The sequence below is a fragment of the Solea solea genome, chromosome 1 (genome assembly GCF_958295425.1).
Source record: "Solea solea chromosome 1, fSolSol10.1, whole genome shotgun sequence".
Taxonomy (NCBI): Eukaryota; Metazoa; Chordata; class Actinopteri; order Pleuronectiformes; family Soleidae; genus Solea; species Solea solea.
The window spans coordinates 34,610,449-34,754,627 of record NC_081134.1 but is presented as its reverse complement, the minus strand read 5'-3'; the positions used below and the strand labels follow the sequence as shown (position 1 = coordinate 34,754,627).

The window sequence follows — 144,179 nt, the reverse complement described above, 5'->3', positions numbered from 1 at the left end:
CCCGAAACCGAAGAGCGAACCACCCATCCTGTTCCGGCTTGCGCCTCTCTGGCGACTGCGACCCCCTCCGAAGAAATCGTCAAATGGGTCATCAGCTGTGAAAAGAAATCACAGAGCATTTGATTTTATAACATTTAAAACCGTAGCCTGTACTCATGAAGCAGATACGGAGCAACATTTGCTTCATTTGGAGTCTTGTTTCTCACCACATGATGAAGTTGATTTCAACAGTGATTACATTTAAAAGCTAATTTCTTGCGTTATTTTTAGTCTCTGCCAACTCCCAAGGGAAAAATTCCTCTTTTCAGCTGCTAAAAGTGTCACTCTGATCTCCATTTGTCGTACAGTCTGTAGCTTTCAAAGCTTTTTGGCTAAAAACAAGACTCTCGCTGTGACCATAACAAGATCTATGAGACGCAGTGAAGTTGCGGGTCAGAAAACCACAACAATACAGACGGTGTAAGCCTGAGAGGGAAACTACAGTGCTGGCTGATCATTTTGTCAAATGTCATAAGAAAAGAATAAGTATGTATTGTATGATGATAATGGGGGCGGGACTAGATAAGCTTTTGCTTCTCCCGCTTTCCCTTTCGGTTATGTGTATTGTGTGAACTACACTGATGTGTGATGAGTGATCTAAATGTCATGACCGAAATAAATAAATCAATCAATCATTCTCCCACACCAGGTGAACACATAAATATCGTACAGAGTTTAAAAAACATACGGTTAAATGGACGGCCCTATGTCCCGTGACCCTCATGTGGAGGATGCAGCGATCAAGAAGGAATGATTATGGTTTTAACATAGATTCCAGATATAAAATAGATGTTCCTTCCTGATAAAAACAGCTGTGCTTGATGTCAGCGTATGTTTAGGATTCCTTGCACAATCTCAACCCTAATCTGTCAAAAGTGCCCGCTGTTAACTCTCACCCTAAAGCCCTGTGGACATGCTGCTAATTGCATGCTGCCAATCTGGGTCAGTCCAGCAGGATTAATCAGCCATCAACCCTCAAATGTACAAAAGACGGAAACAAGAACAAGACACACGGCTTAAAGAGGGAAGCGATCTCCAAATGATACTGTTCATTCTCCTCGACGAGGACATTAGAGCAGAGGAATGAAACCTGCTGTTCAAACATTTCAATTCTGTAAAACGCTGTACACAAAAAGAATTGTTTGAAGGAAAAAGAAAAAAACATAGCCATTCTCCAACAGAGAGGAACACACTCTTTTGCTTGTGAAATCTGACAGAGCGTTTTAAAGACTTGTCAGGCACAACAGGGGAGATTAAATCAGCCAGGAATGTGCCACGCCTGCAAAACAGGGTAAAATTAAAATGACTGTGTCATTTGGTTTCTAGCCATTCCACTTCTTCACCGTATAGTACAAAAGGTGAGAATACAGGAACAGAAAAGGAGCAGAGAACACATAGATATTTCAAAATGTTTGACTTCAAGTGCATGCTTTAAGTAAAAGGTCTGTAATTATATAGCACTTTTCTAGTCTTGATGACCACTCTAACCATTCAGCCGTCAGGAGCAAGAAGGTTTAAGTGTCTTGCACAAGGACACATCGGCATGTAGACTAGCAGAGACAAGAATGGAACCCACAACCTTCGAGTTGAAAGACAACATTCTCTACAGAGCCGTATGTAGCAGAAAGCGTGTCTCCATCAATCAGACGGTTTATAATTCACATTTTTGATTTGCCATTAAAAAACAAAAACAGTGGCAATCACCAGAGACACCACAATATGATATTTAAGTCACAAAATGATATTATCACGATATTGCGATATATACTGATATATCCCTCCCACCTTAAAGGAGACATTTTTAAATTTGAAATATCGCATTAAAACTATTTACACTTGACAAAAGGTGGGGAAAAAAAATAGTAGAGTGCATTGGAAACAGTTTTATCAAATAAAACAAGATGTTTTGAAAGTACTCCACTTAGTAATGAAGCAAATATTATTTCAATAATAAACTGAAGCAGCAAGTTAACACCACAACATATTAACAGCTGTTGATTTACCACATAAATTAGCGCCTTGTTATCCTTCTGTGGTGACACAAACTATAAATGTGCGATTCTCTTTCACTAAATCGCGAAAATTCTGTTAAAATCTCTTTCCTCTACATTTCCTGCCTTACTTAAACAACAACAACAACAACAACAACAACAACAACAACAACAACAAAAAAATCTATAGTCAATCTACAAAAAGTGTGTCCCGTCATTTAAGAAGCAGTGGGTGCTGTTTCTGGCAAACGACGAGGCCCTTGTCACCGTGTGAATCTGTATTTGTCACGACAGGAAAAAAAAACACCACCACCACCTCACTGCTCCCACTGCGCTGGATGCTCTGGGTGGGTGAGTGACAGATCCACAGGACCAACTGCCGCTTACTGTGACAAGCTGCTGGACAGTTAGAGCTGGAGGCTGGCAGAAATTCTGACAACATATCTCTCTCTCTCCCTCTCTCTCTCTCTCTGTGTGTCTGCCATCTTAAGCAACGTCAAAATAACCAAAATGGTTCTTCACTTCATACAGAATTGAAATAAACTTAGTAAGATGGATACTTTGATGGATACTTTGACATATCCTGTTCCCTCCCAATCAAGGTCTCCCCCCCACCCCCCCACCGAGTGAAAATAGAACTTGAACTTCACTAATCTGAGTGTCGGTGTGGACAGCTCTATGCTTTGGCTTTTTATAAACAGCCCCTGTTTACTGAAAAGAGTAAACAGCAACAGCTGTGCTCCACCACTTTCACCTTGGCATATCCATGTCTTCAATACACATCCTTAACTTAGTGGCAGTTTAAGACCGTCTCGTATAAAACTGCTGTCACTTACTTCTCAACTTCTTATTTATAAGCAGCTCTAATCACTTGTAATAGTTGTTTTTCCAGCCAGTCTGCTTTGCATGGGAACTGTTTGAGAGCTTGAATCGTATCATGTTTTACATGTACTCCCCCCACCTCTCGCGCACAGTTCACACGCGCGCCCACACTTGGCATTATTACGTCTGCTTTTGTTTGAATACGGAAGCTATTTTTGAAAGCATTCCAGTTGAGTGATGTAGACGCTTATATTCATCCTCCGCCTGTGTCTGAACTTCCATATTTAGAGCGACACGGGGTGAAATACACATGCCTTCCAATCAGCCTTCTGCTGAACCCAGACAACCTGCTACAGGCGCTAAAACTCCCATTTATATAATCTACTTAATAACATAAAGTGACTACTACTAATCATAATAATTTATAGAGCACTGCTCAGAGACACAAAACAGAAAATGAAGTTAAAACAAATACACACACAATATACTTATATATTATTATTTTAAATAAAATCGACTTTTCTGAGAATAGGAACCATGAGAGTGAAGTCACTGGTCGATATAGAAGGAATATTAAGCAGCAGGACAAGTTTTATGGCACCTAAAACCACAGACGCACACAAATGACAAGATAACTCAAACCTTTGGAGAATAAAAATACAGTTATATATCATAGATATATTGATGAAAGGCAAATTCAAACTGTGTGAGTTTTGAATTGTTCTTTTTTTAAATTTTTAGCGACTAATAATCATTTGGAGAGCCTTTAAGGTTGATTTGGAGTAAAGGGCACGTTTAAAAAGTGCAAATAAATCAGCAGAAGAATAAATAATGGAGGCGAGGTCGACATCCAGCAGTGTGACATTTAAAAAGCAGTTGACCCCCCTCTGTGGGGAGCAGCGCTCTGTGTATCGGAGACACACAGTGTGGGATTAACACCAGGCTTTACAGACAATCTCCTGCTCCCATACTTCTGCAGAGCGGGAAGCTGCTAGCTTCAGGCTAATGGTACGTCTCCATGGGCACTTTTTGTGTTGTTTTTTTGGACAGCGTGTGATAGATGACTGACAGGCAGGCTCTCCCTCAGGAAACTCATGAAATCCCACCTATAGGCCGACACCCACCTCTTACAACCTCCAAAACACTGGCTGCACCTCGCTACTGCCCCATTCCAAGCCAGATCAACATGGCAGCTCATCAGGAAACTTTCCCTTATTGTGTTTTTTGGCTTTATTAGACAGGACAGTGAAATGTGAAAGGGGGGGAGAGAGACAAGGTTATTCACCAGTTACTGAGCTTTTTTTTTTTGATGAGAAATAAGCCATGCAATTGCTGATGTTGCCTTTCTAAAGAAAGGAAGTATGTAGTTTTGTGAGGCGGTGCATCACGTAGCCTTGTCAGGGTTACCCAACCTTGGTTGACATCAAATTGAAGGACCAATTCCCTCAGATTCAAGGACCGAATGTGGTAACACAGATCTGGCCAAGTGATTGTCCTTGGGATCTTGGTCAAAGGTCAGCCAGAGATCATGGAATCTCACGTCAACAGCGGAGAGAGACAGTGTCCACAACACTGCTAGTTATAACGATTCAACGTTTGCTCTGTGTGGGCCTAGTCCACATACTGTACATCAAGCAATGCAGGGCAAATTAAACAGTAGCTGTCGTTGTAGCTGTCTACCGCTGTCGGTTAGCGGTAGACATTTATGTAAATATCAACTCGACTTCTTTCTTGCACTAAATACAAGCACTCTCAATGACCCATGTCTATTTAGGGTGATTTTTTTTCTTCTCCTGTGGGAATCCGGCTTGTTTCAACTTTATAGAAATGAGCAGCGGCCAACATGATGCCCCATATCTGGAACGCACTGCATGGCTGTTTACACAGACAATGAATGGGAGGCATGGAAATCATAGCTGAGCAGAAATACCAGTGTATCGCATGCATCAAGCTATTCATACAATAGTTAATGATGGCTACTGCATATGTCCCACTCTTGTGACACCACTTCTTGGCCTCCTTCTCTTCCTATAGTGTGAAAACAAGAAATCCAATCAAGGCGTCATCAGGGACGAAAACGGACTTACCAAAAAAGTCTGCAAAGGGATCTCTGCCACCGAAGAATTCCCTGAAAACGTCGTCAGGATTACGGAATGTGAAGCTTCCACCAAAGTGATCGTAACTGCCTCCTGGAAAACATGAAAGCAAGCGACAAAGTTCATAAACTGTGGACGTAATGCACTGCTATCGTTACAGGTGATAAAAATACAAACACCATTAACGTACGGTAATAAACATAGATGATTAAATGTTCGTAGGTTAGTATTGGTGCCTTTATTAATTGCCGGTAAAATACAGCATAATCTGACTTTTACAACTCATTCTCTTTATTAGCATCAAATACTGGAATCGTGTTAATCATTAGCAAATGGTGTTATTTCGAAAGTCATCTCCTTACCTCCTCCTCCTCCTCCTCCACCTCCTCCTGCTGAGAGGCCTTCTTTACCATATCGGTCATATGTATTCCTCTTGTTTTCTGTGATGGGGAGAATCGGACTCCAGTTAAGACAAAAAAGAATCCTCTCAACAGTGAGGACACATCTTTGACTTTTACACTGCTGTGTGATTCATTAATAAAGGATGTATTTATTATTCGATTTGATTCAACATTGCCTTCAAAACTGTATACATTTTAAAAACATCAATTTATATACATGACATTCAAGAACATAATTGTATTCTTGTATTTAATTTAGCAGCTCAGTGGCCAAGTGGGAGTGTTTCAAAATGGACAAAGCAATAAAAACAGTAGCAAATAAAATACTTACACAGACTCAATTGCATCAGGTGACAAAGAGAAAGTAAAACTAAACCAGCTTGGACAATAAACACATTCCAGCATAAGTGATGATAGTACCTGTGAGATAATTAATAGTGAGTGACTATTAAATTAGTTTCCCAGAAACACTGCTATTATATTTACTGTCATCCACTTAAGTAACAGAAATAAAAAGCTGAAATTTGGTATTACCTGGGTTTTAACCTTAACAATAAAGACTATATCACTATATCAAAATAGATACACATTCCAAAAATGAACATTGCTGATACCGATGCCTCTTGTGCTGAATTCCAGGAAATGAACTAGATTTAGGTCATTATGCTCATTCACTTAAAAAGGTAAAGTGAGTTGCCCCTCACACTTCTCTTCCAAGTGTTTTGGTGAATCTATGTAGTCTTTAGTTAGCATCAATGTATTCATTAATTTGTCCAGTGTGGGGCTACTGTGGTCCAGAATAGCAGCGTCTGTAGAGCTGACCTAGATACTATTTTTATGTTCAATTTCCTCCAAATAAAAAAATTATTTACCAGTTTTGGTACCAGTCAAAATCCAACCTCTGAACATAGTAACTGTTAAGTTCTGAGACTTAGCTTCACATGATTAACTTCCATATCTGAGGAGCCAATGAGATTGTGCAATTATTTTATTTATTTATTTTATTTTATTTTTTTAAGGAACACCAGGTGTCATTAATACCTGCTCAACTACTTACTAACCATCTGAGAGCACTTCATACGCCTCTGACAGCTCTTTGAACTTCCTCTCTGCTTCGTCCTTGTTGTCTGGGTTCTTGTCTGGATGCCATTTCAGTGCCAGTTTTCTGTATCTGGAGCATAAAAAAACATGACACAACATTATAGAATTACAAATGACAAACTGTGAAGTCCCAATACAGAGATACAAGGCGTTTGTATACATGCAGATTAGACATCTCCCCCTCTCAGAAACAGATATCCACAAGTCATTATGGAAGCAAACATGACGACGCACGCACATACACATACTGTTCTTCTTCCCACCCAAGCAGGAATAACAAAGACTCTATTGACGTACTATGTAGGCCTGACACAGCAGCTTACGCTGCATCAGCTGTTTGTGTCCAAGCACCAGCAGCAGCGGGCAAACACACATACTGTGGACAAGACTAGGGACAGAATGTCGGATGGCAAAAAAAAAGGCTTCACAATCCAGGGATTGACTCTGTTAGGGTTCTATGGTGAACGGTTTTTGTAGTCAATGCCTTTGTTGGAACCTGTGACCTTATCTCGCAACGTTTGTGTCGTCTGTATTCACAAAAGAAAACATCAGCTGAATACGTTCCGTTAAACTGAAATGTCTCAGTATTAGATCAATACTCGAGCTAAGCCTTGGTGCAAATATATATGAAATTTTGAGCATCTTAATTTAGCAAGGACAATATTTGCAAATTAGCACTAAACACAAAGTAAACTGATGACTAATGAGAATGACATGAACTTTGTGGGTATTTGGTTATAAATGAAAGTGTTAGAAACTTAAATTTTAAGCCTCAATGATGGGGTGTAAGTAAAAGTTGAGGGACAATGAAAGTGCCTTCTATTGGGAACATGAAAGTTTATTTGAGGTTAGCTTAGACCCTACGCTCCACACCTCCCTTTGGCTCAAAACAAAAAACTACTACTTAAGAAGAAAGACTGAAAAAAACAGAACAGCTTGGAGTTGAATTACAAGAAATTAAAGGCAGGTTAATAGTTTGGCATTTTAATTTAGCAATTTAGTTATGGAGATTCAGTATTTCTAGCCAAAGTGTATGTATAGTCTGCCAACAATAATTAAAAGAAGTTATTTACAATAAATCGGGCTAAACTGCTAACATGGCCAATAACTGATTTAGAGATCGAGAGGAGAGAGCTGCAGGATTGGTGCTAGAGTCAGGTCATACTTTTCGCATCTGCAGGTGTCGGTTAACATCCCTGAGAGGTAAAACTTTTATCATTTGCCTATTTACACGTTCGTCCTACATGGACAAACCTGTGGACACAAGTCCGACTCCACGAGGACAACTGTGCATGCTCCCTGCAGCACAGCCCTTTCCAGTTAAGTTGGTGGCGTGCATTTGTTTAGGTCAAAAGAGACAATAAACAAGAGGGTAACCATGGGAACTTTCATAAGTCTTATATGAGGAAGTGCGTCAAACATGTACAAGTCAGTGCTCAAAGAATACAAGAACATGCAGTTGCTGCCATATTACTGTTGAAGTTGAGATCTAGTAAGCATGTGTGGAGCACGACATACACGTTAGGTATGAAATAATTATTAAAATGCTTATGAAATCTTCGCACTTAGGCATCTCTCTCTGTGCTGAAGTCTTTACAAATTGGATTCTCTCATATGTGTTGATTTAAGCAGCAGTAATGATTAAAGTTAACAGATTTCTCCTCCGTCACACGCTATATTCTCCTTAACGAGGACCAAAAAGAACTGCTGGATTGAGCACTGGCTGGTTTTCTTGCCTAACATTGAAGTTCTACTGACACTTTTCATTTATTAAACCAAAAAGGTGGTGTTAAGAAACCTGTGAAGAAATGAAATGGACTGGAACTGCCTGTTCAGTGGTGAGTGAGCGTTAGGGGAAGGTATTTGACAGCCGCAAGGTTACAGGAAGAAGAATGGAAACTTTCTGCGGTGCACTATCTCTCTGCTCTCTCTCTCTCCCCGTGTGTCAGTTTATACAGCTGGAGGTGGATATAATTAACCTATTACACCACACTACAAGAGGTCACATTCAAAAACCCTGGGGGGGGGTAAACGGGGCAGAAAACACTCAAGGGCACTTACGCTTTTTTGATGTCGTCCTGCGTTGCATTTTTATGGACTCCTAATATCTGGTAATACTCCACCATGGCTCTGTCTGTGAGCGTCTGTTGGTGCCGCCTCGTGTGAAAGTTTTTCAAAGTTGACTCTGTGGAAAGAAAAGTAGTTCTGTCAAGACATGTTAGCCTGGAGAGATAAAGTCCAACTAACTTAAAATGAGCGCAGCCATGTGTGACGGGGATATCTCCCTTCCCCAAGAGAGGGCTAAATTTGGGGAGGGAGGGTGGGGTGGCTAACGGCATTAAACAGGGTGGCAATACCTACTAATGCAATCAACTGCACTGAAATAGAGATGCAGGGGGAGGGCAACCGAAATAATACAAGCAAAGCAAAATTACATAATAAGTGGACGTTAATTCCTCGCCCCAAAGGCTAAAAGAGAGTGACTGAGAATCATGTTTTTCTATTTAATTTTGGATATAGCTGTAAAGAAGTACTTTTTATGATCGCTGAAGTTATGAAGCCCAGACTTTAAGAACAAGACAGAACAGGTCTGATGAAAAAATACCTGAAATTCAACCTTTTCCCCTTAAGGCACCACAGTCATGCACTCAAATTATCTCCTGAGCTCTGTAGCTTGTTGGGGTTAAAGAATAGGAAAATAATCACAAAATTTAAACTCAAGAATAAATCACAAGTTTCTTGTGTTTAGCAGAGAATTAGCAGAGAACATAAAGAGGTTAGCCACACCTTAACGGCTTAGACAGAAACTTCTTTGGAATTCTGAATGTTATATCTGCCTGTGTTTTCATTGGAAATTTTATTTTGTGACGTGGAAAGCTTGACAGACATAGCAACGGTAACTATGGAGGATTAGAGCTTAGAAAACAAACAATTGTAGCCATTGCTCTACAATGTCAACATTTCTACACAAATATATAAACACATATGGAACATGTGAATATATAGATTAAAGCTGCACACTTAAACAGCATTTAAACCCTTGTGACCTGAGAAGTGAGTGCCTTTTAAGCCTTAATTTATTGGAAATCTGTATCTCTATTAGATCAAGGAGTGTCAGTCTGTCAGTCACCATCTCTCTGTCTGTCTGTCTGTCCATGTGTTAATCACATAACAGTCTGATGGTTAGTTTGACAGTTTTACCAACAGGGTAACAGTGAGTGCAGTGTGGTAGTAATGCGACAGATATCACTGCATGCACTAGTCTCTAATGAAAGAGTGAGAACACTGTTGATTTCTTTGCTTGGACAAAATCTGATAAATCAGGATTATGCTGGCACAGCAGCTACATTCTTTTCCACTCATTGACCTAAACACATAATCAACCATCAATACCTCTTTCTATTTATTCATCTTAGACAAAACTCATGCATCAGACAGGCCTCAGGCCAAATAGACCCAAGAACCCCGGTTATATACAGTACTGAGCAAAAGTTTTCGGAAGGTGTAGACAAACATTTCACATCCGCCTTACACCATTGCACAGGACATCGTAGCTTATTCTTCAAATAATTTACACAAAAACGATAAACAAACTAGTGCAGGGTACTTACACTGGGAGTCCACTGTGTCCTGTTCATTGCTATTTATAACATGTGGCCTTTGCAGTTAGATTGTGTTTGTGTGTGTTATGTATGAGCGTGTGGGGAGTTGGGGGGTTATCTTCTCTTTCATTTTTTTCTTATTCCAAAAGTGAGGTCATTTTTATATCCTTTTATCTTTTCTTTTTTTTTGATTTGCATGCGGGATATGTGCTTTTACTTTGTCCTCTTAAAAAAAATGTATTGGTGCCAGCTCATAATTTTCTTTTATTCTTCTTGCACCAGGATTTGGCAGTGACATTCTCCACAAACTTCTAAACATAAAAAAGGGAATGGTGTGCTACGACTTTTAAGTTTAAGCATTCTGATAACACATGACATGGAAAAAGGTTTGAGATAAAAAAATATTTGCCACAGGAAATGAATTGAGAGAACAGTTCAAAGGGCAGATGGAATTCTATAGCCCCAGTGAACAAATCAAATGTGCACCATTAAAATGTACTATTTCATATACAAAAGTCCACTTTACTGATTTAAAATGATATAATCCACAACTCTCATATAAAGAGATACGGACTACAAAATTACCGTTTTCCTCAAGGATTTTCTAAAACTCACTCCAATATCTTTTTATCTCATTCACTCACTTCAACCATTACTGATCCATTCATCCCTGCAGCAGTTGGGATTAAACGTACACTTAATCCTGGCTCTCTGCACTCTGTGTATCCATGCATGTGCTTTAAGTACAGACTGATTAGCAGATATGAGTGTGTGAATCCCTCAATGCCTGCCACATGTTTATTGTTTCTGGCGAACTAAAGCCAGACTTTTAAAATACATTTACATCACGTTATTCTGACTGGAATTGTACTCAATCAAATTTCTCAAACTCAGACTAATTGAGAGTCAGGCTACTATAGCTGGCCTTGGCCATCGGATGTAACAGAAGACGCGGATATTCAGAACAATACGACAACCGTCACATAAACAGTGAAATTCAGGCTGGTACATTCTTTGTAAACTGACAAGGGGATACAGAAGATAATAAAATGGAAACCACCTAATACCAACAAGCTGAAAGAGGGTGTTTTGCCAACGAGTGGAGCGAAGACAGACACACTTAAAACAATAAATTGATTCTCCACTATTGCCTGTGGAGATGGACACGAGTATTTGATTAATCGCTTGGTTATAAATAGTCGATCAGTTACTGTGACTATTTGTAACATATTAAAAAGATAAATATGTTTTTTATCAGGCATTACCTACTTTGTGGTGCATCTATTATGACAATGTGGCAGCAGCAGCAAGCATTTAATTAGTGGACTTCATGTGTGTTTGCAAAAAGTGTGCTCAAATCCCACAGAAATCTATCAGGGTCTTTGAATGTGTGCCCTGGTAGCTCAACACGCTATGGACCCTGCATTACGTCCACAGGCTCTCATGCACTGGAGTTTAAACAAGAATATTCAATGAATATTGGAAGAAGATTTTAGCTAGAAATGCCAATCCCTGATTGTTTGTATAGTGGGACGAGAGCAGAGGTCCAACTAAATAGCATAATCAGCTCACAAAAAGAAGCTGTTATTTTACCTCCCATTTTCCTGGTAGAAATCAACTGAGAAGCAGTTATATAATCAATTTAATTGGCTATCTTGAGGACAGCAAAAGAGAAACAGTTTACACTGTCATTCAATCAGTGCATTTGTCTTGAGCAGCAATCCCTGACCAGTCTTTAGCTGAATCACTTCATAAATGTTTTAGCAAACTGACTGTGGGAACATCTGTTTCAATAACCTCAAGGACATTTAGTGGTTTTCCAAAGTCTATTTTAAAAAAGGGTTACAGTGATTACTTATTTATTACTGTCAGGGTTTGACTCGTCAGTTATTCTTTGTCAAACCAAATCTATAATATGAAACATTAACAAAACAATTAGAAACTGTGCTTGCACACCGCTCATAACAGGCTTTCAGAGTCGGACTGTGATGTCGAGGACTCAGCAACTCTCTAAATTTACCGGTCCATCTTGAGTCTGACCCTGACACATGGAACACAAGTATTGAAGAATGACGACAGCACGCATAAACAGGAAGAAGGAAAACATCTCCACCGGGCAGATGGCCTTATTCTCTGTTAAGTGATGAGGTGAAGACCTCAGTGATGAGTTGCTCCTCCTGTGTTTCACTGGAATCAGCTGTGATGGTGTGGACCTTTGGACAGGATCTCAACCACAGAAACTGACCCTCTGACCGGAGTAACCAAGCATTATTGACCACATGGATCCCTCAGGGCAGGACTTGTTTGTAATTGCTTTGGACTACCTCTCCCAGCTGGGTTTGATAAGGAGAATTCCATGCATTTGAGGTTAGATACGACAGCAACATTTCATATAAAAAGGATGCCTTATAATGATTCACAAATAAGATTCCCAAGGGAAAGGCTATAAATAATCATAAAAGATAGTGTTTTCAGCTGCATGTTTGGCTGGTTAACAGAAGACAAGAGCAAAGGTCTGATCCCAGTGCTCACATTTTTCATGGAAAGTTGATCTAAATCTACAAAACATTTTTAGAGATAACACTTTTCAGATAAGTGGAGCTGTGGATATCATCTGTTCTCTTTTTTTAAGCTGTGCTGTACTGAGGAGCCAAATAAGATTTTTCTATAAAACACACTAGTATGTGACAGTGGATTCACCAGTGTCAAAATAAATGTCAAAGGTGAATCACAAGAAACATGGGTAAAGTGAGAGGGACATAGGGCTATTTAAAGTTATATATGGGTGTCTAGGACACCATCTAGACTGGCAGAACAGTTTAGAACAGGTTTTAACTCAAAACATTATCAAAATGTGAAACCTCAGCATAAAGAAATATATAAGTATTGACATAAGAACTTGTTACTTAATGGAAAAGGACACAGGACTCCAGGCAGACAGTGTCAATGGAATTTCCCAAACAATGGTGACTATAGAAACTGCATACTTACCATAAGCAATGAAATGATCCTTTTATTGGCTCATAATGAGACATCTGTCTTGAAAAAGCTATTTCTGCAAACAGCTCCCAAGTTAATTACCTGAAGAGCATCTCTGGGTTTTTATCTGTTGATTTAAATCTCTGATAAGACTTCTCTTTGTGTTTTTGCAAGGAAACACTCCCCCAAAACAAACAGTGACAATCCATACAAGAATGTAATTTGTATGTCAGACCCAGTTTTTTCGCTCACCCTGTTACACACTTGAACTTGATTACACAGTTGCCTCCACTGTGACTGCAGTCAAAAAACAATCACAGTGTGACTGTCACACACTAATAACCTTGGACCTTACCTGAATGGAGTCATAGTCTTTTAATTAAATTAAATACAGAGCAAATTTGACATAAAGAAACATTCTGTATAGCATTATGTTGCCATATTTATGTGTAAAATTATGTCTACAATGACTGCACACAATAATCAACTAGATGATGCCTTACCGGAATTGATCAGATAACACGACGGAGTGGGTTACAGGCCACTCAAAGCAAATAAAACATAAAGCATCAATCGATACTGTGATTGCTCAGATAAGGTATCATAAAGACAGCTAGTAATGTGACTGAAACCATGACAGCCAATATCTATACTACCAAAATATGTAAGGATTTCCACAAGTCAATTCAGACTGTTTCATTGACTGGTTATTCTCAAAGAAAAGAAAGAGTGATGTCCAATGCTTGTTTAACTTTTGACATATATATGGTAAACATAGGTTGGGCAGGAAAAACTACATTATTGGCATTTCCTCAAGTAAATGTAAATATATTTTGATAAATGACTTGGGAGAAAGATCAGCCCCTAATGAACTGTCAACAATGAGGAACTACTGTGCCACAGATCAGTCTTATTTACTGAGTATTGTTTTCAGTCTATCACATCATCAATTAATCTCTTCAACTTTAACTCAGGAGCAAAACCAATATTTTATTATCAGGGATTTTCACAATGATAATCATTATTGACTGACCTGAAAATGTAATATCGTGATAACCTACTTGGCCTTAACACCTTGTACTATCTGTAGAAAGGTGTTGTCAGATATACAGCTACTGACTTCGAGTCCTAAAACTGCACATCAATAAGCTCCTATTATTACCATACACGTTTTATTCACGGAAATAAAAGTTGCTTCACTTTCTGAAACCTGCCATCAACAGGCCACTCGAACATGAAGTATGGCGACGGTAACTTAGGAAACAGCAGATAAGCTGCAGAAACGTCGAGAACGGAAACTGCCAGCAAATCTTTGAGCCGAATGAAAACCTGAAAGATGGATATACACTCAAGCACGACGAAGTTCATAAAAAATAAGTCATAGCATATAAAAAGTGTAAACACATCTATAAATAGCGACTTTGTGCTAGTAGTCTCGCATTGCCCATCATGTACCAACTACTACACCTAGTAAAAAATACATTTTGCTGTAAAGTGCCTTCTCTGTATTAATTGTTTTAGTCGGAAACTGACAAAATATTACCATAAATGCCATTAAGTCAGGGGAAAGGGGATTTGAAGTTAATGCTGTTGCTAGCTGCAGCTACATTATCATTATTTAGACTAGCGTTTGGCTAGCTTGCCTCGAACGACTTGTTCACACACGTCTCGACGCTCTGTCAAAATTCATGCACACACGCATATATGCATAAATATCATCTTATATATTTATAATGTCAACAACAGTTCACATATGATACCGATGATAAGGAGCGTACGAGTGGGATTTCAGGTACAGCGGCCCCACATGTGATACGGAACACAGTGTTAACGGACCTCGAGCCGACATAATTATTCAACACATCAATTCCTCACCTGTGTCTCACAGGTAAATGTCCCACAGAACTGCTCTTCTGTTGCGGCTACAGTCTCTCTACGACTGAGCGTGGACACCGGAGGACACCGCAGGACAAGTGCGGTTGCTTGTTGCTTGTGGTGATGTTGGTGTCACTGATTCAGACTAGCACATTATTGTGCTCCCGCTGCTGCTGCTGCTGCGTTCAGGGACTGTCGGACACTAGAGAATGAACGACAAGAGGACGTGGTTCTCAAACTGTGGTACGTGTACCACCAGGGGTACGTGAGCTCTGGCGGTACCTGGAGGAAAATAGACCACCATCCAAAGCCACAGCCGTCCTAAATTAACAACTAGGTAAATATCAATTTATTTATTTGTGTATGTTTCTGTAATGCCTAATACACCAGCATGTAGAAGCTCTTTAATCAACATTTTATTTTTAATGCTAAAATATAATTGTTATTGTTGTTCAACTGGGATTGGTACAGCACCCCCGCAACCCTCATGAGGAGGATAAAGCAGTTCCACAGGGGGAAATAAATATGCATTTAACCCATCCTCTACTTGATTATTTCTAGAATTAGAACAGCCATCTGGTTACAAGCTAAGTTCCACTTGACCACAGGTAATCCAAATTACAGTTCCCATACCGGGAGTCGAACCCGGGCCACCTGGGTGAAAACCAGGAATCCTAACCGCTAGACCATATGGGACCACGTACAATAGTAGATGACTGTATAGACCACATGTCCACGTAGCCCTCCAATCAATTTTATGCGGCCAGCCCACCACTGTGCAAGGTGATGGAATAGAGACAGAATATAAGACTAGATGTATTTGCCGGCAATATTTTTATAATAGTAATAATATTCGGTTGTAATCATTGCTTTATTAAATGTATTACACTCAACATGAAATTACATATATTTAACCTGTTTCTATCACAATTATCCTCATCACTATTTGCTAAATTTTCAATTTAATTCTCCGTTTTTGTGCATCATGAATATGTTTTTATTGTGAATCATTTTATATCAAAACAAGCACTTTTACTTATATCTAATATCATAATGAATATCTTATATTGCCCACCGGCTATGAAATAGTTGTTTTTTCCACTTTCTTTCCTCTGTCGGCCCCTACTTGACCAGACTATATGCTCATTGGCCCCTAGGTCATTTGAGTTTGACACCCCTAGCATAGACCATATCCAGTCTTTAAATGCTTCCAACTGACTGCAATAAATTTATATTATTGTTCAGTGGTCATATTCTTAAACTGTACTCATTCATAACTTTGCACTAACCTGCACACTTTTCACTAAATATTCTAAATTTAAATCCCCTATTCCTGTTAGCCCTTACATTTTAACATACAATTTGTACACCTTAATATTTTCTTCCTCTTGTATAGCTGTTTGTGTCTTCTTTAACATTTTATTTTATCTTGTTTTATTTTAGCATGCATGGTTCTGTGGTTAGGTGCAGACAAGTGCACTTGCTTGAGTTAAGTTGAAGATGTTTCACCTTTCATCCAAGTTCTGTACTCGATTGTTGTTATGCAGATACAATGCAGAACGTTCACCCAAGATGAAAATTACCTGAATGACTGAGAACCTCCACAGATTCTATTCCTATAATAAAAGGCTGTTAAGTGTCTGAAAACCATGTTGTTGTAAATTTTGTTAGATTATATAATCTGGACCCTGCTTCAGTAAACAGTTGGACCTTTTCGCAAGTGAAATAAAAGACTAACAGATTATCAAACAACCCATGTAATTAGTGTTATTGTTAGCTGTTCCATTAAGGTTAGAAAGTCCAGAATATGTAAAATTCGGATTTAGTGCCCCCTTCTTTTTTAAATAAATGATCCCTGCTTGTTATGTTGATTTAGCTTTATTTGAACATAAATTGCAGCATAGTAAGGATGGGTCTAGTGGTCATTTTAACATTTACTAAAATAAATAAACAAATCATTTACAACACCTTCAAAGCTGGGGTGCTATTTTATATTCAGGGGTGTGTTTGTTTGTACATGAATGCACCGTTTCTTTGAATGTGGACTACGGATGTATCATGAGAACTGGATAGAGCCCCGCCCCCTCTGCCTTGAAGACCGCTGAGTGCGGTCCGCGCCCTCCCCTCTCGATAAATCTAATTGGAATCATTCATTTTCTGTTTGCCAGTCGGACCTTCCATAATGCCTTCCACGCACGCACGCGAAGCCAGCAGGAGGAGCAGGAGGAGACACCCAGGAGGACGAGGAGCAGCGGGCACACACACGTGTGGTGACTGCTGCTTAAAAATGATCCACACACTTCTTAGATGTTCTGTTGACGCTCTGTTCTCACCTGCTGTTAACATCTGACCTGTGTGATCCAATCACAGGTGTTCAGATCAAGCTTGCTGCTAATGTGACGTCACTGCTCCATATGTAAACACACACACATTTCATTTAATTTTCTCTTACACATACAAATTATGTTGTTTTCTGTTTGTTAAAGAAAGAAAAAGAATCCAGGAAATGTTAATTATTATTATTTTCTCTATTAATCGAGTATTTGTTTGGTCCAGAAAATTTTTGAAAAATGTTGATCAGTGTTTCTCAAACCTGGAAATGTTGATTCTCAGATTTCTTTTTATCCACAAACCAAAAATGATTCAGTTTTAATTATTTCTTTGTTATAAGGAACAAAGAAACCGGAAAATGTTCAACATTTGTGATAAAAAAAAACAATTAATTGATTATTACAGTATTTGACAATGAATTTAGTAATCGTTTAATAATGCAGTAATCGTTGTTTGTTTACATTGAATATTGAACTCAGAAAAATTAACATTACCAAAGGGTTTCAACTTACTGTACAAACTCAGACTTATTCAGTCGTATTCTTACAGCATCAGCTATTCTTACTGGTGTTTTATGGGTTCTTTTAAAATGTGAAATTCAGCTCATCGTAAGATTAGAACCATCATCTTCTGCTATAACAATATATTTTTTTTAATAGAAATCCCTGTTACGTCTCATATTGTCTATTCGTCACTATCGGTTCATAAAGTCACGGATAAATGTGATGAACACATGAATTACAGTTGAAGATAAACATGCTGAGTGAATTCACTCAGACGTGAAGTCATGTCCAGCGACTCACATTTATTTTTGTCCAAAAATACGTCACGAAATACGGCAAAATGTACAGGTTTCGTGCTGCGTTCAGGTGCAACAGGACAAATAAAATACCAGATAAGCGGTCCCTTCTGCGCCACCTGTCGTGTAGTGAGGGGAACAGCAGGCCTGACACCACAGAGAGAGCCGATCAGAAGCTACAGTTCAAACTGCATTATTTAAACTTATAGTGAATTAAATAGTGATTTTAAAAGAAATATAGTTTTAATTATAATTGACTTGCTAAAAACAAAAAAGACATAGTCTATACATATAAACAAAACAAATAAATACATAAATATACACATTTTTTGCCAAGAATAGTTAATTGATAAAAATGTATATTTATGCAAGAAACTGGGTTTGACACATAGATAACTAATGCACTCATTTACCTATCTATAAAAAGAGTCTTTCATGATTGTCAGAGGAGTCTGATAAATATTACACATAACACAACCCCAGTCTACAAACAAATGAAGTTTTCCTCCTTTTATTGTGTTATATCATCAATGAAACATCAAGTAAACCATCCTTTTTACATTGTTAACAGGTGAAAACTGTGGACGAGTCAAAGTGTGAGTCTAACCAGCTGAGCTAACTGTCTACGCTCGTCCTCAGGTTTTGTTGAATATTGTGCTTAAAAAGTTGCTTCTTCCAAGAGTTGAACCCCTGACCTCAGGAACTCTAGTCTTTAACTAAACCACATGATTTGTCCTCACATAGAATCACTTAAACGTTGGACGTCTTTCAATAACAGATGACCCAAAAACGCCAAAAAAACGTCACACTGATGAAGTATTTAAGAATGTCTGTGCGGGACACTGGCCTACACGGCTGGTGTAGTGGTTATCGCTCTTGCCTTTGGAACAAGACCCAGTTGGAACCTGGATCTTTCTGCATGGAGTTTTTCATGTTCTCATGTTCCAAGCTCAGCTGTCATAGGGTGATAGGTGGGGTACACCCTGGACTGTTCACCAGTCCATTCAAAACATGCAATAGGGCGATTAGGTAAATTTCCACACTGTTCTACTTAAACATTCACTTCGTGTAAGATTCGAACCGCTGACCATCGGGACTCCAGTCGTTAACTTGAGCTATATGTCCTTGAATCCTTTTCCGTACAATTTGGAAGTCTTTCAATAATAGAACCACAACTTCAAAAAAAGGTCAGACTGATGAAATATTTAAGAACGTCTGTCCCATAACATGGGCAACATGGTTGGTGTAGTGGTTAGTGCTCTTACCTTTGCAGCGAGAGGACCTGGGTTCAAGTCCTGCTCGAAGAATCTTTGTGCATGGAGTTTTAGAGACAAACAACCATTCAACACATTTACTCTTACACCTTTAGAAGTCTTTCAGTAGTAGATTACCCATGACTTCACAGACCTCAGCCTCATTGACCATAAATGGCTGTAGAAAGAGAACGGTACCCTATAACAGTGTATGATAATATATATATATATATATTTTTTTTTTTACTTTATTATGCATGTTAATAAGTTAGCACGCTACTTTTATTTTGAGGTTGTTACATGCCACTTCCGCTTCCGGTCTGTCCGCCGTCATATTAATAAATGAGAAACAAAAATCAAAAAAGGAATTTGCAAAAAAAATAATTTGGGCCGTTTTTTTTATTGTTTTTTTTTTCATTTTTTGATGCTCAGAGCAAACTCCGTTTTTCTGTATTTGGTTTAATACAAAAAAGGAAAAAGGGGTGCTGTTTCCGTATTTTCGTATTTTGGTTTAGTCAGAAATACGGATTATACTTTAGTACCCTGACCCACAAACACAGAGGATCAGCAAATTGAACTCATTATGACCCAAAGACAGAGATAAAACATTGCAGGCTCTTGCATTATTTTGAATGATACTGAGCCTGAAATGACAGACTGGCATTGATTTTCAATGGCTAAATGAAGGACGTTCTTGCAGTTAAAACAGACTGAAGCTCTTGCCAGCGAGATCCAATGAAAATGACAGATAGCTATTAATTAACGCAAACATTATGAGCGGTCAGCAGCTAATTAAACTCAATGAGCAGGAGGAATCGCTGCAATTGATTGCACCGCAGGTCATTATGTATATTATCCAGTCAATAGCTGTCTGTAAATGCATTCACAAATTCTTTCCGTGCCTTTTATTGATTTGTATGACTTTAAACTGTGCTGCAGTGGATCATCATCATCACAAAGTAAAGGCAGCTGATCCAAGGCCAAACAATGTAAACTGCTAACATCCAAGTTTGAGCCCATTCATGTTGAGGCAGGCAGCGAGGGCACTCACGAGGCAGCACTGTCAAACATAATGCCATCATAATGTGCTGCTAATAAACCCGCACTCTGACAAGTCTTTTTGTTTATAGCTACAGGCCCATATTCATGCAGCACAAGCAGCCACACTTCTTTTTTCTTTTTATTCCGCTGCTGCAGCCAAGGAGCCAAGGAAATAATTGAAATAATGTGGGCGATACAACGCTGCATCCTTGAAATGTTTCCAGAAGGTCACTAACAAGATGAGGTGTAGTTCATCCATTCATTAGAAGATGGCACTGGCAGATGAAGGTGCCTGGTTTTACATGAGTTGTCCTGATGTTATTATTACACAAGACACAGGTCTACTGCTCCATGCAGTACCACGAGTCAACCACAAGATGGCAATCCACGATAACAATTAGGTGCAAGATCTGTCCCTGAAGGAATACCTGCAAGTTTGTGTCAGCATTTGTTGGGTTTATGATTGATTTCTCAGATAGAACTCCACATTGATCTCGTACTCCTCAGCTTTAATGTGTGCGTCTCCTTGTCGACAGCACTTCTGGAGTAATATTGTGCAAAGTGGGTCCCAATCTCCAATCACCCCCCAGTGATTTTTTGATGTTTCCTTGCTCCCACAGCAAGATAAACAAGGCTAAAAGCTTCAATTAGCCTCTAAAAGGCCTCAGAGCCAGATAAAGTATATAACACACTGATGATTCATAACAAGCTGCATTAACTTTGTCAGTTATAATCCATCACGCGGTAATAGTCTTAAATAAATCTCATAGTAATTGAGATGAAACCCTCATTTCAATGACAAGTCTGGTTTTTAAGACCCAATTACCACTTTGAGCTTCCTTGGCCCGGCGGATGTGCAGAGAGTTCGGGCTCTGAGTGGAGAAGATGGGGGCAGAAAACAGAGAGCAGGACGGAGAGATGGACTCTGTCCAAAAGAGGGATGGAGATCTCAGCGAGCTGTGTGGCACCAGAGGGCAGGTAGATTTATGACAACCTTAATTTGTGCTCAGCCTGATAATGCAAGCCCAGAATACTTCTGCTCAGTGTTTCTCCACTGGATGTTTCTTTAATTATATGTCAGAGGCCATAAAAACGAGGAGATTTCCCCCACAAAGTAGCACTGTTTTATGTCTCGGTCATTACTGTAAATTACAATCGACAAGAAAATACACTTACGGAAGGAAAATGCAAAAAGAAAAGCGGGTTTATTCAATTTCATACACCCTTTTTTTTCTTCACCCTTTTTGATACACCGATCATTTGTAAGCCGACTCGCTCTGTAGTTTCCCCCCTAAAACAAACTCTCAGGCACTGACCAAGGGAGGATTGTTCACTTTAGCAAGCGTGTGAGAAAACATGAGGCCTCCAATCACTCACTCACACACACACACACTCACACACACACACGCACACAGGAAAGAAAAAAAAAACCTGTACAAATACAGAATAAATGAAAAATACAAGAGTAGTTGTAAACATGTACATATTCACAAATCCTAGACGTATAATACTTACCAGTAAAATAAGCCATTTGCACTCTATTGGCATGTGCACACTGACGGTGTTGCTCGTCAGACATGACAGTTGATGCCTTTAAAAGTGAGATATCACAAAAACGTCTATGTGGGAAAACACAGGTTGGCTACACACAAAAGCTCCTCCGCAGCCCTTTGGTCTCACCCACGCGAGTCCCGCAGCCTGTTTCTCCTTCTGTTGTTCTATTGCCTTTTTTTTTGAAAATATGACACCACTCAAATCTTTGGTGAAAAATAACTGTCCGTTCAATGTTGGAGATTACACATGAAAGAGCTGCTGCTACTGTCAATTTTATTTCAGCGCTGTAATATTTCCGCAGAGTTGAGCCGGATCACTTCACGCGAAGTGTTCTCACACATGATTAAACATTTAAATTACTTAAAAGCAAGAAGGATTTTTTTTTTTATTTAAAAAAAAAGGCTTCCTCATCCTTGCACCCCCTTTCTTTTCAGTCTCTCAGCGATCATTCCCTCTCTCTCACACACACACACACACACACACAGACACAGACACACAGTAAATCAGGCAGGTCAGTGCATCATTTACTTTCCTTCTTTTGTCTTTCAGTCCCACAACTTTTTTTTTTTGAGTCCATTGATGCAGGGGAGGGAAGGAAGACTTCGTCCTCCTCAGCTCAGCTCAAACCCGGCAGAGGACTCGATGGCGTACAGCAGCTTGTTCCTCATGAGCTGCTCGTCGCAGAACTCTGGGAGCTTGAGCAGGTTCATGCAGGTGCTGGCGGTGGGCAGACGCTCCAGGTCGGCGCCGCCGTTGTGGATGCAGAAGGCCGGGTAAAGTTCCTGTGTTCATAAATGTAAGACGCACGGGACAACAACTGGCTGTGAGTGGAGATTCAAACTCAACAAGGTCGCTGCAGGTGCAGGACTTTTCTCCACCTTTTTCACATTGAACAGAAAACAGTTGCCTGTTCTTAGCAGCAGAACAATCGATACACAGTACGATCGTCTAGTCCAGCCTTGATCCAGGCCGTTGTTTGCACTTCAAAAAACATGAGCAAATGAAAACATGAGCAAAAGTTCAAATCTAAAGTGAGCAGACAGACATTGAAGTGCCCTTTCTATATCTGACTCACATCACAAGTTATACACCTGCAATAACAGCTACATTCTCCACAAGATTAGCATTTTTTTAACCTCTCAGTTTGTGTTTTTACACTGATTTAACTCCCATAATTATAGGAAAAAAAATCTAGTTTATTGCGTCTCTGGCATTTTTAGACCTTTATATGCAGGATTTAAGGATGAATTGACATTTTTAAAAGGAAAATAATTCATTTTGACAGTCAGATTTAAGACGGTTGAAGGTCTACTACGGGCGCACAGCTCAAAGGAAAGATTTAACGAGGCGTTTGAAGACAGAAGGAAAAACTACACCGCGAGTCGGCTCGTGTCAGCGATAATCACGGTGTCCAAAAGCAATCTCCAATTAAGTAATAAATGTCAAATTCCACACATGTCCAAAAAGAGACATTAAGCGCTTAGCTATTACAACGGAAGGATACATTTAGGAAATACTGGCTCACAGTTCGACCCTAAGATGAGACATTGAAGGAATGGTCATTTCATGTTGTCTATCTAGCATATTTCTTTTTTTTTTAAAATCATCATCTGTGTGATGAGGCCACCTCATCTGCAGACTGTGACACTGACCGTTTCCATCACGAGTCGGGGGCCGAGGAATGAGCTGCGCTCGGCCTGATTTCATCCAGCTATTTAAAGTTAGCGTTTACGGTTCAGTGGCAATACTCGCCCGATTAAATGGCTCTTTGGGGGCTTAGCCGTAATGACCCCATTTTTCTGACAATTACCGTATTAAACTATCGTTGCTTATTGAGAAATTGTCATTAGCGTGGCTATCATTTTGAGGGGGGAAAAAAAGACTAGAGTTTCCATCATCTTTTTTAAATGCTTCTCCTGACAGAGCTATTTCTCCTCTAATGAATCCTGGACCGTTTCACGACAGCTAATTAAGGCTTAGCTGGCTCAGGCTACTGCCCGGGTCAAGGGCCACTCCCCCTACGAATGACTGCCCCTTTCTGGCCCGGGAGAAGGGATGGGGGGGCATCCACACATGGGCCAAAGTCAAATTGATTAAATGTGGAGAGAAGACAACTCTTAAACCTCTGGAGGAGGGAATGTAAGGGATTTTAGGGAGCTTGTTCCATCACTCAACTGTGGAACACTATTTTAGATTTTCTTAACTAATGACAGTCATAAAAAGTGCTAAAACCAATCATATGATAATTACAGCTCCCGGTGAGACGAAGTAAGACATAAAAACTCTTTAATGGTCTTGAGCAACACTTTCTGCCCCCCTCCTCCCTCCCATCTCGGACTACTTAAGTGTCCCACAAATCATGTCAGGAAGAAAGTGAAATGGTTTCCAATACGTGAGGAAAATCATTTAAAAAATAGAAGGGCATAACGCAGCACTGCTCCAAGACGCGCGCGGGGATAGTTTCCATGTCACACGGGAGGCAAAAGTTCAAGGTTCAAGCTGCTATCTGGTTAGTTTTGAATGGAAATATTTGTCCAGCCAGGAACTCTGACCAAGCCCACACACACACACATACACACACACACACACACAGACAGAGCTGCAGAAGGAGCTCTTCAGCAGAGAAAGGTCATGAACTATAAAACAACAGTGGACGTGGAGATAAGGCTTCGCAGAGCTGGCCCCGTCTTATCGGTGCCTAATTGGAAAATGATTGTTTTGAGGGCTCTTATCGGTCTGAGTATTTTCATTACAAGCACATTAGGAACGCCCTTCTGTTGGGTTTGGAAAGCATTGAGATATTAAAGGATATAAGTAGTAGACAATTCATTCCCTTGTGGAAAAATACATCAATTCTGTTGATACACCCACATCCTCACTGTCCCAGTGTTTTTGAACCACGGAAACTGAGAAGTTTATTTTTTTTGTTTGATAATTCTGGGGCTACATTTTTAGTCTGGACCAGCAAAAAACAAAGGCCTTTGAAATCAGTGATGTAGTTACTGATATTCACTTCCTGATTCTGGTTCTTATCAGCCACGACTCACTATGAATGAAAAGCTCTGCTCTCACTTTCTTTACGTTACCGCTTCTCCTCATCATTGGTCCTGTAAAAGAAACTCCTGCTTTGACTTTTCTTTGTTTCCATTGTTGTAAAAACTAAAACTAGAATAAGCTTCCCAGTTGTATGAAACGCTCATATGGTCACAAATTGTTGTTTTTCTTATCTAAAACCACCATTTTCACTATCGTTAACTAGTTTAGTAAAAGCTCACCTTGAAGCCCAGCAGTGGGGGTCTGGAGCAGCTGGTGACAAACTTCAGCAGCTTGCGCTTTTCGTCGTCTGTGAAGCTATCGACCACCTCCCAGAAGGTCTGGATGACGGGGTGAGTGGCCGAGTACCCGCCTGAAGGAGATGATGATGATGATGATGGAGAAAAGGATGGTATTTAACCCACACTCATAATACATTAACTTTATTATCAGTCTCTAAACCGATGATCTCATGCATCCCACGCACCACATGTGATTGTTTAATATAAGTGGCTCTTACCTGAGTAGTTTGTGAACCTTTTCAGGTCATCGAGGCTAATTGGCACATGAGCTCCGGATATCAGCACCTATTAATAAAAGCACAAACATTTTTGAGATTTTTTATGACACATCTGTGCTCCGTGTTCGTGTGCAGTTCCCGTCGTGAGTAGATTACCTGGATCTCCTGCTGGTCAAACATGCGCAGCCACTCCAGGTTGACCACATTGGCCAGACCCTGTCTGAACGCCAGGCAGTGAGGTCTGATCTGCTTGTTCAGTCTGTAGTCGGCCACCAGGTGGATGTAGGCTATTCGGTTTGCAGTGGTCACAGGAATGTCTTTGCCTCCGAGCTTCAGTTCCACCACCTAAATTTAAAAAAAACAAACAAACATAAAAAAAGTGACTCTCATTAAGATGTATATATATATTTTTTTTTTTAAACACATGATTTATTCCCCAATCTGTTGTTGAGTAATATTACTGTCAGATAGCGATATTGCAATGCATTCTTCATTATGGAAGTCACCGCGGCGGCCTGAGTTGCCAGATGGACAACAAACAATCACAAGTGCTTTAATTGTGGCAGGTGCATTTAATTTAATTGCAAAAGCACTCTGATTAAAGGTAAGTGTGCGTGTGTATGTGTGTGTGTGTGTGTGTGAGTTAAAGTGCATTTCAGTGTTTCTAAATATAGCACGTACCGTGAACAGCTGGTCCAATACAATTTGGCCCCAGGTTCTCTTTTCATTAGCTTTAAAGCAGTTAGCACTTGATAGGATGTGCTCACCTCTGTTCATAAAGTCGGGAGTATGATGACTTCATAGCAGTCAAGGTGGGGCAAAATTTAATGTCCGGCTTCTTTTTCCCGCCAGTGCCGTTTCTTCCAGCGTTTAGCGAATGTGATCGCGTGTTATCAAAGCAAAATTAAGCAGCTTACGGAGGAGGGAGAAAAAGGCAGCAAACATGGCAACATTATATAACGTAGCATTGTGACGTGTCGGGAAACGCACACTGGTTTAAAGCTCTTAGAACATTATATTAGGCTGAATGAAAACAAAGGGGATACAAAACCCACCGTGTAGCTGTAGCTGAATTAAAAAAAAAAAATCACAATTAGATTTGTGTGCCTGTCAACAGTTTTCACACACCAGTAGTGTTTGGCATAAGTTAAGATGCACCGATTTATCACATCAATAACAGCCAAAACTAACCTTGTTAACCGTTTTCAGCCTTTTATCAAACTATCCACAACTACAGACACTGATGTTAATCTGGCGTATGTATAATTTAAAAACGTTTTCAATTGAATAACTAGTGAAATAAGAGGCTAAATGGGCTCCCGTATAGCTTATTTTTGTGAATATGAGTGGTTTTAAATGTTATTTTATAGTGATGTGGGGTTCATTGAAAGGATCATGGTCATTATTCAAACATGGTGTGATAATGTGAAGGTTAAAATTATTCAGTTCTTTTTTATAACAAAGATTGTTCCTCAGCCCAAGACTTCACATGACTCATATTTAACGGGATATTTATTAAGCAACAACACAAACTAGTGACAAAAATGTGACAATAGATGTTAAACAGTGACTGTCTGGCGCAGTCTCAACAAAAACTGATTGATAAGCTTCACAAAGGCAGCAATATTGCATTAGATTATATGATAATATACTGTGTAATCTCCATAAGGGGTCCCTTTTATTCTGTCCATGCTGCATGACCACATGCGCCGATTTGTAATCATTTTCTGCTTTTTTTTTCTCCCCCATAGTGGATTCTGATTATGTGCTAATGTAAGAGAATTACAGTCGTTATCTTGTTTACTTTGGCTATCTCTCGAGGGCAAATGTGGGGCAGACTGCTCACGGGTATGTGCCTAATCTTTCGCAAATTGTTTTCCCCTATCGTGTTTGCGATAGCTCGTTGCGAGCAGGAAGCCTACTACTATTGTAACACGGGCCATTTCAGGTGTTGTTTGAGAAGAGCTAATAAGACGCGTTAAGGCCCTGAGCAAACAGGGGGTCTCTGGGTAGAGTGCCGGTCTAGGCCCCGGTGATTCAGTGTGATGGCAGCAGCTCATCTCCGCAGCCTTGAGCTTTGGAGAGGACGTGCTTAAGAGCAGCTAGTTGCTTCTGTCAGGCGTGTTGTGAGACAATTTCTGGGGAAGGGCAGGTGGAATGGTCAACAGAGCTGCTGTGTTCCTTGCCCTGCAGCGGAGCTTAAGGCAACAGTGGCAACGTGCTTTATCTCTCACAGAGCTCAAGAGTGGTACATCATGGAGAAAATGAATTATTAACGCAACAAAGAGGAACCCAAACAGGAGGAAAGAAAGGTGGCAGGATGAGAGATACAGACTTGGGTGGAAAGATGGAAAAAAAATGTGGATGAATTAACAGATTTCATCTGTTACCTGAGCCTCTCCAAGATCATTGTTGACCACGGTGAAGTTGAGGCCGAGCTCCTCCACGTCACCCTCGTAGCTTTTGAGGAAGAGAAGGTTGCGGTACATCTCTGGGTCCAGGGAGGCCAAGTGGTGTATGTCCACATCTGCACTGGTTCCCAGAAGCTTAGACAGAAAGAAGCTGGCAAAGGGCAACTCCACCAACATGTTCTCATACAGCGCCTGTGTGTGTGGGGGGGGGGGGGGGGGGACATTTGTTACCTGGAGGACACTAACAGGACACCGTCCATTCTTTTAAATTCACCCACAAACATCAGTCAAAATAAATGAGATAAGGCTTTAAACATAGCACATTGTGGTCTGCATCAAATACATACACAAAAATCTGATTACAACAGAAAATCACATTAGCATCCTGCTCTTATACCAAAAGGAATATGATCAAAATATGAAGAGATGAGACTGTAAATCTCGTCAGATCACAGTGACTGAGAGCAAAACACAGGACACAATCTATCTCAAACACACGCGCTTCCCTTTCCCCTACCTCAAACTTTATAAATGCCAATTCTCACCTTGACCTTAAGTGCCATTAAGAACCACAGCCGGGCAGGTGACTCATAAAACCCAAAGCTAATGTACTGGAATAGTCCGAAAAAGAGCCTGTTGGAGGCATTAAAATATACAGGTCTTTATAAATGATAGCACTAAAAACTCTGACCGCATCAGCTAAATGGATTATAAATCTAGCGGATTTCCATAATGCATGCATCTTAAACACACACGCGCACATAAATCACAGCTATTTTCTAAACACAGGTTAATTGCACAACTTCAAACATTGTCTATTTTTTATGCAAAATAATCCACTTAGTATTTCTCTCGCGGCCGGAGCTCGTTACAGACCATATGTGCGGCGTGGCCCCTTGAAACCTATCAATAACACTTGTGCCGGGAAGAGGCAGCAATAAGTATATGGAAAAAAACTGTAGCCTTATTTTTTCAATGCCACTTACTTTATTTATGGGTGTTTATTGCCAGAAATTGTGCCAAAATGACTTGGGCTGGAAAGAATTAATTATTATGGCCCGGGCCTTTTAATATAAGTGAGTGCAGTGGCAACGCAATTAATACAGATCGCGGCACCATCAGGTGGAATAAATGCCAGCAACATTGCAGGTGCATTCTGTTAGCTGCCAAATAAATTCCTTAATTTACAGCATTAAGAATCAATAAAATTATAATGCCTTTCAAACACATCTCTATCAATCAGAGGTGCCAACCTCACACACCTCTAAAGGCGACCATCAGACGCTGGAGAGTAGTGAGGAGAGTCTGAGCAGATGTGGGGGTGTTTAAAAAGGGAGGAAGATGAAACTTTCCTCACCCCTAATAGTTTACTGAGTGGTGAGGCCAATGCTGATGAGGTTGGAGGTTTTCGACCAATGAGAGCGAAATGCCGCACAAAGAGAGCCTCCCACAGGTCACAGAATACATAATGAGTCATTTGGTTTTGACAAAATGACATCAGTAAACACTCCCGTCGCAATTAAATTAACCTTTTTGTCTTCAGGCTGCGAGGTTTGAACCACAGAAGCAAAGCATCCTGTTTTCATGTTCCTCCATTTGTGGCTTAAATCTTTCGGCACGCCAGCGGGGCGGACAAGTGAGGAAGAAGGATGATGACTGGCCCCTATTCTGATGTTCAATCCCATTTCAGTGAGTACCCCAGACAAGCCACTCCTGCCTGTAATACATCACCTCCACAACAATGGCACGCCTCGGACATTAATTAACAGTATTAATCTCCTGTGTCCTTTGAGCTGCAATGTGCACTGTGCACACTGCAGCAGTGATGCAATCCTCAATCTATATAAACGCTTGCCTTTTATCCAGGCAGTAACGGCACTAAACAAATATCAATACACCTCACAAATGGCCACTCAAATGTCCATTTTTATGGAGAAAGAGGAACTTAAGATAGGGTTAATTGAAAGTCAAATTCAAATTAATTTCCCCCCCCATCTAATTGCCTGAACCATTAGCTATTGAGAGCACAACGTTGTGGGAGTGGGGGTAGAGATCTTGTAGCTGCTGATGGATCATTTCTCACTTACACAGAATACAGAGAGGAAAAAGGAGTAGAAAAAGGACCAGGGGAGGAGGAGGAGTTCCAATTTTACATTTTACAAGTAGACTGGATTATTTTAAACCGAGCAAGAGTTAAGAGATCTGGATGTTCTTGACTGTAAAACAGATCAAAACACTATTACCACATGCTTTGGGCGCTTATTTATGTCCTGTCTGCGCAGGTCCACTGATTTAGTGCCAGACAAATGCAATCACTACACAAACAAGGGGTAGGAATCATCGGCTAATGGAAGCCCTAATTGAGAGGCGACCGCTTGTCATGAGGTAATTCTTCTCCAGGTTGAGATGATAGCACTCGCCCCGGCCATGAGGAAGGCATCTTGATAAACAATCACTACCACGTGCATTAAGGATGATTTAGAAACATTAGGCTCAAATAAATAGTGCCAATCCGAGGGAAGGAAGGGACAGGGAAAAACAATGCTGTCAACAGATTATGCACCGAGGTGATTAACAAAGTTAAGGCTTGCAAGAGTTCTCCAACTCCAACTCAAAAATCTTCTTAAAAACAAACAACGGCAATATTTCTTAACGTTGTCAGCTGCTAGAGCAAATCCTGGAACAACCTCTAAATTTGCATTAGCAGCAAGCACAGTCTCAACACCGACTATGACTGATGCAGGGCTTCAGCGAGGATTTGATTAATCGATTATTAGCTGTTTTTCTTCCTAAATGTGAATATTTTGTGGTTTATGTGCTCCATATAACAAAGAAATCAATAAAACTGAATAATTTTGGTTTGTCGACAAAACAAGACACAAGACAACAAATTATTTCCAGGTTTGGTAAACACCAATCAACGCTTTCTGACATACTCGATTAATCAAGAAAACTAAATTATCATTATGTTAGTTAACACTGTCTGCTACAAAACCTTCATCAATACTTATTGTTAAACATACCTCCTCCTTGTTTTAAGGGTTACATTATGTTACGTTGGGGTTTATGTGAGGACAAGAAAATATCAGACATCAGACTTTAATAAAATGCTCACCTTCCCAAGGATCCTGCCTAGGAAGTAGTAGTGTCGTGTGAAGGAGTCTCCGATCAGCGTTTCTGCAGCGGGGTTGGGGTACAGGAGGCCCTCGTTGGTCGTCTTGAAGAATCCCTGATTTGGATTGAAGCCCGACTTGAGGAGCTCATTGAGGAACTCCCGAAAGATGCCTCCGCCGTCGATGCCTGCCTCGTCTAGACCGTGAGCATTGAGCAGATGGACCCTAATCCTTTTCTTCAGGTCTGGTTCTAAGATGAGGATACAGAGAACAAGGAGGAATTTAAGTAAAAAGACAGTAAAAGTAATGTGTGATTATGTTTTTACTTAATAAACAGCCTTTGCAAGACAATTTTATTTTTTCCACGGATACTTTACTGTGGGTGACGCTTCCACTGTTAGAGACGACATAAAATACCAATTAATGTCAGAAATCCTAATTTACTGCTCACTCCAGAGTTACAGTAAGTATTTAATGTCCAAAATGCTATAACGCTGCACATCCTTATGTTTTGAGGGTATTTCTCCAGCACACTAATGGAGATTTGAATGCAGATACTTCAATGCCAGGACTTGTAACTGTGTTACGCTGCAGTGCCCAAAGCAGTAAAGGTTACTCGTCTGATACTTGTCTGATCAATCTCAAGATAATACCGTTTACTAGTTAAATTTTCAACTTGGTCCTAAACATTTTTAAGATTCACTTCTAATGTCTCAGTTGTAGTTGGGCCATTTCAGTATTTGCTTAAGGATTATTATCATTAAGCGTACGAATCTAAAAACGGACCCTATTTTCCTTGAAACAAAGAATAATGTTGCATAAAATGACAAAATACTGTGGGTGCTTGATTCTACTATATCACATTGTTTTCCCCCAAACACGCATGTTGTGCAAGAAAGCAATTTTTTGACCTCAGAATATTCAAATCAAATTCCATGAAAGGTCATCTTTCAGAATAATTAATGTATAGTGATAAATCAAGGCAGCTATAACTTATAGACACATAAATGATATAGATCATGTCTTCAGTCGCAGGTCTCGTACTACTCTTTTTAATCAGATTGCCCCCACTGAAGTGCCCTTTCAAATTCAAACACAAAAGAGGTGACTTAAAATAATTGATTCTGCTTTTATGTGATCCATTATAATAATCAGAACCACAATTACACTTTACCGAAATTCAGCACAAGGAGAGAGCGAGCCTTCCTCTTTAATGCAAACTGGAACCTTGATCCTCAATGTTAAAATTTTATGGACCATAACAAGAGTTTCAGTGACGGTGTCAACATTAACTGCACTGCATTTCCTCTCCCCTTGTGCTCATCGCGTTGAAGATAAATGTGGAAAGTGAAACGGCCACGACAGACAATAATATGCGCCACTTGTACGTGTCTAAAGCGCGTACCATTTTCAGGAGAGAGTTTATCGTAAGCGTCTTCATAGATGTAGTTGCGTCTGATGGTGACATTGATGCCATCGGGGAACGGCCCGTCACCCTGCACGTCCCGCTTGTCAGCATAGATTAACTTCTGGAAGATCTGCAAGACAGACGTAACACATGCAAGGTCAGTGTCAAATTCTAAAAATGTTAAACTTTGACAAGTGTCTTCATGTATGTACTTAAATGTAATCATGTTATATTCTCCTGATTTGTAGTTTCTGATAAATAATGAGGAAGGGAAAAGTGCAATTTATTAACATTTCCTGTTCACTATTACACAGACGCTCCAAGATATTGTGCGCGTGTTCAGTTACAACTCTTTCACACATTACTTTAATCAACTACTACTTTGGTAATCAATTTAAATAGTTTGAGTGTTTTTATCAATAATTAAAACAAGCTTTTTGATTTTTCAGCTCTTGAAATATGAATATTTTCTGGTTCACTTGCTCCATACAACAAAGAAATCATTCAAACTGAATAACTGAATAAAGAAGACATCTGAGAACATCATTTCCAGAATTGTCTGACATTTTTTATGGACCAAACAAGTAGAAAATAATCGGCAGATTAAAATAATCTTCAATTGCATCACATCATTATATTCTACAAAAATATTATAGCAATCATCAGATCTTCTAACGACAATCCTAACACTAGACAAATGTTGTTTTATTTTCTTGTGTTAATGTGGGAGAGCGGTGCAGCACCTTGACTCGCTCCTCAAAGGGGACCACGAACGGGAGTTCTGTGAGGATGGCGAGGTGTCTCTCCTCGGACACGGACAGCTGTGCAGGCTCTAAACCGACTGCAGAAACACAGACACACAACATATAACACAAGAGGAAAAAGCTGAAATACGAAAAGAGTAACAAAACACAAATCTCTGATCAATAGGTCCCAGGGCCAGTTTGAGGAGTGTGAAAATTAACATGTTCAATCATTTTTCTCCTACCTCAACCTAAAACAACACGTGACAGCCAAATTTAACTTGTGTACCTAATTTTACAAAATACTGTATTTTGCTAGATTAACCAATAATATCTCTGAACTATCATTTTACCCCTGCAAAATGATCTTAAAACTCCTGAGTGAAGTTGGGTTCATGACTCTAAAAAAATTCAATTTATAATGATTTGAAAGAATATCCTATGGTATTTGCATGTATTCTTCACCTTTTATTGTCATCTCTTCATGCAGTTGAAATAACTTGCAGAGAGGTAGAAAAAGGCAGAAGACACAATTTGATTTGAGCATCTCAAACTCTCATCATTATACCAGTACTACTAATTAAAATAGAAAAACTGAGAGCAACAATCAGGACAGGATTTGCCAAGTATGTTTTTCTGTTTTGTGTCATCACCGTCATTTATGGACATTTATTTCTTCTGAAATCTTAAATAAATAAGTGGAGAAAGACGACCGAGTCTGGCAGAGAGTTAGACGAGATAAAGGAAAGTTCATCTGGTGATATACAGTAGGTCCTCTAACAGAATCATTAACAGCATTCACACAGCCTAGTTTAGTAGTAAGGACTGCACTATTTAGAGGGCTCCATTAAAGACATTTCCATTATTCACCCTTTTAATTAACCCACCAGTGAGCTGCACATCCACCTGCTGGGCCTTATCCATTAAGCTGATGTTTGTTTTGTATTAAACTCAGGCTTTAAGTCTATTTAGCCCACACAAAATGCCACAATGGCCAAACTGCTCTTCATCTTCCTCACTTTGCGTCGACCGCAGCTCAATTATTCTGCCCAATTAGTCAATCTGATCTGCATTTTCCCATCAGGTTTCCATCTTTGGGGAGAAATATGGCCTCGGAGTGGTCAATACGTTGCTCATTCATCAGCCACAGGCCTGTCCATTTAAGGAAATGAGAAAAGGCCAGACAAACACATGGACCAGATGTGGCCGAGTTCATCAGGTACTTTCACACTAATTGAATTTACCCCCATACAGCCTGCGAGTGGCATTAGGTAGATCATACACACATTGTTATCAGCTGTTTTCACACCATACTTCACAGAAACCTGGGATGGCTGAAAGTGAGCCTGATGAAACCCTGCCTGCATCTTTGTATTTTGCCTGAGTGCCTAATTGAGTGGATGAAGGGAAAATGTGGTAATATGCTGTTCCTGTGAAGCAAAGAATTTCATAAAAAAAAAAATTACGTTTTCTCTCATTTCTTCCCTCATCGACCACAGATAAAAAATAGAGAAGTGACTTCTTCCTTAGTGCACTCTATAGAACATCCAGAGCAAACACGGAGAAGGTGCCTTTGGACAGCAATTAGGATGATTTTCTGGGCAATGTATCAAGCTGACACAAGCATTACACATATCTAAATTTGAATCCATTGCCAGTGGAGTAGCTCTGTGATGATGGGGTTCTTTAAGTACAGCATTGTGAATAACAGGCGTCTCGAGAGTCTAGTTGTTCAGGCGGATGAGAAACAACAACGAGACAGGTTTAGGTTTGTAAGGGTAAGATAACTAAAACACCCTGTCCAGGGTGTACCCTACACGTGTCAGCCGTGACTGGCTCCAGCTCCCCCGCGACCCTCATGTGGAGGATAAAGCGGTAGGTGAATGATGAATGATGAATGAATGAATGAATGAATGAATGACAAAAGAAAAAAAAAACTGCTTTCCTTGGACCATCCATTTTCATAAGTATTGCTTATTATTGGAATGACAAAAAAACATTAATTACCATCGAGTGTTGACTGAAGTGGCCCGATCCGACCCATCCTTCTCGTTCTCCAAACATGTCTTGCAGAGGGAACATACAGTTGTGTGACCTGAAGATGAAAAAAGATCGATCAGTTCAGCTGATCAAAACAACCTGAAAGAGGCTTGTTTAAATACATCTATTGTATAAACTTAAACTAATAATACTGTATGTGCTACTCGGACTCTAAAGCTCTGAAATTCAGACTTTTTGCTTTTTAACTTTGTGTGGCCCTGTTCAGCTGCCATATATTATTTAGTTATTTTTAAAAGGCATTAATACTTAAATAAATGAGAGATACAAATCTCTGCTGTTTAAAATGTCATATCATGGCATACACAAACCGCTGTGACGGAAGTAAAGTACCTTATCAGCACGGATGTTGACCTCAGCAGAGAGCCAGTGGCCTGCCGGACAGAAAGGTCGTCTAATGTCGCGAGCTTTCACCATCTTCACCAAGTTAGTGATGACCTGGGTCGTAGATCAAACGCACAGACAGGCGCACACATACACACATTAACATCGCCCACCATGTTAAGACAGAAAAAAACATACATTTCAAGTACATTTCAGAGTAGAGAGCACGAGATTGACAAAGAGGTAGAGGGGGGGAAAAAATGCAATTTGAGACTTCAGCCATTAGTGCGCCATTTATGGGGAGTATAAAAGAAAAACGACCTGCCCCGTCCCTCAATGTCCAGGCCTGTTAATTACTAGCAAGGTCTGCTGACATCAGCCTTCGGAACAGAGAACTCAAACAACACAGCTGCAGTGGTTTCACAGTACTGCACTGAAAAAAAAGAAGAAGCACGGCTTTCACCTCGCCTGCAGCAGGCTCGTGGTTACGACCGTATTTCACTCTGATGTAATGTCGTCACTTTGCAATGTGCACAGGTGTCCACCGACATACAGGAATCTGTTTTCTAACGGGCTCAGTTTTAATGTACTGAATGAGAAAAAACGGACAGAAATTTTAAGATAAATACACAATTTGTCTTCAATATTTCAGTTGGAGATCCAGGATCAGAACTGAAAACTCAGAAATGTCCTTTGCAGATTTCAATATACAGGTTTACAAAATTAAAATTTGGGTTCAGAATAATAAACCATGATACAATAAAAGGCACGAGTAGATTGTCTTCTTGGATTCTTCTACGTCTAACGCACTCCCTCCAAAAAGCAATGTAAACAAAGCCCAGAAAGAGTTTTATGTAACAGGTTTGCTGTTGCTATGACTCGTCGCCATCAGTCAGCCGCTGAAACCCTCGCGTGAGCCAATGCCTGCCAATTCATTAAGGAGACCTTTATGTTTGCCATAACAGTTACAGCCACTCAATTTCCATATAATACTCCGGCTAGATTATTTCAATCGAAATTCTCTTTTCCAAAGCACGTCATTTTCATAGAGTGACAATCCATCTCGGCCAATCACCGTGAGGCAACCGAGAGTCCGCAATAACGGCAAGTGCAAAATGCTGTAAAAGTCGCGTGTCGATGGGTTTGGAGGAGGCCTACCCCCTGACTCTGGGAATGAATAAGCATTCCTTAATTAGCCCATCGGGTTAAGTGCAAGCCTTAATGGGCCTTTCCCAAACTCCTGCGTGACATCGTTCTCCAAACATGGCCAAGAAGAAAGTTCCATTAGCAATATTAATACAAGCTTAGTTGATCATTTTCATTCAATTAACTTCTTTCAATTAAATAGATAGCTCGACAATGGAGGTGATAAAAGATGGGGAGGGACGGCTGATGACACGAACCAAACATTAGCGTGTTAGGGGTCAGCAGCGTTAAACGGACTGTAAATCCCGCCGTTCAATTTGGAAAATGCATTCCCCCCGCTTCCCACTTCTTTAATGGGTCGTTTTAGCTGACAAGAGGCCTTTGAACAGATCTTTTATGAAAAATACTGACATGCTCTTTGCGTATTTGCCACCTTTCGCAGAACACCAGTGTTCACGTTTAAATCCTTCTGTCAAAGACTAACAGCCAAGAACAAAGTCGCTTAATTACCATTTCCCTGACAGAGACTGGAGGGGAGGAGAAAGGAGGAAGGGAGAAAGGGGACGTGGAATGAGAAATAGAGCCGAGGAGAATGAAGTTAATGCCGTCTTCTGCCTCATTTCCTCTCGGTAAATAACCAGTGGATGACCTGCATGGCAGCGCTCCACCGTGTCTTTGCCCAGTCATGCGTACATGCTTTATTTCCACTAACACAGGCAAGCATTAGGCCACTCTGCTTGAATGCACAGACAGAATACACAACGGTTAAGCCCAATGTTAATGTGTGAGAGATCATGTTTTAAGCTCTTGGCAAAGAAGTCTTTAGGTTAAGTTTCACCTCATTTATGACTTGACTTGCACGTGGTATAATTATTCCAGGTGATTTATTCAAAGATGACACCTTCACTGATAACATATGAGCTGTGGTGCCACAGGTGGATTAGAAGAGTGACATTTTGGGAACAATTTGATTGTTGATACAGTTCTGGACTATATTTACACTACAGTACTTGACTTAAAGTTTAATTGAAGTACTGCATAGTGCACACAGGTGAAACAGGTTTCATGTAATTAAGATGAATTGCCACGCCGACAGGAAACATTTGGTGTTTCATGAAAGCTTGTTGTCAGGTGAGATAGATTAAGATCATTTTACTTTGTGACCAAGGTCAAGCTGTTTATTATAGTTGTGTGTTATGTTGCAGAGTCTGCAAAAAAGTTTAAGTGTTAATTGCACAGTGAACACATGAAAAGGTTAAAAGAGTGCATTCGGCCATAACATTTAGACGACTAAACACATACAACGACTTACCTTGAAGAGCTGCACCCAGCGTTTCTGCTCGGCCTGGATTCGCTGCTGGACCTCAGTGTTCGTCTTGACCCCCACGCTGCGGAAGGCAGCCATGTACTCCTCTCTGTGCTCAGTTTTGGTCTCGGGATAGGCCAGCTTGATGATTCCCAGACAGGCGTCTCTCAGGCAGCGGGACAACGTGACCAGCTCTAACAGCGTGAAGGGCATCATGGAGGACTGTGTCTGACCTGTGGAGGAGAAGGTACTCATCGTCTCTTATAGATATTGATTTGCACATTTGCATGGTGCCACAATAGAATTCAACTCATCAACTGACAACACAGTACTTTGCAGAGATGGAGGAATCAAATATGATAACCATTGGAGATGATGGCTGACATACACAGTAGCCTAGTCCAGTGATACAATATGCCTGTGATTCTGTTGAGCTATATAACATGGAATTTCCCTGTGACTTCAGCTCACAGACCATTTTGAATATAGATAATTTTGGCTAAGCGGAAGAGTCTTAATTAAAAATCCTGATGTGCCTAATCATAACTGACAAAAGTTCATAAGGCATCAGAGAAGTTAACCTAAACGAAACAGAGATATATTCAAAAACAGATAAAGTTGTCACTTAGTTGCCTTAAAATTAGATAATTCAGGATATTCTCTAAACCAGGTCACAATGTTTTTCCATGTATTGTGTGCATGAGATAAAAAAAGAGTTTTTGTTTGTTCTGCCACTGGGGATTTTTTTCCTTGAGAGTGTGTGTATAACAGAGGTGATCTTTATGTACAGGATTCTGTCCTCATTTTTCCAACAAAAAATGCAATGTATCGTCCTTTCATTCATCTCCCTACTCTCTCACTCACACAAATAGGCAGCTGATTTGTCTGCCCCTCCTCTACACGCACAGCATGTACCGCCTCTATCAAACGCTAGCATGAAAAAAAGCGCGGAGAAGACGGTGTCGAAATCTCTCGGTGTGGGAGTTAAGTAGATGGCATTAACTTGCAGGCACCTTTTTCTATTGGTGAACCCAGGCACAGCCCAGTAAGAACATCTCCCTCCCTGTTGCCTGATGATAAACAGCGAAGCACCATCACATTTTGTGTGTCTGCACAGGTGCGTGACATGGGGGTGGGGGGCAGTATACTCACGACACCACTGATATTGACTCTGAAAAATTGCCATGCTCCCTCGCTATCAATGTTGCCCTCATACTTTTAAAAATTACATTACTGCATATTCCTTAATTTCTACACATCACAATGGGTACCATTGCAGTATCACCCTAGTACCAAACACCCACACAATAATGATGATCTATAACAGTGATACAGAACATTAGGGAGTTTTAAATTTTTTCTATTTCAATTACCTTCCAATTCATGTCCAAAAAACTCGCTGTCATGCACGGAGATAAGTGAGTGGCTGAAGAGCGAGCTGAAGAGATAGAAAAGGGGAATGATGCGGTTCGAGTCCTCGAATGACATGGGAGAACCTCGGGAAATCAGCTGCAGCAGCGGCACCATGGAGCTGAGGGGGGCAAAAAGGAGTGAGCAGGGAAACTAATTACAAAGCACATACTGTATGTATATAAGCAGAGGCCAAATATCTTTATACAATTACTCAGTCGGAGATCAAAAACACATTTGCCGATAATAAGGACTGCATTAGCTCACCCAGTGATCATTTTAGTTGTCATGGAAGTGATGAGGTGCCAGAGATGCCTCAGGAAACGTGCATTGAAAGCTAAACTGTACAGAAGTCTGCAGAGAACAAACACAGGGAAGAGACACGTTAAAGTCAAACATTTCACTCGGAGAGGAAAGGAGAGCGCGTATGAGGAATCAGACGACACGATCAGCGTGTGGAACAGTAAAACGAGTTTCCGCCAACCTGTCTGCTAGGTTGGGACAGTTAACTTGGCCCCGTTAACCAGAGGACCCAAGTAAAGAGAGGGGGGGGGGGGAATAAATGACATCGTTACTCAACATTTTGCTCATAGAATTTTCTTGGCCTTTCTCTCCCCTTTTATACCTCGTGAGGGCCGAAAAGAGATTAAATGAGCCATTAAGCTTTATTTAGGCGAGGCACCTTCCATTAGTAAACTAGTTGCTGGCGATGGTGCCCAGTGCGGGTCATAAACAGCCCTCTGGCTTCCTGCTGGAGGCCCATTTAAGTTAATGGCCAGGCAAGCAAGACAATGGAGGACGGAGGAGGAGGGGAAGACTGGTCCTCACTGTGACCCCGCAGCGCCAGCATGCTTCCACACTCACGGGGAATTACATGATAACACCGAGGAGGGCCCACATACCTCGCTATAGTCAATCCGCACTCAACGGGCAATGGCACCAAGGTGTGAAGCTGCTCTTTGTTCAAGAGTGTGTGTGTGTGTGTGTGTTTGTGTATGCTCCTAAATTGCATGGCTTTTCACACAGAGGGTAAGTACAGGTGACAATAATGTGGTAAGTAAGCTAAAAGGTAAAATAAAGTAGCCCCCGCATATAATAGGCCCTTGTCTCAAGAGTGACAGTGCCGACACCTATACGGATGCTTGCCTTTAATAGGGCAGTGTCTCTTGTGTTCATGGTAGATGAGAAGGAGTAAAGGTCAACAGAAGAAACGGAGTTAAGAGACAAAAAAAAGAGAAAGGATGACAGGAATCTTGCATTTGCTGGACTTTGTCATCTCAATGTCAATGCTCAAATTCCCATCCCAGCATTCAATCTACCAAAACCCTTTCAAAATTTCCCAAATGGAAATGAGCTCCAGGAGCAGCATGTCACAGGACCCTCAGTGCCGCTTGAGAAATGGTTGGAGCCGAGCGCACGCCATCTGTCAGTACAACAAGGCTCAGGAGAGAAGCGAGGAGTGGAGCTGTGGGCTCATAACAAGTGATGTGGGTGTTTGATTGAAATGGGAAACAAAGCACTAAATGCCAGCTGACATGCTGATTTACAGCCTGAAAGAACCCAAACCCCCATTTCAATCATGGAATGAACCACTAATAAACAAAGTCAAGACATCAAAAGGGGTTGCATGTGCATGTGTGTGTGTGTAAAGCAGCCTGATGCATCACGGCTGGATCATTTCATTTTGCAGTAATGAAAGAATCTCCATTCAGCAGTGGAAAAAAAAAAACATCCATGCTCTTGGGTCATATTTGATACAATGACTGAAGTGAGTTTCCACCTAAATACAAATGTGCTTTTCTTGTATTAACACGGCAAACGGCATGATCTCATAGCAGACACAAAAATCACAGCAAGTCTTCAAAAGTAAATGAAGGACCAAAGGTCATCTGTGCTCACTTCTGTCACAGCACGCCCCGTTAGCAACAGGGTGCGACACCAGTGAGACCGAACAATCAAAGCGAAATTACACCAAATATCCAACAATAAACAATTAAAGTCTAATTACAGCACACACACTAGAACAAATCTGGGTTGAGAAGAATTTTAAAAAAATCTATCAAAGGTCAATTTTTGTTCTCAATCACTGTAAATCTTTTAATGTATCCTCTGAAAAAAAAAAAGGCAGAGTGCATTTTCATGAGAGGGATTTAACATATTTATTAAGGAGGCAGTGTGCAGGGCTGCTGGACAACTGGCCGGACTTACTTTTTTTTTTTGCTGTAAGAGCAGTAAATCAAGGCCGGGATGCAATTTGCTCCCCTTAGCCTCTTGTAAAGCTATCCCGTCCACTTCTGCAGTGATTAATCTTTCTCAGTGAGCTAATTATTTTGTACAGATATCCAATAATGATGGAAGACGAAGGGCAGGATTTATGGTAAAAGCGAAAGGAAAGAGGAAGCAGTAAAAAATTAAAGGGAACGATGGGCTGGCGGGTTTGTGTGGGGGAATAAAATTTGCTGAAATTTGTCTACACTCTGATGACTACCTAACCATAAGACTTGAGCTGTGTGTCCCGTTTTAAATCACAATCAATATGCACGTTGTCATTGTTTGGGGGGCTTCAAAAGTGGGGGGAAAACAAACCAGTAATGTTTTGTCGTAAGACACAGTTGCTAACATGACATGATCCTTTATACAGAAACATCCCCACCCACACGTACAAATCAACTGGCTCCACTAATAATTAACTGGAGCAGGTTGACCATGCATGAAGCTCAGTCTGGATCACCTCCTGTCAGTCAATGCGGCATCCACCTCATCCCACCAACCCACACCACCTCTGACATCCTGGCCCTAATGTAATCAACCCGAGAAGGGGTAATTGCCCTCATCCAGAACTGACAGCTTCCCTGACATCCCGGCTTCCTCTACCGGTTGTAAATGCCAGTGGGTGCGGACCACAGATAACTGCCTGCCTGCCTGCCTGCCGCATTTCACCGTTATTTACATTACTGCTTACAGCGCGGAAACACATAAAGACACAGTTTTCCTCTCAATCAGCTAGGTGTGTAAACAAGCTCTCTGTGGATGCAAGGCTGATCTCGACAAGATGTATAAAAAATGTTATGATATTGAATAAAAATGATAAAAACGGGTTTAATTTGACATGCCCGTTATATTTTAATTCACTGGGGGAGGGGGGCGTCACATTCGTACCTGACTTTCGGCACCATGAGGCGATGCTGCACCATGAGTGTGTGACAGATGGATGCCATCATTGTGAAAACCTCCTCGCTGGCTGAATCTCGCCACACCAGGTTCAGCAGGGCGTTCGTCTGGTGCTTGGTGTCCAGCTTGTGGACACACTCCTCCGTGATCAGCTGCACAGATATCCGGGTGTCATCCTGAAGGAGAAGGAAACACGTGTGTTAAAAAGACAGTAAGTAATGACAGGAGACAAAGAAAAATCTAAAGTTTTTATATGTGTATGTTGAGTTAAAGCTGAGGTAGGAAAACATATTTTTAGCATTATTTGTAATTGGGGCCATGACACAAAAAATGATTTGTAATTCAGTTTCTTCAGTAAAGAGTCTTCTATGAGGTGTGTTTTTAGCTCAGGACAGAGTCTCCACACCATAATTTAACAACCTGGGATGAAATTCAACTGTTTTTCTAGTGATCCTGCCTATCCTAGCTTTAATACTTACTCAATATTTTTGTAAATTGATTCAAAACCATCTTTTTTACTGAGATTCAATAAAATTATCTGAAAAATTGTATCTTTTTTATCCATTTTATTTTAGAGGGATATTATATGACATGCATACTTAAGTTTAAATGTAAATATGCACAAGATTTAACCAAGAAGAAAAAGAACATATCTGCTGATAACAACATTTATTAACCATTGTTAATGGTTAAACATTAAACAAACATAATAATGAATTTCCAATTAATACAGTGGGGTCAAAAACAAACCGTTTTCTCATCCTGGAACAGCTTTATGTGTGCTGTACTTATGTGTCCACGTCAATGGATCGTACCTGCATGGATGTTGGATGGATGCCAGCATCATCCTCGTCCTCCGAGTCGCTGTTCACCTCGGGCCGGCTGCCGCTCTCTGACACTGGCAGGAGCGGCAGCAGTGTCTGCAGTGCCCGGAGGTACAGCAGGAGACCCTCCTCTGATAGTGAGCCTACCAACAGACACTCATCTTCATTATTGTGCCAACAGCCACATCACTATAAGTAAGTGAGCCTCAGATGAGTCACATTTATGTTGTTTAACACAGTTTTACACCATATAGCGTCTATACAGAGAAGGTAGGGCACAGACTCTGACATGAGTAAGACCCTCTTTATTGTGCCACCCACCTAAGCAGTTCTCTCCTGCAGAGAGGACAAAGTAAAACAGCCATGGTGCCTGGCTCTGTGCTGCTGAGGAGGAGCCAATGGTGCCCTGAAGGGAGCTGAGGAAGGCCTCGAACGGGAATGAGAGATGGAGGTCGGACAGTGCCGGAATAAAGAAGTGAAAGATCTGCTCGGTAAATGGTGCCGCAATGAACCCCTCAGTAAAGGCTGCAAATACAAACTGCCTACAAAGACAAAAGACAAGACATGCATTGAACAACACACTAAATGCAGATATGAAAATAAAATTGCTGAATGGTCATAAATACGCTGACAGAATAGTTCGCTCCAACGTGACCCAGCATTTCTGTCTTCAGTGTGTGCCCCAACAATATAATCTCTGCAAACAGAGCTGTTTTGTGTGACTCAGTCACACACATCTGGTGAGTCGAGTCAGATAATTAGCTGTTGGAGTCACTTGTGTACACAAGTTCCTCTCACTCCCGCCTTGCTTTTCTTCAAAGAAGAAAAGGAGTCTTCATGTTGTTTGTTATTAAGAATGTCTCACACTGAGGGCAAACAGCCTGATATTCTGCACTTTGGCGAGCGAGCAAGTCTAGGGGCATTTTATGGCTCGTTGTAAATTGGCCTCTGAAGCAATTACTGCTTCACCACTGACTGGAGGGGACAAAAAACTGCTGTGGTTTGTCTGATCAGTTTAATGGACAATTTAAGGAGAAATCCCTGGGCACAACCACTTTTCCTTCCTGCAAATGTTAAGTTTGCTTTTTACCAAACATGCAACTTTTTGGGAGCGCTGCAGCCAATGTGTATAAACAAATCGAGCAAATAAGTCATCACAAAAATAGCAATGCCGTACAGCACTGCACAAGGAACAAAGTAACTTAGTACCAAATCTGTTTTTTTTATTTCTCTCAGATTATCATAAACACCTTGCAGTCGAGGAATAACGGTGAGCAAATTCACCTCCAAATGCTTATTTTCTTACGCTGTCTTTAGAGTAATGAGATATTTAAAACAATAAGCTATGCGGCTAAATCATTTTGGAATAAACTAAATTCATGCTTAGTTACATTTGAGAAGAAAACACAATCTACTTTTGGGCTTGAACTTTTTTTTTTTTTTCACAAAAATCAAAATCACAATAAGTCAAATTTATAATGGCCCATAATTAGTTTGAAACAATTTCCAATACCTTATTAACAGTGCTGACACCATTTAGTTTAAACATTATCTAATTTTATACAACTGCTGTACCTTGCGCCTGTTGTGCAGGAGGAGTAGGTAAAGTGCAGTGGTTTGAGGATGTGCTCCAACAATGTGCTTGCCAGAGGGACAGAGGGAGAGTCGCTGTACTCTAGACTGGCCGGAAGTCTGTGATTCACCAGAATGTACAGCGACCTGTAGTATCCTGAATAGAAGAAAAAAGGAAAAGAAGCAGTTAATAAATAAGTAATCTAACAGAAAGTTTGTCTGATTTCCTGGTTAATAAGCTAAATGACAAGCTTCCTGCACTAACAGTGGTGCCAATAATCAAACAAGGAGATGATGAACTGATGAATATGCATAAATATTAACTGTGCTGTTGAAAATTAGTAATACTTTTGGAAAACTGTAAATCCTTGACCTGTGAAAGACACTGTATATACTTAGGCCAATCAGAATTAATCCTTTCCAAAGTGCTCACACACTTCAGAACAAATGACACTGACACCCATTCAACAACTCTAAACACCCATTAATGTTTCACATTTTCAGTAGTAAGAAAAATCAATTTATGCCTGTGTGATAGGAAACAGTGGGATAAGATTACATTCGTAAACATACCTTTCTGGACCATATAGTGCAAAATCTGCTCGAGTAATGAAGCTACATAATTAGGATCTGGAATAACAGGAAGATAGGTTCTCTCTGAAGAAAAGATTTCTAGCATCCGCATGGGAACCGACACATTTAAACTTTCATCCTTGCAGTTCTGAAGCAGTCTGGGAGACAAAAACAAGAATGAGTAACAGTAAGTAGTGAAAGTTGCTTTACACTGATGAATCTACCATCTAAAAATAGTAAGATTTTGAGGACAATACCTGCAGCAGAAGCCTAAGATCCTCTTGATCTGAAACATACATGTCTGCTTCTGTGGGCCCACCAACAACTTCACAAATTGATTGTTGTGTTTCACCAGATTCTGACACAACCATATCTTTCAAGACAAAAAACAGAAACAGGTATACATTTAGGTCTCTGGCTATATAACTGCATATGTAAAGCAAATCAATTACATTGCGAATCCTTACCAATCTATGTGCATCCACACTCTGTCTGTAAAAAAATATGAGTTGTCTTGATAGGAGGCAGAGAACGGGACCATCCAAGACAAGCTGAGCTCCACCTGTATGTGTCTGACTCACACATTCATCAAACCTGGCCCTCTGGGCAGCATACTGGAAGACAAGGGTGACATGTTGAACTAATGGGTAAACAGGCCAAAACATATGACAACCATGGGTTGAGAGATTTTGGTGCCAAAATGTTTTGTGAATCAGACATTGTATCTCTATTTTTATCTGAACCAAGACAATAATCAGTTCTTTAGATTCAAATATGAAAGATGTGCAGTCAATGCCAAATTGTTAAGGCTACACACACACATTTCCATTAGCTACATGTGTGCTGAGCATAACCATTGTCACTGTTAATTTGTAATTTAAAAACAATCAGTAAAGCAATGTAGGCAGTATTATTCGTAAGCTACCAGCATGTTACCGGATTCATGTGAGACTCCTGACACCAAAATATCATCAGTGACTCATAACAAACTCCCTCCAGATCAACTTAGCGTGTTGAACCTGTGTCTATAAACAGGTGTTTTCCTTACACTTACTTGAGCATTAATTCAAGATATTTTGTTTGACTCAAGACCATCTTAATACAGTGTTTATTGTCACCTGAAGGTGATGTATGGCGTCTTAAAAAGAAGACTTTATAATGATTCTGCAAACGCACCTGTCGCTTCAAGTCCTGGTAGCCGCGTATGTAGGACTGAATGATGATGGCATTCTTCAGACGTCTTCTTTCATCCTGGGTGAAAAAGAACACAACTTAAACGGCGGCATTTAAATATTTAAAACTTAATCTTATAGGCTGCATGTGTTTTCTCTTAGTTTGGGTGTACAACTAGTCTTATTTTCCACAAAGACAAAAATCTGAATCTCTCAATTAAGAACAAAAATAAAAGCATGCAGTGAAATTAAAAGCCTGTTGTGGGCATTGTTAAGTACAACTGTTCACACTAAGCATTAATAAACGTCCTGGATGAGTTTCCCGTGACCACAAGTGATCTAATCTCAAGTCACTGTACAAAATGCAAACACTCTGTTTGAGGAGACAAGTCTGTCAGCACAGTTGTGTCCACTGCCTATGTGTTTGTGTGTGCATCGATATGTGAGCATGTGCATTGGCAAAGGTGACGGATAGTAAACAAGTCAAGTGCAGTTGAGATAAGCAACTTACTACTCACTCTGCTGTAATATGAATTCATATATCCAATATGAGAAAAGTCACTGTTAACATTGCTGTGCTGACTAAAAATAAATCAATGATGTGTGGGCACATGGAATTGTAAAAATACTGCAGAAGTGAAACTACAGCATGTTAGAGTTTGCCAAAAGTGGAATTACTAATGCTTTCTGAGAACAGATTGCATGTTCAGGAATGTGGTCACATGCTTCCCCAAAACCACCTCTAAATGCAGCTTTTGATATTGGATCACTTTCACTGCAGATTGGGTGCGTTCAGACTTGAACTTAGAGCTGTCCACTTGTGATTGAATCACTCAGGACAGATAATAGCACCAAGTCTGAATGGGATCTAAGACTTGTTCAGGAAGAGAAACACTGCACAAACTTAGTTACCTCTCTTTTTCTTCTTTCTTCTTGAGTGCGGTGAAGCAGAGATGCTTTCTCCTCCTGAAAAACAGCATTTAGAGAAAGAAACATGCTATACAATCAGTACTTACTGACTGAGAGTTTGTTTCTCGCTCCATCTACCCAGTGAGAAATCTCAAGATACTGACTGACCTTTTTACTCGCTCCTCCAAGAGACACCTTGGGTCTTGTCTTGAACTCTCCCTCAAAGCTAAACATTGTTAGATTTTTCCCATTGACTGATTCAGATTTCTAGAAAAAGAGAAAGTGAAACAAGTTAAACAACATCATAAAAAGAAGAGACTCGCGACTTGGCTACTACCTGTACGAGGTGAACATCGGCTAATATGTTATACAACGATTACATCACGTTGGTGTGCTTTTCCGATCATTTCTGAAGGGGCCAAACACAACAGACTTAAACCGCAGCATGTGCTACTGTTTAACGATACGCCACATAGTTCGATTGAGCTACTTTCACAGCTGACAGCTTCACTTTGGATACAATAGTTAGCTAACCGGTCAACTTAGCTAGCTAATGACTCAGCAGCTGTCTACATCTAAAAACAACGCGGTTTTATATAATCCGACTCCAAACAACAATCGAGACACATTATTATAAATCATTTATTAGTGACAAGTCACAGTTGTGACTCACATATTTATAAATAGCGTGGTTTTGTCGGCGTTTAGCACGGGGGCTAGTTAGCACAGCAGCGGAGCACACACACACATGCTGACTTTACGGGGTTGTCTTTCTACCCTATGTCCTTTTTGATATCGCTCACACTACAGGACACTCATCTGAGAATCGTGAAGCAACAACCCGCGAATCCTTTACCTTTAACTCGTGAATTGGGGGGCGAAACGGAAACAATAACACAGAGGCAGTTTAGCTTAATCCAAACGTCAAGTCTTCTTTTCCTCCTCTATCCAAACATCAACACTTTGCAAAGGAAGAGCCGGGTGAGAAGTTTCCGGTTCCGGCAAAACAGGTAGCTGATTGGACAGAATAGGTGCCAATGACAATTTAAACCCGCCTCTCGACTAGACTCATATCTGTCTGTATTTATTACTTATTTTGTGGCATGAACACTGACTGACCTTGTCAGGTCCAGAAGTCCTCATGGAGACCAAAACCTGGTCCTAATGAGGCAGAACCTCATTTCTGAGGAACTGGTTAAGTTCCTTAAGACTATTTTAATTGTATTTGGGTTAAGGTTAGGGATCATGCCAGTAGACCAGTAGTCCTCTCTGGACCTAATGAGGCAGATCCCTTTTTCTGAGGCTCTGGATGAAGTTAGGAGAATGTTATTTGTTGTTAGGTTGAGTTTATACATTAACTGGTTACAATAAGGGACAAGACTTTGATGTAATATTATTTAGATTTTAAGATTTTAGTGTTGATATTGACATCATCATCTCTGACCTCTTGAGACCATTATTCACCAACACGATCACTAAGATCTTCAGATCAAAGACTCTTGGTGGCCCCTCACACTAATTTCATAACCCAAGGTGATTTTTCCTTCCAGGCCACAGCATGGCATTAGATGTATGGCTCTTACTCTGTCACTGTTCTTATTCAATGTCTATTTACACAAATATAGATTTAGTTTTGAGTACACCTTTTTCTTATAATCCTGTTTTATGTTTTTATGTGTGCACTTTATTTGCTGTGAAGCACTTTGTGATGTTTATCTGTGATAAGTGCTACAGAAATAAACTTTGCTTGCTTGTATATTGAAAATATTCTCGACTGCTTGACTTTCATCAAACAGTGGTTAAGTGACAACTACTTGCAACTAAACCCAGACTAAGACACTAATTATTGCACCTGATGATAAAATCCCTCAGATTAAACAATACATATCGAAGCATAAGCCTTGTTTGTCCAGCAGAACCTCAGAAACTTTGTATTTTGTTTTGTTTTATTTTTATTTTTGACCCAGCAATCAAGCCTTTCAAGCAGTGGCTCCCAAACTATGGAACGTGCTTTACATTGCTTAAATTCTGTTGATTCTTCTAATAACCAGCTAGACTATTTTATTCAAGCAGGCTTTTAGTTAGACAACTTTTATGGCTTTGAAGCTTTGTGTTTTTGTGTCCATGTAGCCTATTTATTTTATTGTAAAGGACTTTGTAATTTTTTTCGATTTAGGTGCTACTTAAAACAGTAGTTACTCATAAGGTTTAATTTGGTGGTGTTTCGTCATCTGTGATGTCTCATTTTACATCAAAGGAATTTAAAAAACTATCCTTTTTTTTAGAGAGGACAGGTGGAAGGACAGACAGACATTTTTTAATTAATAGAGAGAAGGGATGCTATGACTCTGCCTTTCCTTCTTCTTTCTTGTTTTTCACACAGATCACAGTTTTATGGTAGTGTCAAGACAATTTTGAGTGCTCTTTTGATGATCTTGCCATGCTTGAAAACCCATTAAACTTGGTGTGCACATCAGGACTGGTGGAAATTGAGCAGATTTCAGGGCGATCTGATGAATTTTGGAGAAACAATATTTAAAAAAAACTAATTTTCACAATTTGGGTTCCCACTAGCCATGCAGCAGATGCTGCCCTTAACTTCCTTTGATTTGTAGTACAGGTTACCGTGGTAACCATATGGTCAAAAGTATGTTTGTAGGAATAGTGCGGGTACAATTATTAGAGTTGTATATTGTGTTTAGGAACGAAACTGCAGATTAAGAACTTATTTTTTGAGGGTGATCTGATACATTTTGCAAGAATTATAGTTAAATACACACTTTCTCATTTTGGAACTTATTGGAAGGAATAGCTTGCAGCCGGCTTTTACCCATCTACATCTTTTGCATCATCTTTCTAGGGTTGTATTTATGTGTGTTTTAAGGCTGCAACGATTTGATTATTAATCTATTACTAAATTAATCGTCAACTAATTTGGTAATCTAGAGTGTTTTTTCAATAATTAAAACAAGCTTTCTGATTTTATGGTGTCATTGCTCCATATAACAAAGAAATCATTAAAACTGAATCATTTTGATTTGTGGACAAAAGAAGACATTTTTGAAATGCCAGGAACATTTCTCAGCATTTTCTGACAATTTATGGACCAAACAAGTACTCAATTAATCGAGAAAATCAACAGATTAACGATTATGAAAATAATCATTAGTTGCCTGAAAATGATGATGCTCTCAAATGTCTTGTTTTGTCTACAAAACAAAAATCAGAAAACATTCCCATTCAAGAAGCTAAAAAATCTGAGAACTTGTTTTAATTATTGAAAAAACGCTATAACCAAATCATAACAACTGTCATTTCCTGTGAAGGAGTGAATCTATCTGGGGGAAAAAAAACATGTGGATGTCCTAACAAATCCATCAGTGATGTTAGCCTAATTATTATTATTCCATTACATAAAGATCAAGGGCAAAATCACATTAAGACCAACAGTACCTGCTTCCAACTCTGATTATTATTATTGTTAATAAAAATAACAACAACAAAAATAATAATAATTATTATTATAAACAATTGCCCAGATATTAATATTCATATAAATGCATTACTCAATATAATTTAAATTCAATGTAACCTAACACTGTGTTATATATTATATAATATTAATTTTGCACCACAAGGCATATATATACTAATTTATGGGTTTCTTTAGACTGGTGAATAGAAAAGGTATTTGACCTTTTCATACTGCATACGTTTAGAACTGCACTTGAAACCATTTTTATTATTATGAACTGTGTTGCTCTGGATTTAACTTGTATTGTACATAATAGTGTGTGGATGTTGGCCCTAAATTACATGTGGTGTACTTCATGGCTCAGTCATTGGACACATTCTTTTCTACATCATAGCTCAAGTGTCAGACCTGGACAGTTAGAATTTCTGATAAAATATATAGATTTGTCCTATGTAACTGCAGGAGCAGTGGGCAGCATTTATATGTGCCCGGGGAGCAATGGGAGTATCGGGTGCCTTGCTCAAGGGCACCACAGCCTTTGGTCTGTCCCAGGATTAAACCAGCGACCTTGCAGTTACAAGCCCAATTCCTTTCCTCTTGGCCGGTTCACTGTTACTACCTGTATTACCAATACTTACATGCCCGTATCATTCTTTATATTTTTTGCCATGTAGAAAAGTTATTGTGTGATTATAAATGTACAATTGTACGATTCCACTGCATTTGTCAGCATCTGTCCTGTTTATTAACCTGGACATGAAACGGTGTGCTTATGCTCTCACATATAGACATTTTCACTCGTTGAGATAAATGATAAGTACATGGTCATCGTAAGTGATAATCAAGAGAAGTATTCCTGCTCCTTGGTATCCTCAAAGACCAACGTCCAGCTGGCAGAAGACCACACTTCATCATCTTCATTATAGTTTTTAAGCAATTAGCTTCACATGTATCATAGAAATGGCTCCACAACAATATCCCTCCAAAAGAGAGGCTTATATTTATATTAAAAAGTAATCTTTTACATGTACAGCTGTAACCACTACAGAACACACAATGTCTGTGACTGTCACGGTCAGCCAGAGGAAAGAAACCAGAAATGTAAGTCAATTACTATGAGGCTTCCATACCTTGTATTTAAATGTGAGAAAATAATAACACATTTAACCTCGTATCTGCATCATTTGTTTGATTTTCCAACATTTGATTGTTGTGTTTTTTGTGGGAAAAAGCAGGTCAAATAATAATATAGCTATCAGCACATGTTTTGACATTATTATGATTATTTTAGTTGTTGTTTTGTCCTTTATTTTGTCAACAAATTGATGACCTATTCCACTGAGATTTTCACAGACTGAACGAATGAATGCTCTAAAAGCATGAACATAAGGGCCCATGCATGCACGCAAATTGTTTGATCAATAAGTTCTGATTGGGCCTATATTTCAGCCTACTGTGAGCTTCTAGCACATGTATCCTACATCAGGCTCGTCTTTATTCAGAGTCTATTAATGAGAAGCTTGAGACAAATGAAGTGTATTGAATTTCATGAAGAGTTTGAGATGAAGGCGTGTCTTTCACTCTCAGATAATAGTCTGACATTGACAATGATATTGATATTTCTACAGTAATGAGGCAGCACGTGGGACAAATCATCAGACAAGGGGAAAAAAACGTTTTTAAAAGCAGTTTCATTGAAGAGACCATTTGTGTAACTGCACCCATTTGTTGCGCCAAAGGAGACAGCGCAGGTCCCTTTAAATTGCCTTTTCATAATGAACACATTTGCCGAACGTAATTAATATATAAGCTGTCCCGATTTGTCACTTTGATTTGTATTTTAGTTAATTGTGAAAGTAATTATGGAGCAAATTAACAGCTTTCAGGAAAGACCAGGGTTTTAGGGTCTGGTTCCATCTTGGGCGCCCTTATTAATTTCTCTCTCCGCGAGATGTGATGAAAAGGAGCGATAAATCTGCTGATCGGTGAAGGCCAATACTAAATGGCTCCATATTTCACCGCCGCTTTAATAGAAATATTCATGGGAGGAGGCCCTTTAATGAAATTAAAGCTGAGGTGGGGACACGGCGCAGCTCGCGCGGGCGCGTGGCAATCGAGAGTCCGGCTGTTATAATAACAATAACAAAAGAATCATAAGACGCAGAATAATGTGGAGAAACTGCAGAATAAGAATTTATGTGTTGCATTCACGTGTCATGTTATAATATTTTCTTTTTGCATTTAATCAGAGCATATTAACAATAATCCATTTGTTGCATCATGGATCCATTTTGTCCAAAGGCTGATATGGTGGCAGAAGTGGACCCCCATTAGTGGATTGACCACCCCCCCCCCCCCCATTTCTATTTTGTCCACATCTCCACGCACGCCCCCACGCGTCCCTCCTACATCAATCTGCCCGTTATCATCCAGTAATTGGTCATGATCATCAAGGTCCACAATTAAATGGCGATCCTTTACGTGGAAACTACGCGGTGACTTGTTGATTTCCCCCGAGCAAATAAACGTCCCGCAGCGCGCGCTCAGCTGATGAATTGACAAAAACTAATCAGCTTTATTGGTAGACAGGTTAAGGGCAGCGGGGTGTCAATAATTCTCATCTTGACCTCCTCTTCCATTAACTTTAAGTGGCTTATTAGACCGAAGTCACCGGGAGCCACAGGCCTATTACATCCTTCGCCTAATCACACTTCAAGGCTTTCGATCACAAATATTTTTTTGTGCTGATCGTTACGCAAAGATTGCGCCGAAATGTGAAATTTTTTCCCCCACAACTGCTCATTTCACTAAAGGCAAAAAGAAATAATCAAAAATATGAAAATATATATGAAAAAAACATAGTTATTGCATGTTAGAATTTTGCACAACATGCATATTTAGAAGCAGTGAGGGTGTAACCGGATTGATTTGGTTAAACGGTTCTATTATTACGCGTCAGATTGTGCGTCTGTCACCTCCAGGTTTGGGGAGCGACAGAAGGCTTTCACTTCAATTTCCCTGTTGGCCTCTCAGTGGCCCAACATGCTCTGAATGAATTTTCATTTTATTTTTTATTTTATTTAATTTTTTTTAAATAGACCAAGCACATACATTTTTACATTGAAACTATTCTGTTCTAACAGATCATTTACTTAAATGATCTGTTAGAACATTTGAATTTGTTTTCTATATTTTCTGTGTTTGAAGCTTAACGTTTGATTAAATATTTGCCTTAAATAAATCTGACCATGCAGAACAATAAGAAAATGTCACAAAACTTCAGGGTCGACATTTGATTTTCAGGGGAAAAAATAATTTGTCATTATTTGGATTTAAAAAAAAAACCCATCCAAATGCAATATTATATTCTTTTATGATTAATAACATGGAATATTTGTGTTATTGGCTGTTACTGCTTTCATCAGATGAATGTATATTCACAGTATTTCAAATAGAGCAGCACGATATGGTAAAAAGGTAATTTGCACAAAAATGTGTCCAAAGCATGCATGGTCATTTTATTTTGATGGTCACTGTTGGACATTGACAATTTCATCTCCTTTAACATTGTGTCTTTTTATTTTGCACTTAATTTTACTCTTATTGTTACATTGTACATGTTATGTTATTGCCTGCCGAAGGACTGACGATGGAAATTACTTTTGGGCTATAATCTTGCATATGTGCATTTATATAATATCCACTGGGACAGTGCAAAGGGACTTTGCAAATAAAAAATAAATACATGCCAAAATGCAATTTTTGTTTGTTTTTCTTTTGTTAAATAAAACTTACATTCTGACTTGAAAAGCAAAATGTGGACTAGTGAAATTTCTGAAGCATGCATCATTTTCTCCATAATTCTGTTTTGTATACAAAATAAATAAATAAATCAGAATAATTCCAGTGCCAGTCGATTTTGGATGACTTGGATTAATTAATCATATATATGAGGTTTTAGATTATATAAGAACAAATAATTTGACCTTTAATAATTAGCGATTGTATTGTGTTTTCCTCGACAAAATCATTTGTTATTATGCTGTGTTATTCTTTAACATGGAATGATAGTTAGCAGATGAAAACCTGAAGCTTTTATTGTCATGTTTTGGTTATTTTCCTATAACTGCACAATGATTTGACAGCAGTGATGCAGCCAACAGTTGTGCTGTACAGTGATTACAGCAGAGTGGCGTTGTTGGGTCCCGCACAGTTTGGGACAGCCCACTGCAAACCGCTGCACCAATCACCTCCATGTGACGGGGATTAAGTGTGACACGGAGCTGCTGCCTCACACTCCGGACCACATCATAACTTCAGAGAGGTGGGAAAACGCCGCCGACTTCTCCGCCGTTTAACCAGCAGCAGCGACAAGGACGCGCACCGCGGTGGCACCAATGGAGAAGTCTAAAAACTTCCGCATTGACGCGCTTTTAGCAGTCGATACACCCAAAGTGCAGACGTCTCCACTGGCGCTGGTGACTTCTCTGTCCTCCTCCTCTTCCTCCATCCCGACGTCTGGGAGCGTGGCGGTTCCGGACCTGACCAGCGGCGCAGAGTCTTTACGCGCAGAGACGCCGTCCCCGCCTAGGATTTCCACCTGCGGCCTGATTCCTAAACCGGGTTTCCTCAACAGTCCGCACGGCATGGTTGGATTACACCCGCAGAGCACCGCAGGGATCCCCGCACAGGCTCTCTACGGCCATCCCATGTACACCTACTCTGCTGCGCTCGCAGGCCAACACCCTGCTCTGTCCTACTCATACCCGCACGGTTCCCATCACCACCACGCCAACGATCCCATCAAACTGACCGCCAGCACCTTCCAGCTGGACCACTGGCTGCGCGTGTCCACGGCCGGGATGATGCTGCCCAAAATGTCTGACTTTAACTGTGAGTATTGCCCCCATTTTATATGAATACAGACATTTTTATTCATAGTTTTATGTGGATCCAAGAGTATCTGAATGTTTGATGGAAGTGTGCGTAAAACACACTTGGCATCTCGACTCTATTTCGTTATAAAATCAGTTCTGGAGACTTTAATTTCTCCCAGATATTATGGTGTGCATGAACAGGCTGTCACTGTGTGATGGCTTTTCTGAGAGGAACTAAAATGGACAGATAATGGACAGAGGGGAAAGTAGCAGAGGAGTGTGAAACCCACAGTCGACATGCTGTTTGCACACTAGATACTGCCTTTTTGTTTCAGATGGTTTTTACAGATTTGGTCAAAACGGAGTGGCAAATAACTTCTCTATGTGGACATATTCATATGTGGACCACTTCATTATTGTACAATATCTACACTCTTGCAGCTGCCTTTCGCTGGATCTACAGAAAAAGACTCCAGTGCTGCATTTATGTGTCATATATTTTTTTAATTTGTTGCATTTAATTTTTTGCATTTAATCTGAGCAAATTAACAGATAAATAATCAGAATGAAGTGTTAATTTAAGAAAAGATGCGGAAAAAAACCTGGTAATGAGTCAAGTTGTTGCCATGAGTGGATCTTCAAAATATTAACATAATTGTTGTTTTTGTTTTGTTTTGGTCTTGCAGCTCAGGCGCAGTCCAACTTGCTTGGCAAGTGCAGGAGACCCAGGACTGCGTTCACGAGTCAGCAGCTGCTGGAGCTGGAGCATCAGTTCAAACTGAACAAGTATCTGTCGAGACCAAAGCGCTTTGAAGTGGCCACGTCCCTCATGTTGACAGAGACGCAGGTAAATGATGGCTGCACATACATCAACGCCTCTATATTTAACCCATTTTTACCCCACGATGGTTAATTTTTATAGAATAATAAGAAAAAAAAGAAGAAAAAATATTTAATGTTTTAAATAATACATGTTTATTTTTTTAAAGAGTTGCCAATTCACCACCATTTTCTTGTTTCTTTTAAACTTTACTTGTTCTATACAATGTTCACCTCATTTGAATTATGATTTAACCCTTATTTTACCGGGATAATCCCATTAATATTGCAAATATTACCAGGTGCATTCATTTTATGAATATTTATTGTGGATTATTTGTTCTTAACAAAGAACAAAGAACTTCACTTTTTTGTCACACGAAAAGGGGAGAATTAGTAGAAGATTCAAAATATCAAACATACAAACAAAACAAAAACGGCACCATGACAAGAGAAACAGAGTAATCATATAGGTGAAGTCGTGTTACAAGAGATTATTTAAAAATAATACTACTTTCATTTACTTCTACTATACTTTCATTTATAAAAAAATAATATTTTATACATCTTTTCAGGTGGATTGGTGACGCACATAATTATATTTTCTTCTTTTTGTGATATTTTATAATTTAGGATTACGGATTTTATGCTATGTAAAAAAATAAATGTATAAAATATAAAGAAATGAGAGACAAGAGTGTTAAAATGATTTGTTTTCGGGGATGCTGTTGTCAAACTGGACATTAGGTCAAAATGCGCACTCGCTTCTGTTTAAATGAAATAAACTAAATAAAGATGTGTTTTCCTTACTTTAGGTAAAAATCTGGTTCCAGAACAGACGGATGAAGTGGAAACGAAGTAAGAAGGCCAAGGAGCAGGCCGCCCAGGAGGCCGAGAAGCAAAAGGGCACCAAGGGCGGCCAGGAGAAATCGGACGGACACGATCAGTCGGATTATCACAGCAAGACAGACTCAAAAAATGGCAGAATAAGAGACTTCAGAGACAGTGACGACGACGAGGGCGAGGCTTTCCTGTACAACTCATCGGACTGCTCCTCAGACGACGAGAGGAATCACACCAGTGACATCAGTCCACAGCCCTGAAGCTGGAGAAGATTCACCATCATCATCATCATCATCATAGTAATAATGACTGTGGGGGGGATTCTCACTGTAAAACACAGGTGCATGTAATCCAACCTCTAATCCACTGGAATAAATGAGCATTTTTGTTTGTCATGGAATCATAAAAATATAGGTCAAAAAAATAAATAAATCACGTGTAAAAAAAAAAAAAAAAACATGCAATAGAAACACACACGTTCAGCACTGCAGCTCAACTGTGATGTTGCATGGTTTATATGCAAAACGCTGTAAACTGGACCAGGACGTTGCAAAAATTGTGATTAATTCCCATAAAAAAAAGCAAACACACACACACAGCCAAATACTCTGCTGCCATTTGTCTTGATTATTTGTTGTTTTTTTGTGGTGTTAAATGGTGTCCATATAGTGTGCCATGTCACACTGAAAAAAAAATAATGTTATGTTTATTTTTCTATAACTGTATTTATAAAAACGGTCATACCAGTGCATGCTAAATTATTGTTTAGCGTCTATCTTGGTGGGAAAATGTGAAATAAAACGGTTTTTAATATAAAAGGATCTGTAAAATGTTTTTTTTTGATTTACGACGCACTTGCAGAGTTTGCGGCTGCCGCTGCTGCTGCGGACACAGGCGTGTGTTATTCTCCTTGCTCTGACAGGTGGGGTCATGGGAATTACTGTTAATAGCGCTGTCGGATCTGTGCAAACGTGCAGTGAGAGCAAACAGCGAGGCAGGCAGCAGACGGAGGAAACATTTCACACCACACTAGCAATGGGCTCGTATTAATAAAGCCTTTAAGCGGCTGCTTGAGCGACAACTTGGGCTGCGCGGGCAACATTTTCAGGGATGAAATCATTGTGGATTCATTCACAGCTCCGAAAATATTCAAAACGCTCTTTTTTAAGTGTGATTTAAATGTTGAGTTTTACTGTTGCTTTGGTCAGATTATGAGAACAGTGTCATATTTTTACTTTGAATCGACTTTTTTGTAGGTTAGATCACAAAATCTCTCTTCCTTTATGACAGAAAATCCCACATTATAAGAAATAATGACCATAATTATCAAAATAATTTCCCAAATACAACAAATGCAAACCAAAAAATCCCATTAGGATCACTTCTCAACTACACAGATGTACCTGGGGCATGTTTTCAAGGCTGCAACTTTGAATAAACTATTAATCTGTTCATTATTTTCTTCATTAATCTTCCATTAATGTCAACAACTGTACAAAAACATTTGATTTGTGTCTCCCAAATGTCAAAATGATTCAGATTTAATGATATCTTCGTCATAGGCAGCAAAGAAACCTGGAAAAAAAAAATCACATTTCACAACTGTAAAATAAAGAAAGCTTGTTTAAATTGTAAACCGATGAATCATTGCAGCCTGACTTTAAACCTTTTCCTTAATTTTAAAACTGTAAGATAACATTGTGCGATGTCTCCCAGTGTGACTGAGCTACAATTTAATAAGTCTCCTGCACATGTACTTAGACTATGCACCAGAAAACACAGAGCACAAAAACACTTCTCACTTGTTATCGCAGTTCCCGCCGTCATCAGCGTTAAACTATAGCAGGGAGTTGACTGATTATATGCCATTTGTAACAGGATTACTGCAGGATCTGCCGGTTTATCTCCAGCTGTTTGCTTTAGCAGACTAAATCAAAGTTCAGCCCAGGGTCAAAGCCCAACCAGAGAGCAGCAGGTAAAGCTGGAGGCAAGTGTGTGGCTCACGGCTGCAGACAATGGCCAGTGTATGGGCTGCACAGTGAGCCCATTGATGCCACTATCTCCACTTTTTCACAGGTTTCCTCCATTTTCTCACCGAGAACACCTCCAGTCCACGTGTCCCTGTGCTGAGGCAGGGATGCTCTCTTTGTCATCGAGACGCTGAAGCATATCTGTGTTCACAACGCGACACGAGCTCGGTGAGGACATTTCCTCTGGCTGACCTTGGTGGCCCATTCCTGACCTCAGACACAGCTCCAGACTTAGACTGACACAGGCCACACCAATGGAGCTAATTAATGGGAGCAAGTATCAAATGTAACAGAACGCCTCTGCTATGCTAACCACGCGGGGCTGATACTGATGTCAGTGAGCAAACAGAAAAGGCCCCCGGGTCATTTCATTAGGATGTGTAAACAGTGAATGAACAACGCCGGCATCCCTCTATTGTCAGCAGGTGGAAAAGTGGCAACATCAACATTTGGATGATAAATACATACAAATGTGAACCAGAAGGGTGGAAAAAAAGGATGTAAATAGTCCAGAGAGGCGGTTCAAGGTGTCTGAACAGTGTGATATTAACTCTTGTGTTAATATGCCTCCATGAGGACAGACGCCGCAAACAAACTTGATATATTAAGCTGTTTTAGTGATATCTTCCCCCAAAGCTTGTGTGAATAATGTGAAACAAACTTCAAACATTAAAATTAGAACGTTTTACGAAAACATAATGCACCACCGTGAACAACTTCTCTGTGAGATATGTAAAATTTGATATGAAGCTATCAAACTTACACAAACTACATCTACAGGAATTTATTCCAAAATAGTACCCAAATTAAAGCAGATTAAAAGAATAAAAATATGTACAAAGACACTGATTCAATATCAAGAGATATTTTTTTCTTTTTTTAAATAAACATTAAGATGCTGCATTTCACTCCCAACAAGTCCTCTTACGTTCCACAGTTCTGGTTTTAAAGTACGTCTGCTGCCGTGTGTTTTACAGTTTGAGCTTGGCCTCTTTGGCCTCCATGGCCGTGGTGGCGACCTGGGCGCGCTCCGACAGCAGCGCTGCTTGCTCAGCTGGTCCCTGTGACTGGGCATTCTTCAGCAGGAAATGGCTGATGAAAAGCTTCAAGCCCTCTCGCAGCATTCCTAGCTTGGGAATTCCTGAGATCCTGGCAGACGACGAGAACAATGAGGGACATTGATTTTTCAGACGTTCACATGGCTCGCAGCAGTAAAGAGTGAAGGTGTGGTTTACAAGATGTGGGCTAACATTGCTGAACAGTTTACCTTAAAGCCATGTTAGCAGCATTGCTCTTTTTATGTTTCGTCATTGAAATACACTAAGGTGTAACCGAGAAGATCATTGTCAAAGGTCCAGTGTGTACGCATTAGTGACATCTAATGGTGAGACTGTAACAGGTCCATTATGCAGTTTTAGCACTACCCGGCTCTAATCGACTCGACTCGGTTTGGGCATCAGGCACGTCATTTCAATTTCTTCATAGGACCTCCTAAATGTGGACGGGGTCGTCATAGCACAACTGCACGAAAGTGCCCTGATTTTGTCATTTTATACACGACCTCCGGCTCTCTCTGGATCCTCGTCAGTCGCCAAACAAAGGAACATCTGCACCTCGTCAATGGACCACGGTGTATGCTCACTAAAACACTCTTTTTTTTAAAAGTGGGGGGTACTATCCCGAGTAGTGCTAGAACTGTATAATGGAAAAGCACCAAAACAGGAGGACTACTCAACTCACCATTACCTAACACGAGCGTATCAGGAAGCTACCGTGGCCTTCATATACCAGGTATAATTTTGTTGATCTTGGTTTGCTGAATAAACCTCTGCTGCAAAATGCACCCCATAGAAACATGAAGCAAGGCTCTTGATTAAAGTACATTTAAAAACACTTATTCTAAGACTACAAAGACCTAATGCTTTTTTTTTAAAGCAATTATACACATCTACAATCTTGGGGTAGTATTTTCAGTTGCAACCAATAAACCCTCCTGAATGTCACACACTGGCTCTTTAATGATTTTCTCTGATGATTTCTTCTCTGGTGGCACAGTCACATGAAAACTCTCCTCATATTCTGAGTTCATGCTCCCATGACTGTGAATATTATGTGAAAAAGAGAATATAAAACTGATGCGAGATTAAAAATGAAACTCACCTTGCAAAAATGCCCACCAGGTCCTCTGGTTGAGTGTCTTTTAGTAGTTTGATCAGCACCTGACGCAGGAAGCGCACTGTGGGCTTATCGAGTTCCCCAAACTCTATTACCTGCACAGAAAAATCGAAGAGGTAAACTGTAATAAAGGTGATTCAATTCAGTTTAAGTCATCAAAACCATGAAATTGATATAGAATTCATAAGAATCGTCCTTCCACATGCAATGAGAACTGATACTGCAGTGCAAATATCGATATTTTAATTAACAAATGAAGGTGCTTTAAAGTAAATAGTCCCTGCCAGTTTCACTCCTTGGGTGTAGCTACTGTATGTCTCCTTGTGTTTACAGTGGGATAATCACGGAGAAAGCTACATTAATAAATAAGCTTGATACACTCTGTTCTCTATGTTGTGAATAAATAGAGAAAACCCACCCTTTTAACTTTTCACAGATGTTTTATTTTCTTCATTTAGACAGATATCGTGATCTATCGCTATATGATTGTTTTTCACTATCTCGATTATCGCTGAATTGCTGTTCTGTGATATGTTTAGCACCGTGGACCTCGTGATTCCCACCCCTCGTAGTGAAAGCTTCATGTTGCGCATTTCTTACTTTGAGTATGGAGAGCGAGAGGCTCTTTCCCTGCAGGAAGTGTGTGACCAGCTGGACCAGGTTGTTGAAGGTGCCGCTGGGAAGGCTGGACAGTTCCCTGAACTTGTCCCACAGGCTGAACTGAAAAGTCATCTAGGACAACACACAAGGAGTCAATTTGAAAGATTCTGTGACTGTATGTAAACATCAGGAAACTTCTTCCCAGCACAGGTAATCCCCTAATTCCACTCCAGTTTACATGTGAAAGGCAAACATTCCCACCAGCCAGCGTCGGAGCTCTTTGATGAGGACAATGGTCATCAGTCTGTGATGCAGACCTGTGGCCTGACGTGGCAGCTAAGTAGGAAGTGTGGTCTCGCCCCCATTGTTTGGAGTCACAGTTTGGGTCAAATAATATCAGAGGTGAGAGGTGTGAGAGACTCCCACACTGCTGTGGTGACCTGCAGGCCACGGGCAGGTCACACACACAGATTAAGACACTGGGTGGTCACAGTCACACACTAAGTGGGTGTCTTTCACTTTACTTCCACATAAACTGTACAGTAAGATATCCAGCTTTATAAACACATACCCACAAGTTATTAATAAAAAAAGCCTGTGATTGAATTAAAAATATATATATATTTATTTATGAACAATTATAGATATCTCAACTGTTTAAAACGTAAGATGTTAATTAAAAAAGAGAAATGGTTCAAATAGCAGATAAGACTTAGACTTATTGCCAGGTAAATCTTCCACAATACAAGGAATTCGTTCTGGTTCTTGTTAGTGCACACATGAGGTGTTAAACAAGAACAAAAGCAAATTACATTAGATAAAAATTTAATTAATATAAGAAGATAAAGACTATAGCACAATTATTTTGTGGTGTTTTTCTGTGGATCTGGGGTGACTTTATTTGGTGATATTAACTTCAAGACACTCAAATTAGATTCTATTTGTATTAACTTAACTGAGGGAACTTATTTGGGCTTTTGGTGACGAGTACCTGGAAGCGACGGTCGTGGGAGCAGAACTTTTCACCGAGAACGGCGTAGTAGGCGTTAAAGGTTTTTTCCTGCAGACAACAGTCCATTAGAACATGGACGATCTCTCTCTCCTGCTTATCCTTCAGCCCCATCCTTCAGACAGAGAAAAGACATTGTAACGCCAAACTGAAAATCAAAACAAATGCTGCAACAGATTTGTTACCAACCTCAGCAGTTTCTCAAAAGCATCCAGGTAATCTTCACTAGTCATAAGAACACAGAAGATGTTTCTTCTGACTTCCGTGTTCATCCGCTGTTTCCTCGCTAGCTCTAAAACTTTGCCACTAAACTGAGACAAAAACAGTTACAACATGTCAATGACCGAAAACTAAAAATATAAATAATTATTTTCGATAAATCCTTAAATTCCTCAAAAGGATTATCAGTGCTTCTACAGGGTGTGAACTTTGAAACATTTCGATGTAAATGAGGAACTATTACAAAAGTGAAAAGTAAAATTCAATAACAGTATTATTAAATTCTAAAACTAATAAAAGTAGTAATAAAACAGTCTGACCCTGGGAAAATGACAAGGCTACTAAGGAACTATCTAAGAAAATTACATTATTAAAAATGAATAATGAGGCTGAGATTTTAATCTGAGATCTCCAACACTGAGCTGACACCATAGTGACCTCCTGGAGTTGAAAAAAGTGTGTACATTCAGCACATCATTAACTTTGTGTTTGCTTTCTTCTCTCTGTATCTCTCTAATTGCTGTCCCTGGTCTCTCTTCCCCCCTCACCCCTCCTGATTTCTCAGATCGCTACTTTCCCTGAATCTGCTTCTGCTTGAAGGGAGTTTTTCCTCACCTTCACCTAGTCTGTACTAATTGTGGAGAATTTCTAGGGTTTCTCACTCTGTAAAGTATGTACAGATTCTTATAAGTTGGGTCTTTACAATAAAAGCAAAGTAGGAATGAATACTTTGAAATCATAAGATTCTTTAGATACTGCATACTGGAGGCATTCCTCTTTCTCTTACCTGTCCCTCAGCAGTGTTCTGTTTTGTGGTTGTGTTCCCTGGTTCGCCGATCATGGGCGCTCCGCTCCACGAGGAGCCGACGATCCACCAGCGGCCGACTTGCTCCGCGACCAGGAGGTTGTCCAGAGAAACCCGCAGTTTCACGTCGCTGCCTCCAGCGCTGCGGCTGATCTGAGTGTCACAAATAAACCATAAGTGTTAGATGAATAGAGAGAGCGCCTTCAATTCAGTGATGGTCAGGTTGAAAGCTTGAACGACTCTGACTCGATATAGTGCTTTGGAGCCACCTGGTGGTAGATGTGAAAAGTTACCAAAATACAACATTAGATTATTTAAGACTAAATATAGTAATATTGTAACAGTCACCCACCAAAGTCCTCTGCAACTTCCTCAGTTTCTCCATTGGCTCGGGGTCATAGCCTGGGATTTTCCGCATATCATTGTTCTTTAAAGCCAACATGGTTTCCAACATGAACCGCACCTGAAGACAAGTTTACACAGGATTTTATAAAGATAAGCTTCCAATAAGGACAAAGCATTATTTTTCATTCCATGCATTAAAAAATGTCTGATGAACTTGTCTTTGCCCCTTACCCTGGTTTGGTCCTGAAACTTTGTCCCCAAATCGCTGGCCTTGCGCTGGGCTTCAGAGATGAGTTCCTTCAGTGCCAGAGCGTCGTCTTTCCTCAAGGCGAAGCCGACATTTTTCAGCACAAACAGAACTAACTCAATGTCTTTCTCTGTAAACGTTGCCACTAAGAGTTTGAGGATGTCGAAGATGAGGAGAGAATGCACCACCTGGAAATTGTAGAGGTGAGCGATGATGGCCACCAGGTTGTCACACTCTTTGCTTTCACTTGGGCTCTTGTACAACTCGTCAAACTTTCGCACGACTGTCTCTAGGAAATTGGCTCCCACCTGGAAAATGATGAAAATCAAACGTTTTAGATTTGAAAGTTATACTCATGGATGTTACTTGATAATGACATTTGATAAATATTAGCAAAAACAGACCACCACAGTGCAATTATATAAGCTCACCTAAAACAAGCACTCACTGCGCTGAATAAAGGTGTCTACACACTGAGCTCAGTCAAAGCTTCAGTCCTTTAAGATTTCAACAAAAATGCCTGAAACTTAACAGGAAACTCAAAATACCACTGGTGCTAAGTACATAGACTTTTCCAACATGCTTAAAAAACCCTTCTTTCTTAAAAAAATGTATTTCCTTTATTTAAATCAACTCAAAAATAATCCAAACTACTGTGTGAAGTAACTTAAACAGTAATGAAACGAAAAATTCCAAACACAATATAAAAAAGAAAAATGGTACTCGGGCACTAGGGTGTCCAGTCACTGCTGACTTTGACTGTTGGCAGCTGCATTACTAAGCGCACCAGTGTGTGCAGTGTTGACTTTGGTGTCATTTGGATAAGAAATCAGTAAATCAGTAAAACAAAACAAAGAAAAACAGGCACATGTTGAACAGGTGACTAGAATTAATAATAATAATCAAATTAAATAAATAATCAACATAATTACCATTTTAATGGCTGCAACAATTTAACTTTCTTTACCTCCAGTCCGACGGTGTGATGGAGGATGCTGACCAGCAGGACGTGCTCCATCAGAAGTCTGTCAGGCATCAGGGTCGGCATGACGCAGGCAGCAAGCAGCACCTCTGTCAGTGTGTCGTTCATATCCTTCCTGCTGCAGCTCATGTACAGCTCCTCTAACTGACCACTGATAGACGCCAAGTTGGCCTCGCTCAGCCTGAAGAAATTGAAAACTATGAGTGAATAATTTTTCTGGTAATTTAAAGTGAACATAAGTGAGATCTGAATGAGAGGGCAGGGATTATGCTGACTACAACACTGACCAAATAAGAAAGGCAATATCCATCGATAACTATTTAAAGTATAAGGCCAAGAATTTTAGTGTCTCGTCACACGACTGATGTTTGCAATCATGTGAAAATCCATTTAAGCCTAAACTTTGTTGCATGACAGTCTTTCTTCTTCTTCTATGGGGTTTAACTGCAGCTCTCATCAAAGATGTTGCATCACTGCCATCTTCTGGAATTAGAAAACTCCTACACTCCCCAGTTTGTCATTCTGTCTCATCTCTTCAGTCATCTCATCCTCTGTGCTCCATCATCCTCTCCTCAGTATCACATTCCTTTTAATTAAACTACATTATTTATTTTTAGAAGATTAATTACCGAAAAGGTTTGATAATCAAATAACTGTAGCCAAACACTACTACTATGGTTCTGTTATAACACAGCAAAGTGAATATCTACAAGATGTGGATTATTTATCCTTGGGTTTATGGCAAATTTTAACAAGCACTTTCCATTATTTGGGATAAACAGTTAATAATGTTGCAGCCCCAAAGTTGTTTTCTCTTACCACATGTCACGTTTACATGAAGAATGAATGCTGGGATATTCACATTAAAATGATTTAAAATGTACTGTGTTTGGCATCAAATAGAGCATTTAAAAATCACACTGTAGATGAACTTACCTGTTCACCAGGCCTTTGACATTTCTCTGTAATTTTTCAAGCTCGGCTTTACGTTTGTCATCTCCACTGTTACGCAAGTGAGGCATAATATACTTTCCAGTTGCCGAGGAGACCTAGAGATCAGAGGAAGAGAGTAAACTCTGATTAGTTATGTTCTGCAGCACCTACGATATCAATGCTTAAGTCAACTTACAGTCTCTGGCTTGGATTCTGGTGTCTTTGTGTTAGGAGTATCTGTTTCTTCCTCAGCTTCTTCTTCATTTTCATCCATCTCTTCTTGGTCATCCTCCATTTCCTCCTCTGCTGCTTCCTCCTCGTCAACCATGTCATCCTCCTCCGCCTCCTCATCATCATCATCATTATCGGATGAGTCCATGTCTTCATCACTGACTTCACTCGCCATACCATCACCAAGATCTTCATCTGACAGCTCAGAGTCATTCTCATCAAGCTTTTCAAAGTTGGCTTTGGCCATATCCATGTCATCATCATCGTCATACACAGCTCCAGCTGAGGACCCAGAGTCAAGTATACCAAGGATGTAATCAAGTCCGTCAGCCACAAAGGACTGTGGGAGACTTTTTTTGTTTTTCCTTTTGTTCAATCCAAGACATCGTTCAAGTTTCTTTATTTCTCTGTCCTCTTGTTCGTTTGCTTCCTGAAGAGCCATTTTTCTTGACTCTTGTAGCTTGTTCACTTTCTTAGCTTTCTTGGAAGATTTCGGTGTTTTAGATTTAACTGGCTCCTCTACAGGAGCACTAACACACTGCTCTGCATCTTCGCTTGCTTTCTTCACTTTCTTCTTCTTCTTCTTTTTCGGCACCTGTGGCTGTTTCTCACCTGAGTTCTCACCGCCAACAGAGGGCAAACTGAGAGTTTTGTTGCCCTCGTAATAACTCTTCATTTTGGCTTTTTTCAGCTTTCTCTTCTCCTTGCGTAACTCCTTTCTGCTCTTCTTCTTCACAAACCTCAGCCCATGGTCGTGCTCTGCTTCTTCTGGGCCACTTTTGCTTTTGACAAAGTCACCTACAGCAGTCAAGTATTTCTGCAAAACGGCGTTTTTCTTCTTCTTGCTGTCCTGCTTCCATTTCCCCTTCATCTCTACTTATTAAAATATCGACTGGCGTGAATATAAACCGTCACCTGAGCACGTTAACACACGGTTAGTCAGTGGAACGATTAAAAGTGATTGAAAGTATGCACATGCATCTCCATGAGGATTTTCGATACGCAGGGTCAAATGACTATTCACTTCCGGGTGAATGTGAGAGAGGAGGTGGCGCCTGATGATGATGTCATTTATTTTGGGGCGGTTATTTTTTTCTTTTCCTTTTTTCTTTTTTTTATTTTACAGACCGTAGCGGGATTTCCTCCCATGTAAACTGCCTTTTAACCAGCCAGGGTTACTTTGCTGTGCAGAGAAGACTCCTCTTGACAGCGGCTGTTTGTGTGAGCTAGCATGTAGCGAGTACTGTAGCTTTACTCGTATTTGCAATATGAAGAATGGAAGAAGACGATGTCACTATCAGAGAGCAGAATTTCCACAGCCAAGTTCGGGAGTACATTGTAAGTAGTGTGAATGCTCGTCGAGGGGCTAGCTGGCTAACGACGTCCTCCACTGACATGCACAGCAACGGTAGCTAACGTTAGCATCACTTGACATTTTTTGACTCGGCAGAAATCTACTAAGCTCGGCGCTTCGTTTTGAAGAGCGCATTTAATTGTAGTGTCACAGATGAGTCGATCGCACAAATTTGAGAACAAAGGCTGAAGGTGCTAATTCAAATTAGCCTACGTTGCCATTATCTACCACTGGTTATTAAACTGGAGTTGTTCATCTTGTCAAACGACTCGTTTGATTTTACTTTTAACAAGAACCCTTGGGTTTACAAGGGTAATGTTTCAATTCCACATTAATACTGTGTTCTGAAACTAAATAACTTGTTTTATGTGCAAGGTCGTCAATGCATATGCTGCAATACATATATCCTGTTTCCAGACTATTGTTTTCAGTCTTGATGCAAACACCGTTAACATTAAAACATGAAAAGAACATTCTCTGTTTGCTTTGGGAGTGTAATGCTTAATGTCTGGCTGTTGCGCTTATTAATGTGTTATGATCAGGCTGGGGTTAAGACACACTGTTTTCACACTGTTTTCATGTTAATATTTGACAAGTGGTTTGCCTTTAATGTGCAGAAGGCAAACCATCATTAGATAAGTTGTATTAGCAGTTCTATAATGACCTCACAGTGTAATTGACTTTATTGGAACACATCCAGAAAATGTGGGTGGGTGGCTCAGTGGTTAAGACCAGTACCCAGTACCCTGTGTGTGAAAGACATCTTGGTCGCAAGTTCGACTCCACCCCTGGCTGGTTGTACTCATATATATATATGTATATATCAGTCCTGGATATAAGCAAAACGTCCAATATCGGGCAGCCCATTACATTACATAAACATGTTGTAGGGGTTAAATTCATTGAATGTTTGCTAATACATGAGACCGTCTTTCACTCACATCATTCCAATTCAAATGCCATTGATCACAGACTTTAACAGACAAACGCATGAAGGCTGCACAGACTTTTGCAAAGCTTTACTTTTAGTGTAATATTGATATAATATACACACATCACCCCTTTTCTTTAAAGGTGCAAACCCAGATTTTTGGTTTCTAACCTTTGCACAAACAATTTACAGAGGACAAGATTTTGATGTGACTCTACCTCCTTTGTGCAAAAACAATGTTTTTTGGACAAAAAGGACAAAAGTGACAATATTTTGCTTTAAAATAATGAAAAACCATGACAAACCATAAGTAAGCAGCATAAACGACAACAAATGAATGTTTGTACTTTGAAAGTTGCTGTTCATCTTCCATTGCCCCAAACCATGTTATTACTGTATAATTCTAGTCATTATTTCTTAATAAAAACTGGAAGGTTCAATTGGGGACACTTTGACTGAATTATGTCTTGCTGATTAAAACTGTAATGAAATATAGAAACTATCGAATGTCTCACAAGCAGAGGAGCTCAACATCGTAGCTTGCACATCTTGTCCCAAGTGCCTGTCTTCACCTGACTCTCAGTGTCCCATATCAACATTCTTAAGCTGAGATCCATTTTCATGATGTTCTAATGTTGCCGTGTCATTTAAACTAGTGTTTATGGTGAGACAACTTATGCATATAATCAGTGGATGTTTATGTTAATTGTTTAACTTGCTTATTTTTGCAGACTAGGTTTAGGGTACTCTGGGTTAAGTCTAAAGTTAGTAACCATGACTTAGTGCTGAATGGTAAGCTTACATTGCATCTTTAGTGTGGGAAAGTATGTCTACCTCAGTGGGCCACACTGTAAAAGATTCAAGACTATCATGCCTGGGTTTACACAGAAAACAGAAAATCACGTTACTGTGAGTAATCGGGTTAAGGCAGTGCAAATGCATGTAGTTTGGTCAGTAATTACATTTAATCTTTCCACCTCCAAAATGCCCCAAAGCCATTATCAGCCCTTTCCATGTTGTATTGAGCAAACTGGTGTTGATGTTGCATCTAGAGCTTTGTCTTTTTCGTGCACATGCTTATATAAAATTATTCAGAACTCACATTTATTGTTTACACGACTGATATCAAATTACTGCTGGTAGTAGCTGATGAAATTACAGTGCACGATTTGCCCTGTACAGTCAGTGTATGTGTGAAGGAACATTTGATTGACTAGACCTAACAAAAACCCTTTTCAAAAAGATGTAATTAACTGTCCTCACCACCAGCAAGATGTGAAATGCTGTTGCAAGTTTGTTGTTGATGCCTGCAAGCTGCCAATAAGAAGAACTTGGGATTACCTGTTCCTTTTCCATTGTTAAGTGTATGATTCCTTTTTTTTGAGGGAAAACAGACTAATACTGTCTGTGGTGTCTGCTGGTATTCTGATAGCTTACTCTTATCTCTCGTCAGACTGTTGTGTCTTTGTGTCAGTACCAATTTATCAGTTCTGTGCACCTGTGGCTTATAATGGGTGTGTCCCTGTAAGGAACCCTTACTCAATATTATCTCGCTTTGTCGCTCCTTCATTTGGAATTATTTTCTACAGGTTTTTGTAACATAAGCGTCTGAAAAGCGCATGGTCGTTCTGGTATTGGGCTTAGTCATTTTGTGATCCCACCTCAGCTATGATGAGTTTTGCAATGTTGACGGGGTGCAAAGTGCTGAAGTATAAGGTTCTAACATTAGTTACGTCCAAGTCACTGTCACAGTAGATGGAGAGAATGTGGAATGTGATCTTTCTGGAAGACCATCCGGCTTGTCTTGCAGTCAGAGTTACCTAATAAATTCTTTGCATTAGTAATATCTGTGCTACTTTGCTTGTAACGTTGGCTTAATTAGTGTCACTGGATGTGTGGAAACAGTGATGCAATGCTATGTTTCCCTGGCTTTATACTCAGATTAATGGATAAATGGTAAATAGTACTGTACTGCAGCTGACTATATACTGTGTGTATAGCTAGAGGAAAATATATTTGCACATTATAACACACCCATGTATCCATGTATTTTTAGTAGATTGCTGGATGATCTACTTTCCACTAGATCTGGGTGATAAATCTATTTTATGGATTCACATTTGTAGTTTAGGAGGATTTGTTTTTAATAAAAATCGTTTAACTCTTTAACTTCAGCTACCGACGCTCCCTATGTGATCACGTTGTTAAGATAAGATCCCTGGGTGTTTGAACATAGTTTGAAGCCATAAGGCAGCTTGCTGAAAAGTTCTATATTTCTGTTGTTTACAACAGCAGGGTCTGCAATCTTGTTTATATGCTTGTTTTTAGGCTTGTATTTTGTTGCACTTTCATCCTATGGGGAATTTCTTGTCAAATCTCACAAGGGAAAATAAAAACAAAAAAGCAACACTTGTTTTGAATGATTTCCTTGTTATTTGTTTTTAGGAAGGAATTGAAATTCTCAAATTAGGTGTGAGAACATGTGAGAGTTTATTTTTAAACCATATCGCCTTCTTTCCACAGTTGTAGTGTGTTGTAGAAAATGCATTATTGAAGCATTTTTCCCCTCTCCACTGAAAATGAATTTACCTGCTTATTATGACCATTCCCACTGTTCATGTCACGGGAAAACATTGAAGCAACAATGTTGTGACTCAGAGGCAGGATTTTCATTCTCAGTATATCTTTGTCAAACAGGATGTGAGCTTGACGATACTTTCCATAACAGCTTTCAGGCATAAACTCATGTCTGAAAACAGCTAGGTTGCTATGATTAAAAAGTTAAAAATTAATCTTAGTCTATGGTGTGAGACAAACTGCTGATATCTGCTGGCAGACTCACCTTCAGTCAGTCATAATAAACTCCTCACTAACATTCCTATGTTGTCATTTCAGATTTGTTTCCTCCTGTTTGCAGTCCTCTACATTGTGTCCTACTGCATCATAACCAGATACAAGAGGAAAAGTGGTGAGTGTCCTTGTAGAATATTGTGTGACCTCTCTTATTCTGTGGGAACAGGAATCCACAAGAGACCGTCTTAAAGCGTCACGTTTAATACTCTTAATGGCAGAATAGTGTGATAGAAGTATTTTTACAACATTGTGGATTTGTTATCTCTGTTTATCCTGTGTTGGTACACAGACAGAGCCCTTCATTGTGTTTACACTGAAAGGAAGCTAACGCCAAGAATGCCTTAGGTGCATGTATGAAATACCTCACTTCCAAGTAAGCTCTCTTTCAGTGTAAACAGTAACCGCCCAATATTGCTTTTAGGGCTGTGGCAGCATGAATACAATGTCTTACTTAATGACACTTGGACAAATACTGACATAACCTGTCCTCTGTAATGATAATCACAAATACAAGACTCAAGGGAGGTGAGAAAAGGATTTTTAACCAATTACAAGGGCGGAAACAAGAAGCACTGAACCAGCACCATGAACTCTATCCCAATTTCCCAGGACAAAGATAGTATGTCTAGGTCACCTGGGCTTCCCTTGTCTCATTTTGAAAGTAGTCCACTTACTTTGCATCAGAAAGTCCTTCTGGAGTTTTGCACAAGACAAATCGAGTTGTTTTCACACCCACTTTCTTAGTGATTATCACTTAATCTAACTGACATTTAGCATTGCATTGTTATCGAAACAATAACTGATGCACAAGGAAAAGATTTGCTTGAGATAAACATGTCAAACTTAACCCATGTTTCCCACCTTTAATTATCATTCCTACAAGAGTATCAGTCAATATGGGGGGAAAATTAAAGATATTTTCTACAGACACACAATAATAACTAATAAAACAATGATTTTTCAAATTTCTCTCTCAAGTTTGCCTTGTCTTTTCAGTTTCTCAGCATGACTAAAGTGGTTTGGTTTACTTTACAGATGACCATGAGGATGAAGATGCTGTTGTCAACAGAATATCGTGAGAAAAACTGTTTTTTGTAGCTCTCTTTTTCATTGCGTAATGTTATAAATATCATTATGTAACTTTTTTGTTTGAGGTATAAAGAAAAGTAACCCAGGTTTGTTGTTATAGACTTTGAAGATCAAACAAAAGTGATGAAATTCAAATAATTTGAAAGCTGTAAAGAAAGAAAACAGATGCATAGCTGATGATTTAAAATATGCTCAGGTTCCAGTTTATCAATGTTTTTTGACTTTAGATTATTGTGAAAGACCAATTTGAAATACTTTGTAGATGAACCAATTAACCAAAGGTAATTACAGTAATTAGATTTATTGCTAACCAATATAATTATTAGTTACCTATTACTAAAATTGCTTGAATTTGAAAAGTGTTAACTAACTACCACTAAAGGTCTTACTTAAGTCAGACGAGTGGTGGCAAATATTGTATTTCTCCAAGTTTAGAGTTACAAATCACACTTGAGGATGCTTCGTGTAGCCACATGCGTCCTGCCTTTTCCAAGCCCAGCAAAATAATCGAAAGCATTTCAGGGTAATGAGACCCTTCAGTGATATGGTGTTGTGGTGACTTTGTGCCATCCCACTTAGGACCACTCAGCAGATGGTCACTCCCCTGGGTCCAATCTGGAAACCCACTGCCCGGGACTCTTGACAAATGACCTGCTGCAGAAATACAGCCAGTCCACGCCTTTTGTTCCTTGGCTGGAGCAGAGGTCGATAAAGTGAGGAGTAGGAGGATGATTAAAAGAATAGATTGACAGTGAGACTGCTGGCAGTTCAATGCAGGGCTATTTAAGTAGTCACTAAATTTTCATTTTAATTCCCCATCATAACCAACTGACATCTACAAGATATTGGACATTACTTTGTTGTGATTCTGCATGCATGAGATCTACTACTAAAACTTTGTGTGTGTTTATTTTGTGTGTTTGATTCTACATGCAGATTGTACTTGTGCACCTTCACCCTGGCAGTGTCGGGTGGCGCTGTCTTCCTACTGCCCTTCTCAATCATCAGTAATGAGATCCTCCTCTCCTTCCCCAAAAACTATTACATTCAGTGGCTCAATGGTTCCCTCATTCATGGTCAGTAGATCTCACAGTTCACGTGCCTTCTTCGTTGAATTAACTCATTTTCTTTGACTTGTTGTTTGTAATAATTTTTGCTCTTTAGACAAATAACCTCAAACATATGAAGTTTCACATTCAATAGAATTAATTGTTTTAACACTTTTTTTTTTTAACTTATTTCAACCTGCTATTGATTAACATGGTGAACAAAGGTGTGACTAGTGCTCACTCATTTCATGTTTTAAATAGATGTTTTGTATAAAAACACAAGTTAACATTTGGAAATCCATCACTGACCCCTCATACATATATTTATGTTTTTTGTTTTTATATTGTTGATATAATAATTCTGTTAAGGAGTGATACACTATCGCAGTATCACACTTTTGGTTTCTTAATTTAATCTACAAAAACTGGATTAAAAGAGTAGATGAGGTGTGTAAACTTGTTGAACCTGCTTGACTTTAATGTTGGTTAATACATTTTTTGTCTCTTAGTTTTACAAACAGACGCCCAATAAACGTTTCAATAGAACCCATGTGTTATTGTCACTGTTGTTAGTAATCAGGATTGAAAAAGACAATTTCTTTTTAAATTTTGAATTTCAAAAATGTAATTTAAGCATTTTGTAAATACACAGAACATGTATTAAATAACCAGGTGGAAAAGTCTTTGTATGTCTAATCCAGTAACAAAGGATGTTGTGTGTTGTATCGTCCACCAGGGGGCATCAGAGACTTTTCAGAGAGGCCCTTGGCAGATAGAACCAGTGTGTAAAACCCTGTGTTACGCCTCACTTACAACTATTGTACGATAGTAATGAAGGGAAAAATCTGGGAAAATGTTTTTGTGGCCCCTGAATCTAAAAAAAAAATCACATTGTGATATCAAAAATGTAATTATTGATTTATAATACTGTATGTAATGTGCACATACTCATGGTTGTTTTTATGCAGGTCTGTGGAACCTGGTGTCACTGTTCTCCAACCTTTGCCTCTTCATCCTGATGCCATTTGCATATTTCTTCTTGGAGTCTGAGGGATTTGCAGGATCAAAAAAGGTACATTATTAGTGAAAATATGTTTAATTGTCACTCTTAATTTAGCTCATTTTCTTGTGCGTTAAGTGCAGTCACCAATTATCATCGCTTGAAAATTAGAAAAACTAAAACCAAAAGAGTTTGGGTTCACCTTTTGAGGGAAAAATTGTGGAACCCTGTTTGTTTTCTGCCTATGCCCCTGTCGACATATTTCTATTTGTTGCTAATAATGCATGCGGCTCCCTGTCAGCAGCAGCAGGTGCCTACTCCATGCCCTCTCCCTGACTCACGCCACTGACCGTAAATGCCACCGCAGAAAGCTCATTAACCATGAAAGTCTGAATCTGGTCTTCGCCCAGCGCCACATCCTAACAAACCCTTCCAATAAGGCCATAGGCTGCAAACGCTTCAACACTGCTGCATCGACCCCACTGATTTAAAGCCTGATTCCTTGTCACCCCCTCCCCAGCCCCCTAAAATAAAACTTCAAAAGGACAGGCTAATAATCGAGTTGTAAGGCTCAGCAAACTTCCTCGTTTAATTGATTACTCCCCAAAAAAAAGAGGCTGGGAGCTCGTGTTCCAAAAGTCCATAAAGTTGCAGCAACATGACAGCACAATAGAGCCTCGCAAAATGGAGGAGGAAAGATTTACTTTTAATACACCTCTATCCTGTGTCACAGTTTGAAACCTCTCTGGTTTATGTCCCTCCTGGCAAAAGCACATAAAAATTAGTCTGTACTGTAGTGTATAGCAGGTTCTTTTCTTCTTCAGCTCCACTAATTTGTTTCGGTTGGATTTCTTTAACAGAGGGCAGGTCCTGATGTGTAAGCGGCAGGATGAGGGCCTCTTTCACATTTCTCGTTTTTGTTCTTTTTTTATTTTACTGGGACTGTTTCTTGCTACTGATCTTCCATAAATTTGCTTAGAGGAAGCACTGTTCAATGTTGAGCTGCACGTCCACATATGTATTGTGTGTGTGTGTGTGTGTGTGCTCGGGAAGGGGTGGAGGCGACACTCCTGCTGTATCTGAAAAACGGAGCTGCCTGGAGAGTAAATCATGCAGCCAACAGCTTGGGAATTGTTAAACTCGTATCTCAGTTTTTATAATGTGATATTATCCCTTTCCCCAATAACAGCATTAGACCACAATGTCATAAGTTTTAATGTGGTATTTTAACCTCCTGGGCTAATGTTATGGCAGCGCGAGCTCCTTTTGACTGCGGAAATGAAGTGAATGATGAATTTCACTGCTGACGCTGTAAGTCAGGCTTTTCATGTGGCTGTGTTTACTTTTGACGATGTACTAAAAGACGCCACCAGAATAAAGATGGAAATGTGGATTTTTTTTTTTTGAAAGCTCTTCAGAGGCTCTGTCACCTGAATGATTAATAGTTTACCAAATTGTCCAAATGGTGGATGAATCGGAGTAACTTAGGGCTTTGATGTCAGATGTCATGATTTAGCTTTACTTGTTGCTGTAAAATGTCTCCAACTTTACTACAGAGTTCTGAAATCTTTGCAGAAGAGCCGAGTCTCCAAAGCCACAAAAGGTCCTTAAGGTGTAGTTCTGCATTTTAGGCCATGATCATGATTTTGTATTTGTGCTTTTCCATCTTGCATAAAAGGCAGTACACACAAGGATGTACGTTTGTTGTTTTGGTGTATTTTGAGTGCATCGTTACTGAAAATAATGTGTCTAGGTTTGAGGCCTTATCGTATTCCTGTCACTTATGTCATGTTGTCTCTGCACCACCAGTAGATGGCATTACACTGATGAGAGCCATCTGTTATTGAGACGATCAGCATGCTCAAAGAAGTACAAGGCTTTTTTTTCATCATTAATCCAAGTAAATGATCTTATCAGTCATACATGACAACAGTATCTCAAGGCTATTTTTTAATCTGAATCAATTTTATCAAGATAAAAAAAAAAAAAAAAGTACTTCCTGGTCTATTCAATACTGTTGTCTTAATTTAGCTCTAATCCTCAGATGTTTATCGGGAATTGTTTCAACATTAAAATCTTTTCCTTAGATGTAGATTTTTGGGTGACGAAACCACATAAATTGTGATTTGCAGTGAATAAACTTTTGGTCTTACCCACAGTATTGAAATGTGTTTGATCCTGAAACGAGTTGGAACGAGTCTGACCCCCTGAGTGACCCAGCGAAGGGCCAACAGGTTTCATCTGGTAGTTAAAGAAACTCCTCATCAATCTCATCCTAAGCCCTAACCCGCCGATGATGAGAAGTGTGTTTATTGTGGAGGGAGAGGAGGGGAGAGTGGGGGAGAGAGAAAACGTCTCGCCAAGCAAACCCGCGTGGTGTTACTAAGATACTCGTCTTTGTTGGAGCTCCACAATGGGGGCCTGGATATTTATTTCAAATCTCCTGCACATGCAGACATTTTTCCCAGGCCTTCTTTCGGTCAGGGCAAGCCAGAGAATATAAAGTGGTGTTTACATACCTTCCTTTAAGGTCACAATGTCTCCCTAAAGCTGCCTGTTACAATGTTCGTTACCATGGCAACATATTAGTTTGAGCTGGGAATTTTAAAAAGAACAAGCGAGTTGCTCAGGATTTTTTTTCCCCTTCCTCTCATGACTCAGTTTTTTGAAAAGTGAGCAACAACTTCTGAAACTGAACTGATGCTGCACTGGGATTTTAGACGTTTTAACTGATTTTTAAGAGCAACTAGCGCTCCGTGCTGTTCTTCCATCATATGTGTGTAATTACTTAAAGGTGCAGTTTGTAAGAATTAGTGAAATCTAATGGTGAGATACAGATGGTGCCCCTCCCTTTCCCACGCGCTACTGAACTATGGTGGCCTTCGCATACTGGGAAGGATGTCATTCCACTTTGTTTGCTTAGTAAACTTTTTGGGCTGCTGTAGAAACATGGCAATTAAAAATGGCAGCCTCTATAACGCAAAGACCTTGCCTGTACTTTGCATAAAAGGCTTATTCTCAGGCTACGAAAATTAAGGAAACGAAAAAAGCGATTTTCTGCCAGTAAACCTCCTCAAATGTTACACACTGGATCTTTTACAGAAGAGCAGAGACTTTTGTAACTCGGCTACCAGGTGCAACCTCTTTAATCAGAGCGTGCCGTCACTGTAAGGTGATGTTTGGAACGTAAATGGCACAGAATGACCATTTCAAAGAGTTTCACGACAACAAAAGTTACCTCCCACCCACACCCCTGCAGTTTGAACAATACGATGTGATGCCGATCATTTTCCATGCTCTCGTGTCATTGGGGCTGATTAAGTCTGATTAAGAGTCTTTAGAAGTTCATTCTGCAGCTTTACAGGGGAGTGTCCCTCTCCTCTGCTTTCTGTCTTCAACACGGTCACTGTGCTGCAGCCGACTGGTTGAAGGATACACTAATAAGGTCCTGGGCATCTGGCAGTCCCTGTTTGCTGGGGAGCCGAAAAGTACCCTGCCCCCTCCCTCCCTTATTACACTCTTGGTCCTTGCTCCACACGTCCATGACAGTGAGCAGAAGGATGGGCCGTGGGATGATCTCTGTCACTGCCTGCTGACCTGCTAAGGATTGATAGTGGCATCTAGGAAGCTCCTGCACCACCTACCTCTTCCTTTTGTCTGATTGTTTTTTTTTTTCTATCAACCCTTTACCCTGCAAAGCTTCCTATTGCCATGCACCTACCCAATTATCATCTCTCACTCTCTTTTGCACTTCACTATTGCTTCCGGAGGTGACCTAAAGTGGAGCAATAACAATGCTCTTGAGATTCAACACACACACAAAAATTGAAGTTTTTGGGTCACCACCAGATACTCCAACATCCCCAGTACTGTTCATAATGAATAATCAAGCAGGTATCATCTTTAGAAATAATTGGGAGTGATGGGTTGATCACCTGCTGTCTTTTAAAAAGGATGATACAGATAATCAATTTCATCTGGGATCATTTGGGGCAAGCACACAAATCCACCCCCGGCTTTTTAAGTTATGATCATTCTCTAGTATTGTAATATCAGGTCTATGTCTAGTATTGTGTGATTAATTGTATTTATGTCTTTGTTATCTCGTGCTTTTTGTCCCATTGCAAATGGTGGTGCTGTGGCAAAAAGATTGAAGACAATTTTTTAGAAATGTGTCGAAAGTTTTCCTGCAGCACAGTCGAGGGGGAAAGCTTGTGAACTGTTTCCAGGGCCTCTGTGGCTTTGTGTAATTGGGTGGATTTGTAGGTTGTTTTACTTGGCCTTTTATCTGTCTCTCTGTGTGTGTCTCTGGGAATTCTTGCATGCATGTTTGTTTGTTTGGCTGTGCATATGAAGCGGTTAGTCTTCCTCTCTGGCCACTGGATGCATTTCTTGGAAGTCTCTGCACTCTTGTACTACATAGCTGCAGTTAACCAGCCCCTCACTCGATGTCAGTGTGAGGATCAGGGGATGCTGAATATTTCAGAGCTGCTATATTTAGAAGTAGTTACACATTTAGAATCGCAAGAATAGAAAGTTTCAGCAGGCGCTCTCTCTATGCCAAGGCACATGTCTTTTTTTTTTTTTGACACTTTTATCTTTGATCAGTGATGATGGCTTAGTTTGATTTTCTATCTTTCTACCACACTTTTTTTTTAAAGCTTTGTGAGGAAGAACAAATGGCTTGCAAGAATAGATCAGGGTAGATATAAATTGCATTGTGCAGTGTCATACATTTGTGGCTGGAAGAGTGAAAGCAGTGGGGCCTCTCAGTTCAGTGTCCTCTCCCCCTCGCATAGTCAAATCATGTCTGACACTGTGGATCGTTCCTTCAGTGAGGCAGAAACTATAGGGATGATAGTAAGGGAGGTGACAATCATTGCCTTTGCCCTAAATGATCTGAATGGGTAATGATTTGAGTCCTATAAATGATTGAGAGACCTATCTAAAGGGAATACACCTTCAGCATGGCATGGGCAGCTTTGTTAAGGTGGACTGGAGCACATGAGCAGAGGCAGGTCCTGCCTGTGACTTCCGCCTGTCCTGATGCATCCTTAAGAGAGTGCGTGTGGGACGTGGCTGAAGTCCCTGAAAGCATTCCTCTCTCACCTCTCTTACCTCTAGGGAATGAAATGTGCTCAGACCCTGACTCCTCTCCTACACCAGTCTCTCTCTTCTGCTCTCTTAGTTGCACTCCATCCCTCTTTTTTTTTATTATAAATATGGTGTTGTTGTTTTCCCCACTGCCCATTTGAGTTGGGAGGTGGGACAGTTGATAGCTGCATCCATCTGGAGCATGGAAGTGTATGCTGGTGGGTAAACAGCATGAGGCAGTCAACAACATTCTTTGTTGAGGAATCACTGTGATGTATTAAAGATAGCTGTATCTTAATTCTAATATATTGCATATGTTAGGTTTATTTTGAGTTGTTGAATGATTCCATTGGACTTGTTTACCCCCCACTCTTACATCACCTGTCCAGTGACTGCAGTGTCCACACTGGCCACACTGGGGCACTCCAGACCCTGCCCACTCTCCTCTCTGTTGTGCTAGAAAATTCTCCAGTCACTCATAGAAGCTTTTCCAGCATGTCACCATGAGAAGTGGCAAGAGAGATGTAATGCGCATACTGTAATAAGTGATTGCTGATAGTGTAATGATGCTGCAGGGGATTTTCAACCTCTGAAAATGAATGGACTGATGTGAAATCCATATAGCAATATCCAAAGTATGGTCTAAATGGGAGGAGATGCTTGTAATTGTGATGGTACATTAATAACATTGACCCAAGTGTAATGGAAACATATTGGGGCAGGTATAAACTGACTCTGCTTTTAGTGACAGCTGATATTTACCTTGTTTATGTGATGTTTTCTGATCTAGGCTATATATAAGGGAAACAGTTTTTCTTTGTATAAATAAATAGATTAATAGAAATGAAGTCAATTTTTTTGTGAAGGTAGTAATTAAGTTCAATTTCATTAATTTGAAAGATTGAAGTTGTACTTAAAGATCGTGTTACAGTGTCAAGAGCTTTTGAGTCACAAAAAATACAAAAACAAATCAGTTAAATTTCTGTATCAGCTCAGAATTTCTGATTATTCACATAAAATATCCAGAATTAAACCAATTTCCATATCACTAATTCATAACGAATAGTTTGGAATTTATTTTTCTTTGGCAGGGCATTAAATTTGATTTATGTTGCTTAATAGCTGCTTTAAACTTGAGCCACAACTTGGTTAGCTTAGCTTAACATAAAGACTGGAATCAGCAACAAAGCTAGCATGGCTTACCTCACAAAACATACTAATGATCACCTCAAAGTAGGGCTGAGCAAAAATAAAACAAACAAGAACCAAGAATAAAAATGGCAATAAAGACAAGAAAACCACTCCGCATTCACACTTACGAAACAAAATATCGATTTCCACTATTTGTCAAGTTTTAAACCTCAGTATCGGCTCAGAATGTGGCATAATTTTCTGCATTAAAAATGTGGAATTAAACCCATTTCCACTCTGTCAAGTGCTTAATGATTAGTGGGGAGTTGGGGGGGACTTAAAAGCAGAGACCACCCTAATGTACCTGTTGGCAAATACTGAACAGCAACCGCACAGACATTATGTTAGCTGGAAACAAATTGCTCATCTGTACCCAATTTAAGCTCCAAAGGCAGAGGGCCCTTGTTATCCCATGGCTGGCTGCCCACCTGACATGTGTATGAGAACACCTATCTCTCTTACTCGGCTCTCCAGCAGGGCGGGAAATGGAAACTGTGTGAACAGGTAGAGGAGGACTTTATTAACCACTCAGCAGTTTGTGACCCGGAAAACCCAAATTACCCCAAAACCCTCTTGTCTGCCCAGCTTGGGACACGGCCATGGAGCTCTTAATCAGCTCCAGATGGGAGGCCTGCTCTTGATCGCAGACAGTAGCTGACCCAGCCAGGCTTCATGCTCCTTACAGAACCCACACACCCCCACCTTTTTCAAATATCACCTCTGCCACCACCAGCCCTGTTAGACTCAATTTATAGACCTCAATATGTGTGCATAATAGAGCTGTTTCACAGAGAAATCTAAGGGGGCATTTGTGTCACATTTGTGTGCTGTGAATGGAAATGATGCTGTTTAGTATGAGTGAGGCAGGATGGATTGAGGAGGGAGATGTCTAGTAAAATTAATGTTGTTTGGTGTTTAGAAATTGGGCATCCGACCATATAAAACCACCTTCTAGCTCACTGCAATGAACATCAGTTTGAGTAATGAGTTCTTTTGAAGAAACTGTGTGCATGTCTATTGTAATACTGTGACATTTTTTCCTTTTTTTTTTTTTATTACTAGGGCATTAAGGCACGTATTCTGGAGACATTTGTGATGCTCTTCCTGCTGGCCTTGCTCATCCTGGGCATTGTGTGGGTGGCATCGGCACTCATTGACAATGATGCAGCCAGTATGGAGTCACTCTATGGTATGGTCTTACAAGGCTCACAGTCATTTCTGCCTGAATATCGCTTTGTTGTCATTTTACTTATGTGTAGTTTGATATTCCTTTTCCTTTGGCAGAGTATTGGATATGTACCACTCTAATATCCCCATTAAACTTGAGTTGCAACTTGATTCGTTTAGCTCAGTTTAGTTTAAAGACTGGAATCAGAGTATTTGGCTTACATGCCCACGAGCACCTCAAAGTAGAACAATTAAGCGTTTTCCAATCGACATCGCAATGTGAAACAATAGTTATAATATGCATTAATACGTGCTCTAAAACATTAATATCCTCAAGTTTTCTTCCTTGCAGTATTGTATAGTAGTTAATACTTTGATAGTATTTCATGTGACATTGCTCCATCTTCTCTAAATCTGCATGTTTGAATAATTTAATACCTTTTTTTCCCCCCTAGATCTTTGGGAATTCTACCTTCCATACCTATACTCCTGTATATCACTGTTGGGAGGACTGCTTTTACTAAGTAAGCCATTTACCACATACTGACACAAACACAATTTGATACTTGGTCTGTACAAATACTACAATTTAGTTCACTTTATTGTAAAAAATAAATACATATGTTCACCACTGTGTTTGTTCCTCTTTTACAGTGTGCACCCCTGTGGGGTTGTCCAGGATGTTCTCCATCATGGGACAGCTACTGGTCAAGCCAACAGTAAGGAAATAGTTGGAAACATTTTTTTTTAGATATGCAAAGTCATTTTGTAGAATAGTTTTTAGAGGTTCTCTTTGAAAGACTAGTTGAACCTGAACAGTTCAGCACCCACTTTGCTCCTGGCGGTCATTTACTCTTGCGACAGAGGACTACAAATACATCACCAACTCATCCTCCCGTCTGCCATCTCTCCAGTCCCACTTTGGGCCTAATTATAACCCATTTCACCTCTTCCTCCTCTGCTCCCTCCCCTTCAGATCCTGGAGGACCTGGATGAGCAGATTTACTGCATCCATTTGCAGGAGGAAGCCCTTCAGAGAAGATTAAACGGTATGTCTAAGGGAGATGTGTTGGCACATTATAGGGGAGGGGAGGGGAGGGGAGAGGGAGCAGACTGTCCAATTGGGTGTGATGGAGCATGCCACACTGGAATCAATTAGCATTGGAAATTCACACACACACACTTTTTACGATCATAACTTTCTGCTTAACGGTAAAGCAGCCTCTACGGCAAAGACCATATTTTATGTTTCGGATGTTTTTAAAGGATCACTTGAAGACACTAGCCTGCCACTCTCACTGGAGGTGAAATGATTGCCTCATTTAAAGTCAGCTTGGATAATGGGAAAAGAAATATTGTACAAGAGGTTTTTGCTTGGGTGTGGGGATATTAAAGAGCAGCAAATTCTTTCCCTGAAAAGAAACCAAGGGTCTTTCGCTTTTTTTCCTGGACTGGGGACAAAAGGGACTGTTTAAAGTATTTGAAAAAAATACAAGTGGTAGTGATGTTATTTTTTAGCCTGCATTTCCTTTTTCACAGACACGCCTCTGCTTTCCCAAATTCCTTGTTTGACATTGAATAATCTGAAAAGCAGGAAGTATTTAGGCCACGTTCCAAAACTTACTTTAATATTAACTCAAGCACGCAACCAAGTGTACAGATGCAAGTAAATGAAGAGGATGGGTGTCCTTTCAAACCAGGGAGGTAAGGGAGATTGCTCCTTGATAACGTTTGTTTTCGAACGCTACGCCGGGCCACGTCTATAGACTGCCACCTAAGCGTATGGTTCCTTAAGGCTCGTTCCACATTGCAATGCTTTGAACTAAATGATAGAATAATTGTAATCTGTTCCTTATCATGCCCGAGACTGTTTGATCTTTACAAGTCACTGTGAGGCAAAAAAAAAAAAAGGAGGAAAACAGTGGTCAACATCTCCATGTGTGCACTGAGGACAGACCTGCAATTCATTTTTGCCTATAAAAAGGGTGGGAATTAAAGGCAAAGTAGGATGTCGACATGAGTGTTTATATGCACTCACTGTATCCACATGCACACACTCAGCGTCCATGCTCACACATAGGTGAAACTGAAGGCTAGAGTGGCGTTCCTTTGATCTGCTGAAAACGCGGACTAGGAGGCAGTTCAGGAACAGTTCACAGGACATACTCCAGAGGTGAGCAATGCTGTCTCCTTGCTTCAGCTGAGTTCCCTCTGCATCAAGCTCCATGGACACATTATCCCCTTACCCCAGTTTGTGTTTGTAGATGTGGATGATTGAGCCACATCAGTTCATGCATCTATGTTTATTTACACGTCTTCGCTCTTTTGTGTACTCGATTTACATGCAGTCGTAATGACATGCAATAAATCTCGCAGATCAGAAGGTTGTGGCGTAAATTGGCTGGACTAGACATGTGTGTCTCTTTTCTTTGTCAAGGGCATGACAAAGCTAATTTGAGTCATGGCTCCTCAGACTTTTACAGAAGCTGCTCAATTTCCCCAAAACATTTTTCCACATTCTGTGAGGACAATTACATAACCCCTGAAAGCTAACCATTTTTATGTCACAACCCTCATGTGAAAACTGGCTATGTCAAGCAATACTATCAGACCTGACTGAGGGTGCATTTGTGTGTATAAAGGGGCAGGGGAAACCTTTCTTTGTGTTTTCTGTCATACTCCAACCCATCTGGCTTTATTAGTGCAATTTTGCTGTTGCATAAAACAAATCACTTCCTGTGTGAAGTGTGGGAAAGTTAGCGTACGACAGGAGATCACTGCTATACTGAGGAAAACAGTCATGTGGAACTGAATCTGTTACAGATAATTGATTATATTTAAAAACTACAAAATAAGATGTAAACAAGAAAACAGACTGAGAGGGAAAGATTATGCTTAGATAACAAAATACCAGGTTCTGTTCAGGTGTATTTTGTTATGGCCTCATTGTTGCTCACAGTCTCGACTCGAAACTTCAAAAAGCTTAATAGCAAGCAAGGCCTTCTGTAAAGATGGTTCCAGGAACATGATATTCGCCAAGTCAAGCATCTTTGAGATGAATATCCCGTTTGCTCAGACTGTGTTACATAAATCATTTAAGCTAATAACCCAATGTCTGCAAATGTAAGGCATGTATGATTTCAACAGGTAATCTTTCTGTGAATGTGATCTGAAAGTCCAGTCTCATAACTTGAGTCTACAACTATAATGCAGCACAGGCAGCGTGGTGCAAACGTCCACGCTGCCCTTTCCAGACCTGGATCTGCTGATATCAGAGCAACAGAGCGTCTGTCCAGATGCTCTGCGGCACAATGACCTTGCCAGGGCCTCTGTTGTCTCAGCATGGTGTTTAGCATATTTTGTAGATGACGTAATTTTTCGGCTGTGGTGAAGGTTGGAGAGGATATGTTGAATTACTCTGGGCCTTCCTGGCTGCCAGAAGCCTCACTCAGCATCTCTGCCTTGCTGTAATTCAGTCTTTTACTTGATGCTGCCAGCAGAAGGATATATTTAACTTCAGTTTGGAATGATGTCATTGAAGATACTGCAGATGAATTTCTCACCATTTTACCCGTACGCGTTGAACAAGCTACGATATTGTTCTGCCTACTACTTTTCATCGTCATTAAGAATCTTGTTCTGATTTGATCACTGCTTTATCTGCGTGGGGTGACAGGTACGACCGTGTTTGGATATGTTATGCACATAGGTGATAGATTAGTTCACTTGCGGCTGAGCAGTTTTTGGCTTCCCTCGGGCAGAGTGTTCAGGTTCAACTCTGGAGAAAAAGAGCGGTTGAACTGTCCGTGACATTTCCTGTTGTGTTGTGACTGCATTTGCTCGGAGGGTTCAAACTTTCCCCTGCTTAGATCCCGGGACAGGTATCTGCGAGGGCACAGACAAGACTGTTAACTCTCTCTCTCTCCCTCTCTCTCTCTCTCTCTCTCTCTCTCTCTCACCGTCGATTTCACCTCTTTTACCTACTTAGACTCATCCAGACAGGGTGTGTCATAATGACAGAGGGAAAAAAACGAGTTTGATCAAAGTGATTGGTCCTTCACTCTTGTAACAAAGATGAAAGATGGTATTTTTATTGCACGCTAGTAACAGTGTAACACTGAACTAATTGGTCTTGATCTGCCAGTCACCCCAGGGGATGCAAATGGATATTCTTCCACTTTGGCTCTGCGGGGCCTTTACACTAGTGCGTCAAGCTGGAAGGAAAACAGAGTAAAATAGATAAATTAGACTTAAATGAGCTGGCCTTGTGGTTTTCCTGGAGAATCCCTTGCTGTCTTCTCCAGCCCACTCAACCAGTTGTGGCATGTGCTAGACAGCTCCTGACACAAGAGATTATTTTTACTTGTTTGAGATCACATTGTTATGTTCTGAGCAGGATTACTTGTTTTGATGGGATTGCTTAATAAAGTTAAGTCAAATACCATGTGCTGGGGTAACGTGAATGCAGTGAGAAGTTAACATCCTTTTAATTAGGGTGTCATCTTTTCTTTTCTGATCTGTTCTCTATTTGAATTAAGCGTTCCTTAAGTGGTCTGACATGAAACAGCAAAAGCATTACAAAAATATGGCTTTAAAGCTGAAAAAAAGATTGATTAATTGTCTCTGCCGTTTAGTCAGGAAAAAAATTGTTACTTTTTTTTTTTACAGTTCTTCACATAATCGTATTGTAAACTATATGTCTTCTTTTTGTGTTTTCTTTTTCTTCAGGATCACTCACGCACACTTACACCAGAGGAAGTGTTGCTCACCAGCTCAACAAAGAATTAGACAATATTAGAAATCAAAGAAATAAATTGGGTAAGTACAGTATTTGTTTGTATTTTTAATGCAGTTCATAACTTCAGAAAATACACTGTGGTCCAAAAGACCATTCCCAGACTTTTGGACCCCACTGTAGATGAAGTTAGCTTTTTACATATTGCTGACAAGCAGCCGCTTTCTCTCCGTCTGCCTTAATTTTTTAATTTGGACTTTGACCAGGACTGTCTGATAATTTTCCATCCATTTTAGGATATTATAAATGAGGCTTGAGCCTTTTGGTGAGCAGGGTGGGGACGGGGGGGGGGACGGGGGGGAAGCACAAAGGCACTTAGGATATTGGACAAGATGCAAACTTTATATTGTAGCAAGCCTTTTAGTGTTGTCATTAATTTAGAAGGATGGTGCATATAAAGTGCACTTGGCAAACTTCTTGGGCAGGCAGGGTGGGTGCACTTTGAGAATAAGGAGGACTAACAAGGTTGGAAATAGAGAAGGAAAGTCAATATGGTAAGGACTAAAGGGCAGTCAGATGTCAGATGCACATTATAAGTGGACTGTGGATGTCCATAACACAAGACACGGTGCATGTGGTCTAAATGCTGTCATCTGTGTCTTCACATATGACTGATGAGCTGAGGAAATAAGAGAGAGAAGGAAGACGTAGATATAGATATTTGAAATGTTTCATCTGGCTTGGAACTACAAGACACATTAGTTGCCCACCACATGAACACGCATGCATACGTGCACATGCATGCTCTCACACACACTCACCAAAATATAAATCACAAAATTAATTTAGCTGCATTGCTTTTCATCTGGGATTTATTATTGTTTGCACTAATTAAGGTAATGATGAGTGTGGCTAATTAAAGAGGAACAGCACCTTTTTTGAAGATTATGAAATATATATTACCTAGAGGGGGAAGGGAGGATGCGATGAGAGGTGAGATCATGTGAGGTATATGTACACACACCCTTACACCCTATGTTTTACTAAACCAAGCTGTACAACCCCTGTAAAAAAGCCAAAGGGTTTGAGGTTTCAGTAGTCGTCTTTGATGAGCATATTAATGAACAGGTGGTGGAAAGTGGTTTGTAATGGAAGAGTTTAGCTCATCATTGAATTGAGCTTTCAAAGATTTGGTACTCTGTGTATTTCCTAAGACAAATAACCTCGCACTTGTTCTCGCTCATTTCCTTTCAGAGAGAAGAAAGAAAGCATCAGGTTGGGAGAAGAACTTGCTGTATCCCATAGTGATGCTAATCCTGCTCGCAGGAACGGTGAGTGCCGAGACTGACCTATCATTAAGCCCCAACTGTTGACTCATGGCGTACACAGCCTGGCTGCTGGCCATTGGGACTAACACAACACCTCAAACCCCATCTTTTTACAGTTTTCCCACAGTGTGGGTGGGGAAAACCACTTTTGTTTAATAGCTGTTTGAGATGATTCTGAATAGCCACCTGCAACAACTGTGATTTTCAATAGATTATAGTGTGGGAAGACTGTTTATGCCGACTAATATTGTTAGATATGGCAGAAAGAACATGTGAGACACACGACACGTGCATCAAACAGCCCTCACATTGTTCAGGTTTTGAGAGGCTTAATGTTAGAACAGTTAGCAATCACAAGGTGATTATTATGCAACACACGTAAGGATCAGTAATGTTCTACATCAGTTATATCATAATGCCGGATACATTTTTGATTGATCAGACTTTTTATAATTAATTGTACAATGTGTAAACAAATCTTTGTCTTCCTCTCTGTCTGCAGACAATCTCAGTTCTTATGGTGGTACTGAACATCCTCTACCTTTTAGTGGATGAGACTGCCATGCCCAAAGGATCCACAGTAAGCGTAATGTCTAAATAAATGAAATGTTTGACTTGCGCCACCACACACACACACTCACACATGCCTATCAGACCTGCCATATTCCTAGCGGCGACATGAGTCAAATTCCGGATATGCTCAGGTGCATGCTAGAAGAAAAGGCCTAACCAGATGTTAATCAGGCTCCAACCTTGTGGCTCTGGTTTTGTTTTGGAAGCTCATTGAAAGTCATTTCACAGCAGTGGCGCAGATTCAGTCCACAGTGGGTGAATAAGCTGATTTTCCTCCCTACTGCAAATGCAGACAAGGCCAGGTGAAGAGCTCTTAGTGTGCAGCAGACTAACGGAGTGTGCAGCAGCTCCCAGAGATTCACATCTCTGCCTAACATGCAATGTGTTTTAAGCTCTCTCTATCTCTTCTCATCTGCAGTGACAGAGTCGCACGCGTGCGCGTGTGTGTACATGTGCTTGAGCGTGCGTGTGTGTTTGTGGTTGCATTCTTGTCTGAGAGGGGGCAACATAATGTATCCTATTTCTCCCTCATTTCATTTCACGTCTTGCGGGCAACTGACAGAGCTGCCCTCAACATTCCAATTATTTTATTGAGCTGAGATGTTTTCTTTGGCATGACGCGCTGCAGAAAATCCCCCAAATTACACTTGTCATGCATCTTGAAGCTGTCCTCCCTGACAGCGCGGCCCCACTAAATGGTTTATGCGTTTGTTGAGCTGAATGCAAGCCACACCTCTGATCTAACAGCACCCACAAGGGAAAGGGAGGGTGTCTCTTCTTCCATAACAATCAATACTGATATCGTATCCGTGCATCCACCTGTTAATCCTGCTCTCCTGCTCTCAAACTTCAACCCTCTTGCACAGAAATTCCCTTGAAGTTAGCTGCACACTATCTGGAAGGAGATGAGGACAGGCAAGAGAAAGTGATAAAAAAAGAGGTGGGGAGAGCGGCTGGTTTGAGGTCTGGATGACATTTGTCGGAGCAAAGAGGCTCAGTCTGTGGGAAAGTCAAATGAAGCCCTGATGTGCTGATTGTTGTCGGGGGAGAGCACAATAGAAGCGCCCTGTCAGTGTTTGTCTGCCCTGCTAAATACGCATCCTGCTGTAGCTTACTGAGTAGCGTGCCGCTCAACTTTACAGAGCAGAGGATGGAGGATGACGAGGGGCCGGGAGGGAAGAACAACAGACAGACAAAACAGGTGGATGCAGAAGAGAACACAAAGATGCAACAACAAGAGGGAGGTGGAGGAGAGGAACTGGGAACTGCTTCTGTCAAAGGACACGGTGTTTTACAGCTTGATGAACAAGCACTAAGAGCGACTAATAAAACTGTTACTGCAGGCCTTCCTATTTGGCAGCCAACACACTTGACACTGTATTTTGTAAAATGGACAATTAGCTGCAACTGGACTGCAATTTTCACCTCACTAAAGTTGCCCTTCTCTTAACACACTCAAACTTACATAAAAGCACCTGCAGGCTTTTTCTCACATAAGCACCTAAACTGCGACCTCTGTCTGATGATTATGCTTTGTTCCCACTTTCCAATAGTCAAACTAATTAGGGAAACCCATTTTAAAATAAGGAAAAACTGACATTATGATCTTCCAGTGAGAGTGTATGCAGTGCCAAAACATTATTCTGGAAATGTTGTTCCTGAGATTAAGTGCGATTAATTATAAGAAATCACTTTGGGTAAGACAATAGTTAGCGCAGTGCTTGGTTTTTTTATTAATAACCACGGTGTAGTGGAAAATGAAATGAAAATATGGTTCACATGAATTATTTGTGGCTCGATTTGTACATGTTTTCTTCAAGTCATAAAACAGATTTTTGTTGTTTAATTAATTCCACTCTCAAGAGGATAATATACTTCTGTACTTGATAAATGGTCAGATTTAAATTTAACAGCACCTAGGACAGGTATGCTCTGTTTCAAATGATGGCTGTCTCTTCACAGCCAAAGTCAATTTACAAGCATAAATCACCCTGGAAAGTCTCTCAGCAAGACTTCAGTTTGGATCAAATGCACAAGTTAAGTGGTTGCACTCATACAAGTACATCCCAAAGGATGTACCTAAAGTTAATAGCACCTCCTATATATTAAATTTACTACAGTATGTGTTTTTATTAGTCTTTTTTCTCTTTCTTGTTGGATATGTTGGCGTGGAGGGAATTATCTAGTCGGCGAGTGAATAAGGACTGGGAGGGAGATGCAGTGTGTAACTTTTTGTGATTTTTTTTGTTAAAATGTTTTACATTATTTGTTTTTTGCGGCCTTCATCTCAAAATAAGCTTTACCAAGCAATACTATCAGACCTGACTGAAGGAGTGTTTGTGTGTATACAGCAGCAGCACAGGGTTTATCCCAGTCAAACTGCTGTGAATTCACCTCTGAAAGTTTTAATGAACGCTTAATTATGAATGCTAGCAGCAGCTAGTTGTAGTTTACTAGTGCAACTTGGCTTTTGCCTCTGCCCCTGTCGCCGGGTGACACAAGATTGAAATGCAGCTACACAGAGATGTACAGTGAGAGTTGTGTGGAGCTTTGTGTGAACTCATTTGATAATGGTTTTTAATTTTTAGAGGTTGCTTACTATAGTTTTAAAATAAGTAAGTTAGATAAAGTCAACATTACTTTCAGGACCCACCAGAGGTCAAATAGTGTGAGAGAGAGAGAGAGAGAGAGAGGGAGGTGCTGACAGCCTTGCCGATGTGTATGTACTGCACGGTGTTAATCTTACGAGCAAAAAAAAAATGCAATGTGTCTGCTGACGGAGCTGTGGCAGGCAGTACAGACTAATACACCAGCCCCCCCTCGTCTCTTTTTGACACACAAAAACACACACTCCATCACCGTTCCTGCTACTGGAAAGAAAAGACGGAACGAGTTGAAAGGAGACGTACTGTGAAAGCTAGCGAGCTGTCCTGAGTGCGAGCTTACATGCATATGCAAGCAAGCGCATGCAAAAAAACACACGTATGCACACAATCCTAACACATGCTCGTCCGCCCGCCCTCCATTAATAAATGACATCAGATGTTATCTGCTAATTCCCAGTGTAAGAGAGAGAGTGAGAGGGAGAGCGAGAGGGAGAGCGAGAGCGAGAGCACTGCAGTAAGATCCCACAGATGACAGTTGCATAAAGAGGCATGAAACAACCTGCCAGGCTTTCCTTTTTTCTTCAGGCTCTTTCACAAAACAAATTTAGAAAAGGACACTCAAGGCGGCTGAGAGGAAATTAAATATCATAAACATGCTCTAAATATATAGTGTTTGCAGGGATATTGCAAGATTACTATAAGTAGAGAGCAGTGAGGTCAGGACCAACAAAAGCAAATAACTTCACTGACAACACAGAAGCTTGGTATGTGTTCAACTTGCTCCAGTTTAAAAGGTGTAGGTGTGTGCGTGTGCATGACAGTGGCAGATGGGGGGGGGGGGGGGGGGGTCAACTCTAGTGTGTTTGCTTAAGTATTTGTTTTGTTGTTTTTATGTTTTTGGCATGCATTCAGCCTGTACACTCATCTTACCGTAAGCAATGTGCTGTTTTTGTTTGAACACCTGTTCACATATTGTATGATCGACAGTGATTTGAAAAGAGCCTCTTTGATCTTGTTCCATTCATTACTTAGCCAATTTGATTCTGTCTCTCTTGAGTGGGGAAATTCTCCATGCACTTTGCAGGATTTCTGTAATTGTGTGTGTGTTGTGAGTGTGTTGGATTGTGTGTGTGTGCGCGTGTGAAAATGCCTGCAGTGCTGTCGTTTTCTCTGCTCCTCTTTCTATGTGTGATGTATTGATGTAAGATGACATTGAATAACCCAGTTTTTCGGTCTCTGTCTCCATCTTCATAGGACCGAGGCATTGGGAACACCTCTCTGTCCACATTTGGTGTAGCTCAGGCGGCGCTGGAAATCATCCTCATGATGTATCCTTTCAGTGACACCCCCCCCTTTGTCTGTGGCCGAAGCAGCATGCTCCATGGCCAAGAGCAACATTGTCCAGCCAGCTTTGTTTATCCAGGACATACTTCAGCCGGACACCTTCCGGAAGACATATTTAGCTGTTTCATCACCTTTTATCATAGGTGAAAAGGTGCAGGCTTGGGATACTTAAAACGACAACTCAATGAAGCTGCTTTGCTCCCAGCAGAAAAGTGTTATTGCTCCTTGATTGATTTGCCAAACAGCTACTTGATGGTGTCTTCTGTCGTCGGCTTCTATAGCCTGCGTGTCTTTAAGGGACTCACACCCAGGAAGGATGACACAACCATGACAACGGTAAAGATGGGATGGAAGGACTGGGGGGGTGCGGTGAAGTGGGAGAAAGGGTGGTGAGATTGTTCTTAAAGTTGCAAAGGTGTTTGGGGACCCCCTGTGTTTCATCTCTTTCCTCTCCTCTGCCTTCCTCTCTGCTCTGGACTCCTACTGCTCACTAATGTTTTCCTCCAGGCTTCTCAATGGCTTTAGTTGATCTGTCCAATATTTGTTTGTGGGTTGCGCAAATACTGGTTAAGTGCAAGCTCTTTCTTTGTTGTACATGAGAGGCAGAGTGGACTTTTGGTCTGTGAGGGTGTGTGTGTGTGGAGGGGGGGGTGTCTCTGTTAGGCCCACAGTGGCAACTATTCACTTGGTAATGAGTTTGGGAGTGGTGAGGCTTGTTAACTAGCCATGACGCTCCAGTGAAAGGACTTAAAAGGACAATGGAGAGAACCTGGTAATGAGCAACTTCAGAGGTAATTGTACAATAGGTGGAACTAATTTAACATCGAGTGGTGTGTGTGTGCATGTGTGGGCATGTCACGGTTTAATCTGTTGGTGTAATTGGGACTTTTTCCTTCCATTTCTCACCGTTTTCTTCTTTAAAAACTGTACGTAATGTTCCTGAGAGAATTTAAGTTTGATTATATGCTCTGGTTTTAAGATCATCGGTTGCTGTGTGTCCATTCTGGTCCTGAGTTCAGCACTGCCAGTGATGTCCAGAACTCTAGGTGAGTATAGCAGTGTGTGTGTGTGTGTGTCTCTCTGTATTAGAAAGTGTGGCATGCTAATTTCCTAATTCACAGACTAAATGGTAATACTTTGACACTTTTGGAAATGTCTTTTTCAAAGTCTTTCTGACGGGTCAGAGGATTCACAATACACAATCTGTCTACTAAATATCAAGCTACAGTCAGCATGGCTACACATAACTTAGTAGAAAGTATCAAGTCCACATCTCAACACCTAAAGATCAGTCATTAACAAGTCAATTCTAGTTCATTCATTGTCGAAAAAAATACTCAAAACGATGAGTAAATGGCTTTTGTGTTCACCAGTATGCTGAGATCTGCTTTGTGGAGTAAGTGTTGTCATCTACTCACCCCTACACAATTACCCGTGTGCCACCCAGAATTTCGGACCGTGAAGACTTTACATATTGACTAGAAAAGTGAACTTGTGGGTGTAACATGAACATGTCCACACAACTCTTAACGGACATGGAAGGTGGAACATACGGTGGGACCTTAGGCCTTGTTCATACTTTCCATGTGATGTACGTAAATGTCATCATCCAGTCAACATAAAACAACAACTTCTCGTTCACACATATTGCTCGAAAACCGAAAACCAGGGACCGAGCCAATCAAGGTTAGGGCTAATGTTCTCATCACTAAAATAAATACAGAATATGTATTTCTTTTGTTGACCAACAAGTTTTACACAAGTCCCACAAGAAATATGCAGATTGAACTGAAATTTTCTAAGAGGTGTTGTAATGACACTGCCACAAACAACCAGAAAGAGTAAATGCTCCTCCCCCACAGGCCGTATTCAGCACCAACATGGTCACTAGACCATTAAGGTTAGCAAGCTGAATTCTAGCATAGTTTCCCATAGTGACGTTAAAGGAGCGCAGGGAGAAGGGGTAAAATTGACAGGAATAGCACCATCACAATGGCACTAATAAACATGCAGAGTGCAGAGCACAGCTGTTCAAATAGCACTACTCACTGTGTGTGTGTGCGTGTGTGAGAGAGAGAGAGGGAGAGACAGACCATCAGAGTAGGAGAATGGGACAGAGCAAGCATACAGTGACTCAATGGAAGCTTTTACAAAATATCTACAGGTTCTGCTTTGTGACACTGAATAGATGAAAAAGAATAAATGCATGAGGCAGAGTTGAGGAGGGAAAAAAAAGAAAGCCTCCCAGCAGAAAAAGAAGACATGGAGAGCAGACTGTGATGAAGTGAGACGTTAAGAGACAAGAGAGGGTTTTGTGGGATAATGTGAGGTGTGCGTGTGTGTGTGTGTTACTGTGGGAAACATGTGCTGACTGTACTGTAGACTACGACAACAGTAAGCTGAAATCTGTCTGTTTCAACAATGTAGTGACAAATAGAGTTAAGCATCAGAACCACTTCTCACAAATATGTTGTGGTTTTTCGAGTCTTGCAGTGGAGAGGCTGTGTTATGTTAAACATTAGGACCTATAATTATAACACAAATATTAAACTAAATGGTGTTTGAGTAGAGAATTATCTTGTTTCTGTAAGACAAGTCGAACCTCCAGCAGTGACACCATCATTTACTTTTAAAATTGTAATTGTATTTATTGGTAGTATATGTTGTATGATGAAACAATCTATTCTGTAGTATTTTATATAATCAAAGTGTTGTTTTGGTTCCTTTGTTCCATTGGCTTCATTATAACAGACACAGTAGCGAGCCGAGAGAAAGTGATGAACGATGAAACTAGACATTTATCATTATATGTTTTTTGTCTCTTCTGGAGGACAACAGGTCAAGGATACTTTTTTTTTTTCCTCAAATGACATTCTGAAAGAAGAATCTTCTTGTGCCATATAATCTGAAATAATCCGCCACTGTACCACTGACATTCACAAATGCCATGAATGTCTTTATCCCCAATTAGATTTTCTCAAATTACCAGACCACAATCCAAACCTTTGGCATTAGAAATGAATTTAGCTGCATCGACTGGTCTCCGTCATCTCTCTGTTTCTCTCTCGCCGTCTCTTCACAGGCAATTTTGTTAAAGGCCCTCGATGCTTGCAAACTGCTTACTGTGGCTGTAAATACATCTCTCAAGACACTGAATCGATTGGCCAATCTAATTGACGACAGAGGCTGTGAAGATGTTACAGCAGACGTGGAATCTTCACGAGATCAGGGTTTCTTTAGTCTGACACGTCCTGATATCATTTCTCCATACAGATGACTTGTCATCTGTATGGAGGTGTCAAACGGTGTCACCTCATATAGACATGGATACCTTCAGTAAAGTAAAATATAAAAAGTGCAAAAACAGCTTTGTTGCCCTGCTACTTTACATTAATACTGGATGACACTGTTAGCTCATCCTTCTGCAGAGACATGTGGATTGGCAGGTCAATATGGATAAGCAGGAAAACAATAGAGTGCTGATGTTTTTCCAGACACCATGTGATCTGCTGTGACTGATGTTTGCTAACTGGTAAAGCAGCATGGAGCTAAGCGAAGGGAAAACTAATACTGCTTATTATTAGGGGTGGGAATCACAGGGTATATCTCAAGATATGATACGATGATGGTCCACTATACCAATGATATCACTCAAGTGCAGGATTTCTCTATTTATTCTCTATTTATTCACACAACACAGAACACAGTGCATAAAGTCGTCGATGGGGCATCACTTAACGTAGCTGTCACTGCAGTTATCTCACTATAAACTCTCTCTTCTGCCAGATAAAAGCCGCCCAAGTTTCCCTCATTCATTTGAGCACACTGTTTGCATTAGAGTGTCTTAATTTATTCATTAAAATAGCGATATTTGCACTAGTGTATCAATGATCGTACTGCACCAGGAAGGACGACGATATATCGCCAAATCAATATTGTGACCCACCCCTACTTCTTATCTTAGTGTGATGGTCCTGAAGACAGATAGAGATGAAGGCCACCTGCACACAACCCTCGTCAGCCTTTCTTTAAACTTCCACAGGAGGCAGTCTTTCCAAGAGAAGGGAAATACACAAAAACAGTGGTTGTTTGTCCAGTTCAAAAGCTTTTGTTTGAGTCTCATCTGTGTTATTATTATTGTTTTTATCAGCATATTTAATTATTCAGCTTTGCAGAAACTGGTGTGTATTTACTGTGTAAATTAGACACGAATCATGTGCAGGTGTGCAGAGGCTGCTTAAAGACTCAAAAGTTTTCTTTTTTTGTTTATTTGGACTGGGCTTGAACACAAAGGTGTCAACAAAAATCCTTGCTGTTACACAGAGGTTATTAATTCTGTAATATTTATTTTTCAGTGAGATTAACCCGGAAAACTTTTGGACGTAATGCCATCTTTCAAATTGAGCTTTTTACTTGTTGAAAGAGTTGGATCATTGTGAGAGACACATTTAAAGTAATGAAGCTGCGTTGTAGACACACGCCACTTTGCTAAATCGTACTGTTTGTTGCCGCCTCAGCTTTTTGCTTAGAAGAATTTTTTGTATTCATACAAAAACAGAGATTACAGCACTTCCTTGTACTTTTATGCACATATATGTACTTATATGTGGTAATAACTCTCTTATCGCAACTTTTTATGAAGAGTCATTAAAGGTCATACAGACCTGATAATTGCTTTGCCATAGTAGCATATAAAAATGACTCATTTTACAAGGCATGTTGTTTCTAAACCACATATTCTTTCTCTCTCTCTCTTTCTCTCTTTCTCTCTTTCTTTCTCACCCCCCCCCTCTCTCTCCAGGAATCACCAGGTTTGATCTTCTGGGAGACTTTGGGAGATTTAACTGGCTGGGAAACTTTTACATCGTCCTTTCGTACAACCTGCTGTTTGCAGTGGTGACAACGCTGTGTCTGGTGAGGAAATTCACCTCAGCAGTACGAGAAGAGCTACTGAAGGCTTTGGGTAAATTTATCAGTTTTTTTCCCAGTTTTCTTATTCATGAATTTTGATTTCATATATTGTATGACGCACTATTTCTTCTTCTAATAATTATTTCCGGTGCAATGCTGACCTCCACAAGAACAAAAATGTTTGCAGTTCCTGATGCACTCATTTCCAGAATGCACTATATATATTCTAAAATAACGTTTCCTTCGATATGGTGGAATTATATGTACGTAGATTATGAACCTGTCTATATTTTAAAGCCTCTTTCATATTAAAATTAGCGGCTGAACCTGAGGTGAAGTAGCCAAAAAATATTGTTAATTGTGATGTCATGTTGTCATGTCATGTTGGATACAAAAAGAGTGAAGAAAGAATTAAAATTACCACCACAATGGGAGCTCAATTATAATGTTAGGTCTCTCTTGATTGACGTTAGAATGTTAGAATGCTGAGTACGGTTTGCTCCGTAAGTTAATATTGTGCCAGAAATAAAAATAAAGCAGGCGAAGAAGAAGAAACGAGCATGTTTACCCAGGTCTCACGTGTCCACTAATACAGATCAGAGCCAAAGCGGATAAAATGCAGAGTCTCTTGACCTGGGAGTGTATGCCAATTGAACTCGTTCCCACTGGTGAAAAACCCAGTGAACCTGGGATTAAACATTCAGTATAAGAAATGACTACTCCATTTCCTCCTAATTCTGAATCTACAAATGTGGACAAGCACAAGCCCGAGTAACAAAATGGACACATTATTGCAGCGAGATCCTCTGCTCTGCTGGACTGACATGTGACAGAGGATGGAGTGCATCCCAAAGACTTTTGGTGATAGGACCTGAGTGTTTGATACACAGGGTGGGATAGGGTTAGAAAATGTCAGACAGAAGGACTGAGGGGGGGGGGCCGGAAGGGAGGCACATCAATACCTCGTGTCTAAGAGAAAGTCTGAGGCTTTTTAATGAGATTTCTCTCCCTTATCTCCTCCTGTCCAGGTCTGGATAAATTGCAACTGTCAAACAGCCCCACGGACCCTGAATCTGGGAAGCTTTCGGCCAACGGGCATCAGAAAACTCTGTGAAAGGGATGACACATCAACATACACACACACACACACACACACACACATATATAATATATAAACACACACACACACACACACACACACACACACACACACACCTTAGCATAGCCAAAGGGAGATTTTAACAGTACTGCCTGACTGCTGAAAGGTGAAAGGGATTGGAAGGAACTTAATAAACCCCAGCAGTGTCTGACGGATGCTGCAAATGGAGGCAGAGAGCAATTTAGCTTCGTGACATTCCATCCTCTGCGTCTCAGATGGAAGCTGGGACAGAGCCAGGGATGCGACGGAGGGGTGAAACAGACTGGCATCACTGCAGTGACCTTGATGTTGACCTCAACTGCGACTGTGACTTTAAAAACCACCCGTCTCTTGCTTCAGGAGAACCCCCCCCCACACCCCCCTCCCCACCATTGCTACTTGGTATTCCAAACTCAAGCTGCACTAGACAGAAGTAAGAGGCTACAGCAGGTGAAAAAAATGCACCTTCTGTCTTTTTTTATGTCTTAGAGCAAACTAAAAGGCAATGGGTTGTTGTTTTTCCTTCACACTGCTGCTGCTCTGTATTCAGCGTAGTAATATCAGTATGTTCATGGTTGCATTAGCAGGTTGTGGTCTCTCGACGCTGTGTGGACTGATACAGGCGCAATAAAAGGTGTCAATAATTTCTTTTTCATTTAAGCTATAAAATGTGAAAAAAAAACAACAAACAAGAAAATGTGCTGAAACGTAAAAGAAGTCTTTAATCCACGCTCAGTCCTTCACATGATATGCATCGGCACCGTCGTTACTGACGGGCCTCAGATTTTAGCACTTGTGCGGTCATTAGTCTTTTATTTTATCGGGCTTTACTCAAGTGCGCTTTAAATTTATTGATGATGTCATTATAGTTTTTATGAAGTAGGGTAAGAACTTTTTTTAGGTGCTCTAGATTTGACTTGAGCTACTCTACAAATGGCAAACTACACTACACAGGGGTTTTCTCCACTTCAGTGCCATTGAATAGAAAGCTTCAGTGCATTTGGAGTCTGTTGGTTTTGTTTCCTGAAAATGTGGTTGTTATTATATGCACATGATAAGAAAAGTTCACCATTTCCTCATCCCTCCCACAAAAAAACAAAAACAAAGAAAAAGATCAGATCTGTCACTTATGTTAAATGTTGTATTCATGTGTACATAAGGTGTAATATTGTACCTCCTTCAGGCTCCATGGATGTGAATAGTGGTCTCTCAGTGAGTCCACCGAGGGTCTGACTCACTAAGCAGTCTGTATTTTCTTTGACATATTTTGTTTTTAAACACCTGATGCAAACCTGTAACAGTCTTCACATACGGAGTGAAAAAGGTGCAGAAAGACTTGGTGACTCAGGCCCCACTTACATGTTGTCGTATTGCTGCATATAATCTTCTGAACTGTGATGTTCTTTGTCTCCAGAACCACCTTAAATGCCTTATATGACGAGCATCTCACAGGCTTAAAAGTTAAGGTTGTTTCCTGTTCTGTGTGTGTCGTCTGTTTATCTACATATGCACACGTGCATATGTCTCGACAGACAGTTCCACTGTGACCTGCTGTACACCATCGAGTATCTAGTCTAAAGCCAGCTGATATGATGTACGTGATGTTTGCCATGAATGTTGTCAGAGTAGCTCTAATCTACATTTTGAGACTCATTCCTTTCCCATAAAAACTCGGAGCACTTGCTAGAATAGGGTCGAGCCATTAAACGACGTTGTTTTTATGGTGTTTTACGGGCGTCGCGTGTTCTCATGGTGATTTATATGACGTGATAATGACAGACAAAAAAGAAAGCAAAGACATTTTAATTTATATATATATATATATATATGCATTTGAAACTATAGTTTCTCAGGACAGGGGGAATGTTTTACATCAAAGCTGTCTGCCAATGATTGTTGCTTTATCACTAAGACTGGATCCAAACACAGATTTACAATTCTGAAGCCATCTTCCCACATGAGTAAATCAGACCTGACGTTGTTTTGTTAACGGACGATCTATTCATTTAACAGAGTCCAGGTTCTACAATATTCTCCACTATTTCATGTCCTCAGATATTTTTAATGATAGGATGGCGACGAGTATTGGAAAGAAGGCACAAGTGATGCGGTGAAGTAAAAGGGATGATAATGTACACTGGTAAGAGGATTTTAATGAGAAATAAAAGATTTTATTAGTGGATCTGAATGAAGTATTTACACATAAAGAGGCTAAATGTAGATTTTTTTTTTTTTTTTTTTTTTTAAGAGTTCCATCATAGTTGTGCTTCCATCTAATGAACAGACGAGTAACACTGGACTCTGCAGTACGTGACAGGGAAGCAACTCAATCATTCATACTCCTCGCCAGTACCTTCTGACCTGAGAGCTGACAGGTCTCTTTTTTTATTAAAGCAAGCTTTTCTGTCGTCTTTACAGTACAACTGTGTTCTCTGGAGGTTTTTAACGCCGCGAGAGATGGTCTGTACTGTATGTGATGCAGCTTTTATTTCTGTCTGTATGTCAAGTCTCTGCATGTAATATTTGGTAAAATGTCTTGTGAATGTATTTTTTTTTTTAAATAAACATTTCTCAGTTTGTTAAATTTATGTTGTTACTGTTGATGTTTTATGTCTTTTAAAAAAAAAAAAATAATAATAATAATAATAATAAAAGTAGAAAATGTGTCCACATGTTTTCACATGTCATTATAACATCCAGGACATCAGAGGTGGTGAATGGGACATTTTTGGGGAAATGGATTTTGTCTCTTTGGTATCATGGTCAGTATGAAGCTAAGACCCTATCTGGATGGGATTAGTTTAACCCTAAGCTTACATTTTTACTTTCTACCTGAAGAAAAGATGCTGTGTATTCACTGAGCCTTAGAGATGCCATGCTAGTTGTGACACAATTTATGATATCAGTGTGATTTGTAACAAACCTCCACTCATGCCTCTGTTTCCCCAAGCATGTTAAGAAACTATGGTGGCCTTCACATACCAGAAAGGATGTTCTGCTTGGTAATCTTCCGCCTCAAACCACACTGTGTGGCTGCTGTAGAAACATTGCAGAGCAAGACGGCGGCCATAAAAATCTAATTCTAAAGCTACAAACCAAATGATGTTTATTTTAATGTGATTACATGCTTATTATTCCTTTGGTTTACTGCTATTATGCACTGTATTTTATGTAATGCCATTGTATCGATGTGGGTCAGTGAGGCTCATGGCTGGTGAGGCACTGACTCACTCAGGGTCAGATTTACAAAGAAAAAGTAGCATATTCATGACTAAATTGGCAGCATGCACATCACGTTGACTACAGGTTAAGTTTCATATCGCATCAGCATTCTTTACACACACATAGGTAAGGTACATATTTGGCTAAGAAAGAATATTACATTTGCTCTGCGCCCTCCAAGAACAGCAGAACCTGTTGGGCTCACATTGTGCCCCTTTCACTGCAGCGAGGTACTGTCTGCTTCACCTCATGCCTCTTCACTGCCGATTTATGTCCGATCAGCAAGGCTAAATATGTCACACACATTCTTTTCAAAGATAAAAGCCAGACTATAACGTATAATAAACGTGTCTGCAAACATTATATTGGCGACATACGGAGAGACAGCAACAGGCACACGTGGAATGGATTTTTATATGTCGCCAATATAAAAATTTAAATACGCAAATTAAGAAAACATTTGCATAATTATTGGAATCATACAGAAAACAAGTGGACTAATTTATTTCATGTTATAATTTTTACTTTTTTTTTACTTTTCATGATGACAGGTGAGGCTCTGCTCTTTTAAACATTCTCTATAAATGAAAAACTTATAGAAACATCTTAATGGGTTTTATATTCGGTCTCCAATATACTCTCCTGAATGTTATACACAACCTTTGACTCAAAGTTTTGAGTGGTAACAACCTTCACATTTAACTCAATACGAAAGTGAATTACATTTTCCCTAAATACTGAAACCTTCTTTCGATCTTTTCAGTCACATTCATAGATGAGTTTATCTTAAACGTGTACCTGCTTCAGATGACTTTTTTGTAGTAGACAGATCTGCAGAGGGGACATGAAGGTCTGCTGTCTGCTGTAAATGACTCGAACGCCTCCAAACAGAGCTGGTGAAAGAGGTGAGAGCACGACAGCAGCACGGTTCGTCTTCGCTGCTGACGGTTGGACTGAGCGGCTTCTGTTGGCAGGTCCTGGCTGCACAGTGCCGTCAGGCAGATGGGGCAGTCCAGCACACCTCTCTGGATCACCTGTTTCAAACAAACAATATGTGGTGTTCACTACTTTTGTCGCAGATAAAAAAGATGATGCATTATACATGTAGAGCATTTATACCTGAAGTGAGCCTGAGGGGTTGAATTTAAATGCCCTTTTAAAGTATTTGTCTTGAAAATATGGTGTAAACATAAAAGTATGTGGAAACTTTTAAGCGACTGACCTAGTATTTCTGTTTAGAACCGAGGTTCACTATTTACGACAGCACATTGACACCATGGTGGATGTTTATCGACAACGAAGAAGAACCAGTTGTCAATTCATTTTATTATACTCAAAGTGCTGGTGATATCTCAGTTTTTGTGACTTTGTGTGTATCTGTATTTAATTCCTCCTGGATGTGATGATAACTTTTGTCCTTTGTTTGCCCACAACCATAAATAAAAGCTTCGAAAGTAGAGGACTTTCAATTTAAAAAGACTAAATCTGTTTGCAGCTGCCTGACAGGTTTGATCCAACGCAACATGTTTACCAGTGATCCTTATAAAAACAAAGCAGCACACGCACAGCTCAGCCGACGATTACCCAAACACAGCTACCTGGAATTAAAAGCCCACCGTGCCCAAATGTTTCATATGGAGCTGTGCTCCACTTAACGAGTTTGCATCCGTGAAAAAGGTGCAGGGGATGTGTTGAAAGCACATTCACTGTTTGATGGCCCATGTCAAGGCTGAGCCACTCTCGTCTTGTGCTCAACCTTTTCACACCAGATAAAGAAAAATTCTTCTTTGCACACACACACACACACACACCTCACCCCCCCCCCCCCCCCCCCCGGTGGAAAATGGTACTGTCTGCTATGAAAGCCAACAATGGAGCCTTATACAACAGCAAATCCTAATGTCTTCTCAGTTCCTCTGCAGCGATGAAAAGCCTGTCGTGCATTATCAGGCTGACTCTTGTTTTTTTGTAAACAGGGAGGATTATTAGCCTTCCCACTGCCTTTCATTTGGTAAAGTGAATGATCACCTCAGGAGAGTGTACCTTCAATATAGCAGCTGTGATGATGTTGTCCGCATGCAAGTGTTAACACGTTGGAGAAAGGTAAGGCAGGGTGAAGGAGAATCAGACTAGGATTAGATATTTATACAAGGCCACATTTGCCTTGTGGATGAGCAGAGAGTGTCTCGTTTTCTGACCTGCCTCTGTATTCTGTCCCAGTCGTTTTCCCGTGGCTCGGCGACGCTCTTTCTCTCCAGCTGCTGGAACACTCGTCTGCTTGATGACAGGGAGCGGTCGATATCACTCAGAAAAGCCTCCATGTTGGTGTGACAGTGTCGGACAAAGCTGTCATTCAACTCCTGCAACTAATTAGAAAAACCATTTTATTGGCACAAAGGAGGCATGTTTCATTCAGACACACAATAGAGCCGTGTTTTCAGTAAAGGCAAATTGTGTCTGTGTGTGTGTGTTTGTGCGAGTCTGTGGCGCGCTGTGAGGACAAAGTTGGACTCAAACCTATCTTTGTGAGGACATTTTGCTGGTCCTCGCAACTTTAAGGGGCTTTTTCAGGCTTAAGACTTGGTGTTAGGGTGAGATCTTAGAATTAGGTTTATGTCAGGGTGAGATTAAAGGTTAGGGTTGCGCACTTAGGGGTCAGAGAATGCATTATATCGCAGAGTGTCCTCACTAAGACTGCTGTAGAAGAATGCATGTGTGTGTATTGTAATGGCTGAGGCACACTGACAGGGTGTTGTTGTTAAACAGCGAGATCAATACAGTCATGTATCCCACTAACAAGGAGACTCAGTGGAAACATGGCGCTGGGAAACATGCAAACAGTCGTATAAACACTTGTGAGATAAAATCTAATCAATATTAACTATACAATAAAATCACAATCCTGAAACATTGTGAGGTTTTGATGAATCCGTCTTTCTACAGCAATAATTCTGGGATATGATTTTTTTTTTTATAAAGCATCCTATCAAGTCCTTCATCCTCACACTGGCCATTTTAAAGACTCTCTTCTAGTGTCTGTCATCCCGTAAATTGTCCGTCTCCTCCCATGTACAACAGCTGTTGCTAAGCAACGCTAATGCCTTCACTTCATATGCTTTAAATCAAAAAACAGTCTCACTCGTCGGTGAAGGGGCTATTTATACACGCAAAGTTTCAAAGGCAGTCGAACAATAATGATATACTTAAAAATAAAATAAATGTACAACCCCGGCGAGATCATATCAATTAAGCCATCTCCATGGCAACTGAAGGATATAAGATGCGTCTTAAAAGGTCCAGTACAACAAACCCAATACGTGACAGGAACCTGTTTGTCCAACTGAATCAATAATTGCACATGATAACAGAAATGTAAACGTCTATATAGAGCTTCAACGGAGAGATAGAACATCTAAAGAAGTTCAAAGTTCAACATCATATCTGTGTGTATGTGTTGAGTTTGGTCAGTCAGCAAGGCAGGTATACAGTATTAGAGAAGTAAATACGTTTATAGTCATACACTTTCTATATATAATAATAGGGAGATCATGTAACTTATTACTTTCTGCATGCTAAAATATCCTTGTTATGTTCTGTCTCTGACACACACACACACACACACACACACACTAACCCTGTTCACAGTGTCATGAGAAGTGCTTTACAGCAAGGCTTTTATCACTAATTAAACAACTGTTAACTATTGCGATGGAAGGTTTTTATGAGCCTGGCTGACTTTTCCACAGTCAAGGCAAACAGTGCAGCCTCTGGTGAACTTTGCATTGCTCCACAGTGGATGAAAACAGGGGAGGACGGAGAAGGGGAAGAAGAGGTGGAGCGCAGAGGCATTATCTCACGGTGATCCATCTAGATGCCAACAGTGTCTCCCTTAATGTGTTGACTCAGGGTCGGACCTCCGTCGTGAGTAAAAATTGAAAGCATATAGCATCAGGATCAGCTGATAAGATTTCTGAAACTGGCCTGATTTGCTGATTTTTTTCTTCCCCCCCCCCCAGGCAACACCTGGGGCTAGGTGGCACAAAGATGCTTTATTGCCTCCTGCTATCGCAAAGGGAAAAAAGCTGAAAGAATGGGTTTCTCTGTCTCAGACAGTTTCCAGCACTAACACGCCTGTTTGCATTACAGTCAGCTAAGCAAATAAGTCTTCCCCCTGAAAATCACGCCAGTCAGAGCTGTCAGCGCCGCGCCGCGCAGCTCGCAGCTCTTGAAGATCATCCTCAGTGTGACAAAAGATATGAGACAATCTCGCGACCACCCACGACCGCTGATTCACACAGCACCAATGTAAAGTGGCTGACGGTGTCTGTGACTCCGTCCAAATGCATGTGAACGCGGACGCGGCCTAATGTGTTAGAACAGAGCTAATTGGCGAGGTAAAAGGCTGCGTCTTTGTCTAAGTGACGTGTCGGGGCAGGGTTTACAGGGCGAGATGATGGAGAGTGACGAGCAAGCGTAGGACGCCGCGACCCTTGCAACATGTACGAGTGTGGTCCTCATACATTTGTCACTTTTGTTTAATCAACCTCTTTGAAGTGCAGGTGCACTCTCCATGATTACAACACTGAACTAAATAAATAAATAAATAAATAAAAAGCCTCCTCTTGAAGACACACTGGAGACCCAGAGACTCATGTGCAGCTCTGCATCCTTGATAATCTGGTGAGAGAAGTGGTTCTTTGGTGATCTACGGCCTCAGATGGGAGAGGTTCACTAGGTGGCATTGTTCCCTTTTCCTGTGAGCCACAGTCAAATGACCCCCGTCCATTGGGCGGATCTCAAGTCCATCACTCAGACACTTTTTAAATATTCCCTCCATCACGTCCAACAGCTGCGTGATTTATAGCTTTGAAACTGGACAAGAGAACAAAGCCTGAAATGAGAACCTGCGTCAGGTATCCGAGCAAGCACTCGCGGCACAGGTCCGTCTTCGTCCCGTCCGGCCAAGATACGGTGCTACGCACTCTCTCGCAACACACACGCAACACACTGATCGATGAAGGAATACCAGAGCCAAACACGCACAGGGGGATATCGGCGCTTTTGTGTTGACCCTGCGACGACCAGACTTGTTTGACTAACACACAGAACTCTCTCCACATCAGTAGACAAACAGTGTATGATTCACAAAGCATCAAAGGATTTGAAGAGGGTGAGAGCAGGTGGAGGTGTGTGTGTGTGGGTTAGCAGTAAGGTCAGTGAGTCCCTAAGACCCACGTCTCAACCCTGATAATGTGGGTTTTATCACGGCTCTTACTCAACCAAGTGTTTTCTTTATGTTAACTGTATGTAAATTGTAACCCAGTTTACAAAATAAATCACTACAACAGCAAAATTGTGCACAGATTTTGGGATGCACGATATTATTGGCATGATATCGGCAATATAGACTTTAAAAATGTATTATTGGACATCAGCATTACTGATAAACAGTAGGCAGAAAAGGCTTCTATCTCCTTGATTTAAACAGAAGAGACTAAATTACCTCTGCAGTTGGTATCGGTTATTGGTTCAAGTGTACGGACATAGTGGATATTGGCCAAAAGTCCAATATTGCGCATCGCCACTTTATTTTTCCTGTCACACCTAATATTATTCTTCATATATAAACTAGTACATTTCCAAGAAATAACATGGCTTGCTAAATCAATCACAGCTTTGATGTATGAATGCCATTCAAAAATATGCCATATTTCTGGATTAAAAACATCTAAAAGTGATGAGGCTAGTGTTCTTTTACATTAGACCAAAAATCCATCCGTGGCTTCTGATCCAGTCTTTGGCAATGACTGATCAAAACGGTTCAGGTGAAATGTAAGATGAATGTGTGAACGTGTGTTCGGTGTGTGATGATGTGATCACCTCAGTGCCCGACGTCCTCACTCACCTTTGCTTCGAAGAATCTGCGTCGCAGCCGTTTGTCCTTTGGGCAGATTGTTTTCCTCACGTGTCTGTACCACTTACGGGCAACGTGGCCTCGCCAGCATGCTTGAATTCTACGCACGTATGAAACACAATCACACAAACAAACAAACCCACAACGATTAGACAATACAGTGTTCGTTTTTAAGGATTTAAAATGAATAGTGTGATAAGATTGGCAGGTAAACAAATAAAGATATTGTCTAATAAATCTTTTCCAATACATTTTTCTATACTTGGATGATTTTGCCCATCAATGCTGCTTGAAGATGCTCCAGTTTAAGGAAAAACAAATTGATGAGGTGCTGAAATTCTCCTACAAGTGATGTTAATGTTATATTTTCATACCTGGTGGCACACTGGTGTCTGAAGAGACGGGCTGCGTCATGGATCACGCGTGTCTCATACTGCTCCCGTCTGCACACGGGACACCGCTTCCTCCCCGAGAACCTCTCAAAGGCCTGCAGACACGCTTTGTGGAAAACATGGGAGCAGGACAGCAACACCTACAAGACAACAGTCACCGACAGTCATCAGTTTTTGTGATAATACATAAGAGTGTAGATGTTAGAGGTTGCGGGAAGTGTATTGGATCTTTAAATGCTTAGAAATGTGTATGTTTTAAGCTTTAAGCCACTTTAAATCGGTGTGTATTTATGCACATATGTGAAAGTGTGTATGTGATGTTAAGTGCTATTTGTCAAGGGAATAGAGGGAGTCAGGATGACCCCCCAGTGAGTCGACTGGGAGTGGGACTAAAGTCTCCCTCTACCTGGGAGTGGGGCTTCTTTTATCGTCTGAAAGGAGACGGCCACCGCTCTGGGGCTTTGCACACAAACCAGTTTACTCAGATCTCTGGAGGGCAGAGGGGAGGCATATTGATTTCCTATTGTTTTTCGTGCCTGACCAACACACTCCATCACCGGTGAAAGGGCCCCCTGCAGTGTACAATTTCCAAGAACTCCACAAGCCATTAGACCAGAGAGAAATTTCTTCTCACAGCATTTTAAGCTACAGTTTAAAGCCACCCATACAACAAAGAGATGGAATACACATTTCTTTTTCTTTTGAAGCAGTAAAGCTGTATGATGTGGGGGGGGGGATATCTAAATCTGATCATTTTCTTCAACTCAAGCATCAATGTTCCTGGTGTAATGGATTTAAAATATACAGTATATTCTAATGCAATGATAACAACTTAAATATATGAATTACCATGAGTGAAACCACTAACAGTGAAGTCTACACTACTGTACTGTGTAGGAATTTAAGTACATTAATGTTATCTTAGACACCCCCATCTCCTTCAAAATACAATTTAAATCAATCTAAGCTATTTCAGGGCAGCAATAATATTGTTTTACCAATTGGTTCTTAATTCTTTAAAACCTTACCCTCAACATGTCAGTCTGGACTTTAGTTTTGCTTATTTTAACCATAAAAAGGGCCAGAAAATGTCCTGTGACTAAGGGCTTTAGCCCATTTTTCCAGAATAACTTTCAATATGTGGCAGTTTTACTGCATGTTAAAAAAGTGTATTAACAATTTAACATTACGAAAAAAAAAAAAAAAAATATAGAAAAAAACTAGCATGTTAAATTTGAAATCTGAATAGTATAAAACAAAAATGGAAACTATGTACAGGTGTTCTTCCCACTCTGTCCTCTCTGGCAACAAAGACGCAGACTCTCCGTCTTCCTGCAACAGCGCAAGTGAAATAACTGTAATAACAATATTGTTGGCTTTGACTTGCAACTTCTCAGCTTTCTGAAACAGTTGCATAATTACGGTAATACAAAGTGTGCTTGCGCAAATGTGACGAGAGTTAACAAGTACATCAACCCAATACCTATCTCTTTTATGGAATTATTCAACATGAAACACTTCACTTATCATTGTAAAATCCGTGAAAGGTTTTGAAAACATCACTACTTTCAAATTTGCACGCGTGACGCAATTCATTTTGCAATTATTTGAACTCATTTTCTTTTTTTAAACCCCTTTTAAATCTGTTACCTTGAGAATTTGGGGCCGTCATTCAAACGATACGAGCAGGAGACAGGAGTACACACAACTGGCTCAAAGCAACTGCTGTTTTAAGCATTTTTTTTCTCCTTTGTCATACAAATGCTAGAATGCAACACCAGACAGAAGCACAGTGCCACTGTCACAATGTGAAGGCTTCCAGGAAAATGCCAAATCACCAAAGATTCCCTCTTGTCACTTTCCCTTGTTAGCAGGCTCTAATTAACTTTTCTCAAACTAATATTTACACATGCATCTATGGCAACTGTGCTTTGTGAGGCCGCCTATTCTAGTCCCACATTCTTGAGGAGATTGGCATCTTAAAAGGGGATCGGAAAGGTGTAAAAGGCTGAATGACCCTCACAGTTACACACTGATTGCTACATCATCACGTCACACTTGAGTTCCAAGGCAGTATGGGTAAATTTGTACAGTTGTCTACACAGATTAGAACATACAGGAACTGCAGGTGGAGGCTGGTGGGGGGGCTTTGTGTGTGTGTGTGTATATATTTGTATGCTCATGTGTGCATGTGGACACAACAGGCTTTTCCCGAGGACAGACACAGAACATTGAAAAAAGCAGCTACAGTGTTGGGCGAATACCTGAGGCTGCAGGCGGAACTCCTCCCTGCATATTGCACAGGGTTGAGCAGACTCCCCCTGCTCAACAGACCTCGCCTTGACCCGCGTCCACTCTGCCTCCATCAGCCTCTCTGCCGGGGAAGCCACCAGACCCATCTTCTGAGCTGAGCAACACATGAATAATAAAATAAAACAACACATCTAAAAACGGCAAGACATTTTCCAAAGTTTTTCCTTACCCAATGTTAAAGGAGATGGAGCAGGATCGAGCACGTATTCACGCTCATCTTGCCTCTCCTGCCTCTGGAAACCCATCTCCTCCTCCTCCTCCTCCACGTTTTCTCCTGATTGTTGTTTTCTGGGGGCTTTTCTGTTGCATCTCCACAAAGGGTCAGATAATGAGAAGTTTGAATGCAGCAGGCTCCGAGTGATGTGGTCCTGAAAGGCAACGGCGGTGACCACCATCGCGCTGCTCGTTTTAGACTTCATGCCCTGTATTAGTAAGAGTAGAGAGCGAAGAAGGTGATGAAGAAGAAATGTTATTAGGATGTGCATCTATCTATCTATCTATCTATCTATCTATCTGTCTATCTATCTATAGTTTGAAGAACAGTAAATTCAGATTCATATCCCCACAGGCCAATTTATTAGGTACACCATTTTAAGTTACTTTTGTTGACACAAAATGTCTAAATCAGTCAATCACATAGCAGCACCATTAGAACAGAGAAGAAAGGTGATTTAAGTGACTCTGAATGTGGCATGGTTGTTGGTGAGTGTTTCAGAAACTGCTGTTCGTCTGGGTTTATGTTTCTAGGTTTTACAGAGAATGGTCTAAAAAAGAGAAAATATTCAAAATAAATACCACGATGATGTCAGAGGGCAATGACCAGACTGGTTTAAAATGATAGCAAGGCAACAATAATTTGTTAATAACAATTATTTTCCCGTGTACCTAATAAAGTGGTCCTTTCGTGTATACAGCACAGCCTGAAGCCAAATAAACACAATATTTTCATGACAGAAATATTGTTACTAATGGCATAAATGTTGTCTTTAATTATTTCTTTTATTTTAACACGGCGTGACGCTCAGCTCACGCAGGTGTTGACTATCTCATTAAGCAGGTGCCAAACATGACACAGCAATTTAACTCTGTTCCACCGAAACACGCAAACATACAAAGTAGAGAGACATTTTCTCCCGTAGTTCTTATTTCAGTACAGTTTCATGAATAATACATATGCATATATATATAACAAGTTAGTGTGAAAGGCAGCCAAAAAATACAAACCTTTTGTAACCGCGACGCCATCCTATCAACGGACTGTTTGAGCTGTTACCGGGCAACTTAGCCCCGCCCCATGTCCTCGCGTCACCACTGCTGTGCCTCATCACTGCCTCTGATTGGCTGAAACCTCTGGGTCAGCTGATTGGTTATTGTTTTCAAATGACTGTGAAGACAGAGATGTGTAAAAACAATAACTATGTGTATTTCTTTTTTGTTTATTACACTTGTTCCTGTTTAAAACTTTTGTTTGTTTTAACATTTTAAATATGTGATAGTGTTATTTGGGGATTTTAAGTAATAGAATTTAAAAACACCCAACAACTGCTATTTACTGAAAAATTGTGTTACTTGGGTATGATTTTTGTTATATTGAGAGGAGACAAACCCATTCACAAATACATGAATCAAAGTAAAATCTATGATAAAACAACAATGAGAGTGAATATTTGAACAGCATGACTGGAATCATGAGATATCCTTATTACGCTCAATTCATTCCACATATTCTTCCATATCAGTCGTTTGGTGGGGGATTTCTTGAGGTTCCAAGTAAATCTCACCACCACAATATTATGGATAAGCTGTCCTATATAATGTTATAAAGAAATATTAGACTTTTTAAACAGCACTTCCCATTTAAAATCACCAATTCATTGACTATAACTGAGCATTTTTACATGATATGAATTGTCATATTATAAAACTACCAGGAAGTAAATTTTCCACATAATACCTCCTGTACATATACTGTAAGCTCTATCCACTTTATTATTATTATTATTATTATTATTATAATAGTATGGATAACACCGCTGCTGATGGCTGTGCATTCCCAAATATTTCTATCCTCTTCTATCACCGTGCAAAAGTAATGTTGCTCTTTGAAAACCGTGCGCCGTGTCTCCATCGTACTAATGATTATTTTATTGTCAGGCAAGTGTCAGAGAAAAAGCTGGAACCCGACCAAAGCAGGTAAGTGTGTGTGTGTGTGTGTGTGTGTGTGAGTCACCGAGCTGTCGTCAGAGGAGGCCGTGAACAAAGCTAAGCTGCTCATACCTGTGCTGTGAGCTAAGGGATCCCTCACAGGTCACCCCTTACATGGAAAACCATACACACAAACACGCAGTCCAAAACGCCTCTTTTTTTTGTGAGCGCGATGAAAAGTTTGCTTTATTTCTCACACACACGCTCACACAGAGCGTGGTGGGGGCGTGTGTGTGTATGTGACTTTTAAAATGCTTTGCCGTCGTGATTGACGTTGATGTGCTCAAGTCAGAATCAGTGAAAACAGATGGCCGAAAGAGAGGGCCAACGGTGATGCCTGTCAATCCAGTGTGTCCTCTAAGAAAACAAAGTGAAGACTTGGCTCTGGGAGAGGAGGAAACCCCTGAGCTTCTCAAGAGGCTGCCGCATTCTTGAGATTAGGGCAAGAAAAACGCAGACCTCTGCCGTTAAGGCCTCAGACAAAGGCGCGGAACAATTTATTAGCTAAGAATTCGAGCTCAGGGCTCAATCAAAGGCCTGTCGTCCACCTTGCCAGACTCGGAGCTTTGGTTTGTTGTTTTAAGTAAATAATCACGCTTAAAAGATACGGCAAAGATGGGGCTCAAGTCCACCCCCCCTCCCCCCATAAAGCCTGCATTCTTCCAACTGTCATCGGAATGGATTTCGGTGTGCGCTTTTATTTTCAACAGGGACACTGTTTGTCTTTTTCTTTATGAATACCATTTTAAAGAGCTTTTTATTTAACTTTCTTCCCCCCGCCCCCCCGTGGACCTCTTTACCTGATCTGAGGTATTTTTGAAAAGACAACTCACCTGAACGCGCAAAGTGATGATGACGTAAGTTAAAAAAAAAATGAAAAAAAAAAATTGAACTGCTGCATAAATTTGCATCGACAACAGGTTGAAAAAGAAAAGTAATCCGATAAGTGTGTAAAAATATCAATACACTGAAATATTGCAATATCTCATGCTGTGATTCCAGTATCAATTAATTTACGTGGAAAGCGGAGTTGTGTTGTATTTAAATTCCATTTGGGTCTCAACTGAGGTGCGGTCAAGCTCGGTCACGTCACTAAGAGTTCCGACTTCTGACCTCCGAGTTGACCGCGTTCCAGTTTAGAAGTGGAACATGGACGTAAACATAGCTCAGGCTTAGCATCACCAGTCGATAGCAGCGGTATACGCCAGATTTTGCACACAAAAAACATGTAGCAACATGTCCACGGATACAGAGTGAACAGTACTACAGTACGTGTATGACTAAATTAATGTGAAACAAATAAGAAAGAAGCGAGACTCTGCCCCCCTCCTTCCCCTCCTCTCACTTGACAGAGAAAACTGTATACTGTTCATGCACATAACATTGTTATCGTTTCTGAAAACAGACTATTTTGCAGGAGGGAAAAAACAGTGCCGACCCAAGCCTTTATGTGGCCCTAACATGAATTTGTAGTATTAGTGGGGGCCCAAGATGGTGGGAGGATTAAATTACATTAATTGCATTAATTATAGTTGTGTTGTTTACACCAAAACCAGTGCCACACTTGTTTGTTTGTTTGTCTTTTAACATTCGAGGGTAGTAAAATCACAAAAGGTATCTAGCTTTAATTTGCACTTGTGTGGTGAACTTGAATTAAACCAGTTTACTGACTTAGAACCTTTAAAAACTCAACTCCAAAATAAAATCAAATAACTTAAGTGCAACACTTGGCTCATGCCTTGGGAAATAAATCACAACATATCATATTCCCACCCATGTACTGGGATATGTATCATGTCATGTGATCATGTGACGTAAACACAAACCTAAACCTGTGCTTGTGTAAATGCAGTAATACAATGTGAGTCACTTCACGATAATTTTATGACACTGACTCAGCTCCTTCTCATAATGCTGCTCGTTGCCCGGATATCATACACCGTGATTTAATGCTCTATTGTCAAATAAGTAATTGCGGTGAGATATAGATGAGGAAGGGCAGTCCATAATGGTTAATTAACAATTATGTCAGCCGGTGAGAGGACCGGGAGACCAATCACTTTGAAAGGAGACAGTAGAGGGGGGACAGAAATTAAATTATTTTATGACTTGACCTGTAATGCTTTCCTAACATGACTCTAATGACTGTGGTGGACATGGCTACCTGCGAGTGAACCAGGGAGGAGCGGAGGACAGCGAGCCTTTACTTTTGCCGTTATTTCCTGCGTCATTGCTGAGTAAGTAAGCTATATATAAAAAAAACACAGCACACTAACATTACAGCTGTTCGGTTGCTCTTCAGAGAGATGGAGCTCCTAATGATTAGACATGTCCTCTGTAAATGAAATACAGATCACCCCAGGCTTTTGGTTTTACTTCATTTACTAAGTGCTACATTACCTCATACTTTGGACCTAACAATGGATTCGCTATAAATCGCTGGGTATTTGAAATGATGAAGTGGCTCACATATCATGAAACGTGCCAGTGCTTATTAGCACTTGAGAAGTTATTGATCGGGAATTTTGATTAATGTCCACTAGGGGCTATGGTGGCATTCAGAGACCTGTAGAGGCCCCGCTGTGTAACTGGCTGGGAGTCTTGCCTCTCAATTACCTCCAGTTTGTGCTGACTGCCAGCCTGAGCTTTGGCAAGATGACAGCCACTGCAGCGTCTCGATGCCAGGAGTGAAACAGAGTCACCCTGAATTTCAAAAATACATGCATAGGTCAGCACTGATCTGTCCGGAAAACTGGTAGATAATTTGCAATTAACAGCGACAATGTTGGCACTTTCAACCCCCTTAAAAAAAAAAAATTTCAATCCATGGATCTATGAGTCAAGCTTCCCATTGTAACTGATTTTCATGTCAGGAGAGACAACGGTGACTTTTGGCTGTCGCTGGCAAATTTTTATCAGCTTGACTTTGTGAGCTAATAAAGCTAACATTAACTCAATGAGTTGGCTGCAGATTTCATTTTCTTTTTAATACCACATTTGCCACTGGCTCTTTTATATGATGTCATGATAAAACACGAAAGCTGAAGTCAAGTATCAAGGGAAAAGAAAACACAAGAATCATCCACAGTTGGTGAGTCACATAAAAAGATCTTGCATTATAGCTCTATTACAGTCACAATATATGAGACATGCACAGTTCACATAACCTGAAGATTGTAAAGCCCACAGAGGCAAAGATTTGATTTGTGAACTGAAATTGTCATCATGTGTGATTTCATTTGTTTAAGGCCGGCATGTCCCAAGTCCATCCTGTGGGCCAATTGTGACACTTTGACAGGTTTAATGTGGCCCTAGACCAGAACTCATTTTAGTTCAGGGGCCACATAGAGCACAGTTTGTTCTGAAGTGGGCCGGACCAGTAAAATAATAGCATAATAACCCATAAACATCAAGAACTCCAAATATTTCCCTTTGTTTTTCATGTATGACCAGCGTGAAATTTCTTGAGAAAAAATAAGTGCAATTTCAGCAATATTATGCCCAAGTTTACCATTTATGTGCATTACAACTTACCGATCACAGAGGATCTACAAAGGCACACAACATTTAGTCACAGGTATCTGGAACTGAGAAATATAGTATTTCTCATTATGATTAGATTATAATCATAATATGAAATTTTCACAAATCATGTGCACACAGGGAGAACATGCAAACTGAGGCAACAGTACTAGTCATTACACCACCTGGCCCGACAGAAAGTTTCTTCTAAAGTCCAAGCTGCAGTTACCTTCTTGGCAGTGTCATGGCCACCACAACTAAAAAGAGCAAGGAAGGACGTCAATTACAATATGTACACTTTTAATACTATGGAATACTCTTTGTGTATTTGCTAAGGAATTCCAAGGAACCTCATTTTGAATCGGCCAGCGCGTTCAAACTGGAAACAATTAATTGGTTCGGAACCATAAAAGTTGGGTCTCCGATGGAACTATTGGTTCTTCCTCGCGAACCGTGACATCAACTGTGGGCGATTCATATGCTGGGCTGTGAAGACAAGCAGGAAGTAGAGGTAGTATGGAGGAAAAAGTCACAATGTTTTTGAGTTTACTTCCGCCTGAGTAACCTCCTCCCACTTCCTCCTCAGTACCAAGGTTCTGAGACTCCAAAACGGAGCCAGAACTAGAGCCAGAGCCAGAACCTTGTCTGTCTGAAATGACTAAGAGAAGAGACACAGACTCATCAGTGAAATGAAAACATCACCAACGCCAAAGAAAGAGCGATTGGGTGTGACTGCAACAATCCGTTCATCACAAATCCTTCTCAAAACCAAATCATTTCAGCTTAGCTCCATTTGGCCGAGCTGAGCATGAAGCGATGACCTCATTGTAATGTCACTGCAGCAAGAAATCAATCATTTCTGACCTGGTTGTGCGGCCATCTTTCTCTGTAATGGACAATAATTGAGCAGAATCCATAACTATGGCCTGAAATAGACGGCCATAATGGCCACAAATTGTTCCCTGTGAAGGCACGAGCACTGAAAAAGTGGCGCCCCCGCTGTGTCTGAGAGGCATGGCAACTTCGGCACATTGTCTTTCATCCTTGCATTTCGACGGCATGCTGGCAACACACAATGCACGTCCAGTCGAGTCAAATCATACATTTTCAGTGCACAGTGCAATCACTTGACTTTTGTTACAGGTGCAAAATACGTTTCTGATAAATAGAAGATTTGTGTTTTAAAACAGGAACCTTTTTTTTTTGTTTATTTACATTATATTTTTAAAAAAAAATAAAGTGTGAATATAAGGATGCATTCCCTCAATTGCCTCGTACTTTCTTTTTTTTGAAGGCACCTGAATGAAATGAGCCGGGCCGCCGGAGACTTCCTCCCAAACTCAGCCATAAATCAGCAGCAGCAGCTATTTCATCTGACTGAACGAGTGCACAGCCTGAAGTTTGCCTGTGCTGTGGGGGAATGTGTTTGTGGTGAGTCTCATAAATGCCAAGTTCTTTGGGCAATAAGAATAAATATCACAACCACTCTCTAGAATTACCACATAATTGGGGACTTTCCGCGTCTGCACATGGACCCCGCTGTCTCCTCCTCCTCCTCCTCCTCCTCCCGCCTTACGTGTACTGTAATGGATGAGTCCATATTTAGGTGACGGGGGGAGTTGGGGAGGGTGGACAATGGTAAGAAGAGTCATATTAAGCATGTCAACCATACTTCAAGCTATAAAACAACTTTAAAGAGACAATATTAAAGTTTGTATTGCAGTAACAGTCATACAGCCAATATGTGCACGTATGAAAATAAAATGATGCATGTGATTCATATGCATCCATGCAACCTCCTTAAACACACTATACTACAGTATGGCAGCACATGGACAAGTGGAAGGGGAATTGGGCTTGTAACCGAAGGGTTTCCGGTTCACCTGCTCACTTCTCCTGCTCCCAGATTGTGTGTGTTCACTATTAGAGTGTGAAAAGGATGCAGTGTGTGTATGTAAACAAAACAAATTCTAATTCTATTTATTATTTACTTTACTCCAACACTACTAATTGCTCTTAATTAACCACTGTGTGCAACGGTTTAACTCATTGTTTCATTTATTTGTTCAGTTTTGTTGGGGGGGATTTTATGTGTAAATAGGAAATACAGTCAAAATGATTTTAAGTGAACTCACACTGGGATGCTTCTGATTTACATTCTTTCATTTAAAGAAACTAAGAGTTGTCATGACTGTCTATCTACACCTCTTTCTCAAATCTCACCCACTGAGCAATTAAAAGTTAAAGTTCAGCCAGCCTATATTGCTCTCTATTCAGCTGTCTCATATTATTTGACTAAAAAAGGCACAATATGACCAAAAACATAATAATACTGAAAACTGTGCATTGCATACCATAAACCCACCTCATCCCCAGCTCATTCATTATCAAGCTTTCCTCAGGTGTGACATCGCAAACAGTGTGACCATAAAAAATCATTGAGAAAAACATCAAATCTCTGCCATTAATGACACATATTGCTTCACTGAGTCAGTCGCGTGCTGTGACTCCACCAAAACAAGCGCACACTCTTGGTTTCTCGTTGTAATTTTAGTGTGTGATGAAAGGTGGAGCGGCAACACTTATTTACATGTTACTCAATGCGCCAAAGGTGCGGCCGCAGATGTTTTTGTTTCCATTATCTGTCTCATCAAATTCATTCCTCCGATCACGTGATGCATGTTTACTTACGACTCTTGGCTCTAATGGCAGCGTTTGAACAAGAGTGTCGAATAACACAATGCACTACGAACACAACCCCCTGCGCCTGAAATAACTCCTCTTATAACTGAGATTTCCTCCTACAGCAAATAGGAGTGTTTTGCTGTGGTAGTACAGAATGAATGTGTAAATTGATGTGATGTTTAATCGTCAACACTTACTTGCTGCATGTTTCACAGTACAGAAGACATTGAGAGATAGAATGGAAACTGGCAGAGGGGATGGAAAGTGATGTGTCTCGAATCATTCTGCAGAAATAATGCTTACTGTTCTAAGCCAAAATAAAGTATCTGACAAATGCAGTTATTCCACATGAGTGTGATTTCTGTCAGAGAAAATGCCGCCTTGATTATTAAATTTACATCAGCACCTTCAGGCGAGACTGAGACTCGAGGAACAAAAAAAAAATCTCCTCTCCTCTGACCCGTGCTCGTCAGGTAAAATTTGTGCATGAGCAGGCGTCGATTCACTCACATTTGAGGGGACACCAGCGGGGGATCCCACAGGAGGAGTGACAGCCTACTGGCTGTTTGCCTGTCTGATCTCCACTGCCAAAGCAAACAGGTGAGCGTCTCATCTTTTCACACCCCTGCCTGCTGCTGACAGAGAATCAGATGGAACGGAATCAAGACGATCAGTCAGTGCGGACAATAGTTAGGCCTGCGGGGCGCGTAAGGTGTTTTGAGTACCTATCAAAATAGGTATTTCAGAGACGCAATTTCCATTGGAATCAAGGTTTTGTGACGTCAGAGTTTCCTTTAAAATAAATCTGGGGCACCGGATAGCTTAGTGGGACAGTGACCTGAGTTCTCCATCCATCTTCTACTGAGTTATCCTCCACAGCTGACATAGGGCGAAAGGCGGGGTTCACCCTGGTCACCAGCCAAACAACCATTCAGTCTCACATTTATGGTCAATTAAGAGTGTCCAATTTGCCTAATCCCCAAATCTGCATGTTTTTGGACTGTGGCTGGAAACTGGAGAACCAGGAGGAAACCCACGGGTGCAGAAAGACTCTTGTCAAAAACCAGTCAAGAGTGCTAACCACTACCAATGCTGTCCTATCCAATAAAAAAGCCAAATAAAAGATCTTTAAAAAAGTAAAATGAGTCATTATAAGGTGCAGCGCTGCCGTGCTTACATTCCCGCCTGATGTCCCACTCAAAATATTTCATCTGACACCACAATTCAGTTTATGGAGAGTTGAAGTGGAAAGACGCTCATGAAATTCAAACATCTCCCTGACGTATATTTCAACTCGTTTGACCTCTCGATGGGGTCAGTAGTGCCCTGTCAGTCACGTCGCTGCCCCCCCCCCCCAAACATTTATCACATACTTGTGCTGAAAAACAGGCCGCCACAGCTGCCTGCTGGGAAACCGCAATGTCATACAAGCATCACCATACCTGGCCATCAGACACACTGACAACCTTTGAACTGTCACTCCTCCAAACGACTGAGGTTAAACAAGACGTGTCAGGCTAAACAAGCCGGTGTGTACGCAGACATTTCAGGTCATGCAACGTGGGAACCACAGACAAATTCCTCGGCAAGGAGCTCTCGGACCGTACACGCACTCACACCCGACTGTACATGCGCACGCGCGCACGCATGCACACACCAGGCTCGGCGTTGCACACTCACACCTTACCCACGCAGCAGTGACTTCAAAAGGAACAAGGAGATAAAACAAAATGAATTGCAGACACATCAAGCCTTCCATGCCCTTTAAAGCTTAATTATACCTGTTGGGGTGATGAGAGACACATCACAGAACCTAGTGATTAATAAACAAACGGCGCATCCCATAAAGTGTCTGACAAGTCCCTGCTCATCACCCCTCGCAACTCACAGTCTGGGCTCAGGTGGAGTGCACATATCAAAGTGTATCAAACAAGAATGAAGTTTGTCCAATCTTGGCCAAGGATTACCCCCCCCACCCCGTCCTGCATGTCCTCATCCCTCTTGTTCCTCCACCTGTCCATCTGAGGCTCCATGAGAGCATCACGTGCTCCAGAGACACAGTCTCGGCCCGAGCTTTCATCTTTCACTGCCAGGCCCAGATCACTCGACTGGGGCTTTGTACCCGCCGACGGGGTAAGTGTTGCGTTTGCCGGCGTTTTGTAAACAGACACACCTTTTGTGAAAGACGACGTGAATGAGATGAAGTTACTAACTGCTGGAGCTGTGCGGCTGCTGCTGAAGGAAGGGGCTGACCCGAGGCTGAGGGCATATTAGATTGCGGTACGTGTCGAGTGAGACGCTAAGTTCCAAGCGAGCGCAAGAAGTAAGTCAAGACGCTGAGGGATAGTGTCACGCTGGATGCTGTGTTTACATCACCGTGTGCACACAAAAACTGAGTAATTAGCTTTATGATTCACCTCGTCCTCCCAGTTTTATTACAGTTGGAGGGGAATGTTGTACATGCCATTATGGGATATTTCATTCAAACAAAAATCCAAACCACATCATTGATTCACCTTTACTCGTTTGATCTGGTAGGAAGTAAATAGCTGGGAGCACAATTATATTGTCAAGTCTGACAAAGCGTAATGGCTTCTACGGAGCGTTTAAACGTAAACTTCACACTGATATGAAAAGACTATTAGCCGAACACAGACAGAATGAGGCCATTATTAGAAACTGCCTGTTGTTTTGTCAGACTTTTCAGTCACTCTCACACTCTGAGTCACTGTTATGCTATTATGCGTCTTGCTTTAAGCTGCTTTGGCCGAACAAATGTGATTTAGCCTAATCATTTCACTCAAACAAGTTGGTATTGTTTCAGCTGTTTTTCCACTTGACCTTTTTTTTGTATTTTGAGCATTAAAACCTGGTGATGTACAGTATGTCTCCTTGAACTATGCTGTTTTTATTTCATCCTTTACCAGGAAAGTGCAGACCTAAGTCACATCATAACAATAAAGAAGAATAGAGAATAAAAAAAAGGCTTTCAGACATGCAGAGAACTCTGTGGAGTGTATGTGAGACTGAAAATGTCCACCAAAGATGCGTGGGACATTTAGTGGAACTTTCAAATCTCTTTTCAAATCTTGACACTACTTGACTCGACTCGTTTTGGTATCAGGCAAAATACCACCAGGTACTAGGTACTAACAAAAAAAGGCGAGTCGAGCAGAGCCGAGTAGTGCTTCTCTTAAAATGTCTAAACCAAATTCTGTAAACATTTGAGGACATTCTTTAAGTTCAGTCTCCAGCTAAGAGAGCAGCAGAGAGCACTAAGGACAAGCCATTTTCAGACATAACTTTGGGTAATATCTGTAGATGTCTAGAGCAGAGAGAGAGATCCCCAAACTTTGGAGATTCGAGGTGCCTAAAATTTCTGCAAAATGGTTGAGGCTGGATTTCTAGCAACAATCCTGGATTACAGTAAGCAGATAACATTCAAATAAGATATGTGTGCTTAAAATATGACAAACACAGTGGGAGAGTATCTGAGAAACATTCCAAACAGCAGGACAACCTCTGTAGGAACTGGGTGAGGAGATGACAGTGGGCTTGAACATGGGAGAAGCAGGACACTTTCCTCCTGCATTCTCACATGAGGTCACTCAGACATTAAACCGGACATTATACCAGCAAGCATGCAGGAGAATCTCCTCAACAGCATCTTCTGCAGACTTCTAGAGCAATTGGCTGATAGGTGTCACATGACAGTTACTGTCATAACTACTGGCTATTAGGAGATTCGTACAACGCTGCACTGCAGACGCCTGGTGACAGACTTGGGCCAAATGAAAGGTCTGACACAGACACTCGAAGTGCGGTTCAGTATAAATGATCATGCCTTACCATTGATTTAACTAATGATGAGTGCTCCGAGTGCAACAATAGTAATTTTGTCATAAAGCTGTCAGCAGTTAATCAATCTGTTGAGGGGTTTCCTCCTTCAATGTAAGATTTATTAAACGTACATGCGGGCCTGTCGGGGCACGCTCAGGTCTGTCTACACAAAGCAAGTGTTAATGTCTCAGAACTCTTAATGTTGCTATGTATCACATTCTTCATGATCATTTCATATTATCCCTAAACTAATTGCCATAAAAGTATGTTGATATGTGGATATATGTTGATAATTGTGCTTCTTTTTTTTCTCCCTTCTTCCACAGGACATTTTCTAACGTGACAAGAGAATTCATGTTTCCTCTCTTTGCTTTTCTGAATCTGGTGTTTGAATATTTTTGTCTGAGCTCCTCAGGCTGTGTCTTGTGCAGCCAGGACTTGCAGTGCAGATGCCTGAAGGACTTTCGAGGCCTGCCGGTACATCTGCCAACAATAGGAATTCCCCTAGTTTACACATCCCCAACACAAAGTGGGGTTATCTCTAAAGATTAAGCCTCATTGTTTCCGTTTTGGAAGGGATCATGTCACTGAAGCGTTTGACTGATGTTACTCTGGAATTGATTTACGGAGCCGACTCTGTCGTCATTGATCACGGTCTTTGTGCGCATGGCTGCCCTTTCATTGAAATTACATGTATTATAACACTTGTTACATAGCTTATATAGCTGCACTTCAATTTTAAAAAAGCAATATTCTACCACAGATTTATAGCCTTGTGTGTAAGCAATTGGTTGCAAATCTTTGGATGACACCCTACAATCATACACCAATTAAAGGCAGGGTTAGTAAATTTTTTTTAAAACTTTTTTAGTTATTTTGTAAAATCTTCTTCATGTCTAGATAGCTATCAAAAAACGAAGTGGCTAGAAAAAGGAAAACGTGGGCTTATCCGTCTTAGTACTATTATGAAAACTTACCTGCGTAAACAAGTTGTCAAACAAGAAGTCGACTGTCAGTGTTTTTGGGGGAGTGGAGTTTTGGCTGCTTTTAGTATTTTACCAGAATTATCAACATTTAAAAACAGTTACGTTTCGTTTGTATTTCGTCGTATTGAGAATTTAACCCTTTAACAATAAGCGCATTGCGGACGACACACTGTGCTTTGCTTCACCGTAATTGCGCAACGGTTTGTCTGTCTGAAAGCTGAGAAGATGCAGGTCCAAGCCAACGTGTGGTTATTACGGTAATTTCACTCCCACTGTTGCAGGAAGCCAGTGAATCAGCATCTTTGTCACCAGAAGGGAGAGTGGGGAAAAAACGCCTGTACATAGTTTCCATTTTTTGGCCTGTTTCTGGACATTGAGACATAGACTCAAACAAATATTATTTCAAATGTGTTTGACTGTTCTTATTTCACATTTTACATGCAAAATCTGGTGTTTGTGTATAACTGATGTGTTTTTTCTAAACAAAAAACTTAGTTTTTCTTCATTTTAAATTGTTGATACACTATTTTAACATGCATAAATTGTAAATCACTGCCAGATATTGAAAGTTTTTCTGTAAAAATGTAAAAAAAGATTTCCTTACTGATCCAATACCAAGTAAAATTCAGGTTGGTATTGACGACACCGATTAGTTACTAATATTTGTACAAAAACTAAATATAAATAAAAAGAGAGAATTTCAATACAAGACATCATACTACATGTCCTTGTTCTTTAGTTATAAATAGAATTCTCATACAATAAAAACTGTTTATTTAAATTTGTTAAATACTGTAAATTTATTAATGTGAACTGGAATAAAAGGGGATTCTGTATTATGTAGCTGAAAAAGCTCCACGCATGACTGTGTTAATGATAAACTACACATTTACCCCAAATTACTGCATATTTTAACTTGAGAATCGATCATAAATGCCTGGGATCTGTATATCTGAGATATTTCATTATCGACATCCACACACCGCGAGAAAATTGACAGTGGAAAATGTCAACATTTTACATGTAACATGACCATAATTTCATTTTTTCATCTATAGACCCTCACGTGACACACTCGTCCTGCGAACATCACACGACGGGAACATTGCAACATCCCGCCTGAGAGGAGGTTTGAATTTTAACTAATATTTATAATGAAGTGTGAAATTATTGTTTTTGCAGTCAGCGCTCGCTCCTGGTGCTCTCCCTCTGCCACTTTGAAGTAAAATATTAAAGTGTTGTTTAATGTGGTCGTGGGCTGTTCATATATCGCCTCCCGACTGTAGTCAGCTCTTCTTAAATACATAGCCAAGGCTGTAATTTTTACAAGTTAAGGCAAAATGCACTCTAAGTACAGTATCGTACTTTCAAATGGCTGGGATAACCATCTCATTTCGCATATATCACCATTTGATATTCACTCAACCATCCTTTCCCTCGTCGAGTGTGCACGGTGTTATTAAAACTCGTAATCATAGATTTTGTGAATGAAACGACTCTGTGTGGAGTCAAAATGGCAGGTATGAAGCTTTTACTTTAAAGCATGTTAGACCTGGCAAGCCTCCGGGTTTGGACGTTTTTTTTTTAAAGTATAAAATCTTGCGAGCACAGGTGAACTTTGAAATGAAGCGAACAGAACAGACAGACACTGACTCTCTAATTACACCAGCCGCTGTTTATTTTTGCAGTGCTAATTTCATTAGGATGCTGATATTTGTAATTACATGTCGCACCTTTGGAAAAAGAAGACACGTATGCACATAATCGCTCTCTGTCCTCTTTCAGCGTCTGTTTTATCATCACTTCTTGCCTCTGTTTCCACAAACAGCTCTGTCAGATCCGTGTCTTGAAGTGGTCTATAAATAAACCTGTTTTGACATGATTTGGCTAAAAATAAACTTTTTACACCGAGCTAATTTAAAGCTGCAGTGTGTAACTTTTTGGTTTTTGGGTGAGGTTATTATTCTGCCTCTAAACGGTGTAACATGTGTTCTTCATCTGAAGACTGTCAAGCAATAAGACAATGATTTGGTTTTCTTAATATCGTGTAAACAAGTTAGTCTGACTAAGCCAGTCTTAATCGGACTAACATACCTGGATAATTTGATTCATAGTCTGATTAATCCTGCATGTATATGTTTAGTCGGACTGGAGTTGGACGTAGCTTTCTGCGCTTGCACCAAATTTCCTCCCCGGTCTTTGACCAGAAGACGAAGCAGATGACGTATAAACTCATACAAGAGCCATGATCGAGCCACGATTAACATGTACTGCACAGCAGGTACGAAACATACAGAACCACAGCACGATCCATCACACCAGTCACTGTTTGTTTTTCTGTGACATAAAGGAAACTGAATAAATACGCACTAGCTCATAGGGCGATACAGCGCCACCTGGCGGAGTAAGACGTACACGGGCAATAAATCGTTTTTCTCCATTATACTCGGGCTTTGCAAGTTGTCTTAGTCAGACTACGACCTTAGCTCGACTATGAGACCTTACTGAGGGTTACTTGTGTGTATACACCAGCATAGCAGGGGTGGGCGGGGGTAAGATGCATTGATTCCATTAAACCTTTCAACAATCAGGGTTATGTGAGTACTAGAATTCACTTCCGGAACTTTTTGCGCGCACTTCTCTGTGTTCAAACTCCAACCTGTTTGCATGTTTCCATGTGCTTTTATTAGCGCAACGTTGCTGTTGCCTCCTTCTGTGTTTATATAATGTGCAGTCTGGGAATGTTGCTGTGTGACACATATTACATATATTTGCAAAGGTTACACGCAACACTTTTAAGGTGGCACAAACAATTCCGGCATTCATCTGCTGAAAAATAAATTGAAATCTGCCGCATCAAAGATGTGAGAGCTGTTGAATCTCGAAAAGCAAAGGCCCTCTTGAGACGAAGCCTTTTTGTCCGCGGGTCTCCTCGGATGAGCAGATGATGAATAGGAAGGGGGGAACACTGATGGTAGCCGGGCACGGACCACCACAAACTCCCCTCTGTGTCTCCACCACCAGTATGAAGCACTGTGGTGTTATGAGAACAGGATAGCTCTTGAGACGCTCGCCTTTCACTCCCGAGATGGTGCGTAAACAGAGCAGGGGCCGACAGATGGGCCTCAGCAAACTGGTCCCGTTGACCTTTCAACCCCACTGTCCAGCACTCCCCTCTTCTCTATAAGCAAATGCAGTGAAATTCCAAGGAGATTATCATCCTTTATGTCCCTTGCTTTGCTACCCATTGCGAGCAGTGAATATACAGAATACACCAGGAAATGCAGCAGCCCGTGTTCCCAGGAACCTGCGGAGAACGCTGCATTCTGTGCACGTAGTCGCTTCAATGTCAACGCCGCAGACATAAACACGGAATTATGCAATCGAATGTATGGCTTAGTGACTTCCATTTGGGAACGTCCACTTGTATTTTGCTGATTTGAGATGTTTCCCGGGGTTCCCACCCAGTCTTTCAGTCGTCTGTGGTGTGACTTCACCTGTTCTGTAATGCGCAGCACAGCTTTTGACGCACGTTCACTCCGCGGCTGTGTCTCCACTGTTTACTCGTCGTTCACATCACACATGCATGGAGAGAGCTGTAATGAGAGAGTCGTCTGTCTGAGTGAGGGATTTGAACTTGTACAGTGAGACAGAAGAAAGGAGAGACTAGCAATTTGGAAAATTATCACCTGAGATTGCCTGAAGCTATACTTTTGTATATTCTTGTTCTTATTTTCAGCCTGTTTCCTGGTATATAAGCAGGACCTGCCCATCGTCTGACTGAGCTCGGTATCTACGCTGTTTCATTCATAATTTCCTATAATTACTTTAGCTGCATTTGGAATGCTAAACGGGCACTATAGATTATTTTTATTTTGAGGCATGAGGTGCAATTTACATTAGCGTTGTGTATGTATTGTTTTATCATGTTTATTGTACTATTATCCGCTCCCTGCATGAATTATAGACGGTAATGGTGTTATTGAAGTTATGTGAGGCGTTATTCAAGATAGACGACCCCAGTTTTGGATGATGAGGTACACCGAAACTCTTCATAACGGCATAACAGCCGCTTCCAAGGAGAGTAAGTGAACATAACATGACACCATAATTGACAAACTGTGCAGATCCTAAGCTATGTTGACCATCAATAAACATTTGGGCTGAATTATAAAAGAGAAATAAGCTTATATGGTGTATACACCTGCAAAAACCTGCGACTGCTTCCCGAAAACGACCCGTTTGTTCGCCTAACCTCCCGTTGCGTGTCAGTGTTGTGAAGTAAACATTTGTGGAGCACAGGTTAGTCCGCTGCTGATCCTTGCAAAGAGGCATTTTTTGCATTCCTTGTTGCATTTTAATCTGCTTTGCATTTTTTTCTCTCTCTCTCTCTCTCTTCATAGAAGTTTGAAGGGAAACAATTCAGCATAAGCTGGTCGGGTCAGCATTGTGGTTTGTTTTCCGTGCCAACTGTGAGGATTTAAAGCGCTGTGAGAAATCACCAATTGATCCACTTACACCTCACACTCATAACTTTGTAACGTTCCTTTCGGGAGCAAAAAAGAAAGGTTTATTTCTCAAGTTAACCTCCCCAACGTCGTGTCCGTAGTTTATTCCTCCTCGTACTCATCCCTCAATATCGATATTTTTTATTCACCTCTTTCAGGAGGAGCGTTCAATCACATAGTTTTGAAGGAAAGCACACTTACGTCGATAACAATGCTGATTAACAGAACATTTCCCTTTTGTGGACGGCCACAAAGAGCGACTCTTAGCGTCTCTGTGGCTGAGTCACCACACAGTTTGGGCCCCATTCATGTTTTTCCCATGTTGCAATTTACTCACTGAATTAGGCTCGGACCAAAAAAAAAGTGTTTCGGTCCCAATTATCATCTTGCAAGGAGGAGAGGCGGCCTGACGAGGTGGGGGTGAGATACTTAAGCCTTTTCACTGGTGCTGCCTTGTTTCCCCTGTTCCTCTCCTTGAGAGAGTAATGTGTTTCCTCGCACAAAAGGAGGATCTTCAGAGATATGCCAAGAGTCTGGAGAGTGTGTTTGCTGGACTTGTGAAGAGACCTCTTTAGGAGGCTTTGAGGACAATGGAGCATGGGCACCGGCCGTGGTTTACTTTGTCCATTCTAAGCATTTCACACGCACCCGGGGCAACAGCCGGTCTGAGCAAAGGCACAACATTAGTCGGAGTTATTGAAAAGGCCTTTTTCATCTTTGTCACCCAATCAGTGCAATGATCGCCCCGAGAGGGAGTTATGTTTGCCCAACATTTCTTTTTTTTTTTTAGACATTTCTCGAGACTCTCCACATTCTTTACCGACAAACTGTTTTCGTATTCTTGTTTTTATGAAGTATATTCATGTTGCTTCTAAAAGAAAATTTTTATAAATATCGTAAAGAACCAAACGACACAAAGCAGGATGTGATTTGAATTGCAATCAAGCTACATGTTCTTATTACAATTAATAATCTAACCCTTTAACACCTAAGCCTCAAAATGTTGCTTATTTTAACCATAAAAGGACCAGAAAATGTGCTATTTTTCCAGAACAATTTTCGATATCTGGCAGTTATTTACAATTGACTGCTAGTGTATTAACAATTGAAAATGAAGAAAAAAACAAAAAAACACTGTAGTTGTACATGGACACCAGATTTCCGCATGTTAAATTTGAAATATGAACAGTATAACACATAAATAACAAATTTAAATACATTTAAAATAACATTTGTCTGAATCTGTCTCAATGTGCAAAAATGGATGGAATGGGAATGGAAACTATGTACAGGCTTTCTTCCATCTCTGGTGACAAAGACGCTGATTCGCTATCTTCCTGCAACAGCGTGAGTGAAATTACCGTAATAACTGCACGTTGGCTTTGAGTCGGAACTTCTCAGCTTTCAGAAACCGTTGGAATTTTTTCCGATAGCACACACTGTCGCATAATTACGGTAATGCAAAGTGCACTTGCGCAAAGGTGTCGTAACAGATTCAACTTACACAGGTTTTGCATGGAATAGTCCTGAAATGACTGGGTTCAGTGTGGATTTACACACCACCGTCTTCATTCACAGCATCAATGAGCATGACTGTGTATTATCAGGATATTTTGTTACATCTGCATCCACGTTGCAATAACTGAAAATCTACGGCAGCTATTATGTCGTAGTTTGAGTGACAACGTTTCTGCCTGATTTTGAGGACCATACTGTATGATACTGAAAAGGACAAAATATTCCCAGTTTAAAAAAGACAAGAACAAAGCCGGAGGAGACGCCCATCTCTCCTGCGTCTCCAGTCTTAGCCGGCTTCGTTTGCTTTTCCATCACATTGTTCATATCTCAATGGCCGGGCTGTTGTTGCTATAGCAATATGTGGATCTGACAAGGGCCCAGGTTACTCCTGATTTAAGTCATAAGTGGTACACGGCGTTGTTGCACAGTCTCTGCACGTTTTACACTGTAAACACAGACACAGGGGACACGTTTCAGGCGTGGGAAATAGCAACTCCTCCAAATTTGAATTAGTTAAAAACACATTTCTCTTCATGAGCAAATAATAGTAATTCCAAATACATCACAGTTTCACAAACAATAATGTAAGAGCACTTGTTTCCCACTGAAAGCGTGTAAACTGCATGTTAAACATGATGCTGTAATATCATTAGACACCCTATGTTTTTGTTTTGTTGCAATACTTTTTGGACGATAAGAAAACAATAAATTATAACACTTTGTTTACATTGCAGTACAGAATAAATATGGCAATAACACTGTAAAAAAGAACTAATTATTATAATTATTATATTATTATTATTATATTATATATTATATTATTATAATTATAAAGTCTAAGCAATAGCTTGGTAATAATAATGAATATTATGTGCGGGAGAGGGGTTAAGGGGTTTGTAATAAGGTTATTATCAAATCTTCATGGTGATAATGTGATATAATCCCTTATTTCAACATAATTATTATTCTTACCAAGATGGACATTGAATTAGAAATAGGATGGTACTGCCTTCTATTAAGTTACACAGTAAATAAATAATTAAAGGGCGGTTTCACCCTTTTAGGTCTTGGTCAAACTTGGTCAAACAAAGAATAAACTTAAAATCATTATGATTGTTTAATTCACATTCTATTACAGAGTTGGATTCAATTTGACCAGGTTTGTTTTTGTTTATTGGATTTTTTCCAGATCTTTTACTTATAAAACTTAAAAGTAACAAGCTTTTATTTTCTTTAAAGGAAGCGACTTTGACACAAAACGATTAAAATACGACATGTTGGCTCCTAAACAATATATAATGCTTACATCTGCTACAATATCTGCGAGTGATCGTGAACTTCGGCACGATTAACACACCCACACCGTGCATCAATCACTCCAGACGACCCATAAATGCTCTGTTATGAGCCAGAATCCTGATAACGGTGGCAGCAGAGTTCCTAAGAAAACACGGCCATACAAACCACAGAGTCACTGTCAACAAATGTTGTGTTAAATATTAATCACACACACACACACACACTTTGAGAGCAGCATTCCTGCAAGATCACAGCCGAGGCAGCCTGTGGTATGCAACTGTTAAGCCCTGAAAACTGTACTTCCTGGCTGTGGACCGAGGCATGCTGGGAAAGGCCGACAGACACCTTTTACCCCGTGTCTCTCAACAGGTGTGTCTCCTCGCCCTGATCCCTAAATTACTGCTTTTCTCTGATACAACCACGAGGGATGGGTTTGACTAATATCACTGTATTCTCTCTTTGATTTTAAGTCAACAAAAACACCGTGACAGCCTCCGCTGACATCTGGACTTCTGAAGACCATGCAGGTGAAGGTGTGACCGTATCATCCCAAACAAAAATAAAGTAGCCTCAACGATCACATGAGCGAGCATGTGTGGGCAGATCTTTGATAGTCCATGTAGAATATCTCCACGTATAAGCCTCCACTTCCCAGACCACATAATTAGCTTTTGACCTACATTTCTAGACATGAGCTGTAGGTCAGTTTCACCGGGATTGAGAGTCGCCACGTCAAAGGGAATTCTTTAACTTTTCACCGAAACACCAAAAGAAAGGCCAAGTGCATTTCACGGTCTCCCAAAACACTGTAATCATATTTTCAAACTTAACAGCCGTTGATGGACGTGCGTGCCCGTGTTTGTACATGAAGCACTCCCAAAATGAAACGCTAACAAATGACTTCCTAAGACTGGAAATCTTTTGATGATGATGATGATGATGATGATGACGATGATGATGTGTGGGAGGACACGTCCTTGAATGTGCAGCCACTGGATGGAGATTATAGTTTCTATTGACGTGTGTGCACAAATACAGCGCGTTCTCGCTGTAACGTTGCAGTCTTGGCACGAAAGTGTCAGAGACGATATTCTGTGAGATTACATCACATCACGCGGCGTAAAGTGATACGACACATGTAAGATTACAGGCAGAAGATGTCATGATGAGGTTATGACATCCATGACACAGCATAATGTGGCATAATATTGATATGACGTGATTGAACTTTCCATAATATGACATGACATGACATGACGGGATGTAGCAAACCATGACTTGGTATAATATGATGTAATGTTCCATTATAGTATATTATAATTAGGGATGGGATGATACCACTTTTTTTACGCCCGATACCAATATCACAAACTCCAGTATCTACCGATATTAGTCCAATACAGTCATTTTAGACCATTTATGAACGATGTACCGGTTAAACCTTTAACACTTAACCTTCAAAATGTCCGTCTGGACTTTTTTTTGTTGCTTATTTTAACCATAAAAAGACCAGAACCTGTCCTGTAACTTTCAATATCTGGGAGTTATTTACAATTTCCGTGTATAACATTCCATAACATAATGTGTGATAAAGACTTGGCATACGATAATGTAACATGACACTTGTCATAATATGAATGTTATGTGACACGAAACCTCATGACGTGGCATCATGTGACATGACACGACGGACATCACATGACCCAATAGTCCGTAACCCCATCGCATTTTATACTATTAACAAATACCGCCTAACACAACCTGACGAGGTGATGAAGACGTGAATATTTCCATTTTTATGACTCAAGGTGACACATGACCGTTCAACAACAACACACCCCCCCGCTTGTTAGACCTAGTTAATGCAATAATCTACTTATGCGGGAGCATGTTGATTATGTGTGTAATCCCAGTCAAAATTCTTGCGGTGAAAGAGGATGTGGGCCTTACAGCAGATTAATGCCATGACAATGTGTTCCGCCGCTGATGAGACTGGGCTAAGCACTTTCTTTATGGACGCTGGAAGGAAATGTTGGGGTTCCCTGCACGGAGGGAGGGAGGGAGAGGAGGGGAGACGGGGAGCACTGGGTGATATGCGCCGCAGAATTCATACTGTTCCTAATGTTCTCACCACTGAGAATAAAGGATTTGGGGGGTAAAAAAAGAGAAAAGACAAAGTAATTCAGGCCTCTTTTGTATAAAATCCTCCCAAGAGCTACTCAGCTCATGATTTCATTATCAGTCCGACTTACACTAATCCTCTCAGAGTGGAGTTGGCCCTTGTTACATGTATATACTTGGGTATCAAAAAACTCATTGGGTGAGAGGGTTGAGAATACGTCTAAAGTTTACTTGTGTGTGTGTGTGTGTGTGTGTGTGTGTGTGAGAGTAATTGTGCATGTTTACAAACAACCATGAGTGTGTGTGTGTACGTGTTGTGGGTTACGTTGTGTGCGTTCATGTCGAGGAATGCTGGATGTTTGAGATCATCCCCAGACGCTCAAGACTGTTTTGATTTCCCACTTCATGGTGAACGTGAGAGTAATCCCCTCAGGATTCCCCCTCTAGAGGTCTTTAGCTGCCATAAGCCACCATTCAACAGGCAAAACCCAACATGGGCTCAATGCAGCCTGCTGGTATTACGGGATGATTGGGGAGGGGAGAAGGCTTAATCTGCCCTGGTGGCTAACCTGTCACTGAAAGGAAAACCTGCAGGGAAGCCGGCCATGAGACCAGAGGGCCCACAAAGAATATTGTTCATCCTTTGGTTACATTGAAAGAAACCTGTGAAGGATTTGTTAACCGAGGACTGAGAGATAAATTATTCAGTTTGTTTTTTAATCAATCACATTTGTGGATTTTTAGACTATTGTAGTGTATTACCTCATTTTTATTTCTGTGGTTAATCCTAAATTAACCCCAAATTAAAGTTAGTTTATGTGACTGTCGTCATTGCCATTCAGAAATCTGCTCGACAAACATTGTAATTCATGCGTCAGCTGGTTGGCATCAACATATCTAATGTTTTTGCTGTTTTATTTATTTATTTCACACATAACAATAAGAACACTTAGTAAAGAAAAAGAGTAAAACTACATTTAGAAGCATATGTACAGTTTTCTCGTTAAAATAATCGACTAAAGCATCACTGATTTCATTTACTATACCTTCCCTGGAGTCTATTTTATAATCAACACTGCGGTAGAACTCATCAACACACACACACACAACAACAACACTCATACTCACAGTAAAACACAATACGTCACCACAAAGACACACACAACAGATCTGTGGTCTAATCTCATTCAAATTCAGGTCATAGCTCTATATTTTGGTAATGGTAACATTTTCACCAAACCTCAGCTCAAAGCAGGATGGGAAGCTCTCTACATCCACATCACATCTTCGAGAATAGATTTTAAATAGATTTACGTGTCATCCAATTCCAAAAGTAATCCCACATTTTTTGTTAAAACACGTTGTATTACTATGTGAAACAATAATCATGAAGTATTGCTGAGACAGAGTCTGTCTGAGAAGAAAGTTACGTTACTACTAAGTGTTAAAGTTCTCAGTTTCCTCTCACTCACAGATAATAACACCAAAGGATCCATTCGACGCGAGTTTCGATCACACCTGGCATTTAAACTAAACCTCTCAGTCCAGTGATGCAACAAACAGCTAAATTAGACGATACATGTCACGGTGGAAATATTTTTGGACTTGTATCTGGCAACGCGTATCGATGCGTTTGCCAAATTCCCCCTGCCATTCAAGTAAATCCCGATGATACACTAACTCCCTTTTAAGTGCTTGATCTGAAGGCAAGTATTGTGGAGAATAATAACATGGATGTGGGATGGATAACACTGACAAGGAATTAGGTGGCCTGAATGCGATGCAGTAGCACGCCCTCCTTCCCAGCCAAAAGGTTCATGTCACACTGCACATATTGGTGGATTACTGGCTAGTTTAAAGAGCTTAAGTCGAGTTCCTCTGGTGTGTGATCAAGTCTGAGCAGCGTGCCTTATAATGCACTGCTCAGAAGAAAAGGCCCTGTCACACTGGCTCTCTCTCTCTCTCTCTCTCTCTCTCTCTCTCTCTCTCTCTTTCGCTCTTACTCTCAAGGTCTCTCGTCATTTGACTGTCTGAATGGCTTTGTGTGACAGCCGTAAGTACGCGGCGCTGATTGCAGCCAAGCCGCATGGTGTTACCATGGCAATGGCACTCAGGTTGCTTCTTTTGTGCTTTGCTCTGTGGCAGTCTATACCTGAAACATGTGTCCGTATTCAGAGCCGAGGATTTAATGTGCACTTTTGGAATGAAAACACATAGTAGGTGAGATAACACTCAATTACTGATATGGAAATTTTAGGATAATTCACCCCGGATTACAAAAAAAGACGACATTTTCTTACTTATCCCTGGCATTAGTGAGTTTTGGGTTTGTCTGTGATATTGAGATATTCTGAATAAGCCATAACATCCATCCTCCTTCTACAGCTTCATCCTCCACATGAGGGTCGCTAACATATCTCAGCTAACATAAACGTAAACACGGGACAGTTCACCAGTCCATCACAGAGACAAACATTCATTCGCTCTCACATTCACACCGACAGTCACTTTGTGTGTCCAGTTAACCTGCAGGAGGAATCCAAGAATCCACGCACAACAACAACTACACACAGAAAGGCCCTCAGTCAGGCCAGGTCTCAAACAGGTGACCTTCTTGCTGTGAGGCAACTGTGCGCACCACGTGTGAGAGTTAGTTTCAGACTTATGGCTTCATAAATAAACATCGTAGTCTTTCTCGACAAGTAAAGAGATCCTTGTGACTCTCGATAGTCTTCCAACTCTGACAACTGTCTCCACGACCACGTTCCTGCAAAATGTGAATCAAGACTGTCACTCTTTTTTTACCACTGTTTACAGTGAGGTGTGGCACAAAAACACCAGATAAAATCCCTCAAAACCAAACGATATGGCGATAGCGTATTTTCGTTTCCGTGTCACAAGAAATAAATCAACTGAGGAGCTCCACAGCGCCGAACTACAAACCTCCAGCCTCAACAACTGTTTATATATTTATATTAATTTGATTACTCAGGTTAATTTGGATATGATTCGTTTATAGAAAACATGGTTAACACCGATTGTTTTCTTGCCATGAAAGGAAGCTTCCCACACTGGGTTTACCAACGCCAACGCAGCTGAGGCTTCAAAACAAGGCGGTGACTTGCGGTGGTGCATTAATCCACAACAGGGATAGGCATGAATATCTGACTGATTATACAAGTCAATCAGTGAATGCATTTGTTCAAAATTCTATTAAAAATGTGCAAAACTGTAGAATGGTTTATCAGTGATTGCACAAATGAAATTTGCCTGTGTCCTTGAATGCATCAGTTCACTTTATTTCTACACCCACCATGGTCTTATAAAGAATTCGTCACAACGACATGCACAGAACAAATTTAATGTTTCCAATACGTATCAGGGTAGGGACATGCTGAAGAGTACCATGTTTTCTCTTTCACACAATCTGTCTATTTCTATTTCTATTGCATTTCCAGTGATAGTGGCCTTATTGTGTTATTTTATCACTTTAACTATTTATTTCTTTTGCCCTTTACGCTCGGCTTTTGTGTGGAACAGCAAGAAAGAATTTCACTGCGTGGAGAAAGGTGTTTTCTTACTGTACATATGACAATAAACTCTTTCCATCTTGAATCTTGAACGGCTTGTTTCTAATGAGCTGTCATGTGACGGCGAGATGATCACTTCCTGTCTGTGTGCAGCAAGATATGTGTGTGTGTGTGTGTGTGTGTGTTGGGGGGTGGATTTCCCAGTATGCAAAGAATAATACCACTGAGTATTTGAGTAGGATTTCTTTGCTTGGAATGCACATCTCTAAGCTACAAGATTATTTTACCTGGAAAGCGGGAAAGCCCATTATTTTACAGCGGTATGTGGTTAGCACGAGTTTGCATGTTCTCCCCGTGTGTGCATGGGTTTTCTCCGGGTTCTCGGGTTTCCTCTCACAATCCAAAAACATGCAACATGGGGATTAGACAAATTGGACACTCAAAAATTGACCTTGTGAGAGTGAATGGTTGTTTGTCCGTATGTGGCCCTGCGATGGACTGGCGAAGTGACTCTGCCTATCGCCCTGTTAGCTGGGATTGGCACAGCTCCTCCCACGACCCTCATGTGGAGGATAAAGCAGCAGAAAATGGATGGATGGAAGTTTTGCTTTGAAAAGTAAAATTTCTTATGACACATATATTCTAAGAGTCATAATCCAAGCCCTAACTCTAATTTGTTTGCATTCCAGACTGCGAATATTTACTCCAGGTCTGAGCGATGCGTCACCAGGACGGCCACCACAAAACTGAATGTGTCATCATTCAGGTCTTTGGAAGTCATCACCGGCAATGCCCAGCATAATCTCCAATTGGAGAAGCTCCGTTTGAAGTTGTCTGTGGGAGCGAGAGGAGGCTGAGCGACAATTATCTTGTATGTCCTCAAGAGGTCTGGCATTGTGGAGGAAAGGCTGAGTAAAGGAGATCAGAGAAGGAGGGTACACACAAGTACATCTAAGGGCTCCGTAGATCCCAGGTATTACCGACTGTCTGAATTACCAGGATACACATACTTCACTTAACAGTCAACATGTCATGTCTTAACAGCGTTTGGCTTCACCTATGAGCCAAAATTCTTACACGAAGCCCCGTGAGCCCCTGTGCTGTTTCGCAAGCTTAGATGAGGTCTTAAGCCTCAACAGAAGATGAATGCCGAGTGCTAAATTAATTTGAGGCATTTTCTTTTGTGCGCTGACAAAAGCGACCAGGTTGGTGCTGGTTTCCATAGCTGATGACAGATCATCGGGCTGCAGTGTTTGCCCAGGTGTCAGGCCTCCTGCTGCAGACAGCAAAGGGTTTGTCCCGGCCTCCCGACGTTACACTGCTCAGGCTTCTGTGCCTTAATTGTACTGCTTCATTCAATACGGCCATGAAAAGAGCCTTCAACAAAAAAGAAAAAAGTTGAAAAATAACAACAACAATATACAAAGTAGCAGCGCGCCCTGCGATGCAGTGTCGCAACATGCCCTGTTTTCACACAGCGTCTCGGGCTACAATAGAAATGGGAAAGGGCTCTTTTAAGACACTTTTGTTAAGAAAACTTCCGACCTTGAAGCGCTCACAAACATCTGCCGAATATCCAGCCTTGTTTTGTGTACGCAACACTTTTCAGCACTCGACTTGCACTCTTTCCAGACAACATTAATGAAGAGTGCATTATAACTTCCCTGCGTTGTTTACAGTGTTTTAATTGCTCAGTGGTGGATAAAAAAAAAAAAAAAAAGAGCCGTGCCCGGAGGCGTTTGGCAGCTCGCTGCAGTGTTTGGTGTGGTCAGGAATTTCTTGAGGTATAAATATACGAGTAACTGACTATATGGTTTGATGAGTGTGTCATTGAAGTTCGCAGTGTTTGTTTTAGTTTTAAGCTTTTTGGAGGCTAGTCCAAAAAGTTTGTATCCCATCACTCAGGGCGGCTTGTTATGTCTGCATTTGGGAGGACTGGGCGGAGTGATCGCAGCACAGCTGTCAGGCAGAATGCGTCTGGATCTATAAATTCCCTTCGGCTGCCACGCATGACACCCTTGCTCTTATACCCAACCCCTCTGATGGAGCTGCAACAGGTAACAAGATGCTGTTTAATCTCAGTGGCTAATCTGCCACTCGTCATGGTCTACATACAGATATATATATATTGCACATAATGAACAGCAGTTACAAACAGCCTGTTGCAGAGGAGGAGTGATCATTGGCGGGGCTTTGAAAGCACATTGTGCTTCCTTGTAGTGGAATCACAGGTGCTCTAAATCACTCCCGGTTTGAGGGAGTGTCATTTGCACTTCTCCCACAGTCGGTCTCTCCTATGATGTGTTCAGCCTTTTGAAAAACACTCACCCTGGACCCGATCATGTGCTCACACGCTGCTCCTGCAAGTTTATATTTGTCCCTCTTTTCACTTTTAAGAGTTGATATAAGAGGAGAGGGGGAACAATTTCATGGCCATCTTGAAAAAGAGCACAAGTTCCTCCACATTGCAGTGGCTTACTGGACAAAAGGGTGAGGGGATTCGTTTTTCCACAGGGGTGAGCGGGGAAGAATTAGAAGCCTCTGCCACTTAATTTGGCGGCTGAGACTTACCCTGCAAAGTTTTGTTTTTCTAAGCCTTGAACATAACAGAGTGCGCCCTGCCGTCAGCACCTTAAGCAAGTAAAAGCGCTTCCTTTATGAACTAAACCCGCCAGATATTTGCTTTGCGAAGCCCAGCGAGAAGAAAAGAGGTGGGTTTTTTTTGCAGTGAATAACTTTTAAAACACTGTGTGCGAAACGACAGAGGCAGCAGGAGACATGAAAGAGCAGGAGAAAATGAATTGAATGTTGTTTTTTTTCCAGCTCTATGAAAAAGAGGGCGATGGGATCTGAAGGCTTCTTTTCCAAAAGCTTTAGCCAGGTGATTCATCACAGAGCTCTGTCAAAAGAGCTTTCCACAACATGAGACGAACAATGACACTGTGATTGCAAGGACGGGAGAGCTCTTGATTGAAAGATATCGGCTATATGTTCGGCTTCCCAGAGAGAGGAGGCAGGACAAGGATGGAGGGGGAGGAGGGGCGACGCAGTGATGGAAATCAAAAATCTTAACCCTTCGACATGGGTGTCAAGAGAGCTTTTTAGGGAGCTCTGCGTAACGAGAGCTTCCAGGTATAAATGAACCACAACAATTTAACAGCTGCTTAACCGAGAACAGAGGAGCTGCCAGGCAGAGTGATTGGAGATGTAGCAAAAGCAGAGCAACTTTCAGATGGGGTTCTGCAGCGCTGTGACGGCGAGTCCTCATGCTGAACAGATCGTGGCCCAACGCCAGATCCTGTGATCACACGTCCAGCTGAGCAGCAGAGATTCAAGTTTGTCCTATGTGTGTGTTTGTTTTCCCCAGACACACACACACACACACACACGTAAATATGCAGGGTATTAAATTGTACTTGCAAACACTCACACAATTGAACTCATTAAACAAATGTTAATGATTAATACACTTTCACTTGATCCTTATCTGTAAGGATAACGCTCAAATAACCTCTGTAGTTGAAATCCAGCTTGACAAATTGTACGAGAACAAGTGTTTGTTTGACCTTATTTTCATCACCGTATTACAACAGTGTCTCCCAATGTTTTTCCACATACAAATGACTTTATTTATTCCCTTAGGTTTCACCACCCCACACACAACCGTTCACCAAAACACAACTCCAGAGTGCACGAGGAAACACTACATGGCATTTGTAGTGAGGACTATGTTAGAAAAACACACACAATGCAAGTGTGAGAGTGGAGAGCCGAACTGGGCTAAGAAATAAATAACTCAAAATACAGTTGTTCAGGCTAAAAAGATAGTGATAAATACCAAAACATGCACACAAATAAATACATAAATAAGCTCAATAAATAAAGCTTATATTGCAAAACATGTTTTGCAAATTTGGGCTTTTACTGCCATTTCTTTAAAAGCTTTACATTAACCAGAGATATGTTGGATAAATGAGTCACAACTTCATTTCAGGGATGTTATTTAAAACGCTTAGTAAAATGCTCCCACAACCAATCCATGTTTCTGTATAAAGCTAGAAAATCCAACCCTGCATACAAAAACAATGTGACACAACTGAATATAATGGATGTACAAAGCACTAACATTGCCACAGTGTAAGATTATATGAGAGAAGTATTCAAACTCTTTAAAAAAGAAAAAATAATAATAATCCAAAACTGCACTGTAAAAAAGAATCCAGGTAAATAAAAGTTCTGGATTGGTTTTACTTTTATCAATTCTCTTAATGAATTATAAGTTAAAATATGACCTGATGAGGTTTAATAACATTATTCAAGACTAAAAGACGCCTTTATTGTGTTCTCAAACAATAAGAAAACACACCATGTCATTATGACTGATGAATGACTGTGTTTGTAGCATTTTAGCAGGTCAAAGTGAAGCTGCTGTTGATTATTTTATATTATTTTAATTGTGACATTGATATAAATTGAATATACAACCATACATTTTCTTAAATATGTAGCTGACGGTTTCTCTTCTAAATTAAAATGAGCAGAGATAGGAGAAATGCACACATAATTAAATACGGTTCTAAACTGTTACTTTTGCACCTTTAGATCAAATGTATATGTACATGCAAACACGTTAAGTATATATAGTATATATATCTATAGAATGAGCATTAAAAACACCAACTGTGACAGCTGATACAGATGTAAATATCACAATAAAACCCGAGCAGTGTTTGTTCTCTCAGGCTGTGGCCCTCGGTGTGCTGTCCCACATTAAATCTCTTCCCCCTAAGTGTGCCGTCTCCACCTTTCCCCCCCTCATGATAAAAGAGTAATCACCTTAGATACTATTTACACTCGGGGCCGAGGACTACCATTACCCCTCCATCAATATCAGCATTTAAACTTCATAAATCTGCGAGGCCTGTAATTTTCCGAGTCCCTAATTCACGGTGAGAAGAAATAATATTACAGGGTGTTCAGCTAAATAGTGATGACACTCACACATAATTGTGAGAGGCAGCAAGAACTCTCACTGCGAAAAGCCGCAATACATTCACGCCTTGTGTTATATGAGAAGGTTTACGCATCACACCAATATGGTTCTGAAGTTTCTCCTCGGGTGGGATGTATATATACACATCGCGTCTTCCTGTTTACACACACAGCGTGAGCCTGTAGACAGCGAGTCAGCAGCTAGATTTTCATCGTAGTGAACGTGAGAACGGGGCAAAACGTGTGATTTAGGCGACTTTGAACATGATGCGACTGCTGATGCCAGACGAGTCAGCCTGAGCCGACATGGGGGTTTTGAATTTGCCAACTTTTGGTTGGAAATTTGGATTATACTCGGACTAGGACACGAGGTTTCTGACTCGTTAAATCCAAGCAGACTGGTGTGACGTTGGCACCTGAACGTCTGTTCCATGAAGCTCTCATCGCGTTCACCAGCCTATGAAGAAAAAAACTATCACACTGTGGTGGACGAGACAATCGGTCAGAAAACTGATGCTCCTCGTTCTGCTCCAGCCCTAACAACCATTTTAACGATAAAAATATCATACAGATGTAAAGTGCTAAATATGAGCAAAAGCCACAAAATAAACGTGAATAATATTTACGAACAATTTCTAAATCTAAAACTTTTTTTGTAAATTTTTTTTTTACATTTTTAAACTTAACCCTTTGAAACCTCAAAATGTCTGTCTGGACTTTTTTTTTTTTGCTTATTTTAACCATAAAAGGGCCAGATAATGTCCTGTGAGTAAGTGCTTTTGCGCATTTTTCCAGAATAACTTACTGCAGACGAGAAGAAGCTGTGAAGCTGAGAAGCTCCTCGTCCTTCTGGCAGACGACGGACAGATTCTGTCTTTGAGGTTCAGAGATAAAACTAGTAAACAGGAATCGTTCACCGGAATCTGGAAGGACCTCAAATCCTCATGTCGCTCACTCTTTGATTACACAGTCTGATTCAATATGTTTTGATTTAATTGATGTCGTCAAGTTCTATTTGAACTGCAGCCGACAGCAGAGAAGAGACCTGAGGTGATTTGTCGTGTGTGTGTGTGTGTGTGTGTGAGGAAGAGCTGTCTGCTCACTCACTCACTGATCTGATTGATTATTTATGATCTATTATCTGAACTTAAATTACAGCTCAAGTCTGCCGCTAAAGTGTTATTGATTTATTCCTCAACTGTGAATAGACTTTGGGCTCCTGTTACAGTGACTCCATGTTATAGTCCAGTCGCATTAGGTGTGTGATGAATATTGAGTCAATATATCTAAGGTATTGATTAAATTACCTCCTCAACCTTTAACTTCATTGTCATGCTGCGATGACACAGAACCATAAAATCAAGTTTAAAAAGGTTATCGATTTCAATCCCATCGTCTTGTGAGCACATTTTGAGCTTAATGACGACCATCAGACATGGTTAAAAGCAATTTCATGAGGGTGTAATTGTACTTTTGCAGGCTCATTAGAAGGCAGGGGTAAATATTTGCCATCCACGATGCAGTGCCGGGAAAATCAACCTTATCACTTGTGTAAGTAAACTTCATATGGCCGTGTGTTTCCTCTAAGAGAAGATAAGGGGA

The 144,179-nt window shown here is 40.5% G+C and overlaps 6 protein-coding genes and 1 non-coding gene across 10 annotated transcripts in view; 2 read left to right on the top strand and 5 right to left on the bottom strand.

Annotated features, from left to right (window-relative positions):
- dnajb6b (DnaJ heat shock protein family (Hsp40) member B6b) overlaps window positions 1–15,081 on the bottom strand; it is a 25,291-nt gene extending 10,210 nt beyond the window's left edge. For 2 of the 4 annotated variants that reach the window (XM_058643251.1, XM_058643268.1), the window contains exons 1-6: window positions 14,907–15,081; window positions 8,512–8,635; window positions 6,411–6,520; window positions 5,311–5,388; window positions 4,940–5,041; window positions 1–95 (exon numbers count right to left, since the gene is read on the bottom strand). The exon at window positions 1–95 is cut by the window's left edge and continues 40 nt beyond it. In XM_058643251.1, the coding sequence (XP_058499234.1) occupies window positions 1–95; window positions 4,940–5,041; window positions 5,311–5,388; window positions 6,411–6,520; window positions 8,512–8,576 (450 nt within the window). In that variant the 5' untranslated portion in view covers window positions 8,577–8,635; window positions 14,907–15,081. The remainder of the gene's footprint in view (window positions 96–4,939; window positions 5,042–5,310; window positions 5,389–6,410; window positions 6,521–8,511; window positions 8,636–14,906) is intronic. The other 2 variants (XM_058643260.1, XM_058643277.1) reach the window with 1 other exon arrangement.
- Window positions 15,082–15,530: 449 nt separating this feature from the next.
- Window positions 15,531–15,602, bottom strand: trnae-uuc (transfer RNA glutamic acid (anticodon UUC)). Its single transcript has one exon. It is a non-coding gene; the product is annotated as a tRNA-Glu (tRNA).
- A 5,914-nt stretch (window positions 15,603–21,516) lies between these two features.
- On the bottom strand, window positions 21,517–48,551 carry ube3c (ubiquitin protein ligase E3C). The gene is made up of 24 exons (XM_058640549.1): window positions 48,434–48,551; window positions 47,746–47,844; window positions 47,581–47,634; window positions 46,673–46,747; window positions 45,964–46,110; window positions 45,754–45,869; window positions 45,497–45,654; window positions 44,927–45,080; window positions 43,673–43,893; window positions 43,343–43,494; window positions 42,516–42,703; window positions 39,624–39,710; window positions 39,320–39,477; window positions 37,953–38,179; window positions 35,504–35,608; window positions 35,120–35,207; window positions 33,113–33,210; window positions 32,367–32,499; window positions 30,964–31,211; window positions 27,828–28,040; window positions 25,594–25,782; window positions 25,438–25,504; window positions 25,160–25,290; window positions 21,517–22,666 (listed from the first exon to the last, which is right to left on the bottom strand). The coding sequence occupies exons 2-24, from the start codon at window positions 47,809–47,811 to the stop codon at window positions 22,496–22,498; spliced, it is 3,246 nt and encodes a 1,081-aa protein (XP_058496532.1). The 5' UTR covers window positions 47,812–47,844; window positions 48,434–48,551; the 3' UTR covers window positions 21,517–22,495.
- A 6,810-nt stretch (window positions 48,552–55,361) lies between these two features.
- Window positions 55,362–58,048, top strand: mnx1 (motor neuron and pancreas homeobox 1). Its single transcript, XM_058651017.1, has 3 exons — window positions 55,362–55,945; window positions 56,616–56,776; window positions 57,564–58,048. The coding sequence occupies exons 1-3, from the start codon at window positions 55,450–55,452 to the stop codon at window positions 57,849–57,851; spliced, it is 945 nt and encodes a 314-aa protein (XP_058507000.1). The 5' UTR covers window positions 55,362–55,449; the 3' UTR covers window positions 57,852–58,048.
- Window positions 58,049–59,116: 1,068 nt separating this feature from the next.
- Window positions 59,117–68,165, bottom strand: nom1 (nucleolar protein with MIF4G domain 1). The gene is made up of 11 exons (XM_058650977.1): window positions 67,133–68,165; window positions 66,940–67,052; window positions 65,989–66,184; window positions 65,006–65,329; window positions 64,782–64,892; window positions 64,412–64,582; window positions 63,595–63,716; window positions 63,388–63,520; window positions 62,397–62,528; window positions 61,782–61,891; window positions 59,117–60,770 (listed from the first exon to the last, which is right to left on the bottom strand). The coding sequence occupies exons 1-11, from the start codon at window positions 68,036–68,038 to the stop codon at window positions 60,593–60,595; spliced, it is 2,496 nt and encodes an 831-aa protein (XP_058506960.1). The 5' UTR covers window positions 68,039–68,165; the 3' UTR covers window positions 59,117–60,592.
- Window positions 68,166–68,253: 88 nt separating this feature from the next.
- lmbr1 (limb development membrane protein 1) lies at window positions 68,254–102,118 on the top strand. Its single transcript, XM_058650990.1, has 17 exons — window positions 68,254–68,505; window positions 72,348–72,420; window positions 73,341–73,380; window positions 74,331–74,470; window positions 75,412–75,515; window positions 82,791–82,917; window positions 83,351–83,419; window positions 83,550–83,614; window positions 83,872–83,944; window positions 87,624–87,713; window positions 88,885–88,961; window positions 89,461–89,538; window positions 93,392–93,465; window positions 93,727–93,817; window positions 94,461–94,527; window positions 98,283–98,444; window positions 99,421–102,118. Exons 1-17 carry the CDS (start codon window positions 68,443–68,445, stop codon window positions 99,504–99,506), a joined length of 1,479 nt encoding a protein of 492 aa, XP_058506973.1. The 5' UTR covers window positions 68,254–68,442; the 3' UTR covers window positions 99,507–102,118.
- Window positions 74,567–112,746, bottom strand: rnf32 (ring finger protein 32). Its single transcript, XM_058651004.1, has 8 exons — window positions 112,596–112,746; window positions 111,541–111,793; window positions 111,323–111,465; window positions 109,041–109,198; window positions 108,658–108,766; window positions 104,951–105,118; window positions 103,551–103,786; window positions 74,567–75,489 (listed from the first exon to the last, which is right to left on the bottom strand). The coding sequence occupies exons 1-7, from the start codon at window positions 112,614–112,616 to the stop codon at window positions 103,556–103,558; spliced, it is 1,083 nt and encodes a 360-aa protein (XP_058506987.1). The 5' UTR covers window positions 112,617–112,746; the 3' UTR covers window positions 74,567–75,489; window positions 103,551–103,555.
- Between the last annotated feature and the right edge of the window lie 31,433 nt (window positions 112,747–144,179).

Bases quoted from the DNA above. Each gene is read 5' to 3' on its own strand.
- lmbr1 (XM_058650990.1), top strand. From the start codon at position 68,443: ATGGAAGAAGACGATGTCACTATCAGAGAGCAGAATTTCCACAGCCAA. The intron at 82,918-83,350 runs GTATGGTCTTAC...TTTCCCCCCTAG, and splicing joins CAGTATGGAGTCACTCTATG to ATCTTTGGGAATTCTACCTT. The intron at 87,714-88,884 runs GTAAGTACAGTA...ATTTCCTTTCAG, and splicing joins AAATCAAAGAAATAAATTGG to AGAGAAGAAAGAAAGCATCA.
- rnf32 (XM_058651004.1), bottom strand. From the start codon at position 112,616: ATGGCGTCGCGGTTACAAAAG. The intron at 111,794-112,595 runs GTTTGTATTTTT...TTACTAATACAG, and splicing joins TGGCGTCGCGGTTACAAAAG to GGCATGAAGTCTAAAACGAG. The intron at 108,767-109,040 runs GTATGAAAATAT...ATACGTGCGTAG, and splicing joins AGACACCAGTGTGCCACCAG to AATTCAAGCATGCTGGCGAG.
- ube3c (XM_058640549.1), bottom strand. From the start codon at position 47,811: ATGTTTAGCTTTGAGGGAGAGTTCAAGACAAGACCCAAGGTGTCTCTT. The intron at 46,748-47,580 runs GTAACTAAGTTT...TTTTTCACCCAG, and splicing joins AAGAAAGAAGAAAAAGAGAG to GATGAAAGAAGACGTCTGAA. The intron at 22,667-25,159 runs GTGAGCTTTTAC...TTATGAACACAG, and splicing joins CCCCACTGCTGGGCTTCAAG to GAACTTTACCCGGCCTTCTG.
- mnx1 (XM_058651017.1), top strand. From the start codon at position 55,450: ATGGAGAAGTCTAAAAACTTCCGCATTGACGCGCTTTTAGCAGTCGAT. The intron at 55,946-56,615 runs GTGAGTATTGCC...TTGGTCTTGCAG, and splicing joins CAAAATGTCTGACTTTAACT to CTCAGGCGCAGTCCAACTTG. The intron at 56,777-57,563 runs GTAAATGATGGC...TCCTTACTTTAG, and splicing joins TCATGTTGACAGAGACGCAG to GTAAAAATCTGGTTCCAGAA.
- nom1 (XM_058650977.1), bottom strand. From the start codon at position 68,038: ATGAAGGGGAAATGGAAGCAGGACAGCAAGAAGAAGAAAAACGCCGTT. The intron at 67,053-67,132 runs GTAAGTTGACTT...TCTGATCTCTAG, and splicing joins CAGAATCCAAGCCAGAGACT to GTCTCCTCGGCAACTGGAAA. The intron at 62,529-63,387 runs GTACTCGTCACC...GTGTTGTCCTAG, and splicing joins CCCACGACCGTCGCTTCCAG to ATGACTTTTCAGTTCAGCCT.